General features: G+C 46.7%; 1 long non-coding RNA gene across 1 annotated transcript; it reads left to right on the top strand.

Annotated features, from left to right (window-relative positions):
- Positions 1 to 43,495: 43,495 nt before the first annotated feature.
- Positions 43,496 to 137,314, top strand: LOC138561291 (uncharacterized). The gene is made up of 3 exons (XR_011299309.1): positions 43,496 to 43,572; positions 49,083 to 49,157; positions 135,302 to 137,314. It is a non-coding gene; the product is annotated as an uncharacterized lncRNA (long non-coding RNA).
- Positions 137,315 to 144,179: the final 6,865 nt, after the last annotated feature.

Below are 144,179 nucleotides of genomic sequence, written 5' to 3'. Positions count from 1 at the left end.
AATGGCTTCCTGTCAGTTCCGATGGAAATGGAGGATGTGGCCAGTAAGTGGATTAGCCTTTTTCCCACTTATGAATACTGAAGGTACCCATTTTTCTGTGAATCACATCTTATGTAAGGGACGGTTTCATTAGGCAGGGAGGTGTGCCCCCTCTGTTCTTAACCTTCTGATCTGGTCAGGGTGTGAGTTCCTTTTCTGCGCAGACCCCAGATACAATCAATGACATGCTTTCAGGGTATGGACCATGTACGTCAGAAGTTTGCCCCATCATTTCGTAGTCCAGGGGCCGCAAGAGGTGGGTGCCAGAAATCAGAGCACACCATTGTTGCAGTTTCTTGTTCCTCTCAGGGTCCGGGGTGTGTGCCATGTATATTTTAGTTTTGGCTGTTGAGCGCCATCCAGTACTTAATTAGTGGGGGTGTATGGCACTTATTTTGAGCCCCAGCACTTATTGTCTCAGACTCAGTTTGATTATTATGTGGTGTTTTGGCAACATCATTATTGTATCTGTCAGTCACTAGTATCCAACCACAAACACCAACAATTTGCAATGGCCACGCTTCTGTGCACCGAGTGCTGGCTCATTCCTGAACCTGATGACCCACATTGACGTGGCGGTGCCAGTTTTAGTTGGAAGATAACGATGCTGGGCGCCCTTGCCGGCCATGCCCACACACCGCTTCAGTTAGTCTGCATGACACTGGTACAATTCCGCTACTTCAATAACCAGAAGCACTGCACAGCAGGGTGGGTGGACAGCCAACAGCACCAACACTGGTGCAATGTTAGAGAAAAGGCCATTACTGAGGAGCATTGCGTGTTCTCAGTGCTAACCTACACAAGTTGTGGCTTGCGCATAGGCATTGGGAATGTGCTGGGCACTGCTATCATATGCCAATGTAATCACACCATGTTCTAACTGTTACAATTTTATGGCCCGCCCGGTTGTACCTTATAGCAGTGCCTTCTACATGAAGGTTTGTGTTTTTGTAAAGGGGCTACAGCAGTATCACAAAGTCATTTACTTATGACACAGTTTTGGTTTCTTATGTTTGTCACCATTAAGATGGGGTTTCAATGACTCGGTTTCCAGAGAATATTCTGGCTCGCCTTGCCGGAACACGATTGTTTTTCACCAAGGAGGAAATGACGACCAAACTTGGGGAACAAGGTGTGCGGGAAATGTTCACCCCAGAACGCACATGAGTGTCGCACTTGTTTGCTAGAACTGTTATTGCGCGGTCCCAGATGGTGCCGAGGTGGGACTGGCGTGCAGCAGAAAAGGAAGGAGCTCTTGATGCGTCATCACGGAAGCTCAAGGGCGCAATGACGGAGATGACTGCAGAGCATGGGAAACTGAGAAGCAGTCACCATGGCTTCTTGAAAAAGAACATGATGTTTCACAGGGATGGGGTGCATTTGTCCAAGTGGGATATATATTTATTTATTCAACGAGAAGGTAGATCGGGTCATTTTTTTATTTTTTTTATTGTAAGATCGGTTGTATAAAACAACCTTATACAGACGAATTAATCACAAATGCTAAAAGGAAGATACATTTCTAAACATACAAATTGATACAAGTGATACAATAATACAATTCCTGAAAATTTTAGATAAAAAAAATGTAAAAAGTCAAAATAATCACGCATACATAGCACCAATACATTTAAAATCACGCCACTTAAAAATACAATTTCAAAACCATTGGGAATCCTGCTAAAACCCATCTCTTGTCCTATTTCCCGGTCCCACGTATAATACTAAAAAGATATAATTCATAACCATATTAAAGTGCAAAGCTGTAACACAAAGGCAATCCCAGAGTAGTCCATGTGTCCGCTGCCCCCATCTTCTTCACCATCTCAGCGTAATGAGTCCTGCAGCCTTAAGCAGTCTGACTGCACTACAGGTCAATCCTGTCTCTTCACCACTGGTTAATCTCATAACAAGCTCTAACACACTCATATACTGAACATTTTGAACATACTTCGATGGGAGTCATTACGATGTTGGCAGTAACAATAAAACACGCAGCACTGCTTATTTATTACCTCCAGACAAAAGTATTACCGGAGGAAATGGTACGGTATGGTGATGTTTATTTGTACAGCGCCTGTACACAAGGCAAGTGTTTCAGTGAGGGAGAGAACAAGCGGAAAAAACAATGGTCATTCAGAGCCCTTGAATTTCTGAACGATACAGTCTGCACAGGCAGAGTAAGTGAATATAGTACAGTTGACAGTGTAGATAACAGCAAATAGGTCTGACGATGATTCTGCAGTTTTTCCAAGTGCATTCAGGTGCCACCATGCAAGGAGGGGAGACAGGGACGATAGATGATCTTCAAAGGCATGGTACGTTCAGATCGTGCAAGTGAACAGACGGTACAGGAGAGGGAGGTGGGAGGGTAGAAACAAGTGCAGCGGGGAGTCCCAGTGCACCCAGTCAGTAAGAAACTGGAGTAAGTGCTGAGAGATGCCACTCATGGGTCATTGACCAAGTGCAGTAGTGATGAGGCAAGTACAGGCCCAGTGGCAAGTGCGGGAGGACTGGCGAAGGTGGTGGGTCCTGTGAGACTCTGAGGTACACCCGACGGCCAGTCAGCAAGCTGTGTGGAAAAGGAGGGGGGAGAGGGATAGAGCGGAGAGAGAGGTAAGCAGGGCAGAGGGAGAGAGAAGGAAGAGGAGAAAAGGAATGTCTTAAGGAGTTTCCGGAACTTAAGGAGATCAGGCTCAAGACGGAGGGCGATAGGGAGACTATTCCAGAGGGAGTCCTATGCTGAGGCTAAAGATCTCCCTTCAAATCTCTGCTTGGAGAACTGTCTCACTCACAGAAGGTTGGAGGAAGATGAGCAGAAGGCTTGGAAAGGACAGTATTTAGGCAGGCATTGTTGCAGATAGGTTGGTCCGAGACCCCAGAAAGCCTTGTGGACAATGCAGAGAATCTTTAACTTGATCCTAGCAGCCGCGGGGAGCCAGTGGAGGCATTTCAGCGCCGGAAAGATGCGGTCCCTGGGCTTCAGGCCATGGATAAGTCTTGTGGTTATGTTCTGGATGAGTTGCAAAGGGCACAAAGCAGAGGCAGGGAGGATGAGAAAGAAGCTGTTGCAGTAGTCCAGCCCTGAGAGAACCAGGGCTCTGGAGACAGTGAGCCACTGGGGGAAGCTGAGAAAAGGAAGAGTACCCCTGAGGAGGTGCAGTTGGTAGTTGGATTTTTGGGAAATATCCGAATGTGAGTGGGGAAGGAGCGAATGGAGTTGAAGATGACCCCAAGGTTTTTTGCGTCGCAGCTAGTTGCGGGCGCAGAAATAAGGGAGGCCGGCCAGAGTAAAAGTGGGAAAGCGGGTGCAGGAGTCCCAATGCAAACGATTTCAGTCTTGCTGGCGTGGAGGCAGAAGTCAGGTCATTTCCAGCACACCATGACTGAATTGCGGACACACAATCAGTTATGAGTGAAGTAGAGGAGGTGGCTGAGGGAAGGAGAGTTGCATATCATCTGCATAACACTGGAAGTTAGAGAAGAAAGTGGCAACCACACATGCCAGGGCAGCCATGTAGACATTGAAGAACCAGGTGGATAGGTTAGAACCGTGGAGGGCACCACAGGTTGCAAGAGTGATAGTAGAGAGGAAGGACCCAAATTCCACCTGAGATGGGCGGTCGGAAAGGAAGGAGGTTATACCACAGAGCCTGACCTGGCATGTGGTATATGCATTCCCCCATCAGTTCTATGGGTCCCCAAAATGGGGAATAGCTGCAAGGTCTACAGGATCTGCAGGAATCATTTCCAGAAGAAATACCACCAAACCTGTATTCATGCTCAATTCTTATGCAATTCTGATGCAAACACCGCCTCCTGTGGAAAGGCGGGTAGGAATAAAAGGGAGATATACTGAGGGGATACAGAGTTTTGGCCGCAGAACATTGTGTCGAAGAAGAATTCATCTAATTTTTTACAATAGATTTTGGCCCCAAATATATGTGGGTGGTGGGTTTAGGCAAATAACTAATGTTGGGGAGTTAGACAAGTGGGCCTGTAGGGGGTCTCCCCCCACATATATTTGCAGCAAAATCAAACAAGTAAAAAAGAAAGTATGAAAACATTTTGATCAGATGACATAGAACCTGAATAGAGCATAGCCTGAGGTCAAGTAATCTTAAAATGTTGCTATCAATGCTCAACTTATGGCCCTTGATGGGTAGCGTGTCATGCAGTGGATGGGATGCAGAGTCGCTCTTTACACCAAATAATCAAACCAACTCAGGAAGATGGCAAAGTCCTTTTACTGTTTTATTATCAATTGTCTAAAACAGGGAGTTACAACGGACATCAACGGATGTTGCACAGCATTCTCTCAAAGCATTTCATAAAATATCATACTTTTATAGCAAAACTGTGTCAAATGTGATATCATACTACGTGGCAAATAAGAAAAACCTACAGGGTTGTGGTTGGCTCAATGGGAACATCTAAGTATACTTTCAGTGAGGGATTGGGTTTCTAGATGGGTCTCTACAGTCAGGTGGACAACTCAAGCTCACCCCTAGTGCAATTCATCTCCAACAGTTATTAGATACACGGTACATCATTGGACGTAAAACTATAAGGCCCTTTGTTATATGGTCCTCTATAATTGGTTGGCACGCTCGTGCCCTTCTGGAAACTTTGGCTCACTAGCAGCACGTAAACTCATACCTCAGGTGCCAGGAAGTGGACTGGACTGTACCTCTCCACCCAATTATCCCACCAGTTCTCATCACCCATGCCTTCTGCCATTAAGATAGTATTTGAAGGGACTGCGCATGCGCGAGCATCGCATGCGGACCTAAACTCTCTGGCTCCCGGCGGCCGCGGCAATTATCCTTTGAAAATACCCTCTCTTCTTTGTCATCAGGTACCATACCTCCCCAAGACCGTTGGTGAATGCACCTGGGCGACGGTCGACGCACTACTGGGCCAAATCGGACCCGTGGGGCCCCAACGCCGACTTGGAAAACCATCGGCCGGCTGGCGGGCGCGCCACGGCCCACGCAGCGCGACTGGAGACGGCTCCTCGCCCCTCCCCCCTCCGGGGCAGGCCAAAGCAACACTCCCTTGGGAGCTCCGCAGTGATCGACGGAGTGTCGCCGGAGGAGTAGGCGTGAAGCGCTCCGACACCCCCTCGCCTGGAGGCGGTCTCCCCTCCCCCCCCACCCATCAACGAGACAGCACCACCCAGGGTCGAGCTGCGGCACACCGGGACGATCGAGTGCTGCGCTCCCCATCCAGAAGGTATCACGGCGACGGGGGCCGGGGCGCGACCGGACGGGGGTGTGTGCTAGCCCCAGGTCCCACCTTGCTTCCGCGCATCCCCTTGTGGTCCTGATCCGGCGCCGGGGCCCAGGCTGCCTGGGATCGGAACTTTCGTGGCCCGTAACAGCGGCGCGAGGGGAGGCTGCTCCTCGCCCCTCCCCCCCGGGACACACCAACGCTATGCAGCCGTGCTACGCGCTGGAGAGGCGCCCACGAGACAACGACGCACTCTCTGGGGAGCTCCGCTGCGATCACCCTAGTGCCACCGGAGATCTACGCGGGAAGCGCCCAGTCGCCTCCCCTCCTGGACCAGGCACAGGCCTTTCATCGGTGGTCTCCCCCCCACCCCCCCGATCAGCGAGACCACCCAGGGTTGAGCCGCGGCACACCGGAGAAGATCTAGTGCCGCGCTCCCCATCCGAAAAACACCACGACGGCGGAGACCTGATCACGGCCAGGTAGGGGTGTGAGTGTGCCCCAGGCGCCAACCCCGCTTCCCCCCCCCTGTTCTCCACACGACCCCTTATAATCCTGGTCCGGCGACAAGGCCCTGGCGGTGACTGGGACTTCCATGGATCGTAGCAGGCAATAACTGCCCTGGGAACTTTGTGGGGGCAAGACATCTCCCTCGGATCAGGGTTTTACTACACCGGATCTGCGACGGGGGCACGGATGTGAGGGTCGTCCTGCGAGACAGCTCCCCCAGGACATCGTAACCACGAGGTGTGCTCCCCCCCACCAGCCTTACCCGCCAGCCGGTACGAGAGAACCACACCCCGCTCTCCTTGAGGCCTGAACGCACCGGGGCCCCCCCGTGTCACTCCTGGCCCAACTTCGTGTTACACTCGTGCCGGTTGCCACACTGGGCTAGCCACCCACGACATGGGGAAAGAAAAATCCAAACGCCAAACCCTCCAAAGTAAGATGGACTTTTACACAACTGGGCCCCGTCAGGATGCGCAGACCCCGGAAGAGGATATTGCCAGTGAGGAGACTCAGGATCCCCCAATCTCTCTCTCCGATCTCATGAAGGCGATTGGGGACTCGAGAACGTCGCTGGAACTCAAAATCGGCGGCCTGTCCTCAGAGGTCTCCCTCATCCGACAGGATCTACGCAACCTCTCCACCAGGGTGGGCGAGGCGGAACAAAGAGTGTCTGTCACAGAAGACACCGTCCATCGCCTGGAACAACACCTCGCCGCAATCGCTCAGAAAGTCTCCCAACTGGAATACCGCGCTGAGGACAATGAGGGGAGAGCGCGGCGCAACAACCTGAGGATCCTCGGAATACCGGAGAAAGAGGAGGGCCCCTGCGCCGAACTGTTCCTTGAGGACTGGCTGACCCACGTCTTTGCCCCTAAAAAGCTATCCAAATTTTTCTCCATTGAAAGAGCACACAGGGTACCCACCGGCCCACCTACCCCTGGAGCCCCACCCAGAACAATGATCGCAAGGCTGCTCAACTATCGAGACCGCGATACGATCCTGCAAATGGCAAGGGCCTCCGGCCCGATCACCTACAATGGATATAAGGTTGGATTCTACCCCGATTACACCAAGGAAGTCCAAAAAGCCCGCCAATCGTTCGACTCGGTTAAGAAGAAACTCCAGTCATTATCAATCAAATACGCCCTGTTCTTCCCGGCACTACTCAAAGTCTACTACGAGGGCACCACCCACCTCTTCCACATCCCCAAGGAGACATGGGACTGGCTTGAAATTCAAATCCTCTCGGGCCCTGGAACGAGGCGTACACCACTGGGCCCGTCCATACAGAAACCCTGGCCGGAGCGACCCTCGCCCCCTCGACCCCTGACTAATGCAGGCGACGGCACGACTGGAATCCCTACAGAAAAGGGATAAACTATACGCAATGTGGGGACGATTCTGCAGCACGTCAATGTGGGATTGCTCACTTAGCGGCCGCCACACCGAGTGCGGTGCGAGCGCTATCGCAGTCCGGGCGACCCCGAAGAAGTTCAATAAGTTAGAAGTTTGATGTTTGGGCGACAGGTGCTCCCAGTTGGGGGGGAAGTACAGGGAGGGGGGCGTTTTAGGCATATAAGGAATCCGATTTATGGATCGAGAAGGCATGACACCGGCGGACACTGGCGAGGGGGGCGCACACGGCCTCCGGGCGAAATGGCTACTAACACTACTGCTTTCCAAGCGACTGGCGGGTCGTCATGGATCGACCCACGGGCGTCTCCTCTGCGGGAGCACCCCTGCGCTCCCCTGACACTATGCACCTGCCATTGATCCGTCCAGATGACGAGCCACGGCACCCACTCAGATAGGATGACCTCCAACAAGATTTCCTTACTATCCTGGAATGTTAATGGACTAGGCTCCAGCATAAAGCGAAGGCTGGTGCTCCAATATCTTAATCGCTACTCGCCGGACATAGCTCTTTTAAACGAAACACACCTGATCGGTACGAACTCCAATTTTTTCAAAAGGTCCAACTACCCACACACCTACCAGGCCGGATTTGCGAAAGGCGCCAGGGGCACGATGATCCTCGTCCACAAACGCGTCCCCCTACAGGTTAGGAAGGTCAGAGCTGACCCCCGAGGCCGTTATGTGTTGCTGCTCGCCAATGTCTGGGGCGAAAAATGGGGCATCGCAGCGATCTATGCCCCTCCCACGCTCACGAAGGAACTGCTGTCTGAACTGCGGCATGTCCTCCTGGAGGAAGAGGCCGACCTGTGGGTGATAGGAGGGGACTTTAACGAGGTCATGGACACCGATCTTGATAGATCTCATAGGAGACCCGGAGCCCGCCCCGCCTCCACGCCACTCGCCTTGTTTGCCGAAGCCCTGGGAATGACGGACACTTGGCGTTCACTTCATGGCGACGAGGCCGGTTTCTCATTCTTCTCTGGCGCGCACAAATTGTTCTCCAGGATCGATTATGCCTTCATTCCTAGTAGCATAAACCACAGACTCCTGGAGGCTGAGTTCCTCGCAAGGGGAGTTTCGGACCACTCTCCACTCCTCTTGACCCTAAAGAGCGCTTGCCCAGGTCCGGATCGCAACTGGCGTCTGAACACATACCATCTGCGGCTCCCCGAGATAGCGGAGGAACTGGAAAAAAAGACAACAGAGTTTTTTGACCTCAATGAGGGCTCAGTGGATTGCCCGATCGCGATCTGGGAGGCATATAAGACAGTCCTTCGGGGAGAAGCTATCTCGGCGGTTTCGGCCCACCAAAAAAGACAAACCCAGAAGATCAGAGAGGCAGAGGCATATGTCCTGGAGTGTGAAAAGCAGACCCTGGAGCGCAACGACCGAGAGACAAAGGATGCCCTGTCCACGGCACAAGATGCCCTCAGTAACCTGGCCCTGGACACAGCACGAACTGCTCACCAGCTCGTCCGGAGTCAAATCTATGAACGTGGCGACAAAGCAAATAAAACACTGGCCTGGCTGGAGAGGCGGCAACAAAACAGGGGACATGTGCGCGCCATCAAGTCACTGGATGGCACACTACTCACGGACGACCCTGACATTGTCGAAGCATTTGCCGCCTACTATGAGAAGCTCTATACCCCACCCGCCGAGAACTCGCCGGCCGCACCCTCCCATTACCTCGACCGGATCGAGATCCCGAAACTCTCGCGACGCCAGTCGGAACTCCTGAATGCGGAACTCACAGAGGCCGAGGTGCAAGAGGCGCTAACACAGCTCCAACCCGGGAAAACCCCGGGCCCCAACGGCTTCCCCACAGAAACATGGAAATACCTCGGAGGTGGGCTATCGACCCATATGCACCGCATGTTCCTACGTAGCAAAGAACTCGGGGCGCTCCCCCCGGACCTCAGGAAGGCATGCATCATAGTTATACATAAACCTGGGAAACCTCCGGAGGAGTGTGCCTCCTATCGCCCCATCTCATTAATTAATGGAGAAGCCAGGTCCTCGCCAGAGCACTCGCCAACAGACTACTAAAAGTAATAGAGACCCTTATTCATCCGGACCAGTGTGGATTTATGCCCAACAGGTCCACTCGTATGAACCTACGCAGGGTCCAACTGGCGCTGTGCAGAGCCAAAGAGATACCGGCCCCACTAGCCCTCCTGGCGGTGGACTTTGAAAAGGCATTTGACTCGGTGGGGTGGGACGCTCTGTGGGCGATCATGGACCGGATGAACCTGGGACGCGCTTTCATATCCTGGGTCAGGCTGCTATATGCATTCCCAGAGGCCACGGTAAGGGTAAATGGTAGATCCTCCAAATCATTCCCACTGGGTAGGGGTACGAGACAGGGGTGCCCGCTGTCTCCGCTTCTCTTTCTCCTGGCGATCGAACCACTTGCTATTGAGCTCAGAGCTAACACCAACTGGACTGGGTTCGCCTGGCCGGGGGGGGTGAAGACCGCCTTTCGCTATACGCGGACGATCTCCTCGTCTACCTTAGTAACCCTTGCATCTCATGCCCTATTGTTTCCCATATCCTTAGGGAATATCAGAACTTCGCGGGTCTGAAAGTGAATGAAACCAAAACTATTTATTTCCCAGTCCAGGGTGGTCATTCCGCGATCCCTGAGCCCTGCCCATACCACATCTCTATCAGGGAATTTACATACTTAGGCATACGACTCGATCCGACACTTGAAAGGTTCCCCCAACTGAACCTACAACCTGTGCTTGAGCGGTTCAACAGAGACACTTCCCACTGGCAATCACTCCCCCTATCGCTGTTGGGTAGAGCCGCACTATTTAAGATGATGACCCTCCCCAGACTCCTCCACGTCCTCCAGAACGCCCCATTCTCCATCTCCAAGGAAACCTTTGCACTTATCGATAGGAATCTCCGCACACTATTATGGGGAGGGAAGCAATCCAGAATCGCCCTTGATACTCTCCAAAGATCGGTCTGGGAGGGAGGGATCGGCTTGCCCTGCATACGTACATACTACCTTGCAACACAGATCAGCGTGGTAAACGATTGGCTGCATGCAGACCCCACACTACCGCACATCCGTATCGAGCTGGAGACTATAACCCCGCTATCCCCACTCCAGACATTGTATGCCACCCACGACCAACTCCCGAGGCTTCCCAAGACGATTCACCACGTCCGCCGAGCTTGGCGAGAGGCACACAAACTGGTCGGCTGGAAGGGAATCCCAACACTGTCCCAACCTATATGGCACAACGCACTCCTCCCAGAAGTAGTGAAAATGGGTGCTTTCGCTCACTGGCACGCAAAAGGGATACATACACTGGCACATGTAATACAGGGGGGGCGCCTCCTAGACTTCGAGACTATGCAAATGCAGTTTGGTCTGACGCCCATGGACCGGTTTCGACACGCACAGTTGGCCCACGCCATCCACGCCCAATTCCCAGACACGACGGACATACCCCCGTGCTCTCCCATTGAGACCAACATCCTCCCCCAAGGCATTCCCTCAAAGGTCACCTCCACTCTCTACCAGGCTCTCAACTCTTTCGGGACTACGCAACTTGATGAGCTCAGGGCGAAATGGGAAAGGGATGTGGGTCAACTGGAGCCGGAAGACTGGGTAGATGCATTGATGTCCCCCAGGGAAATTGGGATAGATAACAAACTCAGACTAATACAATTGAGAATTCTCCACCGCTCGTATCACTCACGGGCTGCGATGGCCAGGTGGGGGGGACTAGATGATGGGACATGTATCAGATGCCAAATCGAACCCGCCACCTTCTACCATATGATATGGGAATGCCCAGTGTTACAGCTCTTCTGGGGGGACTGTATTAGTAGGATCTCGGCTGCCATGGGAACACCAATCCCTAGGGACCCCAAAATGGTACTCCTGGGCATCTGGGGAGAAGTAGACCTGACAAAACATGAGAAAATGTTCCTGTCAATAGCGCTTGGGGCCGGTAAGAGACTTATCGCGGCTAAATGGGGCTCTGCTGACCCACTGTGCCTGAACCGATGGAGGAATGACCTAGACAGGTGTGCGGCCTCGGAACGCCGGATCTACAATGCGCGGGGTTGCCCCCGCAAATTTGAGAAAATATGGGGCAAATGGCTAGATGCGCAGTAAGCCCCGCCGGTCGATACAGCTCAACATCTTGCTTAACTTCACCTGCCTGCCTTGACATGCAACTGCCCTCGGCCCCTGGCCTGGTGTTGCCCCTCTTGCCTTAGATATTGTTTTTGCTGCTGCTATGCTATGCCTTTCTCATTTATTGAATGTCGATGATTCATGTTGCTTGTTATGTTGTTATGCTGTAAAACTCAATAAACAGAGTTATAAAAAAAAAAAAAGATAGTATTTGAACCTGGACTTGCAAAGTATCCTTGCTCCTGAGAATATATGGAAGTGTGAGCATGTGCTATCATAGTTCAGGAACTGCATGACCAACTCTATTTTCATCCCTGGCTCACGTGTCAGGAGACTGCAATTCAGCCCATTTGCAGCATTTAATTCTCTTAAAGGAATAAAACTTGGCACTCATGGTGTTCTTTCTCTGTACCTTATCAAGGGATGATTCAGCGTCTCACGCTCACCGACTTCAGGAATAGATAACCATTCTTGGCTGCTTCAGCCTTGACACCAGGCCAGACAGCCCTTCTCGATTCTTCCATGCTCCCAGCTAATTCTTTGCTGCAACACAGTTTTTAGCCCTTCTCTTCATGGGTTTGAACTTACTAAAGTTGTGACACTGATCTCCAGATTTTATATGATGGCGGCTCCGTCTGGAGTCTATTCACTATGTATAACTAGCTTCTTTGATTACTTAGTCTTCTTGCATTGCTGCATCTGTACAGTTATTGAACAATTTGTATTTACTGCAGTGCTCTTCACACGTGCAATCTTTGTCTCGCATATGAAAGTTTACTTGATTCTTTACTTGATCATTAGTTTCTATAAGGTCCATACATTCTCTTCTCCAGACAGTATTTTCAGTGCCCCACGCTCTCCTCTTGTGACGTCACCAACTTCGCTTTCTCTCTTTTTCATATTCCTTCGGGGATCTCCTGCATGAGATTTTTCTGTCTTCGGGAATACAGCTGATAGGGTTTTCTAAGTGGATACATTTTCCCGAAAATTAGAAGCAGAATAGTCACAATCCCTGGTGTCAAGCATGGTACGATTTCTGGTTTCCAGGATATAGGTGGGAGGGGGTCGGGACTTCCTGCAGGGGCAGTTGGCTGCTCCTGTACCACCCTCCTCATTGACTCATGTACCACACCTCACTAATCGCCACATCTTGGTGTCTTCTTTTAAAGAAGTGCTTCTTCGGGGTCCAGATCTTCATTACTCCTTTTAGGGATCCTGCTGATTTTACATGTTCATTCACACTCCAGGTCATGTAGCTGCACTGTCCATTCAGATTACAATAGACCCATCATCGTACGTATTTCATGTGATTCCTTGGGTGTCGGAACCTCATTCCCTCAGGTGCTACGATGTTAGCCTCTATATATTTTCTGATATCTTCGTCTGTCATCTCCTTGGGTCCAAACCCTGATTTGACATCAATCATGATTTTCACTCCTACTGCCTTCTTCGCTGTCTTTTTGCACTGTGTAATTATTATCCTGATCGAATACAATTCAAACATCACCATCACTAATACTGCTCCAAGAAACTTGAAGATGTTTGCCATCCACTGTGGAATCCATAAGAATATGGAAGCAAACCACCTGTCATCTGTGATGTCTTCTGTCTCGTCTTCCATCTTGTTGCGCAGATTTGTCAGCAACGCTATGGCCTCTGTCAAGGTCCCATTCTAGTCATCATTCTAGTCATCATGAGAAAGTATGAATGTGCAACACGATGGCCTGATTTTGGCACAAACTCCTCCTTCCATTGCTGTGATCATGTCAAGGACATATCTGTTCTGCAGGTTCATCAGTCTTATGGCCCTCAATTCCTCCTGGATTGCATTGAATCCCTTTATGGTGGGGTTGATGGTCTGCAGAAACTCCCATCTTGTAATCTGCAACCATTTGGCATTAGCCATCGTCTGGATTCCCGGCATGAAGATAGTGGTAAATATTGAAGCAGTCTGGCTTAACTACCTGTGAATGCAATAGTACCAAAGGCTTCTTTTGATTTTGCCAAGAAACCATTCTCTTTCATTGTTCGATTGAAAAATTTGAGCAATCTTCTCCTCCTTAAATGGGCATCTACTTTCCAAAATTCACCAATGTTCAGGTCACTCTGAGGAATCACTAATGCTGGATCATGGATGAGCACCAAGGAGCACGACCCTCCCCAGTCCTTGGGCAGCTTCATGTAGCCCCTGGGCCCACAAGCCCAACATCGATCCATCAGAGCGACTGTCCCTGCTCCCATTTTAGTGACGTCAACTGTAGTCTTGCAGCCTTTATTATTTCCCACACAAACTCTTCCTTCTCTCTGGAAGTACAATGTTGCCTTTGCCAATGAGATCACCATCATTGGGCCCAATTCCTCTTCTACCCATGTCAACAGCTTGACATGTTTGGACCATGACTTCAAACACCCATCGTTCACTCTCTGCACCTCTTGCACATATTCTGTCTTCAGTAAGTGGGCTGTACAGGAAATCAGTCACTATTTCCCTCCTTTCTTGTATTTCAGTTGCCAATAGGCTAAGACTTGAGTTTGCGCCCAACATCCAGGCCACCCAGCTACTTCGATTTTGTCAGAGCTGGTTAGTCTCTTCACCTCCGCAACTACTACCTCTTCTTGTCCTGTCATTGGATACGTAAGCATCTTGCTTTTCCATGCAGGTTCTTTTTCCATCTGTGTAGTTTTGATATAATTATCCTGGAATGGAAACGACCATTTCGATCTCCATCGCAAAGTGCCCCAACTTTCTTGAAATTGGTCTCCAGTCATACATGCTGCAATATGATTGAGGCATCTAGCATTGTGTTTGGGAATCTCTCTAGAGATGAAGGTTCACACTGTATTGATGGCATAAGTTGTGAGAGCACAGACATAGCAACTTTCCTTTGATGTTCTCTCTTCCACACTTTTCATGTGCTGATACCACATGTTATTACCCAAATGTGTTGTGCCGTCTAAATAGGTATTTATCTCATCATTGTCTTCCTTTGCATTTCTCTTATGCATTACCACTACAAGGTCAGTGCTTGCATAATAATCATGGAATGTATCAAAAATCACTCTCCTCTTAGGGAGGACCATAGGAGCCTCTACCTCAGTGAAACTAAGTAATTCAAAAGTAGTTCCTGTAGTGGGGTAAATCCTAGTGGCCTCTACCTCAGTGGGAGTACTTGTATAGTAGAGACTGGAAATGAAGAGAGATAGAAAGACAAATAGTGTAATTGTGCAGACATATATCATGCATCAAAATACTGACATCCACCTTTTGTGACATGTTGTACTTGTGGTTCCTTCTCCAGGATCATACCAGCTTCTGCATGTCTCATTTCTGCTATAATCATAAGAACATTCTTTTACTCCTGTAATTACAATATCTCCACTATTATAGCTATGAGCAGTCTTCTAATCACAGGGACCTTTTTAGGATCTTGTAAAAAAGTGTGAACATCAACGTCTCTTCTGACAAGAGCAGTATAAGATTGAAAGATAAATAAAAAAACTTCACACACAAGACGATGCACATCCCTGTTGGTCAAAACCATAGGGCTAACCAAATAGATACTCAGTAAGAAATGAATCTGGATATTGGTCTTGTTTCCAATATTCAAACTCGAAATCACGTTCAGGCATATTTGTGATACATCAAGTTCATTTTCAAAAGATTCCTAAGGCTCGCATCAAGGGTTTGCACTCCCTCTATAGTATCTATAAGGAGTGTCCGATTGAGCCCTAGTCCAAATGCAAAATCTTCATTAATAGTTGGTTGCCTTATCGTCCTTCTTCTTCATCATCGATCGAGTCTGAACACACTGAAATTCTTCTTCTTGTCTTGTTTCTGGATTGGCTACAGTGGGAGGAGCGGTCTCACCATTGTACAATTACACATCGTTCAAGTGTAGACACGCTCGCCTGCCTTGGACTTTTACTGCTGAGGGGGTTATGTTTTCAACACAAAAGGGGCCATTGAAATGTGGCTCGTGTCACTTTCGGGTGACATTTTTTATCAGAACAGTGTCACCAATAAACAATTTAGGTGCCAATTAAAGTTCAGGAAATTCGGTGGCTGGATTGTCTTCATCTGTGTTCTGAGACCAACCCCTCTGATGCGTGAGTTGATCTGAAATGAGAGAGATGCTAGAGGTCATGCATGTCAAAATAATTGTTTAGTTCATCCCCTAACAGTTTTGCTGTACTCTGTACATCACTTCTACTCCTCGATGGAGGTCTAGAGGCATTCTCATTCGCCTTCACATGTGGGGTGAGGTGGTGGCCCAAACCAGGCTGATTCCATAGGGCATATAAAGCTATGGGCAGGCAATATAGCCATCCCTTTTTCAAAGTCAGTTTGATTTTGGCAATCCTTTCCTTAGGGAGACTGTTGAGTCTCTCACATATTCCATTTGCTTGCAGGTGATAAGCAGAAGAAAATGTGTGTTTGATGCTCAATAATAGTCCTAGCTGTTCAAATACTTAATTGACAAAATGTGGCCCATTGTTGGATCTGAACACTTTCCACACACCGTCTTGGAAAGACTTCACGTACTAAAAACGTCACTGTGCAAGTGGCGTCATGGTGTGTACATGGACCTGCCTCGATCCACCTAAAGAAAGGACACACCACCACTATCAGAAACCTACACCTGCAGCATATCAACATAATCAATATGTAAATGCTGAAAAGGACCATTTGGTCGAGGTATTACTCCTCTAATCATTCTCAGTGTATGCCTAGCACTGAACATTTGATGCACGATGTAATCCACTACAAAGAATGCAACATGTTCGAACACATTTGAATCAATAAACCAGTCTTCCACAATCGTTGCAGCAAGACTCTGCCTAGTTACCTGCGCGGGGTAATGCAGTTGTTCAAGCGCTACCTTTAACAATGCAGCCGGCATCACCGGCTTTCCAGTGCTATCCTGTCGCAATAATGCTTCTGTAGGGGATAATGTTCAACCCCTTTGTTTCCATAACTCCTGCTCTTCCTGTGGTGCACTTCCTTTAATCTCCATTAATTTGGTCTTTGGCAAATGATTCATGCATTACCATAATTGTTACTACTTTCTCTTTGACATTTGGAATGTCAAAACTTGAGATATCTAGGGAATACGCAATCCTTTTGGCTTCTGCGGCTTCCTTCCTGCAAGAAATAAAATGTGTTTGCTGAGTGTGAGTATTTTTTTTAACGACAGCTATCACAACTGGGAGCCCCTCCTTTTCCAACGTGTTAGCCCTGCATGTATGGTTGATGTCATGTAGGCAGAGTCACTGTACACTGTCACTTCCTGCCCTTTGTGTTTCTCGAGCACGACAATAAGTGCCACTAATTCTGCTGCTTGTGCTGAAACATGAGACGGTAGCCTGGCACTTGCTACAATTTCAAACTCCCCATTCAATCCATGCCTTACGAGGGCTGTGCCAGAATGTCTTTCCCCACCCGTCTAAACAATTTTCAAAGAACCATCAATGAACAGAATTCCCCCTCCTGACAAAGCATTCTCTTTCACACAAGGTATAGCATCATTAAATTAAGCATAATTTGCACAGTCATGCTCATGATCGCCTTCTGTTACTGGTTCAGCTACAAATATGGCACAATTCACTATTTTACATCTGACAATTTTGATCATTGGGTTTGAAATCATTATTTCATAGGCATAAGCTCACTGGGATGTCAATGTCTCTTTGGGTTTCTCTAAAATGGCAAACAGAGCATGCTCCATGAAGAGGATCATAGAGCAGCCATGTCAATACTTGTAGACTTCTCAATTGCGTACCCTTGCGGCTGCCAATGACTGTTTGCAAGGAAAGTGTCCTATCATAACTGGATCTAAAATCTCACTGTAATACGCTTGAGGCTTGTACCCTAATGTAGTCTTCTGTGTATGTACTGCTGTCATGACTGCCCCAGTTGTGTGCAAAAATAAATAAAACTCCTCAGCATAATTGGGGACTCCCAAAATGGGGGCTGTGCACATTGCTTTCTTCAATTTTGCAAACCCTTCCTCCATTTCCTCAGTCCATTCTATTCACTAGTGCTTTCTGTAAAACCTGCAAAAGGGGCCCTTGTGTTCAAACTGTAGTCAAACATCCAGGCTCTAACATAATTGCATAGTCCCAAACATGGTTGCATCTGTTTCACTGTGTGTGTTTTTGCAGTTTTCATAATCGCCTCAGCTCTTTCAGGTTTCACCTTTTTTCCCTCATGTGAAATCAACTGTCCTATGTATAACACCTCTTCTTGACAATACTGTAGTTTCTCCTTGTCTACTTTGTATCCTTTGTCTGCTAAGATAGTCATTAACCGAATCAAGTCCTGTCTGGATTAATCTGTGGTGCTGCAAATTAAAATGTCATCTACGTATTGTATCACTACACTTTTCAAATCAACATTGCCTAAGTCCATCTGGAGGACGCTGTTAAAGATTTATGGAGATTCACAGTATCCTTGGGGTAGCCTAGTATGTTTCAGATGAGTTGGCGGAACATAAATTAAGTTCAGTCTTGTGAGTCCTTATGCAACGGGATAGAAAAAAACATAAAATATTGTGCTCCCACTGGGTTGGGGACTAAGGGAACTCTGCCTCTGCAATCTGGTTAATCGGTCTCATGTCTTGTATGAATCTCCACAATCCTCCCTTTGATTTTTGATAGGATACACTGTGGTGTGGCACGATGATTCTGATGGCAGCAGAATACCTTGTTTCATCAGTGCTGAAATGGTCTTAAATATACCCTCTCAAGACATGGGGTACTGTCTTGCTAGAGGTAAAAATCACTCCTGGCTTCAACTCTATTTTGACTTCCCCTATTCCCTTTAATAATCCTATGTCATAAGGATCTGTAGTCCATAGGACACTGGGCACCTTCTCCAAGTCTTCCTCATAAAATGCTGGACGCTGCCGAATTATTGCCATTCGCTGTGGGATTTCCCTCTTCACTATTCTTATCCAATATGTGATGCTCATAAAGAACGCTACTTCATCATATATTGGGTCTTCTCTAAACCTATCATCATCAGTAATTTCAGTCAACCTGTACCCTTCCTCAAGAGCTATTACTGTCCTCCATTGTCTAACCTCATCATCCGTTCCTTCGAGCATCGCCATTTCTCTTCGTACTATGGCTGCTTCTAACTCTAGAGGGATAATCTGTCCCCCCTCTTCATCCATAGGTATCTGTGGTCTGAACAAGAATTTGTCAGGTATCCTCACAGTTTTTCCCACTAAGCCAGGTAGCCATGTCAGTAGAATGCTCACCCCATAAACAAAAACCACTGGCTCTACTGGAACACCTCACAGAGCCATTTACCCTGTGAACACCAGTGTAAATTCATCCACATTTAAGTAGTGTATTCTGGGAGTGGAACACATTATTCCTTCGTCAGTAAATGAAATCGTCATGTTAAGTTTTGTCATCAAATCTCTATCTAATATGTTAACTGGTATCTTTCATGAATACTACAATGGAACAGACCTGTCAAACTCTCCTATAGAGACTGGTAATTCATCAGTAAAAGTAACTCGACTCGTAGCTCCAGAGAATCTTTGAGCATTCATGGCGATTCCCGAGATTGGATATTTTCCCTCTCATATACATGAACGAGTAGCCCTGTGTTTAATAGAAAAAAAAAAGATTTGCCTCATACTGTCACATCAACCCTTGGTTCCTCTTGGGGATCTGGTGTCACTGATTACTGAACACATCAAGTCACCCTGTGAGCTTTCCTATTATGGGTACATGCATACCCCCATATCTGTGAAAAGATTTCCTCCTACTACAGTGGCACCTCCTATTCTAGGTGTCAGTAATTGTCCTGTGTTTGTATACTGTTCTGTCTGCATGGGGGGCGTGTTGCGACTGCACTTACAGTGGATTAATTTGCACTTGCTCTGGTTGCTGTGCCTGTTGCATTCACGGTGCTTGTGTCTGATACACTTTCTGATCTTGGGCAACCCCTTCCCTAGTTTGTGTGTTATATGGTGGAGTGGTGGAGGATACGCTGTCCCCTCTCTTGATAATTGGCCATTCTGTACATTCCCTTGGCTCCCACATATGCGTGCAATGTATCCTGTCATCCCACAAGTCCAACATACAGGGGGAGTCTGCCTGTCTAGTCCTCCTAGGCTAAATCCTCCTTGTGTGTACTGATTCTCATTCTGTGCATTTTGAAACCAACCTTGATTGTTTTGGAAGCCACCTCTTCCTCTATAGCCCATACCTCTGCCTTGTGGAATGAAGCCATTCCCTCCTTTGTCCATTGGGTGCTGCCTATTTGCCTATGATGCACTCACTGCTTGCTGCATTCCCAATCCTTCTCTGCTTGTCAATACCACCCCTTGCATGGCACATTTTGACAATTTCTTCGGAACTAATTTGGCTTCCTCAATTTTCCTAGCCTCATCTTTCTTCTTGTTTTTCTCCTGTAAAAGCGAACAGTAATGCACTATCATCAACTGTATTTCAGCCCACGGCTTCTTCTCCATTCCCACTCCTTTCTTCATTTGCCTCAGTACTTGCTCAGGGCAACCCTTGACATAGAATGTGGTAAAATAATGGCACTGTTTTTCCCACGGCTCGCACGTTTCAAGTTGCCAATGCTCTTGAATGTCCTGAATGGAAGCAATAGGGTCTTCATCTTCCTTCATCTTATGTGTCATAATTGCACCCATATCTGATGTGTCGGGATACTGCACCCTTAGAGCCCTCCAAACATTTGCCCTGCAGTTATTAAACAGCACTCTGTCATGCGCTGTGTTGTGTGCTTTCACACTTGAATAGTCTGCTCTCCTCCATATGTCATCATCTCTTTCCCCAAGAATGGCTGCCAAGAGACACTTAATGACCCCTTTGGCCAATGTGTTTCCTCCTGTTATTGTCTCTAACTCGTATATCCATTTCCCAGTACCCGAAGTCAGACTCAGGAGTTTGCACATAAAATTATCCTTATCCATTTGTGGCCATGGAATAGACTGTGGTCTCGCTTCCCCTTTTTCCAATAAGGGAAACTGCGTGAACCCTAACCCGCAGTTGGCTCACATCATCTGCCCATACATGGCAGGGACAATTTTTCCTGTACATCTCCTTACTAATAATGATCTTAACCGGCTCACATATGGTGGTGTTCTCCCTTCTCACTATACGATCGTTCTCTGGAATGCTCTGGATATGCTATGGGATCTGGAGTCCTAGCTTTAGGTTGCTCTAGAGCAGACCATCTTACTTCTTTGTCTGTCTGCATGCTTCCCTCGGGGGCACACATGCTCCCTCCCTCTTCCCCAAGGGAGGATTCTCTTTCCTCATCTGATAAGTCTAGTCCCCAACTAGTATGACTCTCATCCCCTTCGCCCTTATCTAAGTTCAGTCTGCTTAAGAATATGGCTCTGTGCGCATGTCTAAATAGATTTTATTCGCTTCATGATTGGAATACTAGGGATTGATCTCCTTTCCCTCTGCTTGCAGATTTACTACCTTCCTTTACTTCTTGATAGGCCTTATCGATCCTGTCTCCAATACTTCCTATATCAAGGTTTTCTTCTTCTAATGCTACCCTAGATGCCCCTGATGTTGCTACCTTTAATGGAAGGAACTCTTCTATTCTGTCCCATCGAATTGCTGGGCTTGGCCTTACTGGCTCCTTTCGAATGAGGCTAATATCAAGATCCCGCTGTCTCTTCCTGTATTCTAATTCTTCATCGAATTCTCAGTTTTCTCGTCTCCTTTCTGATTCTCTCCTCCTCTTGTCTTCACTCTTCTCTACTCACTCCTGCTCTCCTTTCTTCTTCTTCTCTTTGTCTTTGTATCCTTTTGTCCCTTCATTTCTGTGCTTCTTCCTCCTATCTTCCTCTATTTTCTATCCCTGTTTTCTATTGCTCTCTGCCTGTTGTCATAATTTCTTTGCTCCTCTGCCTGCTCCTCTGTCTTCTCTTGCTCCTCCTGATACATCTGTTCTAGTCATTCTTTGCACTTTATTTTGTGCTCATCTTCCTTCAATCTCTTTTCTCATTCCCTGTCTCTTTTATCCTGTTCGTCTTTATCTTCTCTTTGTCTTACTTCCTCAATGCTTTTGCCATCTAGCTTGAGTAATATCTATCCTTCCACCCATTCGTTCTGCACGAGCGTTACCTTGTCAGATTTATCCTTCTCCCGTTTCCATTTCTTAATCTCTCTTTCTTATTCTGTCGATGCATTTGATTGCCCACTCTTCTCTTCTTTATTCTGTATGATCTTAAATATCTCCTCTTTACTCTTACTCTCCTCTGGACTATCATCACTACTATAAGCGGGTGGTTCATATATCGGATTACTATACCCCATTGCCGCTTTTAGTTCCTTTAAAGGGTACAAACCTGTTTCTTCTGCACTAGCGCCTTTTACTTCAGGCAACACCTGACTTCTTACACTGATTAAGCATTCATTCCTCAGGTGGCGGATCTTCCCTTTCTTCCTGGTACATCCTCCAAAGCTGTAAGATCACTAATCTTTTCTCCAAAGTCTTCCCTGTGTATGCAGCGTGCAAGTATGTGGTCATGTGTTTCAATACTGCTTTTGACAGTGACCCCCTTGTGGCCACGGCATGAACATCTAATCTGCCTTGCCTTTCACCCATTCCACACTCTACTGTTTCAGCTTAGACATATGCTTTAGCAGTATCTTACATAACTGCATCAGAGGAGTGTCTCCCATTGTGACGAGTCTCAATTGACTGTCAAAAATATATCCTCCACACTTTTCAATATTCTTAAAACAACAAATATGAGCGCGCTCCAACAATCACCGCTCAAGCCTCTATCTTTTCAATTATCTCTGTCTATCTCTGGATTGGTACCAACCAGTTCCCTAGATAGTCCCTTTAGCTCCTTAACTTCCTTTGAATTTCTTCACAACTTCTGTCACTGTCACTTCTGTCACTCTTCAACACCTTAAATGAACACATAACACAGACAGACTAGTCAGATTTACACATTTACTAAAAATACCCCGTGATCACCCTTTTTTATCCTCACCCCTATTCAAATATCCTGTCACTCGATTTAAATTGTCTCCTTATGTGAACATGTTCTCACGTAGCCTATTGACTCCCGCTGGAGTGTGAGATGACATCTTCTGGAGCTCTCTTGAGCCAGGCCTCTAGGCACTTCTATCTCCATCTTCACACAATGTTTTCTGTTACTTAAAATGACCACAACCGCGTCCCTTTAATTTGACATTCCCCTCAGTCTACTCACCATTCGGTCGTTATTTGACTCGAGGCCTTCGGTATCGTCTCCTCCTCCAATGGACCACTTTCGCCTTCCGTCCGCAGAGCGCCCGTGGAAACCAGACAGGGATTTCATCAATGATGGACCCTGCCCACTCCCTCAGTTCTTCTTGCAAGATTTCTTTTAGGCCGCTCTCCACAGGATACCCCACAATATTCCAACTAGATGGCGGAGGATGTCTGCTCATCCGAAATGCTGGATCTAACTGATCGATGGGTCTGGAACCATCCAACACTGCTACCATGTGAATTTATGGCCCTTGACGGGTAGTGTGTCATGCCATGGATGGGATGCAGAGTAAATCTTTACACCAAATAATCAAACCAACTCAGGAAGATGGCAAAGTCCTTTACTGTTTTATTATCAATTGTCCAAAACAGGGAGTTACAACGGACATCAACAGACGTCACACAGCATTCTCTCAAAGCATTTAATAAAATATCATACTAGTCAACCTCCTAGGACACTTTTTGTCTTTTCTGTTATTGAGTGATGAGCACACCAGAACACAAGTGTGAAGAAGTGTGAAGAACTTTGGAGTATATGCATCTTTAACTCATGTTTCCAGTGCATTATGTTTGGAATTATGTACACAATATAATTACCTGTGTTATGATAGTAGCTAGATCGTAGTAGATAGTAACTGATTCATGAGTTCATGGCTATATATGGATTACAGTGCACACATTAACATTTGACTGGATCTTTAACATATGTTATGCACTGTTTATTCATGTTCTGCTGAATGTACCAGCAAATCCAAAATAACCATACAGGATTGATTGTATTTTATGAAATGGTATAAACTCAATCATATATAGGTTTTGTACTGTTTATATTACCTTATTTGTGTATCAGTATTGTTTGTCACTTCAAACTTTAAAACCTTAACTTACATCTACAGACAAATAAAATAGGTGGATGTGACTATATCATGTGTATTAATGGATTTTTATTAGTGATACAAACCTGGTTTTGATCAACTGAGATACTCACAAAGGTTTGAATAATCTTTTGCAAGAAATGATTGCAATTACATTTTTGAGGGTAGGACACACCCTTGTTTATGTTGATTTTCAGCCCATAAATCCTGCCCGAAAAAAGGGGGCTGTCCCTCCTGTTACAACACCCGTAGTGCAAGTCATCTTCAACAGATATTAGATACACAGTACTTCATTGGCTCTCAAACTATAAGGCCCTTCATTATATGGCTCTCTATGATTGACACTCGTGCCCTTCTGGAACATTCGGCTCACTAGCAGAACGTAAGCTCATACCCCAGGTTCCAGGAGGTGGACTGGACTGTACCTCCTCACCCAATTAGCCCACCATCTCACATCACCCAGGCCTTCTGCCATGAAGATTGTTTTTGACCTTGGCCCTGCAAAGTATCCTTGCTCCTGAGAATATATGGGAGTGTGAGCACATGCTTTCATAGTTCAGGAACTGCATAGCCAACTCTATTTACATCCCTGGCTCACATGACAGGAGAATGCAATTCAGCACATTTTTCAGCATTTAATTGTCTTAAATGAATAAAGGTTGGCACGCTTGGTGTTCTTTCTATGCACCTTAACAAGGGATGATTCAGCGTCTCACGTTCATCGCCTTCAAGAATAGAGGACCAATTCTTCCATGCTCCCAGCTAATTCTCTGCTGTGATACAGCTTTCAGCCCTTCTCTTCATGGGTTTGAACATACTAAAGTTGTGACTAATGTTGTGACACCGATGTCCAGCTTCTATATAATGGTGGCTCCGCCTGCTGTCTATTCACTACGTATAGCTAGCTTCTATGATCACTTGGTCTACTTGCATTACTGCATCTGTACAGTTATTGAACAATTTGTATTTTCTGCAGTGCTCTTCACACATGCAATCTTTGTCTCGTATATGAAAGTTTACTTGATTCTTTACTTCGTCATTAGTTTCTATAAGGTCCATACATTCTCTTCTTCAGCCAGTCTTCTCAGTGCCCCACGCTCTCCTCTTGTGACGTCACCAACTTCTCTTTCTCTCTTTTTCATATTCCTTCTGGGATTTCCTCCATGAAGTTGTCCTGTCTTCGGGGATACATCTGATAGGGTTTTCTAAGTGGATACCTTTTCTCGAAGTTCGATGCGGAATAGTCACAATCGCTGTTGTCAAGCATGGCACGATTTCTGGTTTTCAGCATACAGGTGGGAGGGGGGCGGGACTTCCTGCAGTGCCAGTTGGCTGCTCCGCTACAATACACAATTAGAATTCGAGGGATCGGTGAGCCACTGGCAGGGGATATGCCTCACAGTCAACACTCACTCGATGTTGGCATTCTGGAATCATCCTTCAGTAGGCACAGAGGGGCACAGAATGTTACCAAGAAAAGGCAGCACTGCTGAACAATTGTTAAAGGAATTATTTATTGCAGATCTCACAATATAGGGATAATAGAGCTCAGTGGTAACGTGCTTGTCTTGGAAACAAAACGATGCAAAGCAGCCCAGGTTCCAATCCCTCATCCGTGCTTAGAAACCTTTTCAGTATTAAGCTGTTATAAATAGCCAATTATGCAGTGGGCCTACCAGCAGGTGGCTCAGTCGCCCAACTGCTGTAGCAGTTTGTTTACTCAGTAGTGCAACGTTCTAATGATATGTGCTATACCGTGTTATTTTTCAGGAATCTGTTTAATGTATATTTAGAAAAGATTGCTTTGTGTTAAATAATGTAAAGTAGTAAAAAGTTGTTAATGGCAGCATTAAATGTGGTCTATGTTATGTTGCCAACATGGCATACTCCTATTGCTTTTTTGCTCGTGTTATAAATTGCTTGGATGGGGATGGTCCTGCTCCTTGACGCCCTGTGTGCCAATATCTTCCTGTGGTTAGAGACGGCGGGGCAGTGGGCCAAAATGTCAGGCATGACACGGCATTGGCTGGCACATACACTGGCACAAGAACTGAAGCTGCTCCTGAGTCTGTGCAGAAGACCTACATTGTGCTAGTCACCATGCTCAGTGAACACAGCGGCCATCAGCATCCTCTGAACGGGGCACTGATCCCTGCAAAGTGTTTCTAGATTGTCGCCTCCACTAGATGAGGTGAAAAAAACCCTTGACAAGGAAACTTTTTTTCATGATTAATAAACTAATAGAGGAAATTCGGAAGACAGTAAGGGGTCATTTTTGAAACCCCACCCCTTTGGATTGTAAAAGTGAAGTATAAAAGCAAGATATTTGCGCTTTGCAATTCACCCAAACGAGCCAGGCATTTTCAATCCACTTGAAGGAGTGGGAGCACTGAGTGGGGTATGCATTTCCCTGTTGCTTTGCGCTGCACCTTCAAATAGCACAATGGTTTTACACTAGCATGTATTTTCATGCTGGTGGAAAACCAAAGGATTCCTATGGGTTCCGCCTGATTCGTACACCTGCTTAAAGGGTTCCATGTGATAATGTCCCCGCAAAAATGGCGCCATGCAAGAATGGCTCTGTTTTTTTTGCGGTGACATTATCATATGGAACCTGTGGGGAACACCCCTTTAGCCCCCCTGCTCCCATTTACCCCATATTTTGTCCCCTTACATAATGTTGCCAATGCCATTTCCTGGCGACTATATGCATGGCAACATTATATAAGGGGACAATATTACCTCATACCGCTAAAAGCAGGAAGATACCTTAGGAATCCAATGTATTTGCTGCCTGAAATTAATTATTTGCCATCAGGATTTATAATAATTTCCAAAAAGGATTGCAAATGTGGAGGGTAAAGGCGATTTTGCCTTTGTTTTACTATTCACACACTCCATTTTGGGAATAGAACTCCACAAATCCTCCAAAAACTCACACAATCTCAACACGGCCAATGCATCCGTATGCTGCGGGCACACAAGGCCTCCCGTAGGGACGTAAACGCCTTGCACACCCACCAACCCACATCACTTAGACGCAGAACCCACACAAAGTGACCAGTACCAACTCTGTAGCAAAATCACTCATGCAAGCTTCCTCTCCTACCGCTGGAAACCAACCCTCTCTTATTTACAGATCCGCTGGAGCAACTGGAGAACATCAGTGAGTGATATAAATCCCACTAAAATAACATACTTGCAAATGGGCACTGCCCCCTCCCTGCCCTTTAGGAGTGAAAAGAAATGTCCCTATAACATGTCTAAACCACAATAAATTCCTCTTTTTGGGTCCCTCAAAATCCAACATGTACTGCTAGAGCAGAATACCGAAGAGTTAGTCGTTTAACTGCTCGGGCAGTGCTTCTGAAGTTTCATTGTGATGGCACTGCCACCAACACTGCTGCAGCAATGCTGCAATGCACAGGACCTGCAGGGAATGTTGGACATGTTTCCAGAAAGAGCACTGCACAGCTATGGCTGTCATTGCAAGACACTCTGTTAAACGAAAATCGTATTATGCATCCTTTTGGTTTATATTGGCCTAAGCCTAGTTGCTCTTCGAAGAAAACCGCATTGCAAAGTTCCGATTTCTGATCGACTTCGCCACCATTTTAGAATCATCCGCCATTTTGATTTCTGTTTGTATGATTCTCTGTTCTAAAATGGTGGACTAAGTTTCTAACTTGCAACCAAGCCACCCGACCTTTGAGTTCTCTTAATGGTTAGACTGTCCGCGGGCTGGCTGTTAAGACTAGATAATGAGACCTTGTACTGTGTATGAACTGTTGTCCCAGGATTGTCTGCACTAACAAGCCTCATCCACGAATACACATCTGCGATAATGAAAGGCAAACGCCAAGCGTGGACACAGGTTGAACTACATTGTGTTGGGATATAGACTAAGGCTTACTGTGGGATCCGAGAATATACATCGCCATTGTTACTTGATCGAAATACAAACTCATTTAAACCTTCTGCATATTATTGTATAAACTGTATGTGAACTTGGCACAAACTCTAGACCGCAGATTATTAACATGTAGAGGGGCTGGACAATATTGTAGAAATGTATAAAAAGCATGAATGTTCAGATGTCCAACACTCTCTCTCCTCTCTTTGACAGGCTGGTACTCTTTGTGGGGTGTTGAGAGCCAGATAGCTATCTGTTTCTATGTTTCTTTGTAAACTGTACAGTAGAATAAAGATCTGTGAATCTTTATAGCCAGTGTTTGGTGTATTTCAATTTGTGGTACTCAGCTTCGAAATTTCCTTGTGCTTTAACAGATGGCGCCCGAAATGGGACCCTCAAGATTGATGCCACCTCGTTGAAGAGTTGACACGGCTATCGGACAGGAATTGGACGGTGAGAAAGGGGGCCCCTTCCTGGATGAGACATGACACCTCAACAGTACTGCACGACCCGATCCCCGGGCGGTGAGCATGTGATCCGAGACGGCATCTTGACGAGGGTCCATATATGGAGGCGGGCAGTTTTGCCTAAATCACCAACCACGAGGGTCCTTTGTTGTCCTTAGTAATCCGATCAGACCTCCCTTAGTTCTTTGATCAGGTGAGTCGTGCCCCGATTCCTATGTCTCCTAATTTGATCTGGCGTATTGTCCTCGCGAACACCAGAAATCTGATATGCCTGAGAAATTATCTGCCTGTTTCAGAGCATTATTCCGCAGAGACAGATAAACTTTGGAATTTGGCCGTCCGGCAGCACAGGAGGGGTCGCCAGCATGTACTATGTACTGTAAGTACGGCATTGGTAGTATAGTATTTAATGATATTTGGCACAGACAAACCAGGCATGCTTCCGAACTTCAGTGGCCAATCAATGGTAGCTTTGAGATTTCTCGTATAGAATATTTGGAATCTATATTACTAATGAAAATAGCTAGACCTGCAGCATTTGATGTATTGCAAAATTGGAAAAAGGAAGCTATGTAGCAGCTTAAAAGTAGAGAGAAACATGCGCACCGACATATGTCGAACGCTGAGAAAGCGTTATTGTATGATCAACAAAACCAGTCAGAGTCAGCCAGAAATATGGATAGGGCTTTTCAACTTGGTATACAGAAAATATACCCGTCAAAAGATTTTCATGCGTCAGATGAATTAATTGACAAGCTTTTAAATGAACGAAGGCCTGGTGACACTGCGCCACCTCTGTATGTACCTATTCTTGTTGCTTTACCTCTTCCTGCTGTTGTTCCTCCTCCTGTAGTAATTCCTGCACCTCTTATTACTCCTCCTATCGCTCCTCCGCTATTAACTATTGCTCCTCTTTCTGTTGTTGCTCCTCCACCTGTACCTCCACCTTTGTCTGCTGCTATGGGTTTGGTAGATTTGTCTTTTCCACCAGTGTTAGCACCTTCGTTGCCTATTGTACAAGGCTTATCTACTCTTTCTCGTACAAGTGGTTCTGTTCCACTTGTAGTTGATAAAGGAGCGGAATCAAAGATTGTAACTCGTAGTACAGTTTCTAAAGAAAGAAAGCAAGATTTGAATGCATGGTCTAGACAGTGCATGGAGAAGGGTGAACAATCTGATGTTCTTGCTACACTCTCTAATTTGGATGATTTTCCAGAGAAAACTGTGTTTATTGAAATACTGGGAATTCATTTATCCGTAATGTGGAACAGACTGAATGATATAGATATCCCACAAGGGTTGAGGGATCTGAATGTTTTAGCATATTCAAGAGATACTGCTGACAAAGTATATGAGCACGTTGAGAGGGTTTTTAGAGTATAGAAGGGAGTTGGAAAAGTTGCGGAATGAAGAAATAGATGGTGATAGTTTGGGCCCTACTTTTGTACAGAAGCGGTTCCTTCCTCTTAGTAAATCGATGAGTGAAGAAACGCGAATTTGCACGAGAGATGTACTTAGATGGATTTCAGATATGTCGATATCTCCCATAGAAGTATATGACACGTATAGTCAGTATACGCCAGAAATGCAGAGGAAAGTGATACAGGTAATGGTAGAATACCTGCAGGAAGTATTTATAAAAGTAAAGATTTGTTGTCCCGCAGAATGATTGAATATCTACAAGAGAGCTTTTTCGTCCAACACTCCTTGAGCTGATTTAGCGCTCGATTTGGCTCTGTTGCTCAGTAAGCATTCAGAGTTGCCTACTTCTCAGTTGCCTATGAGAGAGATTCCTCCGACATTTGTCCCTAAAGTCGAGGTTCCGGCTAATGCTGCAACGGGTGTAGACGCCTGTGACATTGATGCACATTATGTATCACAGTTTGTTCATGTCCCGTTCTCAAGACAGGAAGTGAACACCATCAGACAATCCATTCCAGATATTAGAAAGAATCCGACAGGGTTCTATAAAGAGATAGAATCTGTCTTGCAGTCGTCAGTATTCACTCTGAGTGATGTAGATTTATTATTTCCTGTGCTCCTACCTGCTGATTTGTGGAAACAGATTAGGACAGTAGACGATGTACCAGGGTTAGGGTACACATGAGATAATTTGGCTAGACAAGATAGAGATAGACCAGCTGGTGAGAGACCACCGCAGGTAATACTGACCTGGCCTGATAGAATTTTGACAAAATTGAAAGCCTTAATTCCCGAGAGAAGGATTGTATGGGACAAACTTACTGCATGTGTCCAAGGAAAGTCTGAGGCTGCTACCAAATTCTTTAATCGGTTTGAACAAGTATTTTCAGATTTCAGTGGACAGGATTTAAGCACAGGGTCAGGAAAATGATTATTTGTGGACAAATTTGTGCGTGGATTGTTGTCTGACATCTAGTCGCAAATTATGACTTATGAGACCGCGTGGCAAGCTAAGTCTCAGTCTGAAGTGTTGCATATGGCTCAGTATTATGAAAACCGAGTCAATAACGAGAAGGAAAGGATCGAAAAGAAAAAGGGACACTTGAAAACTAAGGTGTTGTTACAACAGATTGTTAGAGTTCCCAGAGGGGTTAGTACACAGTTTAGGGGACAGTTCCGGTAATATGCCGTTGGGTCCTGTACACGTGAAGCAATGTGCTTATTGCAGACAAGAGGGTCATTGGCGAGCACAATGCCCGATCATCCAGCAGAAGTCGAATAACACATTTGGCATCATCATGGGTAGACGATCCAGAGGCAGCCCTGGGGCAGGGGGTCCTGGTAGAAGTCAGTTTTCTCAGAATCCTCAGTCTTTTTCGCAAGACAATCAGCCACTGAGTGTTGCCAATAGAAACATTTTTGATCATCCTTCTACTGCATATCTCTCTGAAGACCTTCCTTTCGATGATACATTGTTTCGCAAGGATTGCCCGAAGCAGGGTTTGGAACCTATACCTATTCCCGTTAATCAGAAAAGTCCGTAAGTTGAATTGATAGTGGGAAATAGGAAAAATGTATTTTTGATAGATACAGGAGCACAAAAGTGTTCCATTGACCATTCACAGGTTCTAGACATTCCACTGTCAGGGCAAACTAATGTTTCTGTAGGGTTTTCTGGTACGCCAGTGGTTAGTCCGGTTTCTTTGCTGGTACCGATTTCACTGGGTCCATTCACGGATCACTGTCAGTTTCTTTTGACATCAAACTGTGGTGAGAACTTGCTGGGGTTGAATCTGTTGAAGGAATTAAATGCAGTAATTCATTGTTCTTCAGATGGAGTGCGTTTGACGATTTCACCACAGCAATTTTCTGCCTCACAATTTCTGACTAGACCTTTGCCGCTGGAATTTAGTGATGTTTCGGAGTGTTTATGGGCGATGGATGACAATGATGTTGGTGTTTTACAAATTGAGCCTGTTAAAATTGTCTTGAAACCTGGAGTAAAGTTGCAGTGTATTCCTCAGTATAAGATTTCGATTGATGGTGAGCAAGCTTTGAAGTGTATAGTTTCCGATTTTGTACACCGTGGGGTAATTGAAGAAATTGCAGGTAGTTTGTGCAATAGTCCGATTTTACCGGTGTATAAGAAAGGAGATAATGCAATTCCTTTTCGTTTGATTATCGATTTACGTGCTATCAATAAGATCGTCACTCCACAATTTCCTATTGTGCCTGATGTGACAACGATATTAACGATGATTCCAGCTTCTGCTACTCATTTTAGTGTCGTAGATCGTAAGAATGCCTTCTTTAGCATTCCTATACACAAAGATAGCAGATACTGTTCACGTTCACCCTAGGGGGACGCTTGTTTACATTCACCCCTGCGCCACAGGGGTACACGGAAAGTCTGAGCATTTACAGTAGGGCTTTGAAACAGCAGCTTGATACACTCGAGTTGCCTGTTACTTGTACATTGCTCCAGTATGTTGACAACCTTCTTTTAGCTGCAGATTCAGAAAGTGCCTGCAAGGAGGGCACCGTGTTATTGCTTATTCACCTAGCAAAGCATGGACATAAAGCTTCACTGAAAATGTTTCAATATTGTCGACAGGAGGTCGCCTATTTATCTCCTATCAAAGGAGGGAAGAAGATTGACACCTGAGTGGATTAAAATAATTTCTAGCATGTCTGTCCCAAATACGCAGAAGGAAGTCAGAGCTTTAATAGGAATGGCTTCTTACTGTAGGCAGTGGATCCCAAACTTCTCACTAGTGATTAAACCGATGTTGGCTTTGACAAAGAAGGGCATTTCTTTGCCATTGCATGGAACCTGGAACACCAGAAAGCTTTTGATTTGCTCAAGACTGCACTGTGTTCAGCACCAGTTTTGGGCACACCAAATTATTAAAAGGCCTTTGAGTTGTATGTGCATGAACGTGATGGATGTGCTTTGGCTGTGGTGACGCAGGAACATGGGGGGAAGAATAGGCCGTGCGGCTACTTTTCCTCCGCCCTTGATCCTTTTGCATGCGCTTTGCCAAGATGTCTGAGAGCTGTCGCTGCTGCTGCTGCATCTGTAAAACAGAGCGAGGGTATGGTCCTAGGCCATGCTTTAACCTTGTTGGTACCTCACTCTGTAGACGTTCTATTAAATAGAACGCAAACACGACACCTCACCTCTGCACAATTAACGAGATACAAATTTATCTTGTTTGCACCGCATATTAAAATTAAGAGGTGTTGTGTACTGAATCCTGCTGAATTATTACCTCTTCCGCAAGGTACTGCTTGCAGTGACGAAATGTCACATGACTGCCTTTATGCCACAGAAAAAGAAATTAAAGGCAGAATTGATTTGAAAGATACTCCTTTGAACAATCCACAAGCGGAGCTGTTTTGTGATGGCTCCTGTTTCAAACTTCCGGATGGTACATCCACTGCTGCTTATGCCATCACTACACAAAGCACAATTGTGGAAACCAAAAGAATTTTGCAAAACTCCACACAGGCCGCAGAGATTATTGGATTGACTCGAGCTTGTGAACTTTCCGAAAGGCTTAGAGTAAACATATATACTGATAGTCAGTATGCTTTTGGGGTAGTTCACAACTTCGGTAGACTTTGGGCAGAACGAGGTTTCTTGACCTCACATGGAACGAAGATCCAATATGGCACCTTGATAGTTCAGCTACTCTCAGCGCTTGCACTTCCCACTCAGCTAGCAATTATGAAATGCACGGCACATCAGAAAATCATCAATGATGTAGGAAAAGGGAACACTTTTGCTGACCAGATAGCCAAACAAACTGCTACTGATCTCTATTCAGATATGTTTACTACTAGGGAAGCCATGAATGTCTGTACCATAGACAAAGGAATTAAGTCTATAAAGAATATCCAAGCCGACGCCATTCTAGAAGAAACTAAGAAATGGGCTGACAGCTTGGCGAGGTTGGATGATAATGGATGTTGGGTGGATAACCTAGAGGGAAAATGGATGCTGCCAGATGCGTACATTACTATGATGGTTTCAATAGGTCATGGTCCCACTCATATCTGTGCTAGGAAGATTTGTAAAATGTTAGAAACTGTCTGGGTAAATGTTAACATCCCAAAAACTGCTGAGCGTTTTGTCCAGATTTGTATGGTCTGTTTACAGCACAATATGGTGAAGGGTACATCAACACCAAGGGGTAGTTTTGGTCCACCTTCTGTCCCTTTCGAAGTGATCCACTTTGACTTTATTGAAATGGAGCATTGTAATAATTTCAAATTTGTTTTGGTTGTTATTTGTGCTTTTAGTAAATGGGTTGAAACCTTTCCTGTAAAAGATGCCACAGCAATAACAATGGTGAAAACCATGCTTAAGGAATATTTTCCTAGGTTTTGTTTGCCAAGCGTCATCTGGTCGGACAATGGTCCACATTTTATCACTGCTGTAATTCTACAGATCGATAAACGGTTCCATTTGGCCAGACACGCACAGAGTGCTGGGTTGGTAGAACGACACAATGGAATCTTGAAGAACAAGCTCGCTAAGACGTGTGCCGGCACCAACTTGAAATGGCTGAACGCCTTACCGATAGTGTTTCTCTCGATGCGAACAACCCCACAGACTAGGACTGGGCTCTCCCCATATGAGGTGGTGATGGGGAGGCCAGCTAACATTTGGAATCTTCCTAAACCGAGAGCTTTGAGGGATATAGAGCATGTACTTCTTTCTGAATACTACAAACAGTTGACTAAAAATCTGTATTTGATTCATCAACAGGTGCGAGAAGCCCTCCCATCTAAATACGAGGGGCCAGGTCATAGCATCCGACCTGGACAGAGGGTGCTCACAAAAGTATTAGAAAGAGCATCCTGTCTCGCACCAAGGTGGTGAGGACCCTATCAGGTCCTATTGGCCACACAGACGGCAGTACGAGTAGCTGGCAAGAAACACTGGATACACGCTTCGCTTGTCAAGAGGATACCTTTCCCTTTGCCACACGATGAAGAAGATGAGGAGAAACTTGCTTGCTTGTTCTCAATGATCATTCAGCATTGAGCAGTACTGAGAGTGCTTCAGAGACACTCCCTGAGCCCACGTGGCCTGGGGAAATAGCTGCTTCATCTCCACACTCTCCTACAGATCCTTTTGCATCTTTGCCTGGTTCTGCTGTGAATGCATCACTTCCATCAGGAAGCAACGACGCATTGTTCATAGATCACACTGTACCAGGAGTCACACAAGGTACAATCTGTGTCCACGGAGCTAGACTTACTGCACGGTTCGGCTGTGCCCCCAAGGAAAGTAATCATAGGGCTTGCCCTTCCCCCGATCTTTTGCATCTGAAGAAAAGTAGCTGGCTGGGGATAGGGAAAGACTAAGAAAACGTGTGATCAGGAGATCACCAGCAAACGGACTACGGAGTTTTCGTTTCAAAGGAACAATGCCTGTTATCGCCTCAACTCGTACGGAACAAATAAGTGACTGTGCGGCCAACAATAACAATGGACGATCAAATACATGGTCTTTCAAGACGTATTGTTTTCTAGTAATAATGTTAACGTAGTATTAGTTGCCTTAGGATTTTGGTATATGGAAGAAGTACGCCTACTTCAAACATTCTTGCCTACTGAGAATGTCCCCACTGTATCTACACCTTTCGTGCACCTGCACACTTTATCTCCTAGAGACTCTCAACAGAGACAGAGCTGCCACAATAACACATTACTGTTAATAATGAACGCAACCCATGCCATTTTAAATAAGACAGACTGCTGGGTTTGCTCTCATTTACCGCAACATGGGGAAAAAGGGTTGGGCTGGTATATTCATCCTTTGCCTCCAACTACTCCATGTTATGCTTCTCTACAGGCACTATTCTTTGGCCGATGGAATGATAGCATCTCAGGGAATTTTGATGGAATGAATTTCAACGAGTTTGAAAGGCGAGTTCTAACACCTCTGGGATGCTCACTCTTCGCAAATAGGAGCAAGCTTAATGTTGCTTCTATTAGGCCTTCTGATAGACTGTCCCGACCATTCCAATCTTTGATCTCTTTTAAGATGGCTCCTATAGGCAATAGGGATGCCACGCTACCTTCCTATACTGTCAATCATAGCCCCAACTCAGTTTCTTTCTGCATACAGAGGAATGGTACTCAGTCAATGGGCAATTTCGAGGGTTGTACTAATGTTGCCAACTTGACTAGTGAGGACAGACCTTTGTATGTAGGCGAACCTGTCTACTTCATTTGCGGTAATGAAGCTTTCCCATGGCTACCTAGGGATTGACAGGGAACCTGTTATTTGGGAATTCTGCTACCAGGAGTATTTATAGCTAGTACCACAGAAATCTCTAGGGTTCGTCCAAGGCGGGACGAGAGCGGTGATACTCCCCCACAAATTCTGGGTGACGTAGCAAATTATGAATTCTGAGGATATTAGAAGACTAGCGAGAGTACTGGAGAAAACCATCTACCGGACCACTGACATACTATATAACATGACTCTAGAACAGAAAGCAATCCAATTAGTGGCGCTACAAAACCGGATGGTATTAGACGTCATCTTGGCTGAGCGTGGTGGAGTATGCAAATTAGAGGGGTCCGCGTGCTGCGTTTTTCGCACCAGATTCCTCCCCAACCATCTTTAAGGCAATACTAAATCTGCATGTCTTAAGCTCTGAAGTGCACGTCCCCGAGGGAAATTGGGATCTTAGTGCTTGGTTTTGGGACTTCTTACGATCTTGGGGATGGAAGCCTCTCTAAGTCTTATTAATTATTCTGGGTATTCTGTAGTTCTGTTGTTGCTGTATACAATGTCTTCCAGCCATATGTTCAATGTTAGGAGGATGTTGTACACAGACTGTGGGAACATTAGGATCAAGGGTACACGCACCGGAAAGAATGACCAGCGAATTTGTGATCAAGGAAATTTCCGCTGCAGATCTTATGGCGATTTGATGAATGTGATTCAGGTTGTATGGACATTGAGACGTGGAGTTACTCGTAAAGTGACTAGTTCTTAGTTTAGCACTTGGCTTAGGCCAAAAGGAGGGTTTGTTAAACGGAAATCATATTATTCCTCCTTTTGATTTATATTGGTCTAAGCCTAGTTGCTCTGCAAAGAAAACCGCGTTGCAAAGTTCCGATTTCTGGTCGACTTCGCCGCCATTTTAGAATCATCCGCCATTTTGATTTCTGTTCGTATGATTCTCTGTTCTAAAATGGTGGACTATGTTTCTAACTTGCAACCAAGCCTCCCGACTTTTGAGTTCTGTTAATGGTTAGAATGTCCGCGGGCCGACTGTTTAGACTTGGTAATGACACCTTGTACTGTGTATGAACTGTTGTCCCAGGATTGTCTGCACTAACAAGCCTCATCCACGAATACACATTGGCGACAATGAAAGGCAAACACCAAGCGTGGACACAGGTTGAACTACATTGTGTTGGGATATAGACGAAGGTTTACTGTGGGATCCGAGAATATACATCGCCATTGTAACTTGATGGAAATACAAACTCATGTAATCCTTCTGCATATTATTGTATAAACTGTATGTGAACTCGGCACTAACTCTAGACTGCAGATTATTAACATGTAGAGGGGCTGGACAATATTGTAGAAATGTATAAAAACATGAATGTTCAGATGCCTGGCACTCTCTCTCCTCTCTTTGACAGGCTGGTTCTCATTGTGGGGTGTTGAGAGCCAGATAGCTATCTGTTTCTATGTTTCTTTGTAAACTGTACAGTAGAATAAAGATCTGTGAATCTTATTATCCCGTGTTTGGTGTATTTCAATTTGTGGTAATCAGCCTCGATATTTCCTTTTGCTTTAACAGCTCAACAAATGAAATCAAAATGGCACCTTGAAATGATATTGCACATGCCTACCCTGCTTGGAATTCATCAGAGACTGCCTCTGATGAAAGCATCAGTGGCAAGTCAAAGCACGGGAATGTGGGGTTCAGATGGGGCATTAAGACGCTAGAAGGGTGACGTTCGAGGTGCTTTATTAATTACCAGATTCCGTAGTATGTTAGAGCAGCTGTGGTAGCAAACCCTGTCCCAGGTGGCATGACATGTGGCACCCAAAACCAACTCGGCAGCACTGAAAAAAGGCTGTTCTGAATCGAACACCAGCTCATAAAAAACCTAACACCAGTTAAAAGAGCTAATACCAACACTACCTAGGGTAGATCTGGACAGCAGATCTGCAAGTGCCCAATACAAACCAGAGCAGCATCCAAAATCAGCTCAACCAGCAACCAACCCATGCCTGACCATCTCAGACAACCTGCTTGAGAAGCACCATCTAGTGGCTAGAGTGGCACCAACAATATATTATGTTGCTGGGTTGTGTACTGAGCAATGCTGCCATGTGCCTGGTCTCTAGGCTATCAAGCAGATCCAAAGGAGTGGGGGCAAGATTAGGTTAGTAGGGCAAGGGGAAAACTATTCAATGGCTTTGCTGTTGTGTTTTGCTGATGCATGCAGACTGGAAGTACCGAAAGGTCTGCCCGTGCGCCTGCATCTAGATATGCAGTATCAGAGGTATAGAGGTATTTGTGTCCAAAAGGGAGAGTTGTGTTCATGTTGTGCTAGGATGATGGGCAGGGGCTGTGGTAGGTGAGGTGATTGTTGAGGTGCAATGTCTTCTTTGATGTATGTTGGGAGGAGTGTTCAAATGCCATGTGTAGGTAGTTTAGTTGGTATATGTATTGTGTATTTAAACTTAGAAGCAGGAGCTTGTGAGATCAGGGAGCAGTCAGTGGAGAAATTGATGTGCAGCTTGGTGAGGGATGCATATAGTATTGAATTCACAGTTAGCAAATCATTGCATTGCCTAGCAAGGCATGATAAAAGACAGGCATAAAAGGCACAACAAACCATTTGAATTCATAACAGAGGAAAAAAGAACCCGGTATACTGCCCCTGGCACCCATACTGCTTGCCTTTCCAGGCAGCTCCAATTTCCATTTGTCACTGTCAAACCATGTCTCTATCTCTTTCTCTCTTGCGCTCTCTCCTCCAGTTTACATTTTCTTCTCTTTCTCTGTCTCGCTAACTTTTACTCTTTCAAATCGATAAATTGCACACTGTGTGCAACAATGACGGGGCAATGGGCAGAGGGGAGGAGATGCTGTAGACTGGGTGCTCCATTCATTAGCATGTTGGTTGGCAAGCTGAGGGCCATCTCAAATCTCACTCTATCATGTTCAGGTGATATGCTCAATGGAGTATGCCAGACCTTTTGCCTGTTGGTCAACAAAGAGAGTTCTTTATGCAGTCATAAGGCAATCAGATTAGGGCCCCGAATTCCTGGTTGTTTCTCCAAGACGTCTACCTTAGTGTCTCCGAATAGCCTCAAACCTCTCTCACACAGCGCACACAGCCACAGATCAGAAAGGCCCTCTCACTGGTGTTTGGGAAGCCCCATAACTTTGGTTTCATAGTGAGGATAAAACCTTGCAGAGAGTTCTTCATGTGGAGGTGAATTTGCTGAGGAGCATGAAACGTCCAATGTGGAGTGGGTTTTCCTTGGAGTGCCCCACAAAGCTATGGTTCACCATCCCATTGCTTAAAAGGGGTGCCACAGCTGCAGGAAGGTGTAGGAAAGGATGCTGACTGTGAAAGAAAAGGTGGTGGGTGTAGGATGTACAATCCACGGACACTGCCATATCAAATGTGCAGTATCTGTGTCCCCTTAGTATGTACTGACCTCCATCAGAGTTCATTGCAAAGCACTGCACGAGAACTAAATTAAAACTATGTCAAACAAAGGTGTTATCTATTTGTATGTCCTTATAGATATAGGGAGGGTCTGATAGGGCTTAACTTCTACACAAAGTGTGAACTGTCCCCACAGGGGGGTTCCCGGAGCCAGGATGTAACCACCTCCACCATAAAGAGCTATTTGTAATACAAAATGGCAAATAAGAAGCCAACACAAGCTCTAGCTGCAGCCAACGCAAGCTTAAGCAGCACCTAACACCAACCCAAGCACTGCCAACACTGGCTAGAATATCACTCACACCCTAAGAGCCTTCAGAAGCCACCACAAGCTCTAGCAGCAGCCAGCGTAAGCTTAGGCAGCACCTAACACCAACCCAAGCACTGCCAACACTGGCTAGAATATCACCCACACCCTAGGAGCCTTCAGAAGCCAACTGAAACTCTAGCAGCAGCCAACGCAAGCTTAAGCAGCACCTAACACGAACCCAAACACTGCCAACACTGGCTAGAATGTCACCTACACCCTAAGAGCCTTCAGAAGCCACCTCAAGCTCTAGCAGCAGCCAACGCAAGCTTTAGCAGCACCTAACACCAGCCCAAGCACTGCCACCATTGGCTAGAAGGTCACCCACACCCTAAGAGCCTTCAGAAGCCAACCCAAGCTGACGCAGAAGCCAACGCAAGCGTAGGTACCACCTAACGCCAACCCAAGCACTGCCAACACTGGCTAGAATATCACCCACACCCTAACAGCCTTCGGAAGCCAACTCAAGCTCTAGCAGCAGCCAACGCAAGTTCAAGCAGCACCTAACACCAGCCCAAGCACTGCCAACACTGGCTAGAATATCACCCACACCCTAAGAGCCCTCAAAAGTCAACTCAAGCTCTAGCAGCAGCCAACGCAAGCTTAAGCAGCACCTAACACCAACCCAAGCATTGCCAACACTGGCTAGAATATCACCCACTCCCTAAGAGCCTTCAGAAGCCAACTCAAGCTCTAGCAGCAGCCAATGCAACTTCCAGCAGCAGCTAACACCAGCCCAAGCACTGCCAACACTGACTAGAATATCACCCACACCCTAGGAGCCTTCAGAAGCCAACTCAAGCTCCAGCAGCGAGCAACGCAAGCATAGACAGCACCTAACACCAACCCAAGCACTGCCAACACTGGCTAGAATATCACCCACATCCTAAGAGCCTTCAGAAGCCACGTCAACCTCTAGCAGCAGCCAACGCAAGCTTAAGCAGCACCTTACACCAGCCCAAGCACTGCCAACACTGGCTAGAATATCACCCACACTCTAAGAGCCGTCAGAAGCCAACTGAAGCTCTTGCAACAGCCAACACAAGCTTACGTTGCACCTAACACCAACCCAAGCACTGCCAACACTGGCTAGAATATCGCCCACACCCTAAGAGCCGTCAGAAGCCAACTCAAGCTCTTGCAACAGCCAACACAAGCTTATGTAGCACCTAACACCAACCCAAGCACTGCCAACACTGGCTAGACTATCACCCACACCCTAAGCACTTTCAGAAGTCAACAAAAGCGTATAAATCCAACCACCAGCAGTTCGAATTCTAGCCATATTATTTAATCCCATTACCATAGTGCAATGTTCCGTTGCTTCACAAATACCTCTGTGCTACATACATACATACAAGCACACATAGATATTTACAATCATAAACACATTCAGCACTGGCTGAGTAGCATCCAACATCTGCTCAAATAGGAGACAGCCAAGCTTGAGCAGCACCTAACAACCGTTTTCCAAGCACCCAAGAGCAACTAACGCAGTACTAAGAGTGTGAGGGTCTAGCAGCACCCAACACCACCCCCTTCTGCTGTCAAAGCTTTCTGCAGCACCCATCCCTGTCCCAAAGCCAACATGTGCAGTACCCAGAACCACTTTCTGCAACAGCCACCCTGAACTATTGGTGCATCCTCCTGCAGCACCCAACTCTGCCCTCGCGGCACTTGGGTGTGCTTGCGGCACTTAGGTGTGCTTGCAGCACTTAGGTGTGCTCGCGGCACTTGGGGGTGCTGAAAAGCATTTATTTTCGTCCTGACCAAACCCAAATCCACTCTGCATAGTTTAAGCTCTTAGAGCCAAGGGATGCGAGGTCTTACGGAAGGTGCTCTGCTTTCAGCGAGCTTCCAAAGTGAAAAGAGTGGGTGCATTAAACACACCTCTCCGGCTACAGCTTCTGCCTCTCTTTCCTCCCCTTCAAGTTGCTCTTAGCCAAGAAGCACGTAATCTGGGATTCATTTTTGACTCTGCTCTTTCTCCTCAGTCTCAAATTGCTTCTCTTGTTTGATCTTGTCATTTTCATCTTTGTAATATTAGGAACATTCTGCCACTTCCGACTTTTTCTTCGAACAAGCATCATTTTGCAAATGGTTAGTCTTTACACCTTAATTACTGCTGTTCTTTGTACGCTGGTCTTCCCAACTAGGCTATTCTTCTGTTGCGCTCTATCTTATGTTCTGCAGCAAGACTTTTTTTGTCTGCCTCTACTTTCAACATGGCATCATATCTATCACCTCTTCACTGGCCTCTGGTCAAGCAATGCTTTGAATTCCAGTTTCTATGTCTCATCTTTAGGAGCATTCATGCACTTCCCCTCCCCACCCCCCGACTCTGATCACCCTGTGCCACCCTCCTAGGGACCTTCGCTCTGCTTTGCATTCTCTTTTATCTGTTCTTCACCCTTGGTGTGCTCCCTCTCACTTTCATTCCAACTTGGAGCTCCTACACCTTGGTATGCCCCCCCTTCCACAATCCTGCCCTACTCTCTGCCTCTTTAAGAAACGTCTAAAACTTGATTTGCTTCAGTCTGTCTCTTCCTCATATAGTCTGTCTCTTCCTCATATTGTCTGTGTCTTCCTTATATTGTCTGTCTCTTCCTCATATTGTCTGTCTCTTCCTCATATAGTAATTTCCATGGTTTACTCTGTTGTTCATTTGACTGTACTGTCGACCATTATGTATACTATTTTGTACAGTGCTTTGGATAAAGGCGCTATATAAGCTTTGTACAAATAGACTAAAATAAAACGCAGCCGATCCGATCTGCCATCCATTCGGTAGTTCTCTTATGGAGGTGGTGATGCTGTAGAACAGGCAGGCTGCCTCCTCCACACCTCCCTCCTGCCTCCATTCCTCAGACTCCTCCCAGTAAATGAATGCCGGGTCCAACAGGCCTTTCCACCTCATTTCAGTTGGAAAGTTTAATGAGAGTTCAGAGCCAGATGTAAATGTGCAGCGCGATTGCTGACTTGCATGTAATTGAAATGTCCTTGGCACTGCTCTCTTGCTCGTAGGCATTCCCTGCAGAGACCGAGAGGAGGAAGAAAAGATGGAAAGCAGGAGGGAGAGTAGATAGAGGAGTGGAGGCCAGAGGAATGGGAGGATGACCCATGAATTGTATCTGGTAAGGTGGACTGTCCCACATAGATACTGAGAGATATTCAGCATTTTATTTATGTATTGACATTTTCCAACTGACTCTACACAGTAATTATGCTGCTTCAGAGCACCAATAGAAAAAGGGTGTGGTGTAGTGAGTGAAGGGGACAGCAAAGGAGCAGAGGACCGAGTATTGTAGCGAGAGGGAGGGGATACCAACTTATAGGGGTTATGCGAACTTTCACTTCTAACCATTGCAGGTAGTTATATTAAGCTTCATAGACTTGTGTTAGTATTAGTAACTACACTTATACAATACCACTTAAAAGTTGACTCTCCTCAAAGCACTGATGATAGGTATTATTGTTAACCAACTCAATTGTACTCAAGCTCAGGATTTATCAACCTCAGAAGGATGACAAACTGAGTTGACTCACTGTAAAATGAACCCATGGTCTTCAGGTTATACACACATATCTTGACTCTGGGTGCATTAATCCACTGGCCTAACATATAGGTTCATAGCACCCCTGACAGTGACCGGTAGGGGTGTTGCTAGGTCTGGAAAAGATCAGGGGCTAAGCTAATGTTGGGACTGGTGGGACTCGGGGCTAGCTAGCCTTTTGGTTGCAGCCCCTGAGCTTCTATCCGGGCTACAACCAAAAGACCCAGGGCAATAGCCCCCTCAGCCCCCCCACCAACGCCTACTTTGGTAAAAGCCCAATCAGCTCCAGCTGTCACCTCACACTACAGACAGTATAGCCTGTGCTTGTATTGAATCTAGCACGGGGCCATCTTAAAGATGTATAGTGTGGAGGGTGCAGACATATTTGGGGCCATGACTCAGTGCTGCAAAATGCCACAATGTACTAAGGGAACCCCCTTTCATTGGTTGGAGATGGTGTGGAGGTCAGAGAGTGATGTGGGGGGGGTGACGTTTGTCAATTTAGTATTGCATAAAATGAGTCTGAGTCAATAAGTAGTTGGTGTGAATCACAAGAGAACCCACTTCTTTTATTAACTTCTAAATTTCTTTTCTAGGTTTACTGTAAAAGTATATGTCTTCTCATCGCCTTGGAGTCTTGATGGGAGGTTTAATGACTGCAGACAAAACAGGTAAGTTCTTGGTGATCTTAATAGTCTTTTTATTGTTCTCTCTCCCTTATTGTCTATCTCTCTCTCTCTCTTTGTTTTCTTCCCAGTATCTTCAACAGCGATTCTTTTTACTTCCTCTTGTATACTACTAATCTCTGTATTTCTCCTTCCCTTGCTTTGAAACAACTTGTCAGGAAAAATAGTCTCTTTCTCTTTATGTCTTTACTTCTTATAGATGGTTGTCTTTTAGATATCACAGCAGTGCTTCACTGAGGTTTCTGAAGCATAAGGTCTTGATGGCAACTTGTTTTTTTTCTGTTTATCTACTTTCAAGCTTTGTTGTTTCTCTGCTCTTTACACGAACCTTTGTCCTCAAACTTCTCTTTCTCTCTCTCTCTTTCAGTAGCTCTCTGTCCCTTCACTTGTTTCTGTGAGACTTTCACTCCGTCTGCTATTCATGCACTCTCGCTCGTTTGTTTGATCAGACACGGCCCTTCATCTTTCTCTTAGAATTTCACTTTCCTTTCTCCATTGACGTGACTCAGTCTACACGCCTACACATCCTTCACTCATCTCATGTATACTTTACGGTTTCTGGTCCGACGTAGTTTCCATCTCTTCTTCGCTTCCAACCTCAGCAGAGACTTCGGTTCTGGCTCTCTCCCTCTTTGCTGCGCAACGGCGCTCCTCCTCCTTCTTCGGGATACTGACAACGGTCGTTCCCGTTCTGCTGGCACAGCGCAACAGCGCTATTTCAATATTTCCTTATAATGAGCGACAACGGTCGCCTTTCTAAAGTATTTGTAAACGAGCGCAACAGCGCTGTTTTTTCTGCTTCACACACGGCGAGCGCAACGGCGCTGCCTTTCCTCCTTCATACAGGGTGAGCCCAACAGCGGTGCCTTTCTCGCTACTCACTCGCCAACCTTGATCAACCAGACAAACTATTATTGTAGTCCGTGCAACGGCATAGACATTTTTGTCTCTCCCTCACGTTGTCAGCTGTTCACCTCAGTAAACCCAGCTGAAACCCTTGGGATTTGCCTCCTCCTCATCAGCCCCGGTTTCCTAGGATACCAAAACATACAAGTGTCATAAGAGGAAAGTCCATACAGGATTTGTTTCCTGCTTCATATCTAGGCTTTCACAGTGTTTTTCTCCGGTACAGAAACATTTAGATGTATGAACAGCCCAGCACATTGTCACACCCCCTCTACTAAGCCCTTACGCTCGGGAAGGGTTTCTGCTCTGGACAGGTAATCAGCTTGGGTCAATAACTTTCCAGGTTTATGAATAGTTTGAAAAGAGAAGGGCTGGAGAGAAAGAAACCACCTGAGTATTCTCTGATTTGAATCTTTGTTACGAGCAAGCCAGACTAATGGAGCATGGTCGGTTATCAAGGTAAAGTCTCGGTCCAGTAGATAATATCTCAGAGCATCAATGGCCCACTTTACTGCCAAACACTCCTTTTCGATTGTTGGATAACTCAGCTCGTGAGGTAATAACTTTCGACTGATGAACAATATTGGTCTTTCTTCCTCTCCTTGATTTTGAAACAACACAGCCCCGAGTCCTGTACCTGAGGCATCCGTGTGCAGGTAAAATGGAGCACTAAAGTCTGGGCAGTGTAAAACAGCTCTTTCAGTTAGTGCCGTTTTTAGAGCATCGAAGGCCTGCAGTGTTTCCACAGTTTTCCAAACCTTCCTGGTTGACAGGCTCTTCCTTAACAGATCTGTCAGTGGAGTGGCTAATGTAGAAACATATGGGATAAATCTTCTATAATATCCCTCAAACCCTAAAAAAGCTCTTACTTGTTTTGGTGTTTCTGGGAACTTCAACTGTTTGATAGCTTTGATTTTCTCCTCCTGGGGTCTGATGATCCCTTGGCCCACGTAGTATCCCAAATACTTTGTATGAAAGTTTGCCACATGAGTTTTCTTGGGATTTATATGTAATCCCGCCTGTTTCAGTGTTTCAAGTATTTTCCTAAGATGTTGCAGGTGCTCTGACCAGGTGCTGCTGTAAATTATGATGCCATCAAGATAGGCACCAACATACTGTTCATGACCCTTTATAATATGGTTCATTAGTCGCTGAAAAGTTGCTGGAGCCCCATGTTACCCAAAGGGTAGCACCGTAAACTGATACAGACCAGTCGGCGCAGCAAACGCTGTCTTTTCCTTGTCGGAGGGTCGTAGGGGAATTTGCCAGTATCCCTTGGTTAAGTCAATTGTGGTCAAAAATCTCGCCTTCCCTAGATTATTTAGTAGATCTTCTATTCTAGGCATTGGATACGCATCGATTTTTAGATATCTCATTCACTTTCCGGAAGTCCATGCAGAACCTCACACTCCCGTCAGGCTTTGGCACCAGGACTACAGGGGAGCACCAGTCACTGTGGGACGGTTCAATGATTCCTAGATCTAGCATTTCCTGCACTTCTTGGTTGAAGGCCTTGATCTTTGACTCAGGGATCCGATAAGGTCTGAGTCTTACGATGGATTCAGGCTTGGTGACTATACGATGATCAGTTAAGCTAGTCCTCCCTGGTAAGGACGAGAATATGTGTGAAAACCTTTGTAATAAGTTAGACAACTCATTTCTTTGGACCGCCGTTAAATCTGAGTTGATGTTTAGACCCTCTAAATCTGTTTTCTCCTAACTGTGGAAAATGTTCTTCTGAGGTCGCATCCAGAGTTATCATGGCTAAGGCTTGGACTTGAGGTATCCATTTTCTTAATAAATTGACATGGTAGGTTTGATAAGGAATCTTTCTGCCCGTCTGTTTCACTCTGTAAGTTAATGGACCTAACACTTCTTGAATCTCATAAGGACCTTTCCAATTAGCCAACATTTTGTTTTCTGAAGTAGGTACTAATACTAGTACTTATTCTCCTTTCTTGAAAGTACGTAACTGTGTTTTCTGATTGTAGTATCTCTCTTGTCTTATTTGAGCCTGAAGGAAATTGTCCCTGGCAATACTTTGTAGTTTTTCAACCCTTTCTTGTAACTGAGAGGCATACTCTGTCAAGGTTACTTCCCGATCTAGTTGCTCCTCCCAACTTTCTTTTAATATGTCCAACAGAGTACAAACAGGTCTTCCAAACAGTAACTCAAAGGTTGAAAACCCTGTCGATAACTGGGGAGTGTTCCTTATCGTCATTAAAATCCACAGTAAAACTCTATCCCAGTCTTTATTCTCTGGGGAGGTAGTTTTTTTCAGCATTTGCTTGATGGTTTGGTTATAACGTTCCACTAACCCATCAGTCTGTGGGTGGTATAGAGCTGTTTTCAGATGTTCTATTTTTAGCATTTCACAGACTTGTTGGAGTACATTGGACATCAAATTTGACCCACGATCGGTGACAATCTTCCTGGGTATCCCAACTCAACCAATAAAAGGTATTAGTGCGTCACAAATCTGTTGGGTATTTGTTGCTTTTAAGGGAAACGCCTCGGGGTACCTGGTGGCATAGTCCACCACCACAAGAATGTATTTGTGACCCCTCCAGGTTGGTTCCAAGGGCCCCACCATGTCGATTCCTATTCTACTAAATGGTTCCAAGACTAGTGGCATAGGCTGAAGGACGCTTTTCTCACATTGGCTCGGTTTTTCAGCTGACAGTCCTCACATGATTGACAGAACCTAGCCACCTGCTGGTACACTCCTGGACAATAGAACCTATCCAGAATCTTTTTCGTTGTTTTCTACGTTCCTAAGTGTCCTTCACCAACCTGAAGGTGAGCCACTTCTAGTACAGTCTTGTAATATTTCCTGGGTATTAGTAATTGTGTCAGGTCTTCTCCACTTCTGGCCTTGCTTAATCGGTAGAACAATCCATTCTCATTTATGAACCGTGGTCCCTGTCCTTTTGGCTCTTACAGGGCACGATCTCTAGCGTATTGCAGCAAGGGGTCTAGCTCTTGCGCAGTCCTAAAGCTGTCTCCGTCTTCCTCTAGCCTCCAATCGACTGCTACTGGGAAAATGTTTTTAGCTTCCCAATCTTTCTTCAGTAACCGCTTGAACTTCCTACTTTTCTGTGTCTACGGAGATGGGCTAGGTATTTCTTCTCTATGGAAAGGGGCCGTTTCTAACCAGCTCTTCTCAATTTTATGAACTAAATTAGAGAATTTTGGTATGTCCGACCCAACTAGCAGTGGTTTAGGTAAACGGGATAAGACCGCTGCTGTCATGCCCATTGTCTCCCCGACCAACTTAATTTGTATTTCTTTAGAGGGATAAACCTTCACATCCCCATGGACACACCGGATAGGAATATTCCCCGAAGAACGATAACCTTCACCTACCAGCTCAGATGTCAGCGCTGTCTGTAGGCTTCCTGAGTCGATTAATGCTGTAGTGGGTTTTCCATCCACCTCTGCCTTGCACATATACAAGTATTGCGACTGCCTCCCAGATATCTGTTCCAGGGTCTCACTTTCCTTTAGGTAATCAAAAGCCCCCACATCCATTGGTTCAGCTTTTGGTTTCTTCGGACAAAATCTTGCAAGATGTCCCCAGTCCCCACAATTAAAACATTGTGGACCCCTCGGTGCAGGAGGAGCTTGACGGTAATTCATAGGACCCTCACTGTTGGGTCTGGAATGTATATTCTCTGCTTCTGTTTTTCGAAGCATTGAGTGTGGCCATCTTGACTGTGCCGTCGACTTATTTATCAAAAGAGGAGGTTTATAGGTCGTCGTATAGGTCAATACCTTGCCTTGTCCAGCTTTTTGATATGCTGACGCTACCTCTACAGCCTTGCTTAATGACAACCTGGGATGTTGTTTGACCCATCTCTGTACCGGACCAGGTAGAGCTTCAATGAACTGCTCCAAGACCACCTTTTCAGTTAACTCAGCAGGACAGGACATACTAGGCTGTAACCATTTCTCCGCCAACTCTTTTACCCTGTAATACAGTTGCCTCGGGGTTTCTTCCCCCTTCAGTTTGACTTCTCTAAACTTGACTCGATACGTTTCCTCGTCGTGTCCCATTCGCTCCAACACGACCTTCTTCATGTCCCCCTAGTTGGTATCCCCCGTAGGGTTTGCAGCCTGGTATGCACACTGCATTTCGCCGGTCATTAATGGTGCGATGTAATGACACCATCTCTCGGCGGGCCACTGGGCATTACGAGCTACTCTTTCAAAATTTACAAAAAAAGTGTCCTGGATCCTCACCAGCCGAATACTTCTGCAATACTGATGAAGGGACCTGAGGATTGTTTCTGATGTTCGTCATTTCGAGTAATTGAGCCTGCTGCATCTGTAAGGCTTGCTGAAACGCTAATCTGTCGGCCTGAGCTTGTTGGGTCTGCATTTGCAAGGCTTGTTGTAAATAGTTCTTGACCTTCGCTTAGTGTCTTAATAAGGTCCTCCATGGCGTTCTCAGTAATCCCACTCTGACACCAAAATGTAACGTTTGTCAATTTAGTATTGCATAAAATAAGGAGTCTGAGCCAGTAAGTAGTTGGTGTGAATCACAAGAGAACCCACTTCTTTTATTAACTTCTAAATTTCTTTTCTAGGTTTACTGTAAAAGGATATGTCTTCTCATCGCCTTGGAGTCTTCATGGGAGGTTTAATGACTGCAGACAAAACAGGTAAGTTCTTGGTGATCTTAATAGTCTTTATACGTTCTCTCTCTCTTATTGTCTATGTTTCTCTCTCTCTCTTTGTTTTCTTCCCAGTATCTTCAACAGCGATTCTTTTTACTTCCTCTTGTATACTACTAATCTCTGTATTTCTCCTTCCCTTGCTTTGAAACAACTTGTCAGGAAAAATAGTCTCTTTCTCTTTATTTCTTTACTTCTTATATATGGTTGTGTTTTAGATATCACAGCAGTGTTTCACTGAGGGTTCTGAAGCATAAGGTCTTGGTGGCAACTTGTTTTTTTTCTTTTTATCTACTTTCAAGCTTTGTCGTTTCTCTGCTCTTTACACAAACCTTTTTCCTCAAACTTCTCTTTCTCTCTCTCTCTTTCGGTAGCTCTCTGTCCCTTCAATTGTTTCTGCGAGACTTTTGCTTCGTCTTCTATTTATGCACTCTCGCTCGTTTGTTTGATCAGACACAGCCCTTCATCTTTCTCTTAGAAATTCACTTTCCTTTCTCCATTGACGTGACTCAGTCGACACGCTTCCACATCCTTCACTCATCTCATGTATACTTTACGGTTTCTGGTCCGACATAGTTTCCGACTCTTCTTCGCTTCCAACCTCAGCAGAGACTTCGGTTCTGGCTCTCTCCCTCTTCGCTGCGCAACAGTGCTCCTCCTCTTTCTTCGGGATACTGACAACGGTCGTTCCCGTTCTGCTGGCACAGCGCAACAGCGCTACTTCAATATTTCCTTATAATGAGCGACAACGGACGCCTTTCTAAAGTATTTGTAAACGAGCGCAACGGCGCTGTTTTTTCTGCTTCACACACGGCGAGCGCAACGGCGCTGCCTTTCCTCCTTCATACAGGGTGAGCCCAATAGCGGTGCCTTTCTCGCTACTCACTCGCCAACCTCGATCAACCAGACAAACTATTATTGTAGTCCACGCAACAGCATAGACATTTTTATCTCTCCCTCACGTTGTCAGCTGTTCACCTCAGTAAACCCAGCTGAAACCGTTGGGATTCGCCTCCTCCTCACCAGCCCCGGTTTCCAAGGATACCAAAACATACAAGTCTCATTAGAGGAAAGTCCATACAGGATTTGTTCTGCTTCATATCTAGGCTTTCACAGTGTTTTTCCCCGGTACAGAAACATTTAGATGTATGAACAACCCAGCACATTGTCACAGAGGGGTCTGAGGGCAGAGCCCCGCCCAGGTCGAGCAGCACAAGGTCTCCTGTAGCACTGAATCAAGTACGGCTGGGAAAACCCTGCCGGAGAGACTGAGTCCTGGCAACTTCCACAACAAATATTGAAGCTTCCTATGGAGGGGATTGGACCTGAGTCAAATTCAAATTCGTCCAGGCTTCAGACAGAAGTTTTGGAATCTAAGAAATTGTGGAGATTACACATCTCCATGGGAACCGTTTCCCTGTAGGGTGTCCACAGTAGGGAAAACCATCTCCCTTGTTCACCAGCCCCCCAACCCTCCTCTCCGAGGGATCCATCTCTCTTTTGCAAGTGCATCTCTCTCAGTACATGTCAACTCACTGAACTCATTTTGAAACCAAAACAACCAAATAAAATGTTTCAAGTCCTGTTATAGATGAGATGCAGCGAAATAGACAGTATTGCAAAAAAGCATTCACTTTCATTGACTAGTGTACAATCTCCTAAAGTCTGCTGCTGCAAAGGTATGTATTGGTCCGTGATCTATTTTTGCTTTCAATTGATTGTATAAATATAGCCAATAGCCTCTCTTCAGCCAAGACCATAAATATGTTTTCATCGGAATGAATCTACTTCAATTTCTCTGAACAATCAGCAACGGTACCTGAAACCACGATCCTCAGGATGAGCCGCTCATCTGGAAACAACAAATATTGATTTGCACGGTTGATATGTTGTAACAAAGAAATCATTTTCACTATGCAGAAATCTAAACTGGTGATCTTGTCAATAATTGTATTCTAACCTGTTAGGGAGGCTTTTTTGAATAGTGCATGCAGTGAAGAGAATAATTTCAAGGAACTCCCATGTTTGGTAGCTAAACCAGAGTGAGAGTAAATGATTTGGCCAGGATCACACACTTTGGGTAACTTGTGTAGAAGAGATTTGAGGACAGTCTGCAATTTAGGCACTTGACCACATTGATAGATTCAGAATCTTGAATTCACCAATATTTACCATGAATCCCAACATTTTCCAAAAGTGTTCCATTTCACTGAGGGCTATCTGAAGGGAGAATGAGGGCTATGCTGTCTTCGAGTATGACAGAATCTGTAAATAGACTTATCTTGTGGGGAGTATATAACTTCAGCCTAAATGCATAATTCCATTATATCTCAATTGACATTCACTCTGTTCCTCAGTTATGGTTTCACTGTTCATCATATGGCCAGGATGGCTTGTGCCAGATCTTAATGAACTTCAGTTGAACAATCCAAATAGTGAATTAGCTCTGTCTGCTTATCCTCCACAGGTATAGTTGACTTGGTCCACTCTATCTACTCTATGAATGTGTATGCCTTTGATTGGCTATCCTTCAGAATTTGAAGTCCTGTTAAACATGTGTTGTTGTTCAACTCAGAACCATCTTTTAGAAATCCTATGCGCATATGTGCAGAGTGACTTGTTCTGTAAGTCTTCATATTGTGATTGGAGGTTAAGCTTCTTTCAGCTCTTACAATCATTGTGTTATTTGGTTTTTAATTAGGATGATTGTAATTTTAATCTGATCAACATTTTCACTGAATGCTAATATTTCCTTCTTATTCTCTGTTATGGTTGCCGTAAGATTGGTGTGCAATGTGGGAATTATTGTCTTCAGGGTAGTTGTCAGGTCCTCTTTGAAGGATTACATTGTCTGACCAGATCCTCCTTTGTCAGCATTGTACCCCGCTCTAGCTCTCGTCAGACCCCATACCATATGCTGTTTTCTGCTAGGTGCTCACACTTCCCTTTCAGATGGATCTGATAGTGCTCTAAGGAAAAGCTATCACAGAGGGATTACTTTCCCCTCTTTGCTTTTCAATCAATGTATGAGATAGAGATAGTACAGATTATGGGCCTGTTGTGTCGTAGAATGCAAGAAGCCACTTCTGACAATGGCTCTGACCTGTAGTTCAAGCATGAGGGGGTGGTCCATTGTGGCTCTAATGATCTTTACTTTGGATGACAGTACTGAGCATGTGCCCATCTCATTGAGCCAAGGGATTTAGGTGATGTTTGGTGCCACCACACTGCAGATCATGAGTTCTGTTTATGTGGGGTTATGCTTTAGTCTGTTTGTTGTCATCCAAGCATACACCTCTCTGAGGCATGGTTTTAGATCTGGTTATCTGGTGATCTGGTGACTCTGTTGAAAGGTTGCTTTTGAGTTTGCATATTACCTGTATGTCATCTGCGTAATTGTTGCAGGTAGAAGAGGCCAGGCTGATGAGGTCTGGTAGGGGATTCATGTACATGATGAGCAGGAGGGTGAATGGATGGATCCTTGGGGTACTCCACAAGTTAGTAGTGAACATAAGGTCCTTAATCAGTAACATGTCATGCAAAGGATGTGACGCAGAGTAACTCTTACACCAAATAATCAGACTGGCTCAGGAAGGCGGCACAGTCTCATCCGACTGTTTTATTATCACTTGTCTAAAACAGTGAGTTACGACGGACATCAACGTATGTTCCATCATGCTCTCAGCGCAAATCACATTAAAAAAACACTTATAAAGCAAACATTTGTCATACATGACATCATACTAGGTGGCAAATAAGAAAAACCTACTAGGGAATGGGATTGGACTAGGGGGACCATCTAGGTATACACTCTTGTAGAGCAGGTCCCAAATACAACCCGCACTCCAATCGTCCATTTTGAAGTACCAGGAACATTCACACCGAGATATGTAACATATGATGAGCAAATAAACCAGCAGAGAGCCACAGTGGGGCTCTGTCCAGTACCTATCAGAAGAACAGCACCTATTGAAGTACCAGTACCAAGGAAACCATGGATAGTGATGTATCCATTGAGGAAGCCATATCAACCAATAAAACGAAATGAAGATCGTCTGAGTACAGTCCCGGAAGAAACCAAAAAGGTCTTAATGGAAGACGAATGGTGACGTCACGAGAACCCAGACTGACCCACATATATTAGAAATGATGACCAGAGAATGACAAAAAGAGACAAAACTCCATGAGACAAGGATATTGTGAAGCTAAAGTGAAAGGACGATGTCAAATGTAAGAAGCTAAAACCACGAGCAAAATGACGATATTCAAACAAGGTTTGTTTGTTTGTTTGTTTGTTTATTTTATTTATATAACGCTCCGGACCCAGGGGTAAAAGGGCGCATCAAGGAAATGGTTACATGATACATTATATACAGTTTACATTTATACATTTATACAGTTTGCTTGGTACAGAGCACATGAAGGCATGGGCAAATTCAGCGGACCTAGCAAGGAGAAGAAGGTGATTGTTAGTTCTTTTTTCCAGTAGCCAGCTAATTACCTGTTTCCTAAAAGGCTGAAAGGACTTGATGGATTGGATGTTTAATGGCAAGGTGTTCCAAAGTTTGGGAGGCAAGGACTGTAAAGCTGGATACACCCGCTCTTTTTAGAGTGAATCTGGGCACTGTTAGACATAGGGTATTGGAGGATCTGGTCATTCTGGTAACAGGTTTCAAGGTAAATTTGTTGGTGAGATAGGGTGGGGCTAGATGGTTAAGGGCTTTGTAGGTGAGACAGATAGTTTTTAGTTACATTTTTTGATGAAGAGAGGGCCATTTACATGATTTTCTGAGATGTGCTCGCGCATGGGGATATTTAATGCTGCACAAAGCGCGTTATTTTGTAGTACCTGTACTTTGTTAATTATAGACTGGTTTGCGCCTAGGTAAAGACTGTTACAGTAATCAAGTTTGGACTGTATAAGAGCCCTGGCCAGCGTAAGGGTCTACATGCCCTGATCAGCTTACCTGTGTAGGCAGTGGCAGAGGCAGTCATGTTAATTTGATTGGAGAGGCTGGTGTTGGCATCAAGGTAAAAGCCAAATGTTTTTACACTTTTAACAATGGGAATAGTGTTGCCATCGATGATGATACTGTTTTACATAGGGCTGAGTTTCAGCAGGTTGTTGGGTGAACAAACAAGGAGAAGCTCAGTTTTCTCATCATTCAGGCAGAGGCCATGTGTGGCCATCCATGCCTGAATGATGGAGAAGATTTCATTGATCCGGGTGACGTCATCTTTGTAGTTCCCTGAGAGGGTGAGAAGCATCTGGGTGTCATTGGCGTAATTCGTGTAGGAGACCCCCAGATGGTCCAGTTTGTCAAAGAGAGGCTTTGTAAATATATTGTACAAAGTGGGTGAGACACAAGAACCTTGTGGGACACTGCAGGTGATAGGGATAGGGTCTGCCGCCACTACTGGTGAGAAAACCTTCATAGTTCTATTGGCCAAGAAGGATTGTATCCACATGACAGCAGGGGAGAAGTGGGCTGCAGAGGAGAGGTGGTTACAGAGGATTTTATGATTGACCAAGTCGAAGGACACTGAGAGGTCTAAAAGGAGTAGGATGGCAGCATTACCTTTATCTTTGATTTTATAAATCTGACTTTTGAGGTCAACAAGGGCAGTTTCTGTTCCATGTTGAGGTAAAGCCAGATTGGCGTATTCCTAACAATTGGTTCGTCTCCAGGTAGTGTTGAATTTGCAGGTAGGCGACTCTGTCAAGGATTTTTAGTAAGAATGGGACCGTGTTGATGGGTCTATAATTGGTGGGTATGGCCGGGTCTAATGATTGTTTTTTTAGGAGTTGGAGAACCCATGATGTTTTCAGGTTACTGGGGACTGAATTGGTAGTAAAGGACATGTTAATAAGTTCAGTAATGAAGGGGGATAAATCTCTGGCTGTATCTTTTATAATCTGGGCGGGGCAGCTGTCCCCTTTGCAATTGGATGGTTTTAGGGAGGCTATCATTTTTTGTACTTATGGTGTAGTTACCTTTTTGAATGTGAAGCCTGAGTTAGAATTAGTGGGTGGTAGTGAGCTTGGGCTGGTTTGCTACTGGAAAGTTGTTGTCGTTTATCCTCTATTTTGGCTTGGAGTGCTGTGATTTTATTGGCAAGGGTGTTCTGGATACTGGTGCACCAAGGTTTGTCTTTCGTGCAGGTGTCTGTGGGTGAGTTGGGGTTTTCTAATTCCTTTGGTATGTTAAATAGTTCTTTGGTGCAAGATGCTGCCTGGTCTATCCTAACATTGTAGGCTTCTTTTTTGGTGCAAATTATCTCTTTTTTATATATGGAGGATATATTGATGAGATTAATTTTCTTTTAAGCGGATGGTGCCATTTTCCATAGTGTTTCTAGCTTGGCTTTCTTTTTTCTCAAAGTTTTGAGTTCAGGGGAATACCAAGAGTTCAAGTGAGCTCGAGGTTTTTCTTTGCGCAGTTTCAATGGGGCGATGGTATCAATGGCGATGGCCATGAAATCGTTGTACATATGCTTGGAACCGCAAGAAAGCTAAAATAATCGTGTGGCATCCTATGCTTAGTAGAAGGATAGTGCGGCAAGCGCCACTATATATAAACTACCTCAAAGAAGTAAGTTATATAAGTAAACTTCCACTTTGCACAAGAAGCAGAATCAACCAAAAGGTTACTAAAATGTCACACGAGAAGAGTTTCATGTTTGGTGAAATCAAGACTAGATCGGCAGAAAAGAAACTCAGCAAAGGCACACCGTGCCTGGAGAATAAAGGTTGTATCTGTCAAGATGGACGAACAGTGGCCACAATTCATCAAAGCAAAGAACAGAATACACTGCTCTGAAGGGCCAAGATAAGAAGCCGGAGGCAAGAGATGGGTGAAACGAAAGTCAAACACACAAATTGTATAAAGAAAAGGCAAATTCACAGTGTCTGAACCACGTGACCAGCCGAGCGAGCAGAAGTAAGCCTTTCACACCTACGCATGGAGCCTTATTTTACCCATCCTCCTTAAACTTTCTCAGACCAAGCGACAGACACAAGGCCAAACTACAAGGCAGTAATTGACAGATGGCCACTAAGGTGATGAATGGCTGTAACATAAATTGAAGAAAATTCTGAGGTACAGGCTTACTCCCTGCACCTGGCCTCATTATTCTGCATGCTGCTAAGCAAAGTGGAAAAGTACGGGTGGGGTTGATGCCAACCCAATCACAAGGGACCAAGTAATCTAGGGACCTATAGTTAATAGAACCAATGAGACGTCATACGTTTTGTGATGTCTACAGTAGCTAGGTTGAAGGTAGGGCTTAGGTGCCCCACCTGACAGTGTTTACCCAATCCCCTTACTCCGTTACCATATACAGATATAGTACCTATAGTAAAGTTACCTTTCTCGAACCAATAGAATTGTATGCCAACTTTTAAACGTTACATGTCAATGATGACAGGTTTTAAGTATATCACGCATCCGCTGATATTCATGAAACTCCCCATTTTTTGTACTTGTCATTAAACAGTCTCCCTTTGCCAAACCGCTAGGTTGTCATTTTGATTTGGTGTGGAAGTATTGATTCTGCACCCCCATCCCCCATCCATCTCACGGGTGCTGCTATGTTGTCTTAAAGTGCTTCTGGGCAAACCCAGACTCTATGGGCCGGTTAGGGGTCACGGAGCACACTCTCTATTCTGAGGCAGGTTGTGATAGGACATCTACTATCAGGTGGACAACTTAAGCCTACCTCTAGTGCAAGTCATCCTCAACACTTATTAAGTACCCAGAATACTATTGGTTCTTAAACTATAAGGCCCTTCATTATATGGCCCTCTACAATTGGTTGGCACTCTTGTGCCATGTCTACAACATTCAGCACCTTAGCAGCATGTCAGCTCATACCCAGGCACTGGGAGGCGGACATGACTTTGCTTCCCACCCAATTGGCCGCTCATCTCTTATCGCCCATGCCTTCTGCCACTTTGTCTTTGAACTTGGCCTTGTGGTAGCTTCTCTTCTCTTGGGAATAAAAGAGTGTATGGGTACAAGCTTATCACAGTTCTAGTGTGAGTGCCCAACTCCTATTTCCATCCTTGGCTCACGTGACAGGAGGCCGCAATCCGGCCCATTTTATAGCATTTAATTGCATTAAATTAATAAACTTGGCACTCATGGGGCTCCTTCCTTGCACCTTAACGAAAGGTAATTCAGCTTTTCACAATCACTGTTCTTCATGGACAGATACCCAGCCTTGGATTTGTCCAGCTTTGATACCAAGCCAAACAGCCCTGCTCACTTCAAGTCCGCGACCTCGAGCTAATTCTTTGCTGTGACACACACAGAGCTCTCAATCCTTCTTTCTCAGTGGGTTTGAACTTACTAAAATATATGGCCCGATATCCAGATGCTATACAATGGCGGCTTCACCTGCAGTCTATTCACTACGTACAGCTAGCTTCTATGATCACTTCTCTACTTGCATTGCTGCATCTGTACATTCATTGAATGGCTTACATTTTCTGCAGTGTGTCACGTAGACACAGAATCTTCCTTTCTTCATAAGGACTTTCACTCGATTCCTTATTTCGTCATCAGTTTCTATAAGATCTATACATCTTCTTCTTATCTCCTTAGTGTGTCAATCTCAACTCTTGTGATGTCACCAGCTTCTCTTCTTCTTGTTTTCATATTCCTTCAGGGATCTCTTCAGCCATACATCTGTTATGGCTTTCTTAACGGATGCCTTTTCTCGCACACTAGTCGCAGTATCATCACAACTACTGGTGTCAAGCAGGGTGCCATTTCAGGCTTCCAACATACAGGCAGCGGGGGCAGGACTTCCTGTAGAGGCATTCAGCTGATCCTCTACACTCCCCCCTCTGGTTGATTCATTGACCACCCCTTCATCAATCTCCACATCTTGATACTCTTTCTAGAAGAAGTGCTTCTTTGGAGTCCAAATCTTCATCAATCCTTTCAGGGAACCAGCTGATTTAACATGTTTGTCCACACTCTAGGTCATGTAACTGCACTGTACATTCGGGTTGCAATAAACCCATCGTCCCACGTACTTCTTGTGATTCTTCAGATACAGGAACTTTGTTCCGTCAGGTGCTACAATGCTGTCCTTTATGTATCCTCTGATTTCTTCATCTGTCAATTCCATGGGCCCAAATCCAGATTCAACATCAATCATGATTCTCATTCCTAATGCTTTCTTGTCTGTCTTCTTGCATTGGGCAATTATTATCCTAATCACACAGAATCCAAACATCACCATCACCCACATTGCTCCAATAAGCTTTAAAATGTTTGCCATCCACTGTGTGACTCATTAGAAAATGGACGTGAACCATCCATCATCTATGATGCCTTCTGTCTCATCTTCCATCTTGTTATGCAGGTTTGTTAGCAATATTCTGGCCTCTGTCAAGGTCCCATTCTCATCATCATCAGAAGGTATGAAGGTGCAACATGATGGCCTGATTTTGGAGCAAACTCCTCATTCCATTGATGTGATCATATCTAGGACATATCTGTTCTGTAGGGTCATTAGTGATAAGGCCCTCAATTCTTCCTAGATAGCATTGAAGTCCTTTATGGTGGTGTTGATTGTCTGCAGTAGCTCCCAGTGAATGTTTGTAACCACTTTGCATTAGCCATCGTCTGGATCCCAGGCATGAAGATAACCGTAACTACTGAAGCAGTCTTGCTGAACAACCTGTGTTCATATGGGATGGCATCAAAAGCTTCCATTGATTTGCTGAGAAATAATTCTCCGTCTTGTCCGATTGAGAAATGCAAGTGATCGTCTCCTTCTCAAATGGGCATCTGCTTTCGGAAATTCACCAATGATCAGGTCACTCTGAGGAATCACTAATGTTGGAACATGGACAAGCACTAAGGAGCACATCCCTACCTAGTCCTTGGGCAGCTTCATGTAGACTTTGGTCCCACAAGTCCGATAATGATCCATTAAGACGGCTGTCCCGTCCTTCATACCTGGTACATCAGAAATTCGGCCACACTGGTGATTCTTTCCAACCTTATTCATAGCATTATTTCTGAAAAATAAGGATGCATCCTTCAGGGGTAGTATCTGCAATGGTCCTCCTTGATCTCAACCCATGTCAACAATTTTGTAATCTTTGGACATTGATCTTTGCATTCTTTCTCTGCATTTTCCACAACTAATTCCCACTGTCTGCTCAATGCTGCTGCTTTGCATACACCTAGTCCATCAACCAATTCTTCATGAGTCAGTACTTTTCCTCTAATGTGCAGTTGTCCTCGTTCCCAACATCTCTGTATCTCTTCTTCATTCTTGTATGGCAATTAAGCATCTTATTTTCTTTGAATATGATTCCAGCTCCATGCTTTCCAGGCTGCTCATATTTTATTATTCAATACCATGTTTCTGGCTTCTCTCTTGTCTTTAAATCTTGCACATACTTGTCTTCTCTTTGAGATGTCACTTTATTCATCCACACTATAGATGCTGTACCGCCTTGGAACTCTCCTCTTGTTAAGCAAAGTGCAAGATGTGTCAGGCAATGGGCTTTTTTTGCTGACACTTCTGTGGCTATGAATATCTGGAGGTTTCTAAAGCATAAGGCATGAGGGAACACATGTAGCAACCCTCCTTAGATGTTCTCTCTCCCATCTTTTTCATGTGTTGGTACCACATGTTATTACCCAGGTGTGCTGGTTTATCCAAGTATGTATCTATCCCCTCATTTTCTTTCTTCACGCTTCTCCTTTGTCTCCCTAACAGAATGGTTGCAGCCCATGGAAACAACTCTAAAACAGCTTTACTATGGGATGACAACACAAGGGACTTTGGTTCATTGGTAATGGGTAAATCAACAATAGTTCTGGGAGCGGGGAGGATCAAAGGGACATCTGCCTTGTTTGGATCAATCAAAAACAAAGAGTTGATGGCTGAAAGGTTTAGAATGAATCTTAACCACTGACATTGCTCTGGGCAACCCTCCAGACCACCGTTCTTTGACTGCAAAGCCATTACAGAGGGGAAAGACCATATGCAAATCAGGCTTGGTCCCACCCCAAAAGGGGCAGTCCAGCCCGAACTGCTAGGTCACATACTTCTGCACGAGACCACAAGCATCCCCAAACATGTTTTGGCCTTGTTGGGCCTCATCAGTGATGATTAGCTTGGGTCTCTAGGCCCAACAGGCATGGGACCCACGTCTGGGCATACCCGTCCCACTCGGGTGACAAAGCAAAAACAAAGAAGTGATGGCTGGAAGGTTTAGAATGAATCTTAACCACTTGCATTGCTCTGGACAACCCTCCAGACCATTGTTCTTCTCCTGCCAAGCCCTTACAGAAGGGGAAAGACCATATGCAAATCAGGCTTGGTCCCACCCCAAAAGGGGCTGTCCAGCCCAAACTGCTAGGTCACATCCCTTCTGCACGAGACCACAAGCATCCCTAAACATGTTTCAACCTTGTTGGGCCTCATCAGTGAGGAGTAGCTTGGGTATCGAGGGCCAGCAGGCACGGCATCCACGTCTGCGCATGCCTGTCCCACACGGGGTGACAAAGCAAAAACAAAGAGGTGATGGCTGGAAAGTTTAGAATGAATCTTAACCACTAGCATTGCTCTGGGCAACCTTCCAGATCATCGTTCTTCACCTGCCAAGCCATTACAGAAGGTGAAAGACCATATGAAAATCAGGATTGGTCACACCCCAAAAGGGGCAGTCCAGCCCGAACTGCTAGGTCACATCCCTTCTGCACGAGACCACAGATCAATGACATAGAAAAGGTGAATCAAGAGAAACAGAAAGACACAAAACATAATGGTACATATGTATATCACAAACCAGCATATTAGTCCACACCATTTGTGCCATTCTGGAATTTCTTGAGCTTGCTCATTCTCCAAAATAAATCATATTCATCTCATTATTCCTCATCTCTAATTTGATCATTCAAAAAAAAGAAACACTTTACCCCTCAAGTTGTAAAATGTGTTCAATAATTGCGATTAGCAGTCTTCTTATAATCACTGGTCAATATTTAGGATCCTGTAAAAAAGTGTGAATATCAACATCTCTTCTGACAAGAGCAGGATAAGATTGAAGAATAAACACAAAAACAGCAAGCACAAGCCGATGCACATCACTGTCTGTGAGAACCATAGAGGCTAGCAAAATAGATACTCAGTGAAAAAAGAGTCAGGTATTGTTCTCGTTTCCAATTCTTAATCAGGTGTTGTCATTTAGGCATAATCGTGATATATCAATATTTCTCTAAAGTTCATTTTCAAAGATTCCTATGATCTAGCAAAGAACTGCACTCCTGCTATAATATCTATTAGAAATGTCCAAGGGGAGTCACAGTCCAAATGCAAATCTGCATTTATTAACTAGTAGCTTTATCGTCCTTCTTTGTCATTGATCGAGTCTGCACATACTGACATTCTTCTTCTTCTCTTGCTTCTAAATCGACAGTTGGGGGTGGGACAGTCTCGTCGGTGTACAATTTTACATTGTTCAAATTAAGCCAAGCTCGACTGCCTTGGACTTTTACTGCTGAGGGAGTGACATTTTCAACACAAAAGGGGCTGTTAAATCGTGGCTCATGCCACTTTCTAGTAAACTTTCTAATTAATACTGTGTCAATAGTAGTTTAGTTGATCTGATTGCTGAATTGTTTTCATCTGTGTTCTGAGAGCGACCCTCCATGGCGCTTGAGTTGATCTGAAATGAGAGAGATGCTATAAGTCATATATGTCAAATATTCATTCAAACCATTGAACCAGGCTGATTCCTTAGGGCATATAAAGCTAAGGGCAGGCAATATATCCATCCCTTCTTCAGAGTTAGCTTGATCTTGGCAATCCTTTCTTTAAGGAGGCCATTGAGTCTCTCACATAACCTATTCGCTGGCAGGTGATAAGAAGAAGAAAACATATGCTTAATATTTAATAGAAGCCCTATCTGTACAAATACTTCATTGACAAAATGTGGCCCATTGTTGGATCTCAGAACTTCACCCACACCCCATCTTGGAAAGAGTTTGCTCACTAGAAACATTGATGCACAGTGGTGTCAGGGTGTGTACACGCACCAGCCTCGATATACCTAGAGAAGGGACACACCACCACTATCAGATACCTGTATCCACTACACACCTGCAGCATATCAACATAGTCAATATGCAAATGCTGAAAAGGACCATTCAGTTGAGGAATTACTCCTCTAATTGTTATCAGTGTATGCCCAGTGGTAAACATTTGACATACAATGCCGTTTACTACATAAAATGCAACATGTTCTAACAGATTTGGAATAAACCAGTCTTCGACAATTGCTGCAGGAAGACTTTCCCTAGTTACATGTGCGGGGTAATGCAGCTGTTCAACCACGACCTTTAATAATGCTACTGGCATCACCGGCTTTCCGGTGCTATCCTGTCGCCATAATGCTTCTGTGAGGGATAAGGAACACCCCATTCATTTCCATAATTCCTGCTCTTCCTGTGGTGCACTTCCTTGAATTTCCTTTAATGGGGTCATTTGTAATTTATTAAACCCTTCATGCATCACCATAACAGTGACCACCTTTTCTTTGACATTTGGTGTATCAAAAATTGAAATATCTCGAGAATATACAACCCTCTTGGCTTCTACATCTGCGGCTTTGTGACCACAAGAAATAAAATCTGTTTGCTTAGTGTGAGCGACACATTTAACGACCGCTATAGCTACTCGGAGTTGTAGTGCCTTAATAAGTCTGTCCAATAAGGATGCATGCTCCACTGGAGTGCCATCTGCATGAAAGTAGCTCATCCTTTTCCAATGCGCTAACCCTGCATACACAGTTGACGTCACATAGGTGGAGTCAGTGTAAGCCATAACTTCCTGCCCTTCATGTTTCTCGAGCCTGACAATGAACGCTACCAATTCTGCTGCTTGCGCCGAAGTGTGAGACTGTAGTCTTGCTACTACTTCAAATTCGCCATTTGCTCTATAGCTCACTACAGCTGTTCCAGAATGACTTTCTCCACTAGTCTGATCAATTTTCAAAGAACCATCAATAAAGAGAATTTCCCCTTCTGGCAATGCATTATCTTTGATACAAGGTATATCGTCATAAAATTCAACATAATTTGCACAATCATGCACATGGTCACCTTCTGTCACTGGCTCAGCTATAAACGTGGCAGGATTCACTATTTTACATCTGACAATTTTGATTGTTGGATTTGAAATTATTACTTCATAAACAGAAGCTCTCTGTGGGTTTCTCTGAGATGGCAAACAGAGCATGCTCCACGAAGAGAGTCATAGAGCAGCTCATCACAATGCTTGTAGACTTGTCAATATTGAATGCAGCAGCTGCCAATGACTGTTTGCAAGGAAAGTTTCCTTTCATAACTGGGTCTAAAATTCCACTGTAACACGCTAAAGGCTTGTACCCCAATATGGTCCTCTGTGAAAGCACTGCAGTCATGACTGTCCCATTTGTGTGCGAGAATAAATAGAATTTCTCTGCATAATTGGGAAATCCCAAAACAGGAGCTCTACAAATTGCTTTTTTCAACTCTTCAAATCCCTCCTCCATCTCCTTAGTTCACTCTATTGTAACTTTGTCTACTTGTGCCTTTTTTAAAGCCTGCAAAAGCGGTCTTATGTATGAACTGTAATTGAACACCCAGGCTTTAACATAATTACATAGTCCCAAAAACTGTTGCATCTGTTTTACCATGTGCGGTTTTGCAGTTTTCAATATTGGTCTGCCCTTTCAGGTGTCACCTTCTTTCCCTCATGTGAGATCAACTGTCCTAAATATAACACCTCTTCTTGGCAATACTGCAATATTTCCTTGTCTACCTTGTATCCCTTGTCTGCTAAGATAGTCATCAACTGAATAAAGTCTTGTCTGTAGTCATTTTCTGTAGTGCTACAAATTAAAATGTAATCTATGTACTGTATCACCGTGCTTTTCTAATCTATATTGCCTAAGTCTATCTGATGAAGACTCACAGTACCCTTGAGGCATCCTACTATGTTTCAGGTGAGTCTGGTGAAAATAAATGAAGTGAAATCTTGTGAGTCCTTGTGCAATGGGATTGAGAAAAACGCATTCTTCAAATCAATCACCGTTAAACATCGAGCTTCCACAGCGATACTACATAGTATTGTCGCCAGGTTAGGAACTAAAGGAAACTCAGCATCTACAATCTGGTTAATCGGTCTCATGTTCAGTATGAATCTCCACAACCCTCCTTTTGATTTTTTCACAGGATACACTGCGGTATTACACGATGATTCCGATGGCACCAGAATCCCTTGTTCCATTAGTGCTGAAATGGTCTTGAATATACCTTCATTGGCTTCTCGAGACATCAGGGTACTGTTTTGCTTGAGGTAAAATTGTCCCTGGTTTCAAGTTTATTTTCACTTCCCCTATCCCCTTTAACAAACCTACATCATAGGGGCCTGTGGTCCAAAGGATGCTTGGAACCTTGCCCAAGTCTTCTTCAGAAAATGCTGGACGCTGCCGCATTATTGCCATTTGCTGTGGGACTTCCCTTTTATCTATCCTTATCCAGTATGTAATGCTCATAAAAAACACTACTTCAACGTCTGCTGGGTCCTATCTAAACATGTAATCATCATTAATATCAGTCAACATGTACCCTTCTTCAAGAGCTATCACTGTCCTCCATGGTCTGCCCTCATCATCCATTCCTTCGAGCTATGTCTGCTTCTATTTCGATAGGGATTGTGTGTCCCCCCTCTTTGTCCATAGGTATCTGTGGTCTAAACAGGAATTTGTCAGGTATTCTTACAGTCATCCCCACTAAGCCAGGTAACCATGTTAATAGAATGCTCACCCCATAAAGAAAAACCTCTGACTCAACTGGAACGCCTCGCAGAGCCACTCTCCCTGTGAATGCCAGTGTTATTTTGCCCATGTTTAAATAGCGTAAAGAGAGGGTATAGAATTAATAGTATATTGCTTTGGCTGCCCCTCATCATTGAGACTGTGCAAGATGCAAGAGAGGAGCAGTGCGTTTGCAGGCGCTCTGACGATGCCAGGATAGCGAATAAGGTCACAACTCCAGTTATGACAGGATTCCAATTTTGTCAGCGATCTGATTATACCAGGACTTTAATTATAACAGTATTCTGCTTATGCTGTATCTCTACCTATAACAGGGAGCGGGACTCTGATAATGCTGACATTCCAATAAGGCCTGATATATTGAGGTGAGTGGTGATGACCATGGGCACTCTTTCTCATAGCTTTGAATCCCTCTTTGATGTGGTTAGCTCATGCCACATGCATAGTGGATGATGCATGGGGCCATGGTGCCCCCTAGGTGTGGTATGATATGATACGATATGGCATTTGTAACACGCCTATACACAAGTGTTTCAAGGTGTGAATACAGCGACACAGTTGAGTGTCTTTGCTTGATCACTGCCACTGCATTCACAGCAGGTTTTTGACAGTTGGTGACCTCCTCACATCAGATTGAGACTTACTTTTTTGCAGTGCTTGGGAACAGAACCTGTTGAGAGTGATAAGAGCACTCCAGGCAGTAACTTTTCTGCTAGGAAGCAACATCCGAACTGGTGCAGGGGAGCGCTGCCTATGACAGAAGTGGGAAGTAAGCAGTGCTTCTGTATAACTAAAGCAGCCTGGGAGTTGGTACACATCTCTGGCAGCCATGGTGGGTGTCCAGAATTCAATCTTTGAGGATGTGAAATACAGAGCTTTCTTAATTTTGCTATGCAAAATGATGATGGTGGTTTTCTCGCCCAAAAAGTGTGCTCTGCTAAACAGATCTCACTTTCGAATGCTTCATGCTAAAAAGTATAGTGAACATGTGTACCCTTCTGGGCGTTGTCTAACAGACCAGCACCTGCAATATATTTTGGCAGCATGGCAGCTACAGAGTAACATGTGGCTTCCTAAAACAACTGGCTGCAATTAAATTAATTCCAACAGCCATGAGCTGCCTTTAAATGGTGCTGCCACCCACATTCAAAATACCTTTAACAGCATATCCTCAATTATCTGCTGACAGTACTTTGGTTAAATGTAATTATAAAGCTATGAATAGTTACATATAGTGCAGTTCAAATTGCCAAAACCCAATCCGAAGTCATTTAATTTATATACTTGGTTTCCACTGTGACCTGCAACTGCGAGAGCCATTTGAGTATTTGTGCCCAACACTGGAGGTGTCACCCACCATAAATGGTGGGCCTGCCGAGGATGTCCTTTGCCCTCTACTAGGAAGCCTTCCCAGAATGACAAGACCTGCCTCCACTGGAGGTGAGGTAGGAGCTGGATGGTTCAGAAGGGCCTCTGCCACATAATGGGAAATTTACACCTGGGAGGTAATTACTGGAGTCCCCTTGATACGAGTCAGACAGGCGAGAGGGGGAAGTACAGTATAGCTTGGAGAGGACCTGCATACCGGAGAAGGGGCCAACCATTTTGGATATGCCCTGGCTCCACTTCTTTCCTGAGACCCCACTAATTTCCTGTAGATAACGCACTCTGGTTGATGACATTGAAAGGAATAAAGCTTGTTACAACAGCCAGAAATGGCTCCTTGCAGAAGGCTTGATACGATTTGATATGATATGGAATTTATAACGCACCTATACACAAATGTTTCAAGGAGCGACAAGGCAAGGGAGGGGGAACAGAGGGAACACAGAGACAGCGTTCTTAGTAGGCCAGGTGACATTGAGATTGCGCAAGTGCAGAGGAGGGGGGAAGGGTAGAAGTGTAGCAGAAAGGGGAGGGGGCAGTGCAGTACATAAGATAGCTGTGAAAAATAAATAAAGATAAATAAATAAATACAAAGATAATAAATAAAAAATGCGGCCAGATGGTGGCAAGTGTAGCCAGCTGGTGGCAAGTGCAAGGGTAAGGGCAGACATCAGGTGTCAAGTGCTGGTAGGGGGTTGTAGGGATGCAGAAACAGTCTCAGAGTGCAAGGGTTGCAAGCAGGGCAGTGCAGGTGTGCAACTGGCAGGAGGGGACCTGGGCCTGGGATCAGAGGGTAGCCAGGTAAACCAGAGCAGTTTCAGGTTCAACCAGGAGATCAGCAAGGGAGCAGAGGAGAGAAAGCAGAAGTAAAGAGGAAGGTCTTGAGGTGTTTCCGGAACCGGAGATGGTTCTCCTCAAGTTTCAGAGAGGCAGGGAAGCTGTTCCAGAGGGAGGCCCCAGCAGAAGAAAGAGATGTACCACCGACTCATTACTTAGAGAAGCGACTGACCCTGAGGGAGTTGGAGGAGGATGCGTGAAGAGCTTGCGAAGGAAGACATCTAGGAAGAGAGAGTTGAAGGTATTGAGGTTCCAAGCCCCAGAAGGTCTTATGGACAATGCAGAGGGTTTTCAACATAATCCTTGCCACCACGGGAGCCAGTGTAGTGAGTCAGTCCTGGAGAGATTCGATCCCTGGGCTTGAAGCCAAGGACAAGTCTTGCAGTCCTGTTTTGGATGAGTTGCAGAGGGCAGAGAGGAGAGGCAGGCAGATTTAAAAAGAGGCTGTTGCAGTTGGTCAGCCTAGAGAGAACCAGAGCTCTGGAGACAGTGAGCTTCTGAGGGAAGGAGAGGAGAGGAACAATACCTCTGAGTAGGTGCAGCTGGTAGTTTGACTTCTTAGAGATGTCAGAGATGTGAGGAGAAAAAGAAGAGTGTGGAGTCGAAGATGACACAAGGTTTTTAGCCTCACAGGTGGGAGCAGGAAGAGGGCCAAGAGAGGCCAGCCAGAGAGTAGCAGGAAAGGGGGGAGCAGGTGTGCCAATGAGGAGAATCTCTGTCTTATTGGCATTAAGGCAGAGATTGTTGGTGGCACACCACTCCTGGATAGCAGACAGACAGTCGGAGATGAGATAAGGAGAAGAGGTGGCAGAAGGGAGCCTGGAAATGTGTTGGTGTCATCCACATAGCACTGAAAGTTGGGGCAGAGAGCGGCAATGCAGTGGGCAAGAAGTGCCAGGAATTGGTTGAACAGCCAGGGATAGTGGTTAGACCCCTGGGGAACACCACAGGTAGAGATAGAAATGGAGGAGAGGAAGGACCCCAGTTGGACATGGGAGGGTCGATCTGTGAGGAAAGAAGTCAGCCAAGCCAGGGCCTTATCGATGATACCCAGGTTATCATGGAGAGAGTTGAGCAGGATGGCGTGGTTGACTGTGTCAAAGGCAGAAGAGAGATCATGTAAGATGAGGACACACGGGGTGTTGGAATCAAGGTTGGAGAGCAGGTCTTCATGGATGTTCTAGAGAGCAGTTTCCGTAATGTCGAGCAATGCACTGTGACAAAGTTACTAAATGAGAGGGTGAGATACCTCTCTTAATTGAATAAGCGTTGAGGTCCCATTGGGCAATGATCTTTAAGAACATCTTGAAGTAACATCTTGTAACCATCTTGGAACAACTTGAAGATGATTTCACTGGAACCTTGTTGGGGTAAAGGCTGCCCTCACAATTATCTCAAAGGATAGTAGAGACTATCTACTTAACCACTTGTAGGGAACATTTGAAGTGGCCTGCTAGAGGAAAGCCTGACTCCTTCTGGACACTAGTGCCCAGCACTATGCCCGCCAAGGTGACAGCCGTGCAAGTGACCGTAGCAGCCTTTCTGGCTTGGAAGGGCAGAAGAAGCACTCACTGTTCCTCAGGGACCAATTGAAGAGCCCCAGAAAACCCAAGAACCAAAGGAAGCTGTATTTGGATCAATCTGCATTTCAAAAGGCTTTGACTGCTCCAAACGCCTTTGAGCAGTGGCAAAGACTCACAAGGGCAGCTTTTGATACTCTATGAACTTCAAACTGCTTCAGGAGAATTTGAGCCATACCGACCCAAACCTCACCTGACAGTTCCAAGCATCTTTGAGCCACAATATGTTTCCATTTATCTTACTTCACCCTTTTGTTGGATCCTGTCTAACCAGCTTGTGCTGAAGCCAAATCTATACTTTTCTCCGATTGAGCCCCGTCAAGTCATTGACCTATGCTTACTCGATCAGTTATTCCAATTCCATGGCCTACCTATTTCGGGAGTCCACCAGCCCCAGTGAAGTTGGTTCAAAATGTAGGTGTGTTATTTGATAGTCAACTAACGTTCACACCTCAGGTGGATTCGATAGTTAAAGCAGACCACTTTCATCTATAGAACATCAATAGGTGCAGGCATCTCCTTGACAAAGGCCATCGGAAAGTTCTATTCTAGTCAATGCAATAGCCCTTTCCAGAGTGCAGTTCTGCTTGCCAATTTACCTTGGTATGTCAAAGAAAATAAAAAGTTAAACTACAAGCAATACAAAATAGAGCAATTTGCACCATTGTTGGCATGAAATAATATGATCACATCTCCTAGGTGCATCAATAGTTCGGCTGGCTACAGATAGAGGATATGATCAAGGAATGGGCCGTCACTCAAATCTGGAAAATAGTGAATGGAATTGCACCTGATTATCTATCTTATATGGTGAAAACCAATCAGCCAACTCGTTCACTCAGATCCAGTGATAAACATCAGCTTGAGATGGGAAAACTCAACAAAACAAACTTGGGTGGCAAGTGTTGGGCAGTCCACAGGTGTAGCTTGTCGAACAACCTACACATTGTTATTATGAACAGCACTACACAAAATAGCTTCAAATATTGTCTGAAACAATATTTAAGATCCATTAAAGTACCATACACATTTAATTTTGTGTTCCAACGTATTGTTTGATGGTGCTGTTTTACGCCATTATATTGTTTGTAGTTAGTCTTTCATTGTAACTAGCACCTGCGTTTGCGCTTGATAAATAGTGCAATAACTGCTACTGCTGCTACTTTTGAGGCATGTTCACATTTTTATCTGAAGAATCTGAGTGGGTGGTCTAACGATTCACGAGTGAGGCTAGGGAGGTAAAGCCACTACCCAATAGTCCCCCTAGGGGTGGTGGAAAGAGGTACCTTAGAGAGAGAGAGACTCCCGTACTGGGCATATGGACTCCCATTCAGTGAAGGAACTTCCTAACCCCCTTGCCCTTGCATCTCTAAAAACTTTAAAGTCTGCATAGAATGCCACTACAAGTACTACTGTCTGGTACTGTAGCACTCCCTACATTCCTTCCTTGAGACTTGACACCACTGAGATGAAGGAGAAGAGTGGTGACATGCCTTTTTCTAAAAGTACTGAGAAGATGTGACCAAAGGAATCAAGAAGAGTACCTCAAGGAAGCAACCAAATGACTATGACACTGTGCTGGGGTGGGCACAGCTGGGAGAAATAAAAACAGAAGAACTGAAAGAAGAGAGACACTGGCAAGGATCCGGAAAAGCCCAGGAAATTTGAACCTGGGAACCTGCCAGCTGTGCAGAGAAGTTGATCCTCGGAAGAGACGACACAGAAGAGTAGAAGTCACAGCGACGTCCTGTGAGCCGGCAGAGAGCCGACTCATTCTAGTGCTGGGGAAGTTGAGGTGGTGGCATGACCTCTGGGAGGTGGACCGTTCGGTTCGACAGCAATGCTGAAACCGCCAACCCCAGGCCTTTGCGGAGCTGCACAGGCAGGCAAACCAGAAAGTAGCGTAGAGTGAACAGCAGACTGCCCTCTAGCTTCATTTGGGAAGGCTGGCATGAGAGAATGAGTATTCAGTTGGAAAGGGATGTGAAAGAAGGGAGGAGGGCAGTGAAGCTGGGGGGGCGCTGTTTACCCATTGCCTGTGCCTGAAGTTGGGATAAAGCTGAATTATTTTTGCTCCTCGTCTTCATAACAGAAAAACTGTTAAGCTTTCTTCAGCAGAGTCATGGGGTCCTATGACTCTGCAACGGGCCCCCCAAGGTGTGGGGGCCATTTTCAGTTTAAATGTCTTGACCCCAGCACTATGACATCTCTGTTTCCATTCCTTTGGTCCTTTACCCATCCCCTGAAGTCTGTGGTGCATTTTGGCAGGGGAAATGCTATTTTTCGATTCTGACATTGAACTGTATAAGCTTGCCTCCTTACCTTTTCCTTTGTAACCATTCCGTCAGAACTTTGTCCTTTTCTTAGAAACCCCTGAGTCCCAGTCTGCCGCCTTCATCTCTGCCCGCTCTCCCATTTCTGACTTTGTATGATGACTGGCAGTCCGCCTGACTGCTTGCTGTCCTCTTTCCACCTACTCACCTGGTGACTTTTATCAGTGTCCCTTCTTCTGTCCTCAGTCTACCTTCCCAACACGCGGCAAAGGCAGGTTTTGGTGTGAGAGTGGAAAATGTACCCCTTATGGGCCGAGGTTGAAGTGACTGGGAATTACTGGGAACTGTGCACCACTACTTCTATTTTGTACTGTTTACACTTCCACTACATTTTACAACCGTTTTCACCATTCTGGAAGTGTTATATTGGAAGTTAAAGAATACTGCTTCATTTTACCACCATGTGGCAGTTACTGCTAAACTGAAGTCTTTGTGACTAAAGAGTCATGAAGCCCGGATGATAGCTTTGCCTCGATGGACTCTGTCTGGCTGGAGTTCCTGCTAACACTTTTTAAATTATTATTATTATTATTATTATTGTATTTATTGAGTGCGGACCGAGCTTCGAGAAGCAATGGAGTGCTTTACAAAAATACAGATACACAACGTAGTGCTTTACAGAGGTATAGAACAGTACAGATGCATAACAGAGTGCTTGCGGGCAGCTTCTAACGAGTCAGGTGGCACAGGGGTGACGTGATTGCCTAGCTGTTGAGGAGGAGAGACTCCTTGAAGAGGTGGGTCTTGAGTTCTTTTCTAAATTGAAGGAGCGTGGGGCGAGGCTGATGCTGGTGGGAGGAGGTTACATAGTTTTGGGGGCATAAGCAGAGAAGGCTTGGTTTGTTGTCCTTTCCTTTTTGTAGCAGCGGATTTCAAGTCAGCGTGTGTCCTGGATTCTGGTGGTGTGCTGTCTGCCGGAGATGCTGAGTTTTAAGACTTGAAGGTGATTCTTGCATGCAGTGGGAGGTAGCCAAGGTCGATGAGGGCCGGGGTGATGTGATCCTTGACGCGAGCCATTATATGTTCCATTTTCTTTGCCAGATGAAGTACTTCTGCAAGGGTGGATAACACTTGGTCCAAATCTCCTCCCTTATCTTGTGCTCTTTGACCTTGAGAATGAATTGGTCATGCAGGTGCTGATCATAGGATGATCCGAAGTTACACTTTTTAGCAAGTTCTTGTAGCTCTGTAATGAATTCCTTCTGCTTGTTCTTGAATCCCAAAGTAGCATGGCTACAGTATGATACTACGTTTCTTTTCAAAGTGTAAGTCCATCTTCCTTAAAATGGCGTAATCAGCGTTTAGCAGTTCACCACCCCCCTTCAACTTCTTCTTGTAGTGGTCTGCCTTGCCTCCAGGGACTAACTGTCTAGAAACCATTGATACTTAGAATTCACGTGAAACAACTATGTACAAGCACCATATAACATATAACACTTTCCTTATGTGGTCATTTAGGGTTTACACTCCTCCGCTGATTGTCTTTCTTTCTTCTGCTATACAATGGATGATAAACATTCCCTTGGCAACCCCTGCGCCTTCTACCACAACCTAAACTAGAAGGGTTTCAGAATTCCCCCCAATGGTGGGAAATGGCGTGCTTGCTGCGTGTATAGGGAGAAGAGGTTTTTTATATCTGGTTAGTGGCGTGCAAATTGAAATCGTTACCCCTGATCCAGGAGAAGAGTAATTCAGCAAGGAAGATGTTAAATATTTTGCAAACATTTTATCCCATTCCTTATCATATATCATATGATAAAACATATTAGAAATGGGCTCCAGAAAAACTGCCCTAATTGAAACTGTTTATGCCAGAGAGAAATGTGTTTCCACCTCCCCTTCGCATTTCTAAACCTTAAAATACACAGCATCATGCCTCAATGTGTTTCTGCTGATGGCCCCCAATAGGGGGGCCCTCAAACATCAAATGGGCCCTGGGGCATCTTCAGTCGGGCCTGCTCGGGGCTTACAGCGGCCAGTCTCGTGAACGGTATCACACCACAGACTATAAAGAGGACAATGACCTGTAAGGTCAGGAAATCGATAGTTTTGCCATTGATATGTTGATGCTAAAATGGTGCCTCTATCACAAACAACCAATGCATTTTCTCTGAATGTGGATTGCATCGCGGCTTCCTTTTCTATTCTGCATATTTTATACTGTGCTCTATTTGTTTCTAAGCAGTAGTATTGAGCAGGATCTCTACATGTATCTGTCTATCTATGATCAGCAGTATCCTAATCAACAGTCCCTATTGATCTATAATCTCTGTCTATTCTTATCAAGCCACAAAATTGCGGTTTTGGGGAGTGTGGGCGAGGGTCAGAGGGAAGCAAACATAATGGTAAGGGCACCATCCGGTGATGGGTGTTCTGATAATGGCATTAATGAGTGCCACCACATGGGGCCGAAAGTCCAAGACCTCGCGCCCCAGTCCCGGGTGTGCTGCGGGCATGGAAGTCTAAGAGGGGGATCAAGATGCTGCTCCCCGTCTTTGTTGTTGACGCACTCGAGGATCAGCAGCTACATGCAGAACTGCTTTTGTGTAAATTTTCCTCTCAGCCCTTATTTTTATTTATTAATTTATTGTATTATTTAAATTCTCTTTATTGACTTTACAGCAATTAAAACATTTCCCTCCCCATCCTCTTCCCTCGCCACCCCACTTGAACCAATCCTCCCTCCTGAAGGACCTGCATGTCTCTGTCTTAAGGTTCTTAGTAGATTCGGAGTCTGGGAATTGGGTGAGCAGAGTATTAACACATTACAATGAACTGTACACAGGATACAGAAAAGTGGGGACATTGGTAGAGAGATCTTTTGCTCCTAGTTGTGGGTCGAAGCTCAGCTGAGGCTGGTGAAGTTGCCATGGAGGCGCTCACATGCATGTGCCAATTCTGAAGGTGTGCAGGGGTGGGGCAACAAGCCTGGGGATTTTGTCTGTTCACAAGGGGTTCCCTTATATCCCCCAGAACTGTCCCCCGAGCATAGAGGGGTGCTTTGCGACATGGACTCTACCACCTCCATTTCATGTTGCAGTGTGAGAACGATTGTCCCAGGGTTCCATGCAGATTAGGCATTTAATTAGATGGGAGTTTCTTGATAGGAAAATTATCATTCAGGTAATATGATGTCATTCTTTAATTGGTGCATTTTAAAAAGAAACATGTGGTCAAATGCCATCCAAAAGGATCATGTGCTGTGTGTTATCTCCATTTGGCCTTGCCACCTTCATCACCCTGACCCTCTGTTCTTCTTTACACGTACTACTTGTGATGAATTGCCATATGGCAAGGGTGTGAAAGCCCTGCCGTTTCTGATTTGTATTAAAGAGTAAAATGATGCGGGTAAATATATCTTGGCGCAAATGTGCGAAAACGTGCGATTCGCAGTGAAAGAGCGAAAATCGCAGTGCAAGTGCGAATATCGCAAGGAAACCAGCGCACATCTATTCATGGAAGTCCGTGCGCGAGTAAAATCAGGGATGTGCGCTGAAAAAGTGCGCGGCGCACGCCGGCACACAGGTCATCTAATGGCGTGCGCTAAGGCCACAGCGAAAGCGCACATAGCGCAGCGCACATAACAAAAGTAGGCGGAACATGGGGCGTAACACTCGGAATGGGGAACAACTCGTGAAAATGTGGGCGTCACGGGGGAAGTACAGGAGGCAAGTGTGCGGAACGCCCACACCCTCGCCTACAACACGTGTTCATGGAATCGAATAGGGCAAACCAGCGCACGGGCAAAGACGCGCACTGACCCAAACCCGTCCGCCACACGAAGGCAGGCGGTAGCGTCCCTGCGCTGGAAAAAAATGTGCGCCAAAATGTGCTCTAACAAAAAGCACGAATATACAGCTCTGATGAATGTCCCATACTGTGGCCCCTAGGACAAATGACGTGCAAAGGGGTACGCGACAAACAGCGACACCCGCTGTGTGAAAAATTAGCTTGTGCGTGTATTTCGTGTGTGCGCTGGAAGTTTTACACGTGATCAGGCCTGGGGGAGCGGGGTACGTGTATTACAGGGGTGCGCGTGAAGTTCTACACGCGATTGTGCCTGGGGGAGGGGGATACGTGTATTCCAGGGGTTCGCGGGAAGTTTCAAACGCGATAGGCCCTGTGCGAGTGGGGTGCGTGTATTCCTGGGGTTTGCATGAAGTTGCACATGCAATTGGCCTGGGCACGTGTGAATCTCGGGTTCACTGGAAGTCTCACACACGATAGGCCCTGTGCGAGTGGGGTGCATGTATTCCTGGGGTTCGCGTGAAGTTTCACACGCGATTGGCCTCGGTACGTGTAAATCTGGGGTGCGTGGGAAGTTTCACACGTGATTGGCCTTGGTCGAGCGAGGTACGTGTATTTCGGGGGTGCGCGGGAAGTATCACACGCGACAGGCCCTGTGCGAGTGGGGTACGTGTATATCTGGGGTGCAGGGGAGTCCTGCACGTGAATTGGCAGTGTGGGTCCTCCCAGGTGTTCCCTCTATACCCTCCACGGCCCCTGCAGGCAGCCCACAACACAGGGGACTTCATGTCCCGCAGGCAGCCCATCCACCATGGGCATGCCCCCCAGGCAAGCCACATGTCAGATTGCACTACTGATCACCAACGCATGACCCCCTCCACCCCCACCCCCCAGCAGTGTAGGGCACCTGCCAGCAGGCCCCCACTCATGTCCCCCAGCACCCGCACCCCCCAGCAGTGTAGGGCACCTGCCAGCAGGCCCCCACTCATGTCCCACTCATGTCCCCTGGCACCCCCACCCATCAGCAGTGCAGGGTACCTTCCAGCAGGCCCCCACACATGTCCCCTTGAACCCCCACCCCCAAGCAGTGCAGGGCACCTGCCAGCAGGCCCCCACTCATGTCTCCTTGCACCCCCACACCCCAGCAGTGCAGGGCACCTGCCATCAGGCCCCCACTCATGTCCCCCAGCACCCCCACCCACCAGCACTGAGGGGCACCTGCCAGCAGGCCCCCACTCATGTCCCCTTGCACCCCCACCCCCCAGCAGTGCAGGGCACCTGCCAGCAGGCCCCCATTCATGTCCCACTCATGTCCCCTTGCACCCCCACCCCCCAGCAGTGCAGGGCACCTGCCAGAAGGCCCCCACTCATGTCCCCTTGCACCCCAACCCCTCAGCAGTGCAGGGCACCTGCCAGCAGGCCCCCACTCATTTCCCACTCATGTCCCCTTGCACCCCCACCCCCCAGCAGTGCAGGGCACCTGCCAGCAGGCCCCCACTCATGTCCCACTCATGTCCCCTTGCACCCCCACCCCCCAGCAGTGCAGGGCACCTGCCAGCAGGCCCCCACTCATGTCCCCTTGCACCCCCATCCCCAGCAGTGCAGGGCACCTGCCAGCAGGCCCCCACTCATGTCCCACTCATGTCCCCTTGCACCCCCACCCCCAGCAGTGCAGGGCACCTGCCAGCAGGCCCCCACTCATGTCCCTTGCACCCCCACCCCCCAGCAGTGCAGGGCACCTGCCAGCAGGCCCCCACTCATGTCCCCTAGCACCCCCAACCTCCACCACTAAGGGGCACCTGCCAGCAGGCCACCACTCACGTCCCCTTGCACACCCACCCCCAGCAGTGTAGGGCACGTGCCAGCAGGGCCCCACTCATGTCCCAGTCATGTCCCCTTGCACCCCCACCCCCCAGCAGTGCAGGGCACCTGCCAGCAGGCCCCCACTCATGTCCCACTCATGTCCCCTTGCAGCCCCACCCCCCAGCTGTGCAGGGCACCTTCCAGCAGGCCCCCACCCATGTCCCCTTGCACCACCACCACCCAGCAGTGCAGGGCACCTGCCAGCAGGCCCCCACTCATGTCCCCCAGCACCCCCACCCCCCAGCACTGAGGGGCACCTGCCAGCAGGCCCCCACAAATGTCCCCTTGCACACCCACCCCCCAGCACTGAGGGGCACCTGCCAGCAGGCCCCCACTCATGTCCCACTCATGTCCCCTTGCACCCCACCCCCAGCAGTGTGGGGTACCTGCCAGCAGGCCCCCACTCATGTCCCCTTGCACCCCCACCCCCCAGCAGTGCAGGGCACCTGCCAGCAGGCCCCCACTCATGTCCCCCAGCACCCCTACCCCCCAGCAGTGCAGGGCACCTGCCAGCAGGCCCCCACTCATGTCCCCCAGCACCCCCACCCCCCAGCAGTGCAGATAACCTGCCAGCAGGCCCCCACTCATGTCCCCTTGCACCCCCACCCCCCAGCAGTGCAGGGCACCTGCCAGCAGGCCCCTACTAATGGTCCACTCATGTCCCCTTGCACCCCCACCTCCCAGCAGTGCAGGGGACCTGCCAGCAGGCCCCCACGCATGTCTCACTCATGTCCCCTTGCACCCCCACCCCCCAGCAGTGCAGGGCACCTGCCAGCAGGCCCCCACTCATGTCCCCTTGCACCCCCACCCCCCAGCAGTGCAGGGCACCTGCCAGCAGGCCCCCACTCATGTCCTCTTGCACCCCAACCCCCCAGCAGTGCAGGGCACCTGCCAGCAGGCCCCCACTCATGTCCCCTTGCACACCCACCCCCAGCACTGAGGGACACCTGCAGGCCCCCACTCATGTCCCACTCATGTCCCCTTGCACCCACACACCACAGCAGTGAAATGGCGATCCCATGACACAAACCAAAAGTCAACTATGAACATCAACACATGTCGCCACACGAAGACAGGCGGTAGCGTCCCTGCGCATTAAAAAAATGTGCGCTAACAAAAAGCCGTATATACAGCTCTGATGAATGTCCCATACTGTGGCCCTCTAGGACAAATGACGTGCAAAGGGGTACGCGACAAACACGGACACCCACTGTGTCAAAAATAGCGTGTATTTCAGGGGTGCGTGGGAAGTTTCACACGCGATTGTGCCTGGGCGAGCGGGGTACGTGTACTTCAGGGGCTGGCGGGAAGTTTTACACGCGATTGGCCTGGGCGAGCGGGGTACGTGTACTTCAGGGGCTGGCGGGAAGTTTTACACGCGATTGGGCCTGGCCGAGCGGGGTACGTGTACTTCAGGGGCTCGCAGGAGGTTTTACACGTGATTGGGCCTGGGTGAGCGGGGTACGTGTATTACTGTGGTGGGCGTGGAAGTACAGGAGGCAAATGCGTGGAACGCCCACACGCACACGCCAAAAAAGACGCGCTAAATCGGAAACACGTACGCCAGCAGGAGGCAGGCGTACGTTGGCCCGCGCAGCATAAAAGTGCACGCAAACAACAAACAAGCTCAGACGCCAGGATGAATATACCGTTCCTAGCAGCAGTGGCCGTGGGATACCGCAGGAGGAGGAAGAGGATAGTCAGGGCCAGAATTTTTACACCCAGAACCAGCCTTTTTGGAATGCCTGATGACCACGTGTATGGGAGGTACAGGTTTCCACCTCACATAATACTCGACCTGGTCAGTGAGTGGGAGGATGACCTCACATCACCCACCCTCTGCTCCCAAGCACTCAGCCCCCTGGAGAAGGTCCTTGATGTACTGCACTTCTTGGCCACTGGATCATTTCAGCAGACAAGTTCCATAGTGGGGGGGTGTCACAGGCCACGCAGTCACGCTGCCTACACCAGGTCTTGGCCATCATGACTGCACACCCATCAGTACGCAGGCACATATACCTGCCCAGAACACCTGCAGAAAGGCAGGCTGTCATTCAGGATTTTTACGGGGTGGCACACTTCCCCAAAGTGCTAGGTGCCATTGACTGCACCCATGTGGCTCTACGTCCCCCCAGGGCATCTGAGCACATCTATAGAAACCGCAAGCACTGGCATTCCATCAACGTCCAGGTAGTATGTGATGCCAAGGGAATCATCACCTCAGTATATGCCAACTATCCAGGGTCCACCCACGACAGTTTCATTTACAGAATGTCAACCCTAAACCGGGACCTAGAAGCTGGGCGGCATGGCGATACATGGCTGATCAGTGAGTATAAATGCCACAGCACATGCATGCATGTCAGATACTGAGTAATGTCACAACCCCACTAATGATACCCATCACCACCTCCCCAGGAGACAGTGCCTACCCTTTGAGCACCCACATGATGACGCCAATTCGGAACCCCACCATGCCACCCGAGGTAAGATACAACACAGCCCATATTGCAACCCGGGGCATAGTGGAGTGCACATTCGGAGTGCTCAAGTCACGCTTTCGCTCCCTTGACCGTTCTGGCGGGCAGCTGTTATACGCTCCTCCAGTAGTATGCAGGATCATAGTGGCAGCATGTGTCCTGCACAACATTGCAACACGCCGTGGCCTGCCCGTAGACATGGTGGTGCCCCCACATCCCCAACCACATGCACGCCTGCTGTGCCAGGGGGGGAAAGGGCACGGGGTGGGGCAGCCCGTACGCAGCTGGTGGCTAATTACTTCACCTAAAATTACACCCATGTGGAGTGCACACAGCCCTGGCACATACCAGCTGACTATCAATGATGATGAGTCAAGTGACAGTCAACTGTCACAGCCATACCAGCCTGAGATTGTTCACCTGGAAGTGTTCCATTGTGTGCATCCCTACCTACACAAACACCACCAATGCTGTGTCATCAAAAGACACACTTCTATGCTGACAAAATCATTACCACCTTGCAAGATACAACATGACAACAGTGCCATGTCATCCAACACCTCCCCAGCACCGCCACCCAACACACCATGGCATGTCATGCTATGTGAGAGAAAACAAAGGAATCCCCAAAACATGACACAAGTGTCACATAGTACAGTGTCCCGAATGGAAAATGGCCACACACAATATGCTCCCAATAATGTAGAACTGACAACACACATGACCAAAGACTTACCACAATACAATGCAGCTAGCCAACCCCAAACATAGCATTCACATGACAGTACTAAGTTAAAGGATACGTAGTCTTACAACCTGCTGATGCTAGCACATCGACCACTTCCAACTGTACAGTGTTGGTGCCACGCAAATCTGGAAGTGCACTGCTTACAACATGAACTCCATCTCCAATGTAGACGGCCTTGTGAAGACATGAGGAATGACCTTGCAAATTAGGAGGGAGACATGGATGCACAAGCACACATCAATACACCATGCAGTGTACAATACTACAACAATATGCACTAGGAATGTATACACAGTATTGACTACAGACTGCCCACACATGTCATGGGAGTCCAACGTCACTGTGTAAGTCACTGTCACTTGGGCACACCCTTTGCAAGCCCATGGAAACGGGAAGCAGGAGGGGTGTGTGTCTCACGAACCCAAGCATCTAACCCAAACTCAGGACAAGCCTGCATGTGCCCAGCCGGAATACAGTGGATGCCCACGGGAGCCACACAAGGCAACACACTGTAACAAAAACTCAAAAACCAAAAATCAAAAATCAAAAATCAAAAATGGCCATGTGGGGTCCAGGGGGGTGGGGGAGGCCACCCAGGAGGTCCGAGGACAGGGTGCACACCAACAGCCACCTGTGTGGATGTTGCGAAAAAAAACACCTCCATGGGCTCATGGCCTGCGCGGCTACGCTATCGTGAGAGATTCAGAATCGCTGTGGTCGCTCTCATCACCCTGTGCTGCTGCCGCCACAGGAGGTGGTGGTGCTATGGAAGGCAGCCCACGCAAAGCCCTAGTCTGGTTTTCCATGGCAGCGAGCATGCGGGTGTGGAAGGTCTCGTTCTGGAGGAATATGGTGCGGAGATCCCCATGCACCACCTGACGTGATGCCCGGACATCCTCCCGAGTTGCCTGAATCTCTGCTGAGAGCGTACGTGTGACCCGCTCCAGCAGCTGTTCTGTCCTCGTGACAGTGGAAGCCTCAAGGTCCACAAGAGTCTGCCTGTGGTGATGGACTTCTACCCTCAGGGCTTCCCTCTGGCCCTGGGACTCTAAAGAAATGGCTTCCCGCAGAGTGTCCAGGGCCGCCCGTCTGTCCCTGTTGGACGCCAACATGTCCTCCCTGAGTGATCGGCAAATGGAGTCTGTTGCCTGCTGTAGTTGTTCCATCTGCCTTTCTGGGGGGACAATAGAAGTGGCCACCCTCTCCATAGCTTGAGCCATCATCTCAGATGCTGCTGCCTGTTGGTTTCCCATACCGTATATGGATTTCTCCCATGCGGTATTGCCTGGTGGCGTACGGCAACCGCGTTGGCGGGCACCACACCTGTCTGGGGCAAGGCGAACTGTGCCTTGTTGTGTCGGCACTGCCTGAGGCTGCAGGACTGCATTCCCCCTCTGATCTGCTGGCCCAGGAACAGGATCAGATGTTGCAGAGTGTGGCCCTGCATCCGTAACCACCAAAGGCAGACCTACCAACATTGACATCCCCATAGTGGGCTGTACCCCTGGTGCAGGTGGGTCGGACAGAACAGAATCCCTCCCAGAAACGCCTACCTGCGAAGCCACATAGGTCTCATCATCCGAATCAACACCTGAATAAAGGTCTGGGGAGGTGCACCCAGAGACACCCCTGGAGAGAACGGTCTGCAGCAAGAGTGGGTTTTCACCCACCACCACACCCCGTCCCCCACTGGTGCCCGGTCGTCCCTGAGATCCCTCCTGGGTCTGCACCATCTCCTCACCCTCAACAGCATCACGTGTGTCATCCCCTGCAGAAACATGAAAGAAAAAAAATGGAAACAGGCATTAGCACCATGGCACACAATTAGGCCTCACAAGCTACAGAACCAGTACTTGATTGACACATGTCCCACATGACTATAACCCTCCCATGCATGCACTGTCACTGAGTTTGAAGGGGAGGAAAATGTCAGACACTGATGACACCAAGATGGAAGAGCAACACATTAGCTGCATGCTGGCTAGCAGAGCCATCACACATTGGCCTGTGAGTGGCATGTCCAATCCTCATACATGACACATGCCATCACACAGATGGCATGTACCATAGGCATGTCACATATCGTTTGACAATAGGGCTGAGAAATGCGTAGTGAAAGTGCGGGGATCGAAACAATCAGCCTGAATGAACAATGAGAAATACGGAACAATGTTGTTGCAAGATGCCACTTCAAGGGCAATTGGCGTGATGTTGCACAAAATGTCTACTGTGGGCAGAAGGGATACTGTAATACCCAAATCCAGGGGGGTGCAGAATGTTTTGGATTAAGCACATGGGTGACCCAAACCACTCAGGAACACACACCCTCACCTGGCACTCAATCAGAACCCCTCACACACACAACATACACATGGATCACACACACATGCATGTGCACTCACCGGACAATGCCTCGTAATCTGGCAGCTCTCCCACACCTTGGACCTGTTCCTCTGTGACGTAGGTCCCAGCAACAGACTCATGTACAGTGAGTTCAAAGTCCTCTTGTGGAGACCCACCTCCAGTCACCAGAGTAGCGGCATGACTTGAGGCCAGCTTTTTCTTTGCCCTGCGCTTAAGGTCATTCCAGCGCTTGTAGCACTCACCAGCTGTGCGCCTCACTAATCCAAGGGCACTTATGATGTCCGCGACGGTCTGCCAGTGTGTCTGACGTTGAGCAGGTGTGGTCTTGCACCCTGAAGTGATCAACATTTCGCTGTCATGTGCGGACACATACTGCACAAGTGCATCACGTTCGGCATCATTGAAGCTAGGCTTCCTTTGACTGCCGGACTGCGTAGCCGTGTCTGGGGTATCAGCCTGTAGTAGACGAGCACTCTTCCTCTTTTTTTTGGAAGGTGGTGGGGATCCTGAGTGGCCTACGCCGATCTGGCCACTAGGGGCAGAAGCACCGGTGGACTGGGTAGTTGGAGTGTGGGAATGCACACTGAGCATGGGACTTGGTGCAGGCATTGGCTGAAGTGTTACATAATCAGGGGGAACGTTAGCAAGATGGACTGGGACCAACACTGCCCTGGCTGGGAGAGTCAGAGCTGGGGTGGATGGAGCTGCAGCTGCCCCTGCAGCATCCCTACCCAGCCTACTCGGAGCAGCAGATGACATAGCTGCCCCTGATCCACGGGGCCTGGTGACAACAACTTGCACCGCCACACGTGGCCTAGACTTGGCGACCTGGAAGTCAGCCTGGGAGTCACCCTCTGCAAGGTCAGGTGCCACAATGGGCCGGTCCAACAATGGCTGAGCAGAGATGGTTTCAGCCACGTTTCCCTCAACTATGGGGGGGGGATGGGTGTCCCTGACTGGTCCTCCACACATGGGGAGCGAGGGGTACCCTGCAAATCCTGGCCACGTCCCCTACCGCCACGGTAGGGGACGTGGCCCCACCACGGCCACCTCTTGAGGCTCGCCCACCTTTGCCACCCTTACCGCTTGGTTGCCTCCCAACCATGGCACTGATGTTGTTGTGCGTATGGGAGTTGCAGTAAACTATTGTCCTGGGCAATTGGGGGTCAAAGGGGTAGGGTACTAGATGGGATTCATACCCTAGTGCTCTAGCAAGGCTGTATGTCACCCCTGGGGAAAGATGACGCATCACGCAATGCACAGGCACCCCAAAAACAGAAAATAACGTGCACGCAACCCCTCGTAGACCAAAATGAACCCGCACTATGCTGTGGCACCCAGAAACACAAAAATGAACGTACGCATGTTACACGCAACCTACAATGATCTCTGAAGGGGTACGCGACACACGGGGCAAGCACAGTTGGTAAATACGTGCGCGACTCACTGTCTGCCTGGAAAATGAGCGTGAAAAATACGCGCGTGTGCACATTGGCAACACCCCCGCCAAAAGAAGAATTGTACACTGTCTGAGGAGACAGGACAAAAGAAGAAGTGAACGCTGTTTGAGGAAACAGGCCCAACAGAAAATCAGAAAAAAGCTGTCAGAGGTAACAGGGAGTACGAACTAGAAACGCTGTGAAGTAAATCGCGTGTGAACAGACAAGAAGTACAGAATTCACCCACTCGCTCTCCACGAAAAGCACGTACAAGGAAATGACGTCCTACACGCACCTTCTGAACCGGCCCACACGTCCAACGTCACTTCCGCGTATACACGCTAAGGCCATAACCTCCAATTACATGAGCTGACACTTGGACGTGCAGTTCTTGGACGTATAACCTGCACCCGGGTTTAGGGAAACGCCCACGCGGGCATGTCACAGATGCGCTTATGCGCTAAGGGCCTTTCGTCCACTGAAATCGCGTACGCGTGCTGACGCGCTTACGCGCGAAGGGCCTTTCCTAAATTACACGCTGACGTGCTAGATTTTCACGTGCCAAATCACTCTGTATCAAGCTGGCCATGCGTTCGCACACGGAAGACCACGCTCCTGCCCAGAAGACTGAATTACTGCCCCCCAGAGCCCCTAGCACGCTCCCACCTGCCATCTGCTGCTGCCTGATTGCCTGCTGCCCACGTGCCCTGCCATTTGATGCCTGCACGTCAGCCCGGGGTGCTGTTGCTGTGACCACCCCTGCTGGAACCGAAGAACCCCGACTGCCATTCCATCGCTCCACAGCCCAGCCCCAGGACCCAGTTGCCCACCCACACCTGCCTCTGGGGTTGCCATGTCGGGCACTACACCATCTGGCACCACTGGCAACCCCCAGCCAGAGAGGCAGAGGGCCACCAGCTTCACTGCCACCGATGTTGGTGTCCTGGTGGAGCAAGTCCTGGGGCAGTATGATGCCCTCTTCGGAAGGTCGGCCGCCGACAAGGAAGGATGGACTTGGATCTGGACGGACATCGTGACTGCCATCAACGTGGAGGGGGTGGCAGTCCGCGACTTCCAACATGTCAAGAAGCGCTGGGAGGACTTCAGGTCCAGGACCCTCAACAAGGCCCGGTGCCTCTTGAAGGCAGCAGATGCTAAGGGGCGCCGTGGCCACCTGTCGGAACATCAGATGAGGGTCCTGGAACGCATACGCCCAGCGCTCCACGTCCAGGTCCTTGAGAGGCAGACCCGTCTGGAGTCGAGCGGTAAGTGTACATGCATACTGATTGGAAGCTGTGCATGTGGTGGTGTGCCAATAGTGTGCAGGTTTTACATGTGGTTCTGTAGGGTATGGATGGGTATGTACAGGGCTGTGAGGCTGACACATGCAAGTCCTTTCATGTGTGAGACACATGGATGGTGTATGTGTGGGTAAGCATGCAGGCCAAATGCAGATGTGTGAGCACACATGTTTTGATTACTGTGTATGTAAGTAGGCATGGTTGTGGTGTCACACATGTATGTTGGTTCCAGCTGCATGTAACTGCACCGTGTACATGTGCATGTGTGTGTATTTGACATGGGTGCAACAGTGATGCAACATGGATTTCATGTGAGACTGATATGTAGAAGACTGATTGCCAGATGTGACATGGATGCCAATCTCATCACTGCGACAGTTGGCGGAGGTGTAAACATGCATGTAATTGTGGTGGTGTGTGCATGTCTAGAGCACTCCCTGTGTTTCATGTGATGTCTGGCTCACCTTTGGCTGCTCATGCTGTTTGTATGTGTATGGATGGTGCTGGCTGTTGCAATATGGCTGTGGAATAGCTCATGTGTGTGAGTTGCAATGACATGTGTGTTGGCGATTGTGATGCCATGTCTGAGGTTTGACAATGCCACTTATGTACAACTGTCATGTGTGTATGAGTCCATTGTACAGTGCCCTGATGCCTGTCTCCTATCTCTCCCTGTCTGCAGCATCAACTGATGAAGAGGGCGGAGAAGGTGCTGTGGAGCACAGCGGCAGGGATCGCACCGCCAGCCGGAGACGCAAGGCCCGGCTCCCCTCCCAGGTTGTCATCTCGTCGGGGAGTGAGGAGTCCGGTGCCGTGTCCATGGTCACAACTGCCGAGGAGAGGTCCAAGAGGCGGAGGTTGGAGTTGGACTCCTCGGCAGCCGAAGGGCCAGCTGAGACCCCACAGGGCCCAACGGAGGAAGATGGCACAGAGTCATCCAGGTTGGTGGGGTGTTTGGTGGAGGAGGAGGCCGTGCAAGGGACAGAGACGGGGTCTGGAGGTGGGGATTCCACTGGTGCTAGTGGTGCAGTGCAGGGGCAGGGACAGGAGGCAGCACAGGCCGCCGCGGAGGTGCCTGTGTGTAATCCTGTCCCCGATCCTGTGACTGCATCATCTTGCACCAGCAGGGATACCTACGTCCAGACCCATTCTCCGGGAGGGGATTGGCTTGCACCAACTGGTCTTCCTCTCCCTGTGGATGTGGCTATCCGGCACCGGGTTGAGCCTGTCCTGGGTGGGGTGGCGTTACGTCAACGTGCCATGCGAGCTGACCTGCAGTCTTTTCATGAGGAGACTGCACGTCTTCTCGCATGGCTCGTTGACCGCGTTGATCCACTGGGACAGCTCACCATGGCCGGATTCCTCCGTTTTGTGGACCTTGTTCCGACCCCTCCTCAACTGAACCCGCTATGCGCCAGTCGTCCTCCGTGCCATCTTCCCACCCATGTGTCACCTGGGTGCCCTGTGGAGCTGCCTCTGACCCTGCGGCCAGGCTGTGGAGGACACATCCCTGCCACAGTCGGGAGTCAGACGTCCAGCAGGGGTGGGCACCTCAACAACTGCACCCCAGCTGGAGGAGGATGTGCAGGCAGCAGGAGCCAGGGCACAGGCAGCGGCACAGCAGCAGCAGCAACAAGGTGGGAGCCATGATGGCTCTGGGCCTTCATCATCGGAGGGGCAGGCATCGGCCGGAGGGCAGGAGGACCCTGGACGGGAAGTGTCTTCCGTGTGGCAGCGGTTGGGGCATGCGATAGATGCGGAGCGACAGCGGGCGGAAGAGGCACGGCTCACGATGGTCAGGGTGGAGAACTCCATGCGTAGGGCCCTGAGGCGGGATGAGTGCCTCGAGGCCATTCGCAGGGACCTGGAGTTCCAGATGTCATCGTCCCTGCGAACCCTCGGGGCCATGGAAGAGGACCGCCTCCGGGAGATTGAGCAGGAGTTCGATGATGCCCTGGCCCGGAACATCAACATGTGAGCCGTTGGACTTGCCCGCTGCCCTTGTAAATAGTTAGATAGTGTTAGGTTTCCTTTGCTTTTTTCTTTATTTTGGTTGCGCTTGGACAATGCACCACCTTTCTGCATATAGTTTTTCATTAGGTAGTATTTTTGATAGGTTTCATTTCTTCAGTTGGGATCATGGACCCTGGATTGTTCTTCTGTATATAGTTCACTATTGGATTCATCTTTTTTATTATTTTATTTACCCATGCAGCAATGGTTTTCACGTTTGTTTTTCCCTTGGATTTGATTTTTTGAACTGTGACTTTGGACACCTTTCCTTTGGATTATGATTTGTTGTTTTTCATTATTTTACGGACATGCAGCTTTTCGTTTTGAATTCCCATTGTCGTTTGTTTGTTTTTAATTCCATTCATGTTGCTTTTAATACATTTTTTTCTTCATACTTCGATGTGTGGTATTATCTCATTGTTTTCATGCGTGTCATGATATGGGTTTTGACATTCACTTGCACCCATTGTGTGTGTGTGATGGACATGTGTTCATTTACATACTTGCCATTGGGGTTGTATCATGTAATTGGCATTTCTATGTGGGTGGATGCAATACTTGGGTGGGTCTGGCCAGCATGTGGAGGCTGGCCATAAGGGCCAGGGATCTAGATTGTGATGACGTGTTGGCTGGGGGACATGTGTCAGGGCCTGCAGGCAGGTGACCCACACTGCTGGGGGGTGGGGGTGCAGGGGACATGTGTCGGGCCTGTTGGCAGGTGCCCCGCACTGCTGGGGGGGTTGGGGTCCAAGGGGACATGAGTGGGGGCCTGCTGGCAGGTGCCCCTCAGTCCTGGGGGTGCAAGGGGACATGAGTGGGGGCCTGCTGGCAGGTGACCCTCAGTGCTGGGGGGTGGGGGTGCAAGGGGACATGAGTAGGGGCCTGCTGGCAGGTGCCCTGCACTGCTGGGGGGTGGGGGTCCAAGGGGACATGGGTGGGACATGGGTGGGGGCCTGCTGGCAGGTGCCCCACACTGCTGGGGGGTGGGGGTGCAAGAGGACATGAGTGGGACATGAGGGGGGGCTGCTGGCAGGTGCCCCGCACTGCTGAGGGGTGGGGTGCAAGGGGACATGAGTGGGGGCCTGCTGGCAGGTGCCCCTCAGTGCTGGGGGCGCAAGGGGACAGGAGTGGGGGCCTGTTGTTAGTTGCCCCATACTTCTAGGTGGTGGGTGTGCAAGGGAACATGAGTGGGGGCCTGCTGGCAGGTGCCCTGCACTGCTGGGGGGTGGGGGTGCAGGGGGACATGAGTGGGGGCCTGCTGGCAGGTGCCCTGCACTGCTGGGGGGTGGTGCTGCAAGGGGACATGAGTGGGGGCCTGCTGCCAGGTGCCCCTGACTGCTGAGGGGTGGGGGTGCAAGGGGACATGAGTGGTACATGAGTGGGGGCCTGCTGGCAGGTGCCCTGCACTGCTGGGGGGTGGGTGTGCAAGGGGACATGAGTGGGGGCCTGCTGGCAGGTGACCCTCAGTGCTGGGGGGTGGGGGTGCAAGGGGACATGAGTGGGGGCCTGCTGGCAGGTGCCCTGCACCGCTGGGGGGTGGGGTGCTGGGAGAGATGAGTGTGTGCCTGCTGGCAGGTACCCTGCACTGCTGTGGGGGGGGGGGGTGCAAGGGGGTAATGCGTTGGTGATCACTAGTGCAAGGTGACATGTGGCTTGGCTGGGGGGGCATGCCCATGGTGGATGGGCTGCCTGCGGGACATGACCAGGTGTGCAGGGTAGTCCCATGTGGTGTGGTCTGCCTGCAGGGGCCATGGAGGGTGTAGACGGAACACCTGGGAGGACCCACACTGCCAATTCACGTGTAGGACTCCCCTGCACCCCCGAAATACACATACCCCACTCGCACAGGGCCTATCACGTGTGAAACTTGCCCGCACCCCAATAATACACGTACCCTGCTGAAATCGCGTGTGGAACTTCCCGCGCACCCCAGTAATACATGCACCCTGCTGAAATCGCATGTGGAACTTCCCGCGCACCCCAGTAATACACGCACCCTGCTGAAATCGCGTGTGGAACTTCCCACGCACCCCAGTAATACAGGTACCCTGCTGTGATCGCGTGTTACACTTCCACGCACCCCAGAAATACACGTACCCTGCAGTAATCGCGTTTGGAACTTCCCGCGCACCCCAGTAATACAGGTACCCTGCTGAAATCGCGTGTGAAACTTCCCCGCACCCCAGAAATACACGTACCCTGCTGGAATCGCATGTGGGACTTCCCCGCACCCCAGAAATACACGTACCCTGCTGAAATCACGTGTGTAACTTCCCGCGCACCCCTGAAATACACGTGCCCTGCTGAAATCACGTGTCAAACTTCCACGCACCCCAGAAATGCACGTACCCTACTGAAATTGTGTGTGTAACTTCCCGCGCACACTAGTAAGACACATACCCTGCTGAAATTGCGTGTTAAACTTCCCCGCACCCCAGAAATACACGTACCCTGCTGAAATCGCGTGTGTAACTTCCCGCGCACCCCAGTAATACAGGTACCCTGCTGAAATTGCGTGTAAAAGTTCCCCGCACCCCAAAAATACACGTACCCTGCTGAAATCACGTGTGGAACTTCCTGCGCACCCCAGTAATACTGGTACCCTGATGAAATCGCGTGTAAAAATTCCCTGCACCCCAGAAATACACGTACCCTGCTGGAATCACGTGTGGAACTTCCTGCGCACCCCTGTAATACACGTACCCTGCTGTAATCGCGTGTTGAACTTCCCTGCACCCCAGAAATACACGTACCCTGCTGAAATCGCGTGTGGAACTTCCCGCGCACCCCAGTAATACACGTTCCCCGCTCGGCGTTTGCTGTTTGGCAGCCCTGTATACTGGGCCAGGGTTAGCGCAGCCCTTTGCGATGAATTGGGAATTTTGATGGCTTTTCCTTGCGCGAGGGCGTTCTTGGGGGCGTAACTGGTGCAGCTGCAGGGTCGCTGCGCCACTCTGCGCCACGGCTGGTTTTGGAGGCTGAAATCCATGAATACGCTGTGCACGGAAATCGATTTTAGCGCACGCGGCTGGCGCAGACATTCGCACACGCACACTGTGCGCCAGCCACGTGCGCCACTTTTGTGCGAAATTCTATGAATTACCCTCTTAGTGTGCAACTGTGTCCTGCTGCATCAGTATCCTGATTTGCAGTGCCTGCTCTACCAGCGGCAAATAGCAGATTCAGCGGTCACAGGTGCCCTCTTGACAGCTGCAGTGACAGCCAAGCATCTGCAGCGCAGGGTCTGCATTTAAGGTATGCACCCCTGTTTCAGAAACTGTATACCTCTGATGATCCTGTCCTCGTGACATGGCAAGCTGTAAATATAAGCCATACCTGAGTTAGGATATGCTGGCCAGCATCTCTTAGAGCTATCCCAGACACATTAACTTGATGTCACACATGTGCCAGTCCTGTGGCCCTGTCATCTGTGCAAGGGTTATGTGTATTTACTCCAGACAAGGCTCCTCCTGCCTACTGGCAGGATTACAGCTTTGGGGGATTGCCTCTCTTTGTTCCTTTTCAGGGGCAGGTAACACCCTTTGTCCAGAGACAGCCACTCCACCGGAAGCTGGCCTGGGAACAGGAATCAAAGTATACACCCATAAATGAAGGGCTAGGCCACACACTGCAGTGCTGCATTTCTAAAGGCCTTTGATTCTATTGAGAAGGGGAGGGACAGATTAGTTTAGCCAGTGGGAGATCAGTACAAGTTTGGGAAACTTCTGCTAGCTTGCTTCTGCCTTTTTCCCGTCCCCTCCACTTCCTGTAGAACAAAGCACCTTGGGTGTGATGTCAGAAGGGCAAGGTCCACTCTTTCAAGAGCAGTGATTGGACCCCTAAAACAGGCTAGCTGTAGTCCAATTACCTGTGGGCTTTTGCCTTTAAATGAAGAGGTCCTACACCACCTCTTTGAATCATATTCGGACTTCAACCCTTGAAGAAGATTTCGTTTGGACCCTTTTGGGAGAGCAGTCCTTTCCAGATTCCTCCTGTTGGGAGGTGAAGGCAGATGTTCCAAGGTAGAGGCAAGCTCTGTCCCCTAACTATCCCTAGGGACCATTGGGGTGATTCTGTTGTGTGCCTCTATGTCAGCCACAGCGGTATCCAGGGTCTCACTGTGTTGAAGGAGACCAGCCAGCCTCCACCGTGACTGGGAGCCCGAGAACAAAGACCCATCTTGTTGCCGAGTCCCTGGAGTGGGACTCACAGCAACCTGAGAAGTGACCTACTGCATGAACTATACCTTTCCTCCCTGCCAGACACAGCGGTACCCAGGATCTCACCATGTTGACACGACCCCTGCAGCTGTGTGTCAGCCTCCCACATGTTTGGGAGCATGAAAACAAAACATCGTGTTCCCCCTGAAGCCCTGGATTGGAACTCTCAGCACCCTGAGGGTCAAGACAGCTGGGATCCTAGTGTTTTTTTCGCTGTTGAACTGCTTGGTGCTGTGTTTCAAAAACCATTCAACACATTTGCACCACCAGGACCCTCTGTTGCTGCCTTTTGCACGCTCCTGATCTTCACACAGTGCCAATACATCTAGTCTGGCACTGCTTGACCACCAAGAACTGAAAAAAGTCAGCATTGACTGCTAACTGCCCCCTTGGTCCATCTTTGCAACTTACAGACTGGCTAGTACATTTGAATCCCTTTTGCAACCTCAAGAAATATCCCTTTTGAACATGATTGTCTTTTAATTGCCTTTTCGCCCCCTTCCTCGTTACCCAGAGTGCTGCATCTATTCTATATTTGCATATTCTGTATTCCTTCTACATGGGTGTGTTTTTACAGTGTTTTCTAGTTAATTATGATTGTGCATGGTGTGTTTGATTAATGTATATATTTTTATAGAAGCCTGATTGCACATTTGTTTATTTTGATCTGTTATACTTTCCTGTTTCGGTTGCTACTGAACCACATTCACACCACTCTTAGAGTATACCCTTCTGTGGGGTGCATACCAGAAATCCCTTTCACCTGAAAAGCCGCATTTAAACATTGCCCCCAAAAATGGCCCTGCTTTGCTTTCCCTGTCACATGAGTGGCAAGCATAGGAACACTATAAGCAAAACGGCCCTGCTTTGCTTTTATTTTAACCAAATGTCAAGAAGTTGTATACTGCATCCAAAAACGGCCTTGATTTACTTTTAATTCACATGAGAGGCAAGAATTTCAACACTACAACCAAAAACGGCTTTTGCTCTCCCTTGCACATGAACAGCAGCCCTTTAAACACTGCAAAAGAAAAACGGCTTGGCTTTTTCTTTGTGTTCATGTAAAATTAAAGAACCATGTGAAAGGAGGCCTGCCCATCATTGTCAATGGACCAACGGCAAAGTAAATTCACTCAAGAAGGAGCAATTAAAGAATCATGTGACCTGCAAGACAGGGTTTTAAACATTAAAAGCAAAAAATGGCCTGCACACGTGTGAAACTAAAGAACGGCTTTAAAAGCCCACGGCTGTGGGAAAAGAAAGCTCTTCTCACACAGCAAATGTCAAGGAAATATGATGTGGGGGGTTGGCCAAAGCAAATGCATATTATGTTACAACCCACAAAACTCGTCATCATTGAAAAGACACTTACTGCAGGAAAAAACAGTTCTGGTATGAAGGCAGGAACTCATGATGACAAAGCCCCACTTCCCGCTGAATATCACACATTTCCTTTATCTTCCCCCAATAAAATGTGATGCTGCTGAGGGCGTCAAAATTCCCTGCTCTACCAGACATGAAGGCAGGAGCCCAGAGATTTCAAAGAAGGCAAAGTTTGGCTAATGCTAGACCAGGAGGTGTGAGCCCTTCCTGCATTCAATTTAAAGAGCAAACTGCCAATTTCAAAGGGAGTCATAAAAATCTCAGGTCACCGGTTGAGCCCAGAGGAAGACAGATGTCTGTGGCGGATGAAGCTGCACTCCCACAGGTGGAACACAACACTCCCAATTTACATTAAAAGACTGATTTCATGTTAGGAATTTTGCGCAGCAATCAGAATGAGGATTCATTTAATGTAATGCCATTTTTTTATGTAATTTTCAGGTGGTTTTAAAGACATACATTTCATTTTCATAGGACTTCGGGGGCTGAAATGGCTAGTTAAGACGAGTTTCTGGCTGATTTTACCAGGTGAAAAATATGACAGTTGGTGGAAAGATGGGAAATGAAATTAGGAACATGCTTGATCATTAGCAGATTTATAACTGTTATACATTTTATGAAAAGGACAAAAATTTGCAAATAGCCATGCTACATCGTACGGATTTGGCGATTGATTTATCTAATTCCCCATGACCAGCCAAAACCGTATATCTGCTTCATAGGGCAGTGGCTAGTATAAGTATGAAGTTATGAGACATAACTAGTTTTTGCCAAAAAGTGGTAATGAGAACAAAGAATTGTAATAAATACAAACAGACAGATGGTGCTCTCTTCCCTTGAACCAATCATGCCAGGGGGTGGAGAGAGGAATGGTAAACTGTCCTATCCAAGTGGCAGGGATAATTTGAGGGTACTCCCCCTAGACTGTAAAGTTAGCGATGTAATTCGTGCTATACAAGGGGGGCTGTACTAGGTCAGAACAGACCCACAAAATCTGGGTAGACAGGAGAAGAAGGCCAGAGAGAAGGTGGCTGAACCTTACCATCATTGAGAGTGCAGTGACCAGACCCCTTGCCCAGCTCTCCAGAGTGTCCTGAGATCCAGCTGGCTCTCCTGAATCCCAAACCAAGGCTTGCTTTGTAAGTAGCATATAACCTCAGTCCTAAATTTCATAAGCCCTTCATTTTTGTAGCATTGCATCCAATACTTCTCCCATTGAAAACCCCATTGAAACCCCCATTGAAAACTCCAAAAATTGCCAGTGTCATTCAGTCACCTTACCATAGAAGAATCTATTATTATCTTATGTATGTTAGCAGATAGCCTTTGGAAAACATCTCAGTTGTCTGTGTAAATCCCTAGTTTTTTCAGTAAATCAATTAATTCCCCCATTGAAATTCACAGTTGAAGATTGTTGAAGTTTGAAATCAACCATCTTGTCCCTGGTGTTGTATTTAATTATTATAGTCATTAAGGTGTTGCCTCAAAAGGATTAGTCTCCTTGTAGCTGAAAACCGAATCTGCCTCTGTAGTGTATTGTGTGCATTACCAAACAAATTCCTATCTGCATCTGTCTTATTAAACCCAAACAGTTTTTGCATTGTGAGCAATCCCTTTTGCCTAGAAGTCTACCTGTTTTGTGCCTCTGTCCTTGTCAACCAATTTTCCTATTGTAAGCTAAACCCTCTCGCTTAGCTGCTATCATTGTAAACCCAGTGTTAATGAATTTCCATTTGCCACTGTATTTTTCCCTTTTGTATTTGCTTTCTCCCAAAACCGATTTTCCCATTTCATATTTATTTTTGCTCTGGTGTGCTGATTAATATTCTATAAACTTTCCCAATCTTTTAAAGTGTAAGCAATACAAATGTCCTTTCATTCTGTCCCCTAGCAGTTGTGAATAATAATCAAAATCCCATTCTTGCACTTTGCTAGCTTCCCATCTGGCGGTGTTGGGCTTTACCCCAAACCCAATTTTCTCTCTCTATTCCTACTCCTTACCATTGCCTTCCATTCAAAGGAAACAAGGTTAGCTGATGTTTGGGGGTGAGTGTTGCAGTGGGGAGTGCTAAACCATTGATGCTATCAATTAGTAAAAATGTTTCTTTTTCCTGTTTTGCCAATAAATAACTGTGTGAATTGGAATAGGATATTTTAAGCTAATTATTCTGCACAGATCATTGCATTAGTGTTGCCACAACATTGGTGGCTGTGAAATTGTTTGATTTTCCTTTTTCATTAAATAATAAATTAATAAATATCTTATTGATATGATATGATATGATATGATATGGTATTTGTAACGCGCCTATACACAAGTGTTTCAAGGTTATACACCGGCCTCCTTCCTAGTCCATTGTGACACGGGGTGTTTGTGGAGGTTGTGTGCGAGACGGGTTGGAGACCCACTCAAAAGAATCCATAGTATATTAAACACAAAAAGTGTTTTATTGTGCACCACATCCATTGTAGGGGAAGGAGTTCCCCAGCTGGTGTGTGCCGTGTTATAAACCGTGACACTTCCCTCGGCCCACATTACCACAGAATGCTAAGGAGGTATACCTCTTAACTGTGCCTGTTTTAACTTTACGATTGTTTTAGGTCTTGGTTTGTCGAAGTGTGAGGGCTGAGTGCATATTTAAGCCTCTCCTCACCCTTGTACTTGCATAGGGCAGAAGTCAATTTGTCACACTACTTTATGGGCCTGGTTTAGAAAGCGTTTTTCAAATGGATTTTGCCATTGAAAACCACTCTTGTAAATTAGGCCCTATTGGGGGTCATTATAAGTTCACTGGTATCCCGCCAGTAATTCTGATGGAATATCGGCAAACAGTATTACCGGTACCGGCCCTTGCAGGCCGGAATTGCTGGCATATTCCAAGTGCCAGTCAGGGTAGGTATTCCCGATTCCATGGAGTCACACAGGACTACATGGGGGGATTTGCCAGTAGTACCATCACAGGTAATACTGGCGCCTGTAATAGCAGAGGTTTTTTGCCAGTAGGGGTCGGATGCACCGCCAGCTGTCAGCTGGAGGTAAAACCCCCATCCCTACCGGCAAATGTGCAGTTTGGCGGTGCAGGAAAGGTGGCGGTAACGGAATCACCAAACTTGTAATGAGGCCGTATGTCTCTCATTCTACTTTCCGTGCTGTCTGCCGATTTTTCTGCCTGTCAATCGATCTGTCTGTCTATTATTACCTCACTCTGTCACTCTATCTTTCTTTGCATCTGAATGCCTGTCTTTTTGATGGCTAATAGTCTATCTGTCAACATCTATCAGCCTGGTCATAACTATCTTCCTGTCATATAGATATGTCAGGTGTGTACATTTTGGTTTATATATCTTCAGATGTATTTGAGAATCTACGACTGTCTAAATTGTACTTATTGAAAGTGGAAGCCCTTCACCAAGAAGCACAGTACAGAGGCATAGTGATGGTTGGGGCGGTCCCTTTGAAGGATGCTTCACAAGCCTCCACAAAGTGATGATGTGGTCTCTAATACATTAAACCAGCTCGTGACAATAATTGGGACTGTCCAAGACAGACTCTAAGTCAGTATCAGGGGTTCATTGACTTCAGGGGGTGAGCCTTAGCACTCTGAGATAAAGGTTGCTCTTAAAGGTGATCCTTAAACCAGCCTCTGTTAGTACAGCTTTCATGCCCTGCTGCAGGGAGATGGGTAAATGGGGCGTTGTAGCCGCGAAAGCTGGAGGTTGCCCATGGTGAGTGGAGGGTGGGCAGAGCGTTAGCGTTCAGTGCAGACAACGGGTGAGTATCAGCGCCGGTTAAGGCAAGTGAGGATAGAGGGGTAAGGGGTAGAATAGCCAATTAATCTATCTTCATCTCTTTGCTTAACTATCGTCATATACCTCTGTCAGTCAATCTGTCAGTGCATGTGTTGACCAAGACGGACAGCCACGCTGTCCCGCGCTCATTTCGCCCTTCACCCCAGGATGGTGAGATCGTTCACCTGAACGCAAATGTCTTCCGCCCGCCACGCATCCAGAGCAAAGGCCTGCCACGAGAAGTGATGGCTTCATCGTGCGCCGGATCAGGCTGCATGAAACGAGAAGCTAATGCGTCTCGCTTCCCATTGCGGGGATAAGCGAGTGATCCATCTGGCGCTCGGAAGGGGGAGTCACTCACTGCCTGCAGGTGCAATCCTGCCATCCTCAGGGCCTGTAATGAGAAGGCGGGGGAGGAGGGCCTTTTCAGTGCCACCCCTGCCGTCCCCGACTCAGGGTCTTGCAAGGAGAAGGCGAGCCTGCCCATTTCTCCGGAATGAAGGTTATTATTCCAAATGTTTGCAAGCGGCAGCAGGGCCGGGAAACGCCAGGCTCTCATCGAGGCCTGTAAGCACACTTTAATCACAGCCCGACCGCGTGTTAATGGATGTGGCTTCACAGGGCGCCTTATAAATGGCCGCCCAGCAGACCGGCCTCACCAGCACACTCCCATGATTCATAGCGAGGCAGGGGCACTTCTTTGCAGAGCCGGATTACATAAGTATGCGTGCGCCTGAAGGATGATGAAAATAAAGTTGATTTTTAATAGAACAAGAGGAGTAGGGGCCAGCAGTGTGAGCGGGAGGCGATGTCGGATTGTTTGAATACATTTTCTATTGCGCTCCTGCTTTAATATCGCGCTCATCCCGCCTCCGTCACTGTAGGAGCACGGGCTTAGGTGCAGGGATGGGAGACATTTGAGATGTCATGCTGGGCCAGATTCATCTAAGATGCGCTCATTCAGATTCCCTTTGTGAATTGGGCTTCTTCTATTTTTAGTGCAGGTGAAGTGAGGAGATGTGCAGGCTTAGGTGCTGAGATGGGAGTCATTCTAAATGTCCTTAGTGCACATCGGGTCAGGGTCTTCCCCTCTCCGCTGAAACACTCCCTTGTGCACCCTCTTCTTAAGAAACCCTCTGCCGGCCCTACCTGCCCGGCTAACTATCGTCCTATCTCCATCACTCCTTCCCTGGGCAAACATCTGGAAAAGCTAGCCAACTCCCAGCTTAATCCTCAACTGAATCTGTTGGTTGTCTTCATGACCATCAGTCTGGCTTCAGAGCTGCCATCCCCAGAAACATGCAAACTGCTCTCCTGAACATCCATGAAGACTTTCTCTCCAACCTTGACTCCGACACCCCCTGTGTCCTCATCTTACTTGATCTCTCTTCTGCCTTTGACATGGTCAATCATGCCATCCTGCTCAACCGTCTCCGTGATAACCTGGGTATCACTGATCAGTCCCTGGCTTGGCTGACCTCCTTCCTCTCTGATCGACCCTCCCAGGTCCAACTTGGGTCCTTCCTCTCTTCTTTCTCTCTCTCTCTCGCTACCTGTGGTGTTCCTCAGGGGTCTAACCTCTCTCCCTGGTTGTTCAACCAATGCCTGACACTTCTTGCCCACTGCATTGCTGCTCTCTGCCCCAACTTTCAGTGCTATGCGAATGACACTCAACTCATTTTCAGACTCCCTTCTGACTCCTCTTCTCCTTCTCTCCTCTCTGACTGTCCGCCATCCAGGAGTGGTGTGCCGCCAATTATCTCTGCCTTAATGCCAATAAGACTGCGATGCTCCTCATCGGCACACCTGCTCCCTCCTTTCCTGTTGCTCTCTGGCTGGCCTCTCTTGGCCCTCTTTCTGCTCCCACCTGTGAGGCTAAAAACCTCAGCATCATCTTCGACTCCACACTTTCCTTCTCTCCTCACATCTCTGATGACTCAAAGAAGTCACACTACCAGCTGCACCTCCTCAGAGGATTTCTTCCTTTCCTCTCCTTCCCATAGAAGCTCACTGTCTCCAGAGCTCTGGTTCTCTCTAGGCTGGACTACTGCAACAGCTTCTTTCTAAATCTGCCTGCCGCTACTCTCCGCCCTCTGCAACTCATCCAAAACAGGACTGCGAGACTTGTCCTTGGCCTCAAGCCCAGGGATCGCATCTCTCCAGGACTGAAATCTCTTCACTGGCTCCCAGTGGCAGCAAGGATTAAGTTCAAACCCCCATGCATTGTCCACAAATTCTTCTGGGGCCTGGGAACTCAATACCTTCAACTCTCTCTTCCTAAATATCTGCCTTCTCAAAATCTCCACTCATCCGCCTCCAACTCCCTCAGGGTCAATCGCTTCTTCAAGCAGCGAGTTGGTGGTAGATGTCTTCCTTCTACTGGGGCCTCCCTTTGGAACAGCCTCCCTGCCTCTTTGAAACTTGAGGAGAACCATCTCTGGTTCTGGAAGCACCTCAAGACCTTCCTCTTTGGTTCTGCTTTTTCTCCTCGTCTCCCCTGCTGATCTCCTGGCTGATTCTGAATCTGCACTGGTTACCTGGCCACCCTCTGATCTCGGCCTCAGGTCCCCACCCGCCCGTTGCACACCTGCACTGCCCCATGGCAATCCTTGCACTTGGGGACTGTATATGTATCCTTACAGCCCCCTACCAGCACTTGATCCCTGATGTCTACTCTTACCCTTGCACTCACCACCAGATGGCTGCACTTTTAATGATTGTCTTATTTATTTGATTGTTATCCTAGGTACTGCACTGCCCCCTGCCCTTTCCCCCTGCACTTTTCCCCTTCTCCTCCCCCTGCACCTGAGCAATTTCAATGTCACTGGGATCGCTGTCTGTCTTCCCTCTGTTTCCCCCCTTAGCTCATCGCGCCTTGAAACACTTGTGTATAGGCGCGTTATAAATGCCATAACATATCATTCATCTAAAATGCGCTCATTCAGATTCCCTTTGTGGATTGGGCGTCTTCTGCTTTTGCTGCAAGTGAGGAGATGCACTGGCTTAGGTGCCGGGATGGCATACATTCTAGATGTTTTAGTGCATATTGGGCCAGATTCATCTAAGATGCGCTCATTCAGATTCCCTTTGTGAATTGGGCTTCTTCTACTTTTAGGTGTTTTCGGTGCAAGTGAAGTCAGGAGATGCTCCAGCGCATCTCCTCACTTGTGTCAAAACTGTATGTGAGAATTTGGTCCAAAAATTTTAAAGAGCCTGAGGCAAAAATTGCAAAAAAGGTACCATTCAATTTGTACTGCCGAAAGCGGTGTAATTATTGGGGATTCTGCCCCTCTAAGAGAGTGGAATTATTTGTTGGAATCCCTCAATTCAGAACCCCTGTTGGGAATGTTGTCTAACTCTAATTTGGAGTTCCCTATACAGTGGACCTGTGTGTTTCAACGCCACCTCTTTGGTTATTGTAGAGTAATGCATGCACAGGTCCATCGACTCTACATATGTCTCTATGTTACTTAGCACATATAAGCATTAAACGACATGAGTGTGGAATTGTGTGCAGTACAGGGCAATAGTGCACTTTAAAAGACTACAATGTTATATTATGTTACAGAAGGTTCAGTGCTTTTAGTGTGATATGAAATCAAGTGGGGGAGCCCCAGTAGGCCACTACCAATGTTTGGGGGGCAGGACTAAAAAGTGTCTGCCAGGACCTAAGAGACACAACTAACTAGAGTCCTTAGAAGAGTCATGGCTTATGTAAGTAAAGAAATGCCCAAAAAGACACTAGTTTGCGATGTATCACACCTGGCATGAAAGTGAGAAACATCTATTAAATAAAGGTGTTGAGAAAAATATAATTCTTCAGTAGTGAAAAAATCTGCTCAAGTAAAATACAAATTTAATAAATCATATCAAAATATGTCAATGTAGGCTATAATCACTGGGATATAGCCCAAAGGAGGTCATTTTATTAACAGTGCACATTGCATAAAGAGCCAATCTTAGCACTTAGTGCTGTTGGGTCTCTTGAATGCAATTATATACATTTACAAACAAAGTACTGATTGAAAGAGTAAGAGACGAAATTGCCTTTAATTCTTTCATTTCACTTTTTTTGTGAGAAATTTAAATGATACCTGCGAGATACTTGAATTCCTTTGGAATTTGCATTCCATAGGAATCCATCCCTTAGGCATCGGGAGGATCCCTCAGGGCCAGCGTGATCGACTTGGAAGCAAGAAGTCATGGAGCAATACAGGTTCGATCCCCGGGTCCGCGCTTAGAAACCTCTGGGTCTGAAGTGCGTTATAAACAGCCTACCATATCATATGGTTTATAGTTAAAGTTTCGAATACAAAGTTTTGAAATGCAATACTTTCGAAACAAAAGGATCGAAAAATAAATAAATAACATGCACTTTTTTTTTGTTGGGGGGGGGGGTTCCACCCCAAAGCGCCTGTTTTTGGGGGGGAAAACCTATAATTTTTCCTATACCAAAACCAAACAAAATATATATATATTTTTTTAAAAAGCAGTCAGTCATGTTATTTTCGCTCCTTTTGATTCGAATGTATTCGATTCGACCCTTTTGAATTCGAAATAATGACTGGATACCATATCATATCCTTCGTGTGTATGCAGGCGCAAACCGAATTGCACTTTGAAAAAGCAGGAGGGAAAGTGCGGTAGAAACGTTACTCCCACTTCATGCCGCTGCCTCTCCACCTTCAAAGGGAATGAAAATATCGTAGAGTGGTAAAGCAAGGCGTAAACGTCCTAATACTATGTTTTTACGCCATGCTTTACTGCTCCGCTCCAAGTACAGTGACCACCACAGTGTGAAAGTGCCGGCTGCAGAGATATGCACGCACTCTGCCGGTGAGAATGTACCACCCCACTAACATAGCTCAAGGGGGGGACGGTGCCCTCTGCAGGCACCTATGCGTAGCATACTAGGCACGGCTCCCGCCACCATTTTAGGAGTGCCACGCTCACTGGTCCTGCCCTCTCCCAATGACAGATAGAACCTACTCTCCAACGTGCTGCTCATTACAAAATGCAAGAATATAAAACGTCTTCTTTCGGAAAGATGGAAGGGACTTTTTGACAAAACACAGGTTTTCCTTCGAGCAGCACCCTCCGATGATCAGCAGGGTGGGAACGCCCCTAGAAGACTCCTCTGGTGTGTGAATGACTGCAGGCAGGAGAGTAGAGGCATGTCTCAAGAGGGAATTTGAATGTCTACTGGGGCACGGCTTCCCTCGGGCCACGGCCCTCATAATGGCCTAGGGACCATGGACCAGCATGGCGTTCCATAATCAAGCAGCACATTGCATTATATAGGTGACTTCAGGGCCTCATTACACGGAAGGCGGTAAGGGTTAACGGTCACCGGTAATGGTACCGGTGACCGTTAACCCTTACCGCCTTACTACGAGGTCCCTTAGCGGGTTGGTACTTTAACGCCTGCTTTTAGCAGGCGTTAAAAACCAACCCACTAAGGGACCTTGGTGCTAATTACGGCACCGCAAATTTGCGGTACCGTAATTAGCACCTTCCCCATTCCCATTATTATGGGCAAAAATGGGGATGGAGAAGGGCAATGGTGGAAGGGGGAATTACCGCCCCGCCAACCTTGGAATAGGGCGGTAATTCCCCTTTCCACCAAGATGGTGCAGGTATTTTACCCTAAACATTGTTGATGAGTATAATTCATTATGTGCTCGATTGGAATAGCATGTGTATTGCCTATTTTTAAGTTAAGGCGATTGGATGTATGTTGAGTTGCATGTGAGCGCAACACAGTGGTCGATTTAGTGGTATGCAGTGATTTTACCCAATTAAAAATAACGAACAACAACATTTTAACCTAAAAATAAATGATATATGGGGTGGGATAAGGGTTTAAAACGGGCAGGGAGTGGGTTGAGTTGAGATTATAAACAAAGGTAAACGGGGTGTCTGCCCCCCTTAAAAAAAAAAAGAAATAATAATAATCAGTATTTGTTACTGTAAAAATGTTAGTTAAAAAGTGTTTGCTGTTTTTTATACGGTAAAATCACATGTAAGTGATTTATTGACCTATTGCAGCACCCAGATATCAATTATTATTCTCCAGCATTGTCTAGGACGTCCCAGAACTTGTAGTCCCATGTATAGGTCTGGGCATAGCCACCTGGCCCCAGTACTGCATACACCAGTGGAGAGGCATCCTATGAACAGAAAGGGTGTTTTACATGGTGCTGCAAATGGCAAACAAGGTATGGTGGTGGGGGTGAGGGGCTATAAGGGGCAGGACTTGATTTAGATTCATGTGGCATGATGCTGCTGGCAAATATAATTACTGGGACCCAACACCTCAGAGAGATGGTGGGTGGGTCACAGTGCAGGGATTGGTGCCGTCACATATCAAACAAAGGTGTGCCCCTGTCCGTTCTTTAGAAGTTCAAAAGAAAATAACTGGGTTGTGACACTCCACTTATTTGTGAGTGCACAATCGTATTCCTTCCTTCTCCTTGCTTCTGGTGTAGGGCAATTGGAGGGCAAGGAGACTTTAAGAGAACCACTGACACTTCTTGTACATGTACGGCCTTAATCATATAGAGGAAAAAGGGCTTGAAACAAACATACAAATATATTTTTAATATTTTGTGTATATAAAACTAATTAATAATGTTCTGGTTAAAAAGAAAAATAAAGCAGGAAGAAAATACAGTACAACAATTATTCACGATAACGTGCATTTTTTCGAAAAACAATTCAGTTGAAGTGTAGACAAAAAATCTCATACAGCTTCTAGTGTTTAAATCAAAATCTCCAATGTCATATCACTTGCAATTCACTTTACGCCTTATTGTTTCAAAAGAGAAAAAAGAAAACATACTACATGCTTCAAACTTATCCTAGATTACACACACAACCAAAGTCAAAAGTCCTTTGTACTTATTCCAGGGGTGCCTAAATTGTCCTCCTGGTTTTGTGATATGTGGAGTCTAGTACTGGGTCTTGGAGTTACAAGATATCTTTGTATTGCCTGCGTGGGATGGTCACTGTCAAACACTGATAGGGAACTAGCGTCCAATTCAAATTTGTCCTCGTGGTTCCCTTAGTGTGTTCACGTTTTGGGGGGTAATGTAGAGATTTACAACTGCCTTCCTCAGGGAATCCTATTTGTAGACCCAGCTGTGTTTCCCATAAGTCGGAAACTAGATCCCAAAATCCGTGGTCATTCCGGACTGGGAAGACAAAACAAGTGCTCTGTGGGCTTGCGCGGCAAGGCAGAAATTCTTGCAGCGTGGTATGGCAATTAGGCCTCCAGGCTTGCTGCCGACAATTCTATTCAAGCAGTTCTTGGCTCTTAGTGTTCCAGATTTGGTAGTGATGAACCTGGAGCGACTGGTTTGGGTGGACCCAAGATGGACGTCTTCCTCCAATCACGGGTATCATTGGCATTTGTCCATACCTTTTGTCCGTTTGCGTCCCTCGTCTGCAGTCGCATTCTCCCACTGTGAAGGATTGTTGTCCTTGGTGCCGTCACATAGCAAACATCAATAAAGCATACTGGGAAGAACCTACCATCTGAGATTTATTTATTTAATTGTTTTTTATAACACGCCTAATACCATACCTGAGTACGGTTTCTAAGCACGGATCCGGTATTCGAACCTTTGTTGCTCTGTGTTGTCTTGCTTCCAAAACCAGCGCATTGCCCCTGTGCTATTCTCCGTTCAGAATGACGGCAATGATGATGAGTAGGCCTTAGTGATGTGTTGTGTGGAATGCACTGGAAGACTCCTGCCAAACATACCTGTGAGAACCCATAATCTGTTGAGGTGGTGGTTGGGTGCATGAATCAAAGCATGAGCCAGTGTTATGAGGAACATATCTTAAAAGGATGCTGAAGAAGGTACTCACAGGAACTCACCCGTGGGAATAGCGGTGTAGGAAGTCATGGGGCAGGGCTCGATGCAGTATTGCATGGATGCACCTGGAAGACTTCTGGAAATATATGAGTGGAAATCCAATATCTGTGGTGTAGGGGCAGAACTTGTGATGGCACTCTGTGGCACACATATGGCCGGGTGATGGAAAAGATATTTGTGGGAACGCATCATCTGTGTGGTTATTGGGAAGGTGGGGGTAGTGATCTGTGAAGTTAATGTATCATGCAACTGGATGTCTGCAGGGACATGTACTTGTGGAAAAAGACCATGTGGTGGTATTTGCATGGGGGTGGGGGGTATTGGAGAAAGGCATGAATATATAATCCAATTTTGTTCATAGTTTCAGCTTTGTGAACCAGACATAAATTGTTTCTGGGAACCACGTATGTGAACATGTTGTATGCACTCTAATGAAACACAAATTATCGGTATCGGGTAATAATATCCCTATATATATGGTCACCGTATAGAATGTCACCGGGAAAAGGTTGTGGCAACATTATATAGGTGATCATATATATAGGGACAGGGGGAGCGGGAGTTGTGGGGGTGTCCCCGGCTCCCCTTGAGAAAAAAACAAAGGGTTTGAAGGTTGCAGGGTGTCCCCCGCATGTCACATGCAATAATGTCCCTGCAAAAAAACAGCAATTTTTTTGCATGGCAATATTTTTGAGGGGACATTATTGCATGGAACCAAATGATCTGATGCTGGCTATGTTTATTTAGAGGTATTGTGACGCTTGAATGTGCTAAGTCCAAACTGTCCCAATCTCTTTCTCCTGTCACATATACGGCTAAGTCAGAGCCAGACCTATGGTTCAAGCCAGGCTTCAGCCTTCATTGGCTAGGGCCACTCTACCAAGCAGTGGCATTAGGCATATCTTCAAAAGCAAGACATCTGGTGACAAAGCTATACATTGGTGCAAGACTAGCAGTTTTTACATTTGTGTAAGCGAATGCTCTGCCACATTGTCATGTTTTTTTCTTTTTTATGGAAACAAAACAAATTTAAATATAGCACTCACCCCACGTTCAGAAGCGAAAAGGGCCAGTAACAGCCTTCCAGCCAGAGCCTAGGCTGCCCTGAGCGAGGGCCCGCCCACAAACACAGGGGTGACTGCTATTCGTTCTCCGGATGTGACCAGTGTAAACGAATATTATTGTGTGGGAAGATGGGCTGCGTGCATCTTGTGCATGCCCAATCTCTTCTGATAAAAACAAAAACAAGGATGGCCACATCCTCAGGAAAAAGAAAAGGGACATGTTCCCTTTTCTATCTCCATGGTGCGGACTCTGGGAGAGGAAGGGAACCCTGGCGAGTAGGTAAATCGGGAGAATGGGAGAGGGGTGTGGATTGGCCGAAGGGGATAGGAAGTGGTAGGTAGGGCTGGGTGTAACAGGGAGGCACTAGAGGCTAAGGGAGACAAAAAAATGGCTACACACAGGGATGGGCTGTGGGTGGCTGGGGGAACATTGATGCTCACCCAGGTTTCCAGCCACTTCATTGGATGAGCTCCCTTTCCCGGGTGCTAATGAAAGAGGAAACATTGGGTATGGGAAGAGAACAAAAAAAAGAGTGATGCAGGAGGTTTTCCATCCTTTGGTTAAAAAAAAAGTTTAAAAAAATAAATACTTTGGAATTGTTGAAATATCCCAATGTAAAAACCACCAGCAGTGTGGACAATGATGGAAAGAGTTGGCTCCACAAATCTATGTATATACCTTACATGCAGGGGTCATTTGGGGGATCCAACTGTGACCCTGGCAACACCCGTCCAACCCCTGGCACTGCCTCTGCGAACCCTGGTAGGAGTAGCATATGCAGAGAAACCAAAAGTAAAGAGGGCTCAGATGAGAACCTGCTTTACATTCAGTTGCACACACCCTCTGCCCTGCCGGCACATGTCATGGGTGTGGGGTGCTCGATTTTTAAAAGGAAATAATGTGTTTTTGAAGTCACTCTACCTTCAGAAAGAAATGATCTTCATTACAGTTTTCCAGAACAGAAATAATTTCTTTTTGAAATCCGAGCCCCTCCAGCCCAGGACATGGAGGCCTCTGGCTCCTTTACTCTGCGCATGACAGCCTTGCATGCGTTGAGCATGGGAGACAGAGGCCTGCCTGCCTGTGAGGAATTACTCAGAACAACGGATTCATGGAAAAGGTAAGGACATGCATTTTTGTTATGTTTGTTTGTGTATGTATATTGGGTAATGTGTGTTGTAAATGAGTGCATGATGTATGGGTGTCTGTGTGTGTGTGTGTGAGAGAATGGGGAATGGGCGCATGTGTAAATGAGGAAGTGAATGGTGTGTGAATGATATGATATGGTATTTTTAACGCGCCTATACACAAGTGTTTCAAGGTGCAACGAGGCAAGAGAGGGGAAACAGAGGGGGGACAGGGACAGCGATCCTACTAGGCCAGGTGACATTGAGCTCGCGCAAGTGTACGGGGGGAAGGGGAAAAATGCAGGGGAAAGGGGAGGGGACAGTGCAGTACATAGGATAACAGTAAGATAAATAAGGACAATAAATAAAAGTGCGGCCAGCTGGTGGCAAGTGCAAGGGTAAGTGCAGACATCAGGTGTCAAGTGCTAGTAGGGGCTGAGGAGATACAGTAACAGTCCTTGAATGCAAGGTTTGCCAGGTCGGTAGTGCAGGTGTGCAACTGCCGAGGGGGGGAGCTGGGCCCGAGATCATAGGGTAGGTAGATAACCAGTGCAGATTCAGAATCAGCAAGGAGATCAGCAGGGGAGAGGAGGAGAGAAAGCAGAAGCAAAGAGGAAGGTCTTGAGGTGCTTCCGAAACTGGAGATGGTTCTCTTCAAGTTTCAGAGAGGTAGTGAGGCTGTTCCAGAGGGAGGCCCCAGCAGAAGAAAGAGATCTTCCACCAACTCGCTATTTAGAGAAGCAACTGACCCTGAGGAAGTTGGAGGTTGATGAGAGAAGCGCTCGAGAGGGAACATATTTAGGAAGAGAGAGTTGAAGGTATTGAGGTCCCAGGCCCCAGAAGGCCTTGTGGACAATGCAGAGGGTTTTGAACTTAATCCTCGCCGCCACTGGGAGCCAGTGCAGAGATTTCAGTCCTGGAGCGATACGATCCCTGGGCTTGAGGCCAAGGACAAGTCTTGCAGTCCTGTTTTGGATGAGTTGCAGAGGGCGGAGAGTAGAGGCAGGCAGATTTAGAAAGAGGCTGTTGCAGTAGTCCAACCTAGAGAGAACCAGAGCTCTGGAGACAGTGAGCTTCTGGTGGAAGGAGAGGAAAGGAAGAATACCTCTGTGGAGGTGCAGCTGGTAGTGTGACTTCTTAGAGACATCAGAGATGTGAGGAGAGAAAGAAACTGTGGAGTTGAAGATAACCCAGGTTTTTAGCATCACAGGTGGGAGTAGGAAGAGAGCCAAGAGAGGCCAGCCAGAGAGTAACAGGAAAGGAGGGAGCAGGTGTGCAGAGGAGGAGACTCTCTGTATTACTGGCATTAAGGCAGAAATCATTGGTGGCGCACCACTCCTGGATGGCGGACAGACATTCAGAGATGAGAGAAGGAGAAGAGGTGACAGAAGGGATCCTGAAGATGAGTTTAGTGTCATCTGCATAGCACTGAAAGTTGGGGCAGAGTGCTGACAAAATTAGCATCAACTTCAGTTGGGATGATATGTGATGTGTATAGTTCTTTGGTGAAAGCACTATATAAATAACACATCATTCCTTGAAGCATTAATGTTCCTGTGCACTGCTGGTGACTTGCATCTATTGGATTTTTGGATACTGTATTATCAGAGCAACTGGCAATGCAGGGGATCTACTTTTCACATAAAGACAATACCCGACATGCAGCTCTAATTAGCATACTATAGAAGTAACTGACCATACAATGGTGAAGTGGCATATCTATGGCAGTACCTCAGTCTATGTTTATTCTATTGGGACTAACCCTGTCATATCATTATCCCACCCATACCTATTTGGTATTTTAAAATACGCACGTTTATGTACTTTTTTCACACCTGCAAGCCACTTCCGGTGATGTCACCAGGGTTAAAGAGAAACTGATGCCATCTGGGCCAAAGGTCATGTGACATCACTTCCTATGATATCATCAAGTGTGTGATGTCACGTCCTTTACACCTGGCATTTTGATTAATCGACATCTCTGCTTATATGGACAACTGTGTTATCAAGAATCTAGAGAAACAAACAACAGGAGGCTCTCACCAGCAGATGGCAAAGTTGTTACTAAGCCAGTTTCCTGATCAACTGAAAGATATTCTGTCCCATTACACAGACTCATGTGCTGTTCTTTAGGGCTGTTTTCGTCATCACTCAAACAAAGCATGCATTATGCACTTGACCTTGTCATGAAGACTCAGACTACGAAAAACCAGAGGCATGCAGCGGTGCACTCAGAGAATCCAACAGGACTACAAGGGCATGTCAAAGAGGTATTTTCTTGGGTGGGCTGAATCAAATCCCCCCACTCCAAGGTGTGTCTGTTCATGACAGGTGAGTAGCTGTTAGCAAGGCTGGTGAAGTCCTTCCTGGGCCTGAGGCCAAAAATGTTTGGAGATACTTGTGGTCTCGTGCAGAATGGATTTGACTAAGCAGTTCGGGCTGGACTGCCCCTTTGCGGGTGGTACCAAACCTGATTTGCATATGGTCTTTCCCCTTTTGTAATGGCTTGGTAGGCAAAGAACGATGGTTTGGAGGGTTGCCCAGAGCAATGCCATAGGTTAAGATGTGATCTAAACCTTCCAACTATCCCCCTTTTGTTTTGCTTCCTTATGGGATCATGTACATTTTTGGCCCGCAGGCTCATCCAGGCAAAAAAAAACAACACTTCTTCTATTAAGGATAAGGTGATAATTCCTCCTTCTGCAGCTGTGCATCCAAGCTTGTGGACGCATAGGAAAGGATTGGTCTTGGGTACCACATTTTAGGTGTCTCTGATTCCAGATCACTCCTTTTTAAAATTAGGATTTCACTTGAATTCCTTGTCACCAGAGAGGGTCCCAAGGCTTGACATGAAATGTGTGGAGCTGAGAGAGGTCACATTAGTGCTTATTTACTTTCTAATGGAGTTGACCAAAAATGGCACTGTGTTCAGCCATGATATAAGGCATCACTGAATCAAAAAATATTTCTACAGAAGTTCCTATCTTATGATTTTGGTCCCTCAAGGATTATTTGTCAAACTCCCCAGCATAGATCTTGGGAAAGTCATGAATAGGACCCACATACAAAATAAGATGGCTTCCTTTTTGATTTTGATCTGTGGAAAGTGTGACACATCTGCAGGATATAGAAAATGTCATGAATTCACATTCTGTTTCACTAAATCAGGCTCCTAGAGGGAAGCCCTTTCTTTGAAGTGATGGAAGAAATTTGACAGTTTGGGGGTGGGGATTCTGGAGTGAGCTGCACTCAACTGGAAGGCATAGGAGTTAAATATCAGAGGGCAAAAGAATGAGGTGATGTTTATTAGAAAGAGAATCAAGTAGTTGCCCAAGTTCATCAAAGAAGGGTCATCCAGTGGGACCAGAAAGATGATTGATGGAGATAATATGAACAGAGTGAGGCTGAGCAATAGTAGAGATGGTGAATTCAAAAGAGCTAGGAGAGGACGTGGTATTAGAGATTTGTGAGGCATTGAAGAGGGAAGAGAGTTGATGTCTGACATCTCCACCTCTGCCAGTCAGATGAGGAGAGTGAATGAAGGATAGTGGAGCCATGTAGGGCCGCCAGAGTGGAAGTGTCAGATGGAGAAATCCAGGTTTCAGTGTTATCAAGGAGACATATGGGAGGAGAGCTTGCATGAAAACAATCAGTGATATGAATGATCAAGTATTGTTGCATACAGACTGAGCATTCCAGAGTGCAATGTTGAGTTGATGCAGTAAGGAAGAGTAGAGACGTTGAGTCTCAGAGGAAGAGAGGCAAGGTGGATAAGTGCTTGTTATGTTACTTTATGTTATGTTACTATGCATTTATCTAGCGCCTTATGTACCATTGGTATGATCTCAAGGCGCTGGTAGGTTGAACGCCCTCGGGAACTGAAGTTCAAGTCAGTAGAGAGAGAAGAGATAGTCGTAAGGTGCGTGTGAACACCGGATATGTGTGCAGCTGGTGTGGCATTAGTATGATAGCTGCTTCTTAGCGGTAGGTGAGGTGGTTGAGAGATCAGAAGTATGTGTTCGTTCTGGCAGGTTGTTATCCAGACCGATTCTGGCTGCGTTAGGCCTGAGGAGAACGCCTGGCTGGGGCGTGTGTAACCAGCTGTGTTTAGTTAGGGTGATGGGGAGTATGGGGAGTATGAGGCAAGTGATGGTATGAGAACAGCTATACCAAATGGTGTCATAGGGCCTCATTACGACCCAGGCGGTAAGTTACCGCCTGGGCCGTGACTTTACCACCATGGCGTAAACTATGTTTACGCCATGGTGGTTGGCGGACTTACCGCCCCATTCCGACCTTGGCGGGGCGGTAAGTCCCCAATCCCCATTTACCCTTCCCCATTCCCATTTTTGCCCCATAGGGCATAATGGGAGTGGGGAAGGCGTTAATTACGCCACTGTAAATTACGGTGGCATAATTAACTCCACGGTCCCTTAGCGCCATGGATTTTAACACCTGCTAAAAGCAGGTGTTAAATCCGCCATGGCGCTAAGGGACCTCGTACTCAGGCGGTAAGGGTCGGCGCTGTTTACGGTGCCGTAAACCCCTTACCGCCTGGGTCGTAATGAGGCCCATAGTATCGCTGTGTTCTAGTTGAGTGGTGGTGTAAAGAAGAGAGTAAGCATGGAGATGTGATATGGTGGTTTACCTTAGGTGCTTGAGATCGAGAACTCCAATAGTTCCATGCACTCCAAACGTTCCATGCACTCCGACTGTTCCATGCATTCGGACCATTTCAAGCGCTTCAAACCGTTCCATGCATTCCTAAACGTTCCATGCACTCCAAACCGTTCCATGCACTCTAGACCGTTCCATGCACTCTAGACCGTTCCATGCACTCCAGTCCGTTCAATGCACTCCAGTCTGTTCAATGCACTCCAGTCCATTCAATGGACTCCAAACCATTCCATGTTCTCCAAACCGTTCCATGCACTCCAAACCGTTCCATGTACTCCAAACCGTTTGTGCTCCAAACTCTGTTTTATGCAGTCCAACCATTTTATGCATTCCAACCATTCAATGTGCTCCAACTATTCTATGCACTTTGATCATTTTATTCATTTCGATCGTTTTATGCATTTCGATCGTTCACGCACTCTAATCATTTTTTTGTACAGTGTCAATTCCGTGCACTCGTATTTTTTCTTTGCATTCCATCAGTTGCTTGTACTTGATCAGTTTTATGCCCACTATTAGTTCGATCAGTTCTATGTGTTCCTTCTGAATATTGCACTTCATCTGATCTATGCATGTTATCCGTTCATCATTCGGTCTTTTCATTTCATTTCATTCGTTCTACCCACGTTATCCGTTCTCCATACATTATCCATCTACATACTTGACCCATGCCATACACCTTGTTTCACCCGTTCCTTCAACCTACTTCATCAGTTCATCCACATACATTATTTGTTCATTCACATGCATTATCCGTTCATCCACATACAATATCCATTCATCTACACACTTCATCCGTTCCACCCATTTCACACGTTGCGCCCACACCACCGGTTAAACCCACGTCATCGATTACACCCACTTCACCGGTACCACTCACTTCATCTGTTCCAACCACATCTCCCGTTCCATCCACATATTTCATCTTTTCATCTACCTACTTTATCCATTTTACCCACTTCACCCGTTTCGTCCACCCACTTCTTTCATTTCACCCACTTCACCCGTTCCATCCACTTCACCCATATCACAAGTTCATCCATTCCACCCACATACTTCACCCGTTCCATCCCTATACTTCTTCCGTTCCATCCACATTCTTCACCGGTTCCATCCATATACTTCACCAGTTTCATCTGCATGCTTCAGTTGTTCCATCCACATACTTCACTTGTTCCATCCATATACTTTGCCTGTTCCATCCACATACTTCACCCTTTCCTTTCACATACTTCACCCATTCCTTCTACATACTTCACCCATTCCTTCCACATACTTCACCCGTTCCTTCCACTCATATCACTCGTTCCGTTCTCCTCCTTCACACGTTCCATTCACATACTTCACCCATTCCATTCTCCCATTTTCTATGTTCTTCTACATATTTCACCTGTATCTTCCACATACTTCATCTATTCCATCCGTCTACATATTTCATCCGTTCTATCCACATACTTCACCCGTTCCATCCATATACTTCACCTGTTGCATACACCTACCTCACCGGTTCCCTCACCCACTTTCTCCGTTCCATCTACCTACTCCTCTCATTGCTTCTACATACTTCACCTGTTCCATTCGCTGACTTTCTCCGATTCCGTCCACCGATTTCGCCCGATCCAGGCACATGCTTCATTCTTTCCATCCACATACTTCATCCGTTCCACCCACTTCGCCCGTTCCACCCAAATCATCCATTCCACCCAGTTCATCTGATCCACCCAGTTCATCCATTCCACAAACATACTACACCCGTTCCAACCCATACTTCCTCCGTTCTAACCACCTAATTCCTTCATCCTTCCACTTCATCCGTTCCATTCAAATACTTCACCCGCTCCGTTCAAGTTCTTTGACCCGTTCCTCCCACATACTTCTTCTGTTCTATCCACATACATCACCCGTACCTTCCACATACTTCACCCGTTCCTTCCACCCACTTGATCTGTTCCGTCCACATACTTAACCCGTTCCATCCACATACATGACCCGTTCCTACCATCCACTTCCCCTGTTTCTTCCATCTACTCCACCCGTTCCTTCCACCCACTTCACCTGTTCCTTCCACCCACTTCAACCGTTTGCTCTACACTCTACACCTGCTCAACACTCTACATCGGTTGCATCTACATACTTGACCCGTCCATCCACATACTTCACCCGTTCCTTCCAGGTACATCACCCGTTCCTTCCATCCCCTTCACTCATTCCCTCACCCACTTCACCCGTTCCTTCCTCCCACTTCACCCGATTCATCCACATACATCACCCGTTCGTTCCATACTCTATACCTGCTCCACACTCTACATCCGTTCAGTCCACATACTTGATCTGTTCCTTCCACATACTTCACCCATTCCGTCCACATAAATCATCTGTTCCTTCCTCCCGCTTCACCCGCTTCATCCACATATATCACCCGTTCGTGTCACACTGGACACCCGCTCCACACTCGACACCCGCTCCACACTCTACACCCACTCCACACTCTACACCCGCTCCGCTCCACACACTACATCTGCTTAACACCCTACATCAGCTTAACACCATGACACCCTACATCCGCTCAACACCCTACATCTGCTCAACACTACTACACCCCACATTCGCTCAACACCCTAAATCTGCTCCACACCCTTCTGTTATAGTGTGGAAACACGCCCTACATCCGCTCAACACCCTAAATATGCTCAGCACCCTACATCTGCTCAACACCACCACACCCTAAATCTGTTCAACACCCTACATCCACTCCACATTATCATCCACTCCACACCCTATATCCGCACCACACCCTACATCCGCTCCACACCTTACATCAGCTTCACGCTCTCATCTGCTTCACGCTCTCATCTTCTCCACGCTCTCATCCGCTCATGCTCTCATTCATTCTGCGCTCTCATCCACTCTACGCACTCATCCACTCTACGCACTCATCCACTCTACGCATTCATTCACTCTACACATTCATCCACTCTACGCGCTCATCCACTCTACGCACTCATCCACTCTACGCTCTCATCCACTCTACACACTTGTCCACTCTATGCACTCATCTGCTCTATGCACTCATCCACACTACGCACTCATCCGCACTATGCACTCATCCGCACTATGTACCCATCCGCACTATGCACTCATCCGCACTACGCACTCATCTGCACTACTCACTTCATCATTTCCACCGACTCCTCATACTACCTCATGTCAGAAAAAATACAATCTGAGGATCCCACATGCGTGAGGGATCATGAGTACAGTGGACGTCACACTAGGGATAGTATTACTGGCATGACCTAGTTCGCCCCTTTTCGAGCTTTGAAAAACAAACTGTCATACTCCGCAGCTTCCACTAGATGTCGGCCCATGTACAGCATGTGAATCTAAGATATAAGCATCAGAAATACGATTGCGGTGAGTAATGTTTCCTATATGTATATGTATGTATGTATGTATGTATATATATCTCTGAGGCTTGTGGAATCTGCTTAGATCACATGCTGTGCATAGGCCGACATCTAATGGAAACTGCAGAGTATTACAGTTGTTGTTTTCTAAACTCGAAAAGGGACGTCGACAGGTCATGCCAGTAATACTATCCTTAGTGTGAAGTCCCCTGTACCCATGATCCCTCAGATTTATTTTTTCCGCCATGCTAGACGGATGCATATAGCGTAGTTACTTTTGGCGATAAGCCATGAACCTTTCATAATTACGATAGTATTTCTATCCTTTCATCAATTGCCTAAACACCACACCGGTGAAGAAAGAAAACTGCCCATCTGAGACCATCACGATGGACCGTTCGGGCTTGGAAGGCCGCCCTGGGCCTCGGCCCAGACAGTAGGGAGAGAGGGGGGAGGCCATTTTAGAATGCATATTCTCCCCTTCCTACACTTTGTTCGCCCAGCTGCCATGTCCATAACCCATAATTATGGAAAATATACCATTTAAATTCTGCCCTAAGTGTAACCGAAAATTCCCCTGGGTGGACAAACACTTAGTTTGTAATTTGTGTCTCCCAAGAGACCACGTCGAAACATCTTGTCGAGCGTGCAGGCTCTTCAAGCCTAAGACGTTAAAGGACCACTCCACGAAACGCTGGGACCACTACGCCAGGCAACTCGATGACGAGGACCCAGAGGCAGACCAGGAGGCTAACATGTACTCCATAGATCCCCCTCTTAATCAGGACACTCCAGTGGTCGATTCCCCTGTAGATAATCAACCCCTCCTCAATGAAGGCTTAGCCTAAGCGGCAGAACACTTCCAGATTGACACACAGGAGGTACAGGAGGATAGAGACTTCGCTGACCAGATACTGGGGGATAAAAAGACAGGTCAGTTTATCCCGCTTCTAAAATCAGTCCAACGCAGGATACAGCCTTCCTTAGAAACACCCAATCTCACACGGGCCGTTAACCCGCCTGTGGAAAAACTATTCAGGCCTGCACCTCCCGCGACTTCATCTGTTCCACTTACTTCATCCATTCCTCCTGCATTTTTTCGGTTCATCAATGTCACTCGTCGCACACACTCCATCCGTTCCGTGTTCCCCATCTGTCCCATTACACAACATCCGTCTCATGTACTCGAATCATCTATTCTATGTGTTTCATTTATACCATGTACTCTTAAATTCCACGCCATCTATTTGTTCCGTGCACTCTGGTTGTTCCGTGCACTCTGTGCACTCATCTGTATCCTGTATTCATCTTTTCCTTCCTTTCCACTTTATTTGTCTCGTCCATTTTGTTACTCTCATCCATTGGATTTATTTCATCCATTTTATTAATATCAACCCCTTTACTGCTTTCATACAATGTATTCTTTTTATCCACTTCACTGCATTGATCCACTTTACTCATCCTATTCTGTTTGTCTCTTTTAGCATATATTAGCGGATATTCGTTTTCTATTTCTTGCTTGGATCTTGATGTTGGATTGTTATTCATGTTATTGTTATTTATGATTTAGTAGTTTGGGCTAGTTGAATTGTTGATATCCACTTTATTCTTTTCGTTCACTTTGATCTCCTTGTCAATTACAATTGTTTCATCCATTTCATTAATTTCAGCCACTTTACTGCTCTCACACACCTTATTCTTTGTATCAACTTCACAGCTTTGATCCTTTTTACTCATTCTATTTTGTTTGTCCTTTTTAGCTTACCTTAGAGGTTATTAGTTTTCGATTTCTCACTCGGATAGTGATGCTGGATTGCTATTTATGATCTACCATTTTGGGCAAATGTCATTGAGTTGCTGTTATCCAGTTTGAGTTAGTTTGAGTTAGGGGTCGGTTTTAGAGGAAGAGCCATGTTTTCAGTAGTTTGTGGAAAGACATGAGGTCTTCGGTGAGTCAGATGTGGGGTGGGAGTGCGTTCCACAGCTTTGGGGCTAAGGATGAGAATGATGATCCACCTAACCTGACTGAGTTTGTTTTTGGTATGACTAGGAGGGCAGCAGAGCTTGATCTGAGTGTACGTGCAGGGAAATAGGGTTTTAGTTTGTCTTGAAGATATTGAGGTCCGGTTTTATGCAGTGCTCGGTGAGAAATGCATAAGGTTTTGAAGGTCACCCTTCGGGCAACCGGAAGCCAGTGCAGTGTTTTGAGGGCTGGGGAGATGTGGTCTCTAGGGCCAAGCACTAGTAGTAGTTTGGCTGCAGCGTTTTGCACTCTTTGTAGTTTAGTCAGTTGGTATGCGTGGACTCTGAGGTAGAGGGGGTTAGCATAGTCCAGTCTTGATATAACAATTGATTGGACCACTTAGAATCTGTTGGGAAAGGAGAGGTATGGAAAAATGCGCCTAAGAGTTTTAAGGTGGTAGTGGCAGGACTTTGAGACGTTGTTGACTTGGCGCAAGAGGGTTAGGTCAGAGTCTAGGGTGCATCCCAGTTTTTTTACTGAATTAGAGGGTGTCGGTGAGTTGCCCATGGCAGATGGCCAGGGTAGTGGGTGTGGAAGAAGAACAGTGTTGCCATATACCATCATTTCGGTTTTGCAGGGGTTTAGCAGGAGCTGGTTTGTGGTCATCCAGAGATCTACGTCGAGGAGACAGGAAGCGAGGTCAGGTCGGCAGTTGGGATTTGAGTTCAGGAGTTTTAGAATTAGTTGAGTGTCATCAGCATAGTTGTAGCACAGGATGTTGTGTGATCAAATTATTCGTGGGAGGGTGGCCATGTAGAGGTTAAACAGGAGGGCTGATAGGCATGCTCCTTGTGGAACTCCAGTGTCGACTGGTCGGGATTGGGAGAAATAGGTGGAGAGTAGGGTTATTTGGCTCCTATTATTGAGGAAGGATGCTATCCATTTGAGAGCGGTTCCACAAATTCCTAGGGAGTGGAGGCGGTCTACGAGGATTGAGTAGTTCATTGTGTCGAAGGTGGCAGATAGGTCAAGAAGGATTAATGCGGCGCATCCCGCAGAATCTGCTGTGTTTCTCAGGTCATCCCAGATTGAGGTTAGGGTGGTTTCTGTTCGGTGTCGGGCTCTGAAGCCTGATTGAGCGGGGTCTAGGAGATTGTTGGCTTCGACAAAGGCATTTATTTGGGAGTAAGGGGTTCGGTCAATGAATTTGGCAAGGAACCTGGTGTTTGAGATGGGGCGTTAGTTTTTGGGCTCGAGAGAGTCGAGGGAAGGTTTTTTTATAAGTGGTTTGACATGAACCGTTTTGAATGCGTCGGGAAAAATTCCTGAGGTAAGGGAGTCATTTATGATGGATCTTGCTTGATCTCCTGCGCAGGTAATTGCGAAAATTTCTTTTAGGGTTGTGGCTGGGCAAGGGTTGAGCGGAGAACCGGATGGTTTGTGGGCAGAGAGAGGTTTGAGAAATTGGTCGGCTGATATTGGGCTGAAGGAGTTGAACGTTGGTTGGGTAGGGGTCGCAGGCGGTGGGTTGGCCAGTATGGAGGGTGAATTGGCTGGTGGGTGTAAGAGAGCTAGTTTGTTGGTTAGAGCGTTTGTTCTTTCGAGAGCTGTGGTGTAAAAGTGGAGAGAGAGTGAGTCGCACAGCGATTGTGAGGGGGTCGGGAGGGTGGTGGTGCATGATGGTTTGGTGAATTTGGTGATGATTTTGTGAAGTTCTTTGCTGGGGTTTTTACAGTTTAGGATTCGGGAGTTGTATTGGGCTTGTATTGCTTTCTGGATTTCGACCTTGTACTGACAAAGGTGGCGGGCCAAGGAGGATCTGCTCAGGGGAGTTTTGTCTCTCCACCATTTGCATTCCAGGGATTTATATAGTTGATTAGAGGTCTTCAATTCATGTGTGAACCATCTAGCAAAAAGGCCACAGAGGGCTGATGGTTTGCAAGAGGGTGTGAGCCGCATTAGTGAGGTGTTGAGCCATGAGTCAAAGGCGTCAGGGGTTAGTTGTTCATTGAGAAGGCTAGGAGGAAGAGACTGGAGGAGTGTGCCGGCTAGGTCGGGAAGGATTATTAGTTTCTGTGAGCATTTTCGTAGATTCGGGGGTTCAGGTTTGGGTAATGGGAGAGGGTTGGGTGAGCAAATGGTGAAAGTAACAATGAAGTGATCGGACCAGATGATAGGGGTGGGGGGCTTAGATGTATCAGGTTGTGGGAGCTGAAGATGGCATCAAGTGTGTGTCCTTTATAGTGAGTCGGGCCGTTTATGGGGGGCTGGAGGTTAATTGCGTCTAGGCCGTCAAACAGAGAGTGTGTCATGGGGTTGGTGGGAATGTCGAGCCATATGTTGAAATCTCCTAGAAGGGTGAGGTTGGGGTGGTTTAGTAGGAGGGTGTCAATATAGTCACAGAGGTTGTTTGAGAAATGTCTATCATAGCCAGGAGGTCTGTAGATTATTAGGAAGCTGTGGGAGAATGAAGGGGGGAGGGATAGTTTAACGAGGAGTGATTTGCAGGAAGGAATGGATGGTTGGTTGTCGATGATTGAGGCGTGGAAGTGAGACTTGAAGGCAAATGCTATTCCCCCTCCTCTGGAGGGACGGTTCAGTGGGATGAGGGAGTAGTAAGGGGGCAAGGCTTCATTGGCAATAGGGGCAAAGTCATCAGAGAACCAGGTTTCGGTAATGAAGACCAGGTCTGGTTTGTCAGAGGCGAGGACGTCAAAGATGCTGTGTCTGTTTTTTGCTATGGATCGGGCATTAAATAGAATGCAATTCAGTTCAGTAGAGGAGGGTGATGTCGGAGTGGTAGAGATGGGGGGTGGGTGGGGAGGGGGTAGAGATTGGAGAGTGACAGGGGTGAGGTGGTCGATGGTCAATAGGAAGAGAGGGCGAGCAGAAGAGTTGGTGGGTTTCGGGTGGGAGTGGATGGGCGCGTGTGTTGGGATGATTGGGTTTGGCATGGGGATTTGAAGGTGGGGTGCGGGGGTAAGGAGTTTCAGTTTTGGTCAGTGAGAAGTCGCGGGAGAGGGGTTTCAGGCAGGGTGAGGCATGGGGGAGGTTGGTGATTGGGGGAAGTGGAGGAGGATCGAGATCGGAGCGGCGATGAGTACTGAGAGATTGAGGTGGGCCAGGTATGTTTTCCCTTCAGTGTCTTTGTTGCGATTGGTGTGTGAGAGAGGGTAGGGGGGTTGGAGGGGGAGAGGGACAAGGCTTCTGTTCTTGCTAGGGCGAGGCGTGCAGTTTTTAGGGAGGGGAAGGAGTGTGGTCGCCGGGGAATGATGGTGGGAGTTGATGAGGGAAGTGGGGGGAGAAAGGTTGTTGGGTTGGGTGTGCTTGGGAAGGTAGTGAGGGGAGCGGGTGTGATCATGGTAGGCTGATGGGTGGAGAGGATGGAAGAAGCAGTGGTCTTAGGGTGGTTGGCTCGCCACTGTGCCCCTCTGGCTTGGTGTTTGGAAAGGGGAATGATAGGGGATGTGTTGGAGGGTGGGTTGATTTGGGGAAGGGGGGACGGATGGCAGGGCTGGCAGGAGGGGGGCGGACTGGGATCATTTTTGGTAGAAGTTGGTCAATTGGGTGCACTCATGGTTCGAACTGTGATATATATGGGGTTGGATGACTTTGTTCACACCATCCCACTTTAGCTATATTACTTGATGTTAATTGTTTATACTTTTATGATTAACTTTTATAATCACTGTACCTAGCGATTATTTTTGTTTTCTAAATTCAAATAATTCACAGGGTGAGGTTATTCACAGTTTCTAGGTTTAACTAAACATGGTGCTATTAGTCACTTATTCTGAGTATTATTGTATTAAGTGTTAGCTAGGCCATAGAATGTTTTTAGGCAGAGTTTTCAAATGTAGCTAGACCATAGAATATTCTATTGGGCAGCCCTTCAAATTGTAGTTAGCCACAGATAAGCTGTTAGGCAGACTTTCAAATGCAATTACTACACAGATTTGTTGTTAGGTGGATTTGTAAAATTCGAGCTGGACAATAGATATGCTATAGGCCCACTTTTCCAGCTGAACTGATTGGAATATAGATATTAGGTTGGAGTGGTTTAGTAGGAGGGTGGCAATAGAGTCGCAGAGGTTGTTTGAGAAATGTCTATCGTAGCCAGGAGTTCTGTAGATTATTAGAAAGCTGTGGGAGAACGAAGGGGGGGAGGGATAGTTTAACGAGGAGTGATTCGCAGGAAGGAATGGATGGTTGATTGTCGATGATTGAGGTGTGGAAGTGAGACTTGAAGGCAAATTCTATTCCCCCTCCTCTGGAGGGACGGTTCAGTGGGATGAGGGAGTAGTCAGGGGGAAGGCTTCATTGGTGATAGGGGCGAAGTCATCAGAGAACCAGGTTTTGGTGATGAAGACCAGGTCTGGTTTGTCAGAGGCGAGGACGTCAAAGATGCTGTGTCTGTTTTTTGCTATGGATCGGGCAGTAAATAGAATGCAATTCAGTTCAGTAGAGGAGGGTGATGTCGGAGTGGTAGAGATGGGGGGTGGGTGGGCAGGGGGTGGAGACTGGAGAGCGACAGGGGTGAGGTGGTCGATGGTCAATAGGAAGAGAGGACGAGCAGAAGAGTTGGTGGGTTTTGGGTGGGAGTGGATGGTTGCGTGTGTTGGGATGATTGGGTTTGACACGGGGGATTTGAATGTGGGGTGCGGGGGTAAGGAGTTTTGGTTGTGGTCGGTGAGAAGTCGAGGGAGAGGGGTTTCAGGCGGGGTGAGGCATGGGGGAGGTTGGTGATTGGGGGGAAGAGGAGGAGTGTCGAGATAGGAGCGGCGATGAGTACTGAGAGATTGAGGTGGACCAGGTACGTTTTCCCTTCAGTGTCTTTGTTGTGATTGGTGTGTGAGAGAGGGTAGGGGGATCGGAGAGGGAGAGGGACGAGGCTTCTGTTCTTGCTAGGGCGAGGCGTGCAGTTTTTAGGGAGGGGAAGGAGTGTGGTCGCCGGGGAATGATGGTAGGAGTTGATGAGGGAAGTGGGGGGAGAAAGGTTGTTGGGTTGGGTGTGCTTGGGAGGATAGTGAGGGGAGCGGGTGTGATCATGGTAGGCTGATGGGTGGGGGGGATGGGAGAAGCAGTGGTCTTAGGGTGGTTGGCTCGTCATCATGCCCCTCTGGCTTGGTGTTTGGAAAGGGGAATGGTAGGGGATGTGTTGGAGGGTGGGTTTGATTTGGGCAAGGGGGGACGGATGGCAGGGCTGGCGGGAGGGGGGGCGGACTCGGATCATTTTTGGTAGAACTTAGTCGATTGGGTGCACTCATGGTTTGAACTGTGATAAATATGGGGTTGGATGACTTTGTTCACACCATCCCATTTTAGCTATATCACGTGTTGTTAATTGTTAATACTTTTTATAATTAACTTTTATAATCACTGTACCTAGCGATTATTTTTGTTTTCTAAGTTCAAATAATTCACCGGGTGAGGTTATTCACAGTTTCTAGGTTCAACTAAACATGGTGCTATTATTCACTTATTCTGAGTATTATTGTATTAAATGTAAACTAGGTAGTGGAATGTTTTTAGGCAGAATTTTCCAATGTAGTTAGACCATAGAATATTCTATTGGGCAGCCCTTCAAATTGTAGTTAGCCAGAGATAAGCTGTTGGGCAGACTTTCAAATGCAATTACTACACAGATTTGTTGTTAGGTGGGTTTGTAAAATTCGAGCTGGACAATAGATATGCTGTAGGTGCACTTTTCCAGCTGAACTGCTTGGACTATAGATATGTTGTTAGGTACATTTCAAATGCAGTTATACTACAGATGTGCTATTTAGGAACACTTTCTAAATGCTCTCTCACCACAGATATGTTATTCGTCACACTGTCAACTACATTTACACCATAGAGAACGCTATCAGGGACTCTTTTTAAATGATATTTCACTGAGTGATATGCCTTTCGGCACACTTACAAAATGTAATAACACCGTGAATGTTATTAGATGGACCTTCCAATTGCAATTATGCCACAATTATGCTATTGGGGAGACTTTTTAAATGCAACTTTCCAATGCAATTAAGCTACAGGTATGGTATTGGCCAGACTTTCTACAGCAACTTTCTAGATGCAATTATGCTACAGGTATGCTATTGGGTAGACTTTCTAATGCAACTTACTAGATGCAATTATGCTACAGATATGCTATTGGGAGATTTTCTAAATGTAATTTTGTCTCTTTCTAAATGATATGTTACCAACAGATATGCTATTTGGCACACTATCTAAATGCAATTACACCACAGATATGCTATTTGTCACACTTTCTAAATGCATCTATACCACAGACATGCGATTCGGCACACGTTCCAAATGCAAACTAGACCACAGATATGCTGTTAGGAGGACTTTCTAAATGAAAACTAGACCACAGATATGCAATTAGGAGGACTTTCTAAATGCAATTATAACACAGATATGCTATCAGGAGGTCTTTCTAAATGCAATTATACAACAGATATGCTATTAAGAGGACCCGCCAAGTGCAAACTAGACCACAGACATGCCACTAGGAGGACCTTCCAAATGCAACTACACCACAGATATGCTATTAGGAGGACTTACTAAGTGCAAACTAGACCACAGATATGCTATTAGGAGGACTTTCTACATGAAATTATACCACAGATATGCCACTAGGAGGACTTTCTAAAGGCAATTAAACCACAGATATGCCACCAGGAGGACTTTCTTAATGCAATTAAACCACAGATATGCTATTAGAAGGACCTTCAAATGCAATTATACTACAGATATGCTTTTAGGAGGACTTTCTAAATGCAATTATACCACAGATATGCTGTTAAGAGGAGATTCTACATGCAATTATACCATAGATATGCTGTTAGGAGGACTTTCTAAATGCAAACTAGACCACAGCTATGCTGTTAGGAGGACTTTCTAAATGCAATCTAGATCACAGATCTGTTATTAGGAGGACTTTCTAAATGCATTTATACCACAGATATGCTTTTAGGAGGACTTTCCAAATGCAACTATACCACAGACACGCTGTTAGGAGGACCCTCAAAATGCAATTACATCACAGGTATGCTACTAGGGGGACTTTCCAAATTCAACTATACCCCAGATATGCCACTAGGAGGACTTTCTAAATGCAATGAAACCACAGATATGCCACTAGGAGGACTTTCTAAATGCAATTAAACCACAGATATGTTATTAGGAGGACCTTCGAATGCAATTATACCACAGATATGCTATTAAGAGGACTTCCTAAATGTGGAGGTATGGTTAGCTTGTCGGCTATGTTTGTTGGAAGTAGGAGGTGCAGGAGAGATGGAGTAGTGGGAGTTTAAAGATATGCGTTTTATGACGGGCATAGGAAAGGAGGAAGTTGTAACATGTTTGGCGAAAGCATAGGGGAGGTGAGTAGGAAGAACAGCAGGAGTGACTGCATAATAGGTGAGTACTGCAAGAGTGACTGCATAATAGGTGAGTACTGCAGAGTGGAGAGACTGCCCAGCTAGGGGCACTCAGTGGTGCAATATTGTGGTGGTGTGAAAAAAGTATAGTGTAACTTTACAATGTATCATCTATTGGACCCATTTATTTAGCACCACGATAACATTCAAAGAGGGATGCAATGTATTCTTCTTTTTATATTGTTAAGACCAATCTTTTTTATTAAACAACCACAATTTTAAGGGAACAGAGGACAAATAATGCTCTACAGCTGAATATACCATTTGTAACAAGATAGAAATTAATAATCTGTTAAAAGCAACATACACAGAAATTAACTTAGTAATGTTCATTCAAAGATAATTCATAGAAACTCGATAACATAATATGCTATACGATCATATGTATACATACAGACAACAACATAGAAAAAACAAAGCACATCTATAATTATTTGTTCAAGAAAACAAATATAATGTCTTATTTGAGAAGCATAAACCATCTGATCTTTGAAGGTCAGAAGTTATATGCAGAATAGGGTGCGTTTCAGGTGTGCACATCAAAACAGACTCAGCAAGATAAGAAACGACATGGAGTGTCTGCTTTACTCAAGGATACACAAAGGCAGTAAACAATTATTAATAAAAAAGTCCCCACAAAACTCAACTTGAGCACACAAGAAAGTGTTAACCATATGAATCACATTTACCAGTTTTAATGTGTTATGTTATGTTGTGTTAAGGCATTTGTCATCATCTCCGAACTGTCATTGGTACATCGACTGAGGCAATTACATAGGTGAAGCATCGGAAATATAATACAAGAAGGGATGCACAAGAAACATCAAAACATGTACATTTGTGTAAAGGTACATCAAAAGGAGAGCAATATCTCCATATGGAATCCTAATATATGGGATTCAGGAAAGAGGACCATGTAAATAGCTTAACAGGCAACGACAGGGCTCAATGCTCACGTGAGTAATATTGAATGTTATTCTGAGGTGCCATAAAGGTGTCTGAAATACGTCACACTGGAAGTTCATACAATGGGCAGCAAGGTTTAGAGCACCAGAAGGGTGGCAAACTGCAGAATGACAAAATGACAGACAAGCGAACAGTTGGTGTATTTTAACACGCATACCCATATTAAAAACGAAGGTGAGACATTCTACATTTAAAAAACAATAAAACAAAGACAGTTTAGGAAACCTTGCCAAGTTGCCAAATGCATCATCAACAACATTGCCAGGGGAAGAGCAGAACGTATACCAGTTCCTACTTCATATTGAATTATAAAGGCGCCAACCAGGAAGGGGAAGTAACGGACAGCCATGGCATTGATCAGGCGGGAATGGGTGTCTGCAGAAACAGAAAAGCTGTTGGTCTAAAATACTGAAAACAGAAATTGAGAATATGTCCTCTCTGAATGTCGAGAGACGTTAAATCCGACGATTGTGTAATCATGAGAAGACTAATAAGATGGCCATCTTAGAGTGGATCGATGTCAATAATGTAAGAAATGAAACATAAAAATATTTACAGTCTGATCACTAAAATAAAATGCAGGGCACATGAAGATGAAGTACAATCGACCTCCAAAATTGTCACTGTTTTAAGATAGCAATGACTGCCAGTGCAGGCACTCGTTCAGACTCTCCCAGTGTAGATGTAATGTATGGATCCGTTTATTTTCATCAAGCCCCACGATTCCATAAACCAGCAGAGAATGCACCTTTATGATTCACGGCAATAAAAGGAGCCACCTTTGGGGCATCTAATATTTGAAACCAGATACAGGATTCATGTTCCAAAATTCTGGTGAGTACCTCCCTCAAAATGTTTCTAAGATATATGTAAAGGCAGGGCCGTTGAAGGCACTGCATTCCCCAATTTGCCGTAAAGTTACTATAATCCTTAAGATGCCAAGTCATGTTTCCCATTTGAAATGTTGGCATGGTTTTGGTAAACTGGCATCCACGTGGATTATTGCCTTATTACACAGGGTGTAATCCGACATCCATATTAACCTTGAGGACTAGAGACATTATGATATTTGGAATGAAGATGTTGGTCCTCATCTTTTTACCTCATTTCCAAACAAAAGGGGTTTGTCATATTCAATTAGTGCCAATTATACAAAGGGGCAAAGTCTTCCTATTTGTATTTTTAATGCTAATACTGTCAGGATCAAAGGCAATGCTGCAAATACAATGTCTCCTTTTCGTTCAAATTATATTGTGATTTTTAGGTGGTAAAAAGCGTTCCCATGTAAGCCCTCATGACCATTTTATTTTGGTATCCAATGAGATATGATCTAGATTGGAGGTCCATAGAATTACTTTTGTACTCATCAGCTTTATTGGATTTGCAAAGTATAAGGAGACATTTTCCAGAAGGTAAATTGTCTTTAAGCACCTTGGTATGAAAACTCGTTTCATGTAACGTTTCGTTGGTTTCTTAAAAGGGAAGCAAGCCTAGGTGTCACGAATAGTTTTAAATGAAAGATCCAAAAATTATATATTTTCTTTACTGCATAAGATGGTGTACTGGATCTCACTAGCTCTTAGATTCAACCAATGCAAAAACCTTTCTAAGCTGTTTTCATCACCTGTCCAAATCGTTGGGATATTATACATGTGGCATCTCCACATCTTTATAATGATTTTTAGTACTCGGTGAGGGACAATTAGCAAACAAGCTACTTGGCCACCGTCGGGGCGTTACACAACCGGTAATCCCTCTAACCAAAACTTTCCTTCCCGGCGGGTGGGTGTAGCAGCCACTTAGCCAATGAGGAAACTTGGAAAAGGGTAATCCCCGCTCCAAGCCACCACACGGCTGGAGGCTGCAATCTTCCCCCGCCGGCCCCCCAATCCAAACAATCTCCTCCTCACCCTACCAGGGGTAATCCCCGCTCCAAGCCACCACACGGCTGGAGTCTGCAATCTTCCCCCGCCGGCCCCCCAATCCAAACAATCTCCTCCCCACCCTCCCAACCCCACTTACCTTCTTTTTGGTCAATTTCAGGAGCGGAAACGCTGGGATCAATTCTGTCCCCAGTGTGTCTGCTCCCGAACCGCGACAGGCCGTCCAGAAAAGCAAGAAGGGACTACATGTAGTCCCTTCTCTCCTTTCCATGGTGGCCATTTTCTTTTTTTACATTTTCCCTATTTTTTTCATGGAAAGGGAGAAGGGACTACATGTAGTCCCTTCTCCCTTTCCATGGTGGCCATTTTATTTCTTTATCTTTTTCCATTCATTTTGTTTGGCCACCATGGAAAGAGAAAACAGACTTAGTTTTCCCTTCCCTGGTGGCCATTTTTTGATTATTTTTCTTTGGTTCTGCAACACTGGAGCATTTCGTAACAGAAAATAAATTCTCTTAGTACCCCAATCTTTCGGGTCGGGATACTAATAGCAATAGGCCCCTTGCAGGGGGGACATTACCACTTCAGGTAATGCCCCCCCTGCGCTGGGCCTATAGCTTAAAGAAAGGATGCTTATCCTATTAACAGATGTGCTGACTCAAACTCTTTGATGGAGACGATAGCCATGTTTCAGGCAAAGTCTGGCCCCATTTCCATGCCCTAGATTTGCTGGGAAGATTCCCTTTTGAAAATATAGATGTTAATTTGTAGGTTAAAACACATGATTTCAATGATAAAGAGAGTGGGCACAGCATATCTGTCGTCATTTGTGTAATGGGATGCAGTGACATTTGGTATATCCTACAATCAAGGAATACTAGCAATGGGAACTGTTGAGTAAGATTAATGACTGCAATCCTGTCTTTCAAATAAGACAGAGTTTAGGAAGTCAATAGCTAAAGGAAGACATCATCATATTTACACAAAAGCTTAAGAATTCAGTCATACCCTCAGACACTCGATATATACCAGTAGGTATATTCAAATCATTAGGCATTTTTGGTATAGTGTAAATAGCTGGGAGTGCAGCTTTTGAGCAATTGTTAACAAATATCTCCTCATTCTAGGCCCAAATTTGTTGTCAATAAAATCAGTTTCACTGTGTTCTGTGTGAGATCACATATGATTGGCTTATAATGGCTTGCCTTATGTATTAAACTGATACCATCTGATCATAACCATCACAACCCATTTAAATAATCCTGCCCACTTTCACAGTGGCTTTCATTAAAAGGCTTTTGTTATATTTCAAGGTTTGAAGAGTGTGTTATTCCTCTTGTTTAAGATTACATGGACTAGATCTTTCCATATCTCTAACTTCTTGTACTATCATCCATTCAAATGGGGGATTTCTGGGGTGCCGTTTATTCACTGGACAGGAGGTTGACTTGTTCTCAAGGTCACAGGTATTAGTCTAATCCTCATAAGGATGTTTCATAGAATATGAATTGAGTCTTATTTTTCAAATATTTTCAAATATTTGCTGATGGTGTTTGATCACCTGCTGATTCCTGACACAATTGCACACATCTCACATTTTGGTACCAGAGGAATCCAGGCTGCCCAAAACCGGCTGTACCAGAACCATTTTAAAACTCTTGTCTGTGAGCAGGCACCAGAAAAATAACCTTGCTGGCATGAGCAGACGTATGTACCATGGTAAAAAAAAAAGAGGGATCCTCTGGTGGGTGAGGGGGGATGACTGGATTTTCTGGTGCATGGTCAAGGAGCTTCTGGGTTCAGCCACCTTCAGATTGCAATGTCCTCAAAGAGAGTTAGAGTGATAGACTGAGCCATGAAATGATAGTCAATTTAAGACAAAGGCAGCTGGGGGAGTGGGTGTTTCCCCCTTCTTTCACTGGGACATTGAGAGGCATTTGTATGCGCAGGGTATGCGTGAGTGGTGCCCAGCAGTTATTTTCCTGCTTGGGGGTCACATGCACTGGGCCCATTAAAGGAGGAGCACATGCAGGTGAGCAGTCACTTTATTCTCTGCTGCCATCAGGGCACAAGTTGAGTGTTGGAAATTGTTGTATGCAGATCCCAATGGTCTCATTGGGGAACACTGATGAGGCAGATATGGATCTTATAAAGGCTGTTGGTAAAGCATGGGCTTTGAGTGGGTTGGTAGGTGGGATGTCAGGGGAAAATGAGGATCGAGGGGGTATCTGTAGAAGTAGTTAGGCCTGTTTTAACTGAGAGGAGAGAAGATGGCATGAGAGGGCCATACGGGGATAGAAGAGGGCCGGGCACAGGGATGGCCAAGTTGTGAGGTCAAAGAGATCTAAGAGAGGAGCAGCATCTTTTGGTATAAGCTGCCAACATGGCCTGAACTGCTATGCCCAAAAACGGACAAGGAAGAAAAGGGTAAACTAGGAGTAAGCAGAGTGGCATATCAGGTCAGATGGGATAGGAGTGAGGAAGTATGAGCAAAGCAGATAATGATAATTATGATGCCACAACTGGTGGAGGTGGCCTGGGTCCCAGAAGGAAGTCAGTATATGGAGAGTTCCTGCTACTTCGCTGAATGAAGTAATGCCAGGAGGTGGGGGGGGGGCAGTGAGATGAGTTGCCACAGGGCAGTGGTAGGGGAGTGAGTGACGGCAGATATAGAAAGACAGTGAGGAGAAAAATGACCCAGTCTGCGTGGGGGGTTTGACACATCCAACCCGCAAAGGCACCAGCAGCGGATTGGGTGAGTATGGTAGGGCCCTTAATGCAGCATGGGCAAGGGGCAGGAAAGTCAAAAAGGTAGAGATGTTGGGAAAGGTAGGCTGCTAATGAAAATGTAAAGTGCGTACCAAAGCCTTAAGCGAGTAATTCCATCAGGTTAGCCACTATGGATACGCAAACTGAGGTCTAGCCAAGGGGCCCGGGTGAGATCAGCTGCACCAGGGCATGGTAGACAGGTGGCTAGTGAGGGTCAGGTGAAAAGATACCCCATATGGGGATCACAAACCCTTTGGGTTAATGCCTACTGGAACGAATCCGCCTCTGCGGCCTCTTCTGCTATAACTTTGCAGACAGCACTCAAATTGTCTACAGACTGGTAAATAACAGACCTAAAAATATGCCTTGAAATTGTGGATGGATGGCTGTCTACCAATATACCAAATCTCAATCCTTCCCAAACAGAACTCATTCTTTGCAGAGCAGCCCCAACAAACACCTCCTTTTAGATGATTCAACAGGAAGTTAACTAAATCCTTCCACAAAAGAGCACGATCTTCCGAGACTAAGCACATGCGCCATGAGCACAACCGAAGAAAATCATTAAACACTGACTCTATTCCTCTTTCCCATCCATTCTCCCCTCACTAATTACTCACTGCTTAAACCTCTCACTTTCACACCACATTGTACAAGCCATCTGACGACCCACAAGAGCTTGCACACTATATGCTGATTCCGGCCCTACACTTGCCCTACCAATAGCTCACTCCACTGCACCCCAGTGCAGCCACCAATATCCTGTCGATCCTGGGACTGCACTGAAGGCTAACATGCCCCAGGGTTCGTCTCCCCACCCAAACATAACAGAACCCTTTTTCAGCACACAGGTATATTGTTCTTCCGACCTGCACTCAACACCACAGCTTTGCTGCTCCTCGTCCACCCCACCATCCCTACCGCAATAACCCAACCTACCCCTTTTCTTTACAGAGACCAGTCCATCGAGGCCAACATTATTTTACCTTACCTTTTGCCTGATGAGCAGAATGGAAGGGTGGGTGGCCACATTTATTGGCATTGTCAGGCATCTTTTCGAGGAGACCCGATTGAAAGAGTGGCCAAAGACGATGGAGAAGGAACTAGCACAAAGTGCTGCCCACTAATATCAACAAATGAGCCTCTAGCTTCCTAGATCACGCACCTGAGTTTCCCAGAGCGTAGGGTAGCACTGTTCGAGTGTGTAGGTGTCACCAGGAGGGCTAGATAGAAGACTTTTGGAACCTTTGAACATGTGGGCACTGTAGCTCCTGGAAAGGTCTTTGGCAGATTGAAGATGGAGGATTTAATGTCAGTCTTGTGCAGAGTTTTTGAGAGGTCGGACTAAGTTAGACAATGAGTGATGTGATGGGTTTCTTACTCAGTTTAATTGGTAAATACTTCGCCCAGCCACATTTAGGGCCACGCCTGCAGGCATGGCATTTTACAGCAGACAGTTCTAAGGACATGTAATTTCAGGGAGGGAATTAGGCAAGAAGATTCTGCAGGGCCAGAGTAGAGAGGTTCAGAAGGGGGGGTATCGGGTAATATTATCCCCACCAATAATATCACCATATATCTGGTCATGGGGTAAGGCCATATGCGATATTATAGTTGGGGATAATGTGGGGGTTGCAGGGTTGCGGGAGTGTCCCCCGTAGGTTCCATGGCTTAATACCGCCGCAAAAATATGGCGATATTTTTGTATGGCGATATTTTTGCGGGGATATTAACACATAGAACCAAGGGGGGGAGACTGGGAAAGACTGGTTGCTGTATTGGGACATTTTTCTTTTTTTTGTCTGAGGTTTGTTTGATTAGAGCTTCTCCTGCGTTGCTGATTTTCAGAGCCTATCAGATTTCTGTATTATTAGGGGGACGAGACAGGTGTGTGGTGGACCAACAAAGCACGTGGCACAAGAAGAGGGTTCAAACTATATTTATTAAGAAACAGTAGGAGGTTGGGGTAAACACATATAGGATCTAATGGCAGGGGAGTTGCTAGGTCTGGAAAAGACCCGGGGCTAAGCTGATGTCGGAACTGTTGGGACTGGGGGCTAGCTAGTCTTTTGGCTGTTGTTCCTGAGATTCTATCCGGGGCTACAACCAAAAGATCAGGGGCTATAGCCCCCTTAGCCCCCACCCTAGCAACGCCCCTGTCTAATGGAATATCGACAACTACACAAGGTGTCCTCCTCTCGGTATGATCTCAGCAAATGTTGTGTGAGTGGGATAAACAAGAAGGTGACCGAATCATCATCTAGTAAGGATACTGGGCTACTGGTGTCACTATTGATAAGAGCCTGAGGGACACAGCACTCATCCACCTCTTTCTCAGCATCATAGCCCCTGGGATATAGTGCCTAGACACTTCTTGATTACCCCAAACTGTCTGAAAGATTTAGCTCCCAGTCACCTCTTGGCCCAATTCACAGACACAGGGATATAGCGCCCAGCCGGTTCTTTGCTCAATTCACCAGAGCCTGCTTGCTATTAGTAATCCAACCAGGAAGATAGTACATGGGTCACTTATTCCTGTTGAAAGGCTATAGTACCCAGTTTAATCACACAAGATATACTGCCCTCTCACTCCTAAAACATGTTGTGTTCTTTCTACTATTAAGGGGTACGGTGCCCAGCCCACAATTAAGAGGTACAGTCCCCAGCCTACTTTAAATTTATACTGCCCCCTTCTCACCACTGCTGCTGCCTGCTACTCCCTTTCTGCCCTTGTGTAGGCAATCATTCCTCTTGCTGCTCCAACTGCACCCTCCCACAGGCTCCCTTCCATTCTGGGTTGTGTGGAACTTCTGAATTGGCTTGGGTCACTCCAGAATTTGCCCAGTTGCCGTTTGTCCACGGCCATCAAAGACTAGGAAAAGCCTGGAAGCCATTTTGAAATCATGCAGTTGACTTCATGCAGACGTCCCACCCCTTCCTTTTTGGTCTGTCCTCACTTGAACTGTTCCCAATGGTAGGTATCTGCTGTGAGCCCGCAGGGATGCTTTCTGACATATGGAACCCCATGGCTGAATTTGGAGCTGTATTTTTGCTCTAGCGTATTTTCCTGAGACCAGTGTTTTGCTTCCCTGCAGCAATTGACCTACAGGACCCTGTGGCATTCTACTCCCTGTAGGTTTCTTTCTACTTATAGTCACCCTCCTCTTACTACACAGCCACTATAGGAAGAATCCCCCCATTCTTTAGAGGTTCTCATGGAGGGTAACTCTGGATCTCTGATGGCTGGCTGTATCCCTGATATATGACTATGCACTACTCACCCGACGTGATAAGATTAAGGCTTGGCTTTCAGCAATGCATGTATCCGTTTCTGCTATAGATTTGAGGTGGGGGCTAGAGGTGGGGGTCACCATCCAAAGTGATTGCCCATTTGCAGGTAGATGTCTCTGAGTAGGGGCATTTATGTAGACCATCTCCAAGTACCTCACGGCTCAGGATAAAATGCCATGGTAGGCCATCTTCCCTGGGTGTCGAAGTCCCTTCCGTGGCATGGGACGGGATCAGACCTCTGACAGCATCACTTGTAGGATTGCACGGAGAGCCGACTATCCTGCTGAGGTGTCACAAAAAAGACCGGAAAGGATATGCCAGATGGTCGAAATAAGACAAATGCTACAGGGGTTGATGTGCCCAGTGAGTACAATAAGGGACTAGACATGGTCGGAGTGATTAAGGGGGGTGGGGCACTGGCCTTTGCATGAGGACGGGGAAGCAACACGGGTGTCTCATGGTGTTCGGGATATTTGCAACTCTTAGGTTTTCCAGTGAAGCTTTTTGGCACTATTTTATTTTGTGTGGATGCTATCAGAGAGGAGATTTGGTTAGGTATGTACAGGTCAAATTGGGGGACTTGTGAGGTGGTGGTCCGACCAATACAAAGGCTACATCAAGCAATGAAAAGATGGAGGCACAAGCAATAAGCTTAAGAAGTTGGGTACGGATTACAACCACTTTTTATTAGCAGGCTGTAATATTGAGACAACAAAGAAGGTCAAGACTCCAGGCATTAATCTGGATCAAAATCTCAATATGAGAGCCCAAGCAAGCAGCCTCGTCTCTTCCACTGTGCACCTGTAAAGCTATTAGTGCAACTGCAACCATTTATCTCCCAAGAGAATTGGGAGACTGTGGCCAGGGCCATTGTAGAGTCCAGGATTGATTATTGCAGTAGACTCTTCATAGGAATCACCAAGTCGGGCTGTGCATGGCTACAAACCTTACAAAATAGCATGGTCTGAATTATTCTAGGTCTTAAAAGGAGAGATTGTGTTTCTGAGGCCAGACACAGGGCCTCATTACACGGAAGGCGGCGAATCATGGCGCTATTAGCGCCATGGTTCATGCCGGTAAAATACCGGCACCGCCTTGGTGGAAAGGGGAATTACCGCCCTATTCCAAGGTTGGCAGGGCGGTAATTCCCCCTTCCACCATTGCCCTTCCCCATTCCCATTTTTGCCCCATAGGGCATAATGGGAATGGGGAAGGTGCTAATTACGGCACCGCAAAATTGCGGTACCATAATTAGCTCCCTGGTCCCTTTGCGGGTTGGTTTTAACCCTGCAAAAAGCAGGCGTTAAATTCCCCAACCCACAAAGGGACCTCGTAGTATGGCAGTAAGGGTTAACGGTGACCGTTAACCCTTACCGCCGTCCGTGTAATGAGGCCCACAGTCTCCACTGGCTTCCAGTCGAAGCCAGGATTCACTTTCGGCTGCTGATGATCACACATAAATGTGTCCTGGGTACTGGGCCCCGGTATCTGACAGAGGCCTTGACTGAGAAGACTAATGCTAGGACACTGAGGTCTAACAATTCTAACCAGCTTACCATGCCATACTGTATTCTGTCTCAAATCACGAGATGTGCTTTTTCGGCACCGGCTCCCAGGGTTTGGAACGCTATCCCGCCTGCTCTTAGAGAAACTAAATCTATGACAATTTCAGGAAAAAGATCAAAACATTGGGCCTCATTACAGGTAAACCCACCACCACTGTTAGTTCTGGACCGCCCGATTTCGAGTCCTTCAGGCAGGAGGTGATCTTCCCGCCTGGTCTGACCTGGCAAGTTAAACACTGCCCGCCTGCAGGCGGACGTGGAAACACCAGCACCATCACGAGATGGTGCCGGTGTTTCCACTTCCCCATTCCCATTGAGTCCTATCAGACTCAATGGGAATCGGGAATTACCTAATTCTGCCTCTGGAATTCCCGGGACACCAGGGTCGTAATGCCCTGGTAACTCCGGGAATCACAGAGGCGGAATGGTAATACGAGTCTGGCAGTAACCAAGCCGGAAAGACCGGCTGGTTGCCGCCGGACTCATAATGGGGCCCATTGTTATTTAGGTAGGATGTTTTCCCGTTTTTATTTTTAGGTGCTTTCTGATTTAGGTTGTGTGCTTCCTGGTGTGTTATTTGGCATTCTGATATGTGTATGTTATTATGTTGCGCTCTTAGGCCTCCGGGTCATGTTGTGTGCGTTATAAATGATTAAAGTAAAGTAAAGTTTAGGGTACCGACAGATGTTATTACATGTTAAACCATGGATTCACTCAATCAACTAACCTGGATTCCATTTTGACCCTAGGGATATCCATCACTAAGAACTCACCTACCAAGCAATGTTGTGATGACAACCACTTCACAAAAGGCACTCTGAATACCCAGCCTCAGAAACAGTGAAACACGCCCAGGCACACCAATGCCATCAAAACCTGCAAAATAAGGCCCTTGCACAAGAGCTCAAGAAATCACTCTCTCTTCTGATCAGGCCCAGCATTGTCACCAGGTGGATCCTTCCCTATGGACCCTGTGGACACAGGCCCTCCACCTGAGAACGAAACAGCTCCCAATGCCTTACCTCCGCCCTCCCCCTTAGAAAAAAAGGATCCACACTGATCTAAAAGCAATAAATATGTGGTATGACAAAGAACTGACTGACATGAAGAGAGCCATCCAAAACCTTGGTTAGAACCTGGCACAAAGCAAACAACATGAAGAATACAAATCAGCTAAACAATTCAAGGATGTGGCTACCATAAAGTTCTGTTGAAGGAAAAGAAAATCCTCCTACAAGCTACTCAGAAATACTCAGAACTCTTGAAAATCTTTAATGCATCTATCAACCCCCTCCTCCCCCAAATCTCAACTTATCACAACAGCTACGCCTATCCTGGCAAATCAAATCGATGACTTATTAAGCATTTTCCTTGGGTTTTTACTTCTACCCAGCAACATACCAAAAAAAACACTTGACTACCCTCAGAACACTTCTGTATAAGAAGAACTTAAATGGATTGATCTCGGTACTTAAAGTAACATGTTTTTGACTCTGGGGGGCAGGAAATGTGACACACTCGAGGGATTATAGGGGCTTAGGAATGCTGCAGCACTCTCTCTCTAGTCTGTCCTTTCATGCAGAAGTATCATGAGGCTATCCCCAGCACTCTGAAGATCATAGCGAGATCCGGCTCAATGCACCTGAATTCCTTTGAGGACAGACTTCTAATTGCAACAAGAACATGCACGCTCATATGCTATGCTCATAAGACCTGTCAGGATAGCTTGCCACTGCTCGGGAGCCTTGGAACTTGGACCTCTCAGTTCCTTGATACCAGCTCGCTTACACGCTTACAACACCTGTAAGGGCAGTCAAGGGGTTGTACCTAGATATGTGGGTAAGCGGGCACTGCAACTAGAAGAAAACAAATGCAGGTTAACACATGTGTCAGACTTAGAGCATCCATGTCTTATAATGTTTAGCCCACCCATGACACCCGAAGACACATGTTGGTAATGCTCCATCGCACTTGTAAGTGCCTAGGTAAGCCATTGTAACGCACAGCGGTATTATGCAGATATCCTTGATATCACACCTAGTAGACTCCTTTCTGCAGCGTTTGTAGAACTTGGAAGATATGCATAAAGGTAACCTGTCGATTACCCTTAGAGACTCCCATTATCCTAGTTCCTATGACAGCCTGTTCTGTCCTGCTTAGAAGAAGCTCTAGGACCTCAAGCCTATTGAACTTGGCAGACCTATGGGTAGCCTGTCCACAGTGCATAGAAAAGTCTACGGAGGTAGCTAGCTTTTTCTTCCCCTCATAAGGTCGAATGACACAGCATCATCAACGATATGCCCCATCTGACCTTAAGGTATGTATAAACGCACCACTTCAGTGGACATTGGCAACAGGCACGGCTATCCATTCATGCACTTTAGAATGCAGCTAACTGCTTCACAATGAAACACCAGACTTACCTCAACACCTCTGCCATTAGAATAAAGCGACAACCTACGAAGACTTTCGGTCGAGCTGGGTACATATAGAGTCTCCTGCACTAGCATCCTGTCTTGGCCTCCCTCAGTGCTCATCCACATGCCTAGCCTCTTGGGTTGCCTATTGGAGCCAAGCCAGCCCTCCTAATTCCTATTCCTGGCCAAATGCACACACGCATCATAAGCCTCCTCTTAGAACTTTCCCATACCTGGACTTCGGTCCCCGAGGGCGTTATGAGCTCAAAGTGCTTTGAGGCCATACAAATGGGAATAGGCGCTATCTAAATGAATACTAAAATACAATACAATAAATAAATGACAAATCCATATGTGAGTTGCACTTTGTAAGAAATTGGTTGGAATTAGTAATGTTTTTCTAATTAGATACAGAAATATTTTATTTAAAAAAGTGATGCCATCCCGACTTTGGTGATTACCATAGTCACATCTAAAAAGCCTCCACTGGCTTCCAGTGGAGAAGGGAATAAACTTCAAACTCCTAGGCACGATCTGCCAGGCTATCTTGGGGATTGACCCTAACTCACCTTAGCCAGGGAATGAACTATACAATCCGACCAGGAGCCTAGGATTGATTGGACCCAAGCTCTTCTGCTTGCATAGGTTAATGTGAATTTAGAGAGGGGGTATCAGATTCAGCTTAGCAGACCCTAAAGAATTGAACATGTTACTGATGCTTCAAACTAACCACAGCCCGTGGAGGAAAGACTTCAGGACTGTCCTGTTTACGTAGATGAACCATGAAGAAGTGTGGCCTGCTCCTACTCCTCTAACTCAGAAGTCTAGCTGCCCTTTCTGAGTGCCCTCTTACCCCCTCTGTCCAAGCTACGGATTGATCCCTCTACCCTGCCGTAACTCCAAGATCCCATGACCTTCAGCTACCGGGAGTCTGCCCTCAGCCAGTTCCCTGTCCCACCTCCCCAGGACCAACAAGACTGTCAGCAACTTAACAAGAGCCACAATGAACTTTATACCAGGTCCTGGACCCTCTAGCTAGATTTGCCTGCACACACCCACATGTCCATCTACTGATAATGCTCAGACACTCTTGCTTTGAAGATATTGGCCTACCACAATGGTTCTCGCTGGGGATGGGGGAGAACAGATAACCAGGTCATCTGCTACCTTGGTGGCAACAACTGGCAAGGGTGTTGGCCACACCTCAGCCCCTGAGCTACTCTTCAGCACTTTGCATCGTCCTTGCACTTCAAGCTTCAGGTCACAGAGGAGGAGTTGGCTGCATTCTTCACCTTCCTGCCTTGTTCCCTTCCCTTCCTCCACACTCTCACCCCTTTTCGGTCATCCCTACACCCCCTCTCCCACCAGTGCTCTGAAACGGTTTGCTCTGCATGCAGCACTGTAGAAAACACCACAAATAAAGAAAATAAGTGACGCAGTTGGTGAGTGATGGTTAGATACCCAGGTACTTTCTTTTTTGCCGGCACATGGTCTTGCACAAGGAGAACGAAGACAGAAATCTGTATCGGCAGCTATTCCATCACCAGGTGGGCCGTTGTGCACACAGAGACGTGAACACGGGCAGCATTTAGGGCACAGAGATGGGATCAGAAGGGACGCAATTGGGGCGGGGTTTTAAAGGCCTGAGGTGACATGGTCTAGAAGCGAAGGAATGCAATGGGGTCAACTGGTGAGGATCAAGCTTGGGAGAAAGCAGCGATGGCTGGATATGTTAATAAGTCATAAAATAAGTAAATAAATAAATAAATGAATGAATAAATAAACAAACAAACAATCATGGGAGAAAATCATTTGGCCTATTGGATAGCATGGGTGTGGTATGATTAAAGAGGTGAAAAGGGATTGGAAGTACTTGCGCAATAGGTGACCTGGTGCACTGCCTTGGCCTGCTTTATTGCTGAGGGTGGTCTGGAGAGGGCACACACACTGTTATTAATTGAGCAAGCTGTGAGGGCACTGGTGTGGGAGAATGGAGTTTATATGTTTAAACCCTGCGGGCATACAGGAACAGGGAGTAGTGCAAATAGCGTGCTTTTGTGTAAAGCAGGGACTGAGAAGCAAGCACGCAATTTGCTGGATGCTTTCATGAAAGCTAAGTTCTCGCTGGGGGGTGGCGGAAGGAGGTACCAAAAATAACACCATCTAGGGAGGGATTTTCCTGTTCCCAGGAAGATAACCAGATGGAGATTCAGAAGGAGGGAAGGAGAGACGGATGCAGAGGGAGCGAGTATGCAGAGAGAGTGATTTAGAAAGAGAGCGAGGTTAAGAGATATAGAAAGCCGGCAGCCGCGCTACTCCATTGAGCTGGCCAGGCTTCAGCCCCCCGACCCTCCGCCCGCTTAAATTTGAGCTGAGGGCCGGGGCTTTTTGTTAGAGAGGGGAGAGAAGCATTTCCTAAAACCGGCGGTTTTAAAGTTTAACTGTGTTCCTGCAGAAACATGGATTTGCACAAACGCAGCAACACTTTTAAAGCTGCTAGTGTCAGGTAAGGTATTCATCACCAGACTGCCTTACAAAAATGAAATGCACACTTCAGCCCCCACCCCACGGATGCAAGCGAACATATAATAACGTTATATGCAGGGGAGGACTGGGAACCATGAGAGGCCTTGGAAATAATGTTCCAAGCGACCCCATATTATACATTTACAGCAAGCCCAACCTTTTTCCTATGAGAAAATGTGGAAATAAAATAGGATAACACACAAAAGAGGCCCAGGGTGCGGAAGCCTACTGGGAAATCTCCAGAGTTCCCTATAGGCCTGTCCACCCCGGGTTATGTGTTCTTTCCCATCAGAGGGGCGGGGGCCAGTGGCGTTGCTAAGGGGAGGACTGGGGGGGCAGGCCCCCCTGAAATCCTGGGCCCCACCTTGTGCCCCTCCTACCTAAGGCGAGCAGTGACCGTGTTCTCTGTTCATAGTGTTATTTGTGACACTCATTCAGGCAAATGTCTGCATATCACACGGCAAATACTCTCCTTTTGTCTGAAAGCTAGCAGTGAGCCTGGTATGCATTCTGGCATCAGTATGAACATGAGCACGAGCCACTTCTCAGGTGTGCCTGCCTGACCTCCATAGTGTGCAGAGCAGCTCGCAGCCCCTCCCATCAGAATGTAGCGCACAAAACTGCCAATGATGGGCCATTAGTCACTGAATGGTTTCGCGCCTGCGTTCTGATGGGAGGGGAGGTGCAGCACTGCAGTGGGGTGTGGGTAGTTGGTGTGCTCAAAAGCCTCTCTGCAGGAGTGCTTGTGACGTCACACATTAACTTTCATAGGTGCCCCCCCACTTTTGCCTGTGGCCCCCCTACTTTTGTCTTTGGCCCCCTCTGTGCCCCTCCTAAATTTGATTCCTGGCAACGCCACTGGAGGGGGCTCATGTGCACACTTGTTTTTAGGCAGAGAGGCGAGGAAAGCCTTTTCTGAATCTAGCAGTGTGAAAGGGTGTTGCACGTTTGCATATTATGTATGTATGCATGTGTGCAAGGAGTGTGTATATAATGTATAAATGAGTGAGTGTGAATGAGTCTATGATGTATGGGGGGCTGGGTGCGCATGTAAAGGAGCGAGTGTATGGTCAATGTGATGTTTAAATGAGTGAGTAAATGTGTAATTGTGCCTGTGTGTGTATTTGTTCGCTTATATGTAATGCTGTACGAGGAGCTGATTCTGGCAGGGAGAGGTTGGGAGATGGGGAGGTGTGGTGGTTGGTAGGAGAGGGACAGGTGGGGAAAAGGGGATAGGATATATAGGGACTCCCCACCAGAAAACCCTTGGGGTAGAACAGACGGGGCGGAGCGTCAAGTTTGCCCCGCTCCATTTCCTAAATGGCCCCGCCCATAACCTGTTAGCTCGACCACCCCGCCCAATGTCACCTCCTACCCCCCCCCACCAGTCCCCCCAAATGTAGGCTTTGTTGCACCCCTGATAGCTTGGGAAAGGGCCAGCATTGCCATGCGCAAGGCAGGAGGCAAAGAGAGCAGGCAGGTCTGCCTGCTGCAGAGGTAAAGCTGGAAAGTAGGACAGTGAGTTGAAAGCATACCTGCCTACATTTGAAAATCAAAATTCCTGAGATGTATGCCCCGCCCACAGACTCTGCCCATTTTCACACGGCTCCGCCTACACGCCCCGCCCACCTGTCAAAAAGTTAAACTTGGTTGTTGTAGCCTTCAGTTTGCTTACTATAGCATTGAAAATAATTCATTCAATGCTATAGTAAGCAAAATGAAGTCAGCGCCGCAGCCGAAATAATGCTGCTTTCAATCCATGTCAATGGAATGAAAGCAGCATTATTTCTCCTGCGGCGCCGCCTTCATTGTGCTTACTATAGCATTGAATGAATGACTTTCAGTGCAATTTTAACCAAAATGAAGGCGGCGCTGCCGCCGAAATAATAATGCTTTCAATCCATGTCAAAAGCAGCATATTTCGGCAGCGCCGCCGCCGCCTTCATTTTGCTTAAAATAGCACTGAAAATCATTCATTCAATGCTATAGTAAGCAAAATGAAGGCGGGCGCAGGAGAAATAATGCTGTTTTCATTCCAATGACATGGATTGAAAGCAGCATTATTTCGGCTGCGGCGCAAACTTCATTTTGCTTACTATACCATTGAATTAATTATTTTCAGTGCTATGGTAAGCAAAATGAAAGTGGCACCGCAGCCGTAAAAATAGTGTTTTCAATCCAATAATATGGACTGAAAGCACTATTATTATAATGGTGCAGGCAGTGGGCACGAACATTTCGCTCCGTTTCCGGGTCATCATATTCTCCACTTGATTGGCTCCCGGCGGCAACCAATCAGGTGGAGAATATGGCGGGACCCGGAAAGAATCTCAAAATTCCTGAGATTCAAGGAACTTTTCCGGAGACTCGGAGAAATGCTTGAAATTCCGGAGACTCCGAAAAAATTCCGGAGGTTAGGCAGGTATGGTTGAAAGTCAGAAAGAGAAGCAAAAGTGTCCCAAATGCCACCCTAGGGGCTGTTGAGCCAGAGGGCAAAGGCAAAGTTGAGGTATGTCAAAGAAAACCAATAGCGTTGGGCGAGGGGCGAACACCTGCATTATGGGTGGACTGTTAATGTTCCTAGAGGAAGGGAGGACAGCACAGGCGCTCGATCATGCCCATGCTGAGGGCAAATAGCATACACCACAAGTCGGCAGAGGATGCTGGGATGTCTAAGCCTTTGAGAGCCTTCGGTAAACGGAACCTTTTATCAAACGTGCCGCTCGATCGCGATGTTATTAACATACCAAAAGGAGCTCCCCGTCCCGCAACCAAAGGTCACGTCCAAGACGCTCTTTTAAATAACAAAAGGAGCCGTCCCGGAACCAAAGGTCACGTCCAAGACACTCTTTTAAATCTGAGGTAACGGCGTGTGAGTCGGGGAGTGTCTCTCTCCCGCCATCACTGAGACATGGCTCATTAAAAGCGACTGCAGATAAAGCATGTGTTGTGACGGCTGTAATCCAATTACCGCCCAGAGCCGGCCACTCACAGAGCCGTCCTGAAGCCCTCTCTCCTAATCCGACACATCGCCACACTCAATTAAAATCGCTGAGAGCGAGGCCAGTAAGCCTGGAAGTGTTTTTGTGCTGGGGAGTGGCATGCGGGTGACACGGATGGATGACAAGTGTGGCAAGACAGGCAATACGGAATGTCAGTTACAGAAATGAGGAGACTGACGACCATGATGTGAGGTGGAAAAAACTTTGGCCACAAGCTTTATTTTAGTACAAGCCATGGTGCAAAAGAAAAACCAGCCATAACATCACATAAGGATAACAATACTATATTTTGGGGACAGAGGGAACAGGTGAGCGGGGGGCCCTAATCCCAATTAGGGGCCCGCTCGAGGCTGATCCCCGCCGCCATTCATATGAAAGCTTGTGACAATTGTTTGGCCACAGCGTGTGAGCTGTGACATGTTCATAATTGCTTGTCTTTGGAGCAGGTTCATCCTGCTTTCTCTTGTCCTTTCCAAGTGAGGTGGGTAGGTGTGCGCTTGTGTGCCTTTTACTGATGTCCAACCTGACCAGGTTTAGCACTTGCGCCCTCTCTTGCTCACAGGGTGATTTTCGCTGAAGTTATGGCTCTTGATCCGTATTTCTTGATAAAACAAAACCCCGCATTGTGAAGCCATTCACCTTATCCTCCGCGGGATGTGTTCTTGGAGCCATTTTGATTTTTTGGTCATGTGTTTTGTACTTTTCCACGGATGGAGGCGTTTTAGCCTCTTGGTCCACTCTTTGGAGATGAATTTGGCACTTTCTCCACACATGATCCACTTGAGTTTTTGAAGCCCCCACGCTCCGTTTGCGGGCTAGTTGTTTCCTCGGGGGTGGGTTCTAGGAGCCTTACTAGGGTCTTCCCTGCTCCAGATCCACTTGTGCTACGAGACCCCTTCTGCGCATTAGGCTGCTTGTTTTACAGCCGGGGTGGGTTTAAAGAGCCTTACTGGGTTTTTTCCCTGCTCCCAATCCACTTGCATTGTGAGACCCCTCAGCGCTTAAAGCTGCTTGTTTTTACAGCCGGGGTGGGTTTAAAGAGCCTTACTGGGTTTTTTCCCTGCTCCCAATCCACTTGCATTGTGAGACCCCTCAGCGCTTAAAGCTGCTTGTTTTTACAGCCGGGGTGGGTTCAATGAGCCTTACTAGGTTTTTACCCTGCTCCCGATCCACTTGCCTTGTGAGACCCCCTCAGCGCTTAGCGCTGCTTGTTTTTAACAGCAGGGGTGGGTTCAAAGAGCCTTACTGGGTTTTTACCCAGCTCCCGATCCACTTGCATTATGAAACCCCCTCAGCACTTGAAGCTGCTTGTTTTTACAGCCGGGGTGGGTTCAAGGAGCCTTACTAGGTTTTTACCCTGCTCCCGATCCACTTGCCTTGTGAGACCCCCTCAGCGCTGAGCGCTGCTTGTTTTTACAGCAGGGGTGGGTTCAAAGAGCCTTACTGGGTTTTTACCCAGCTCCCGATCCACTTGCATTATGAAACCCCCTCCGCGCTTGAAGCTGCTTGTTTTTACAGCCGGGGTGGGTTCAAAGAGCCTTACTAGGTTTTTACCCTGCTCCTGATCCACTTGCGTTGTGAGACCCCCTCAGCGCTTAAGGCTGCCTGTTTTTACAGCTGGAATGGGTTCAAAAGGAGAGCCTTACTAGAATGTTCCTTGCTCCCGATCCACTTGTGTTGTG

This window comes from Ambystoma mexicanum, chromosome 1p, assembly GCF_040938575.1.
Source record: "Ambystoma mexicanum isolate Mex_15411 chromosome 1p, UKY_AmexF1_1, whole genome shotgun sequence".
Taxonomy (NCBI): Eukaryota; Metazoa; Chordata; class Amphibia; order Caudata; family Ambystomatidae; genus Ambystoma; species Ambystoma mexicanum.
Note: the sequence above shows the minus strand (reverse complement) of the source record. Positions and strands in the feature narration are given on the sequence as shown.